This window comes from Budorcas taxicolor, chromosome 7, assembly GCF_023091745.1.
Source record: "Budorcas taxicolor isolate Tak-1 chromosome 7, Takin1.1, whole genome shotgun sequence".
In the NCBI taxonomy this organism is placed as follows: domain Eukaryota; kingdom Metazoa; phylum Chordata; class Mammalia; order Artiodactyla; family Bovidae; genus Budorcas; species Budorcas taxicolor.
This window is the reverse complement of record NC_068916.1, coordinates 9,791,784-9,932,945: the sequence shown is the minus strand read 5'-3', so window position 1 is coordinate 9,932,945 and position 141,162 is coordinate 9,791,784. Positions and strand designations below refer to the sequence as shown.

Genomic DNA, 141,162 nt, shown 5'->3' with positions numbered 1-141,162 from the left:
CAAATCATATGGGTACTTCATACCCAGTACTTCTTTCTCATTGGTGGTATTCAGTTATTAAATCATATCTGACTCTTTGTGACCCCAGGGAGTGCAGCACACCAGGCTTGCCTGTCCTTCTCTATCTCCCAGAGTTTGTTCAAATTCATGTCCATTGTGTTGGTCATGCCATCCATCCAACCATCTCATCCTCTGTTGTTCCCTTCTCCTCCTGCCTTCAGTCTTTCCCAGCATCAGGGACTGTTCCTGTGAGTAGGGTCTTCACATCAGGTGGCCAAAGTGTTGGAGTTTCAGCTTGAGCATCAGCCCTTCCAATGAATATTCCTTCCAAAGGCTTGATTTCCTTTAGGATTGACGGGTTTGATCTCCTTTCTGTCCAAGGGACTCTCAAGAGTCTTCTCTTGCACCACAATTTGACAGCATCAGTTCTTCAGCACTCAGCCTTCTTTACAGTCCAACTGTCACATCCGTACATCACTCCTGGGAAAACCATAGCTTTGACTATACAGACCTTTGTTGGCAAAGTGACATCTGCTTTTTAATATGCTGTCTAAGTTTGTGACAACTTTTCTTCCAAGGAGCAACCGTCTTTTAACTTTGTGGCTGCAGTCACCGTCCACAGTTATTATGGAGCCCAAGAAAATAAAATCTGCCACTGGGTCTTTACTAAGGTCATCAAGTTAAAATGAGGTCATTGGGGGAGGGGGTCCTAATGACCTCGTGACTGACTGTCTTATAAAAAGATAGAATATGGACACAGACATTCCCCCAAAGGAGAAGGCCACATGAAGATGAAGGCAGAGATCAAGGTGATGCTTCCACAAGCCAAGAAATGCCAGAGGCGGCCAGCAAACAACCAGAAGCTAAGAGAGAGGCATGGACAGATTCTCCCTCATACTCCCAGAAGGAAGTGTGTGTGTGTGTGTGTGTGTGTGTGTGTGTGTGTGTGTAGAGATAGAGATCCTGGGAAGTTACACAGAAGTCATTTAGAGGAGTTATCCATTAAGGGGACATGTTAAGAACTGGATAAATGGAGACCGGAATTAATGGACATCATTTCATTTTGTCCTTGCATGGCTACTTTCTTAACCAAGAGTTAGTATTAACACATTTCAAAAGTTAACATTTTTAAGAAATCAAAAAGCCAGTCAGGGGAAAGGTAAAACTAAAGGGATTCCAGGAAATAGAGAGGCTACCTAGTGGAAGAGAAGTGGGAGTCATGACTGGACACCCCAACACCAAAGATTCAAGTCTACCGACAATTTTTTTGATGTGGACGATTTTTAAAGTCTTGACTGAATGTGCTACAATATTGCTTCTGTTTCATGTTTTGGTTTTGGAGGCAAAGGCATGTGGGATCCTAGCTCCCTGAACAAGGATTGAACTCTCACCCTCTTCATTACAAGGCGAAATCTTAACCAGTGGACCACCGTGGCAGTCCCCAGACAACATTTTGATTCAAGAGTAGAAGGGAGGACTTCCCTGGTGGTCCAGAGGTTGAGATTTCTATCTCCCGGTGCACAGGGCATGGGTCCATCTTGGTCGGAGAACCAAGATCCTGCATGCTGCACGGTGTGGCAAAAAAAAAAAAGACTAAAAGAGAGAGTCCCTAATCCTACTCAAGATGTGCTTTGTAGGAAGTGTGTGTGCTGTGTTTAGTGGCTCAGTTGTAGCCAATTCTTTGCAATCCCCTGGACTGACCCACACCAGACTCTTCTGTCCTTGGGGATTCTCCAGGCAAGAATATAGGAGTGGGTTGCCATGCCTTCCTCCAGGTGATCTTCCCAACCTAGGTATAGAACCCAGTTCTCCCACACTGCAGGTGAATTCTTTACCATCTGAGCCACCAGTGAAGCCCAAGAATAATGGAGTGGGTAGCCTATCGCTTCTCCAGGGAATCTTCCCGACCCAGGAATCGAACCGGGGTCTCCTGCACTGCAGGCAGATTCTTTACCAGCTGAGCTACCAGGGAAGCCCTTGGTAGAGACTACACCAGGTTAATGAAGACTGATCACTTCCCACGACCGACAAGAAGACATTGTAATAAGGACTGAAGCCCCTGTGCCAAGCACAGCACCTGACTTACAGTCAAGACGTGTTTGATACCTTTATTTATCCGACATACGTTAACTGATTATTTATTAATTTCTAAGAGCTTTCACTGGTGAACTTGACAATATAAATTCCCTGTCTTTGTGGATTTTCCATCAAGGTCAGATGAGTGAAAAGACATGGACTCAGGCATCTGAGCACCCTGACGAGGGGTATGAACCTCCAGACCACCCTGCATGGGAACTGTCATAGGGCCACAACAACTGAGCCTACACGCTTTGGCGTCCACGTGCTCTGAGACCACTCATCACAGCCAGAGAAACTCCAGTACTGCAACGAAGACCTAGCACAGCTGAAAAAATATTGTCTTTTTCTAGCAATGAGGGGAGTTTCCTTTCGTTAACTCATTTCTTACCTAGATAGGTCCCCAGTTCTCAAAGCCTGGGAACACATTGCAGACAGAAACACAACGGAGGCATTTAATGACAATATCTGTAAAGTACATGTGGGTTTCGCAACAACAGAGAGAGAGAAAGAGAGATGGAGCTGGTGAGGGCCACCAAGCCTGGAAGCGTTTCGTCTCTCATTTGAGCTGAGACTTCTTTTCACTCTCTCACACTCCACTGCTTCTGAGAATGGCCACTCACACACTCTGAGCAGTGGTGTTTCAAAGCTAAACTCTGTGCTGTCAACAAGTACTAGGTTAAATTCTTTAATTAGGAGTATTTCAGATTCATATCTCTCTGCTTTCCAAGACAATGGGTCTTTGGAAACATTTTAAGACAATGGGTCTTTGGAAACGTTTTAAGGGTTACTGAAGTGTGTGGGTAATCATAGGGCTTCCCTGGTGGCTCAGTAGTAAAGAATTTGCCTGACAATGCAGGAGATGTGGGTTTGATCCCTGGGTCAGGAAGATGCCCTGGAGAAGGAAATGACAACCCACTCCTGTAATTCTTGCCTGGGAAATCCCACGGACAGAGGAGCCTGGTGGGCTAGAGTCCATGGGCTCACAAAAGAGTCAGATACAACTTAGCGAATAAACACCACCACCACAGTGGGTAAACCTAGTATATAGGTCAGTCTGTATAAGGAACGTGATACGTGACCCCAAGGTGTTTCAAGAACAAAGAAAATATGCTAATGCCTGCTGTTAGGGACAGGACCACTGGAGGTGAAGAGGTGGTAAAAGAGGGCTTTAGGAAGATTAGCAGCACAGGGTCTTCCTTGTTAAACTGGACAGGTCTCCAACAGAGATGCAGTTATTTTACAAGGGTTTGAGTTTTTGTAGGGTGATGCTCAGGTCTGTCTAGGGCTTCCCAGGTGGCACTACTGGTAAAGAACCCACCTGCCAATGCAGGAGACTAACAGACACGAGTTTGATCCCTGGGTCGGGAAGATCCCCTGGAAGAAGGCATGGCAACCCACTCCAGTATTCTTGCCTGGAGAATCCCATGGACAGAGGAGCCTAGAGGGCTATGGTCCATGGAGTTGCAAAGAGTCGGATACGACTGAAGCAACTTAGTATGCAGGTTTCTCTCAGTTGCATATACTACTGTGAGTCCCTTCCTGGCCACACCTTTGCAACTGTTGACAGGAAGTCTTTGGTTGCTCTAGGGCAGTGGTTCTCAGCCTGGACTGCATATCACTGCCATCTAGGGGACTGGAGGCTCAGTCTGGGCTCGGAGGGGACACTCTGGAGAGTGGGTCTTAGTTCTCTGACCAGCCATGTAACCCATTTCCCCTGCACTGAAAGATGGATCCTTAGCCACTAGAGATGTCTCTCAAAAAGACAATATTAACATCTTACAAGGACGTGGTGAATCATGTCATTTTGATTTTTTTCTATATTGTCCATGTATCATACAAAACAAGCTTAGTGCCTAGACCCTAACACATTCTTGATAAATCTTCATTAGCTTAAAGGAAGGATAAACACTACCCACCGGGACATGAAGACTTGGAGAGGCAAATGCAACCAGCCTTTGGTGGTCTTGTATGAATGCAGTGAAGAGCTGCTTTCTCTGGACTTCTGATATGAACCTGCTAGTAATAACGGGGACTTTCTAAATAGATGGGGAAACAAAACTAGGATCAAACTCATTCTCAACTTAAAGTGAGTGAATGGGAATAGTATCAAGCATGCCTACATGTCTGCATTTCTTTAAACCTTGCTCTCTCCTGTTCACTCCTTTCATCCATATTTTCCTATCAGTTCATGTCAGAAAGTTATTTTACAAACTCACTTTTCTTGTCATCATATTCAAATCAGGAATAAGCATGTAGCACATTCTGCTTTCTGTCAGTTAGACATCTAATCACACTTTTCTCATTTTCATGGAAACAGCTTACCTTTGAATAGTCCAGGTTGGGAGTTTTCATTTTGAATAAACTTTTTGAACATCTGATTGATAAGATACAACAGTGTATATTTTAATGCAAAACTGTTTTTAATGGGCAGTGACAGTTGCTCTAGAATATAAAAAAATATAAAATGTATTGTCCTGCAAAGAGAGCAAATATACTTCCAAAATACCATTAGTTTTAAGGCTCCAGATAGTCTTTTGTAACTGTGAAAGCTCCCTTTAAAACTTCCACTTTACCAAATTTCTGGGTTCATCCAAAGTCTCTTTTTCTGCTGAAAATAAACTGACTGTTGCCACTGTATGCTGAATGCTTGAGGCCTGGAGGCTAATCACTAGCTTGCTGAAACATTTCTGCTTAGATGAGTTGACTCATTTTAAATAATCCTAAACCTGACTATGCTGATTATAGTGGCTGTTGTAAATGTATTGTGTAACTAATATGATGTGATTCCACAAACTACAAGAGAAAAGAGGAAGAAAGGGAAGGAGGCAAGGAGGGAGGGAGGAAATGGGAAATGTGGTTTACGAAAATCAAATTGAATGCTTTGTAAAGTCTTAATAAAAAGGAATCACTAAAATATATTGCTGTAAAATTAATTGTGAGCAAGGTAATTGAGAGCAATTTCCATATAACATTGTAAAACATACTGAGATCTGAAAGGATTCTGCACCTAGATGGGTTAGCAAGGATCATTTCCTGTTCAATGCTCATGAAACCAACTAGAGCATAGACTTCAGCCTACATATATGGCTAAGGCAAGACTGCTAACACGGATCTACCATCGATGTAAGCATAATTAGAGAAACGTTCTCGGTCCTCATCAGGAAGCCCAGTGAATAAATTTATCTGCTGAATTCAAATTAAAATGTGAAAAGTATGTTTATGCACATTTATGTTCCCACCTTTTGGTGAGAGTTTTCAACACTGATCCTCATCACAAAAAAAAAGAAAAGAAAGAGGGAGTCTACCTAGTGATCACATTGTTGTTCTGTCTCTCAGGCATGTCCAACTCTTTGTGACCCCAAGGACTGCATCACACCAGGCTTCGCTGCCCTTCACCATTTCCCGGAGCTTGCTCAAACTCATGTCCATCAAGTCAGTGATGCCATCTGACCATCTCATCCTCTGTCACAAGCTTCTCCTCCTATCTTCAATCTTTCCCAGCATCAGGGTCTCTTCCAATGAGTCAGCTCTTTGCATCAGGTGGCCAAAGTATTGGAGCTTCAACTTCAGCATCAGTCCTTCCAGTGAATATTCAGGGTGGATTTCCTTTAGGATTTAGTGATCACACAGTAACATTAATAGATCACAAAATGCCCCTAACAAACTTGAGTTTCATTGGAAGAGCAGAAGAGTATTATTCATCTTATACCAAAAGTCATGAACCCAAAATTGATGCTAAGATTATGTGTTACTGATGGAAGAATGAAAGGGAGGGAGGAAAGGAAAGAAAGATTAGGGGGAAGGAAGAGAAAGGAGAACAGAAGATAATCATATTTGGATTTGATTTTTCCCAATTTTGTTTTCTATGAAACTTTGCTTCACTGAAGAAAAACAATGGTGTTTATGATCAATATACCCTTGAGAAAATTATCTCAAAACAATATACCTTGAGACAGGTTGTCTCAAAACAACTTAGTTAGATCTTTGAGACTGTCTCAAACATGGATGGCTTTGTTTAGGAAAACAAAATTCCACGGAAGGGAGCTATAAGAATTCCATGAGTTTTCACAGAATGTACAGGTATGTAGGGAGCTGAGACTAGAATTCCACCTCTGATTCCCAGCTTTACATCACTTCCCTCTGCCCTTCTTTCCTAGCAGACACGGGCTGTCCATGGAGCTAGAAAACCAAATAGCAGTCTCAGAATTCCTCCTCCTGGGACTCTCAGAAAAACCAGAGCATCAGATCTTCCTCTTTGGGCTGTTCCTACCCATGTACCTGGTCACCATCTTTGGAAACCTGCTCATCATCCTGGCCATCATCACAGACTCACACCTCCACACACCCATGTACTTCTTCCTCCATAACCTGTCCCTCATCGACATCTTCTTCTCTTCCACCACCATCCCCAAGATGCTGGTCAACCTCTGGACTCAGAGCAAAGCCATCCCCCTTGCAGGCTGCCTTGCCCAGATGTACGCCTTCCACCTGTTTGGGACCATGGACAGCTTCCTCCTGGCTGTGATGGCCATTGATCGGTTCGTGGCCATTGTCCACCTTCTGCACTACTTGGCCATCATGAGTCCCCGTGTGTATGGGCTGCTGGTGGTGGGGTCGTGGCTGATCACCAACCTCCAGTCCATTGTCCACACCAGCCTCATGGCTCAGTTGACCTTCTGCGCTGGCTCTGAAATCCCCCACTTCTTCTGTGACCTCATGCCCCTGCTGAAGCTCTCCTGCTCAGACACACACACCAACAAGCTGGTGATCTTTGCTTTCGGCATCATCATGGGCATCAGCCCGCTCACATGCATCTTCCCCTCTTATATCTGCATTTTCTGGGCAGTCTTCAAGACCCCTTCTGCTCAGGGCAAATGGAAAGCCTTCTCCACTTGTAGCTCACACCTCACCGTGGTGACTCTATTCTATGGCACCATCTTCGCTGTGTACCTGCAGCCAGTAGCTCCCACCTCCTTGCAGAAGGACAAGGCAGCTGCCTTGATGTGTGGGGTGGTTATCCCCATGCTGAACCCCTTTATCTACAGCCTAAGGAACAAGAACATGAAGGCAGCTCTGAGGAAACTGGTCAGCAACGTAGTCCGATCTCAGTCTTAGGGCAGAATAGTTTCTTAGCATCTACCATGTTCCTTGGGCTTCCCTGGTGGCTCAGAAGGTCTGCCTGCAATGCAGGAGACCCAGGTTCGATCTCTGAGTCTGAATGATTCCCTGGAGAAGGGAGTGGCTACCCACTCTAGTATTCTTGCCTGGAGAATCCCATGGACGGAGGAGCCTTGTGGGCTACAGTCCATGGCATCGCAAAGAATCTGACACGACTGAGCCACTAACACTTTCACTATATTCCAGGACGACTGTTCAGTCCCTGTGATGCAGGAATACATCCTATCTCTGCTCTCAAGGCATTCAGAATCTGGTGGGGTATGGAGACGCGTCAGTAAACGGTCACAGAGCAACATGGTGATTGTGTCACAAGAGATGATGAAGTGAGTGATACAGAACGGGAAAGATATGGGTTTTTCTCCATGATTTATCTGACCCCTCAAGGTCAGGATAGAGGAGACTTTGAAGTAGACTTAAACTCTCTGAGGTATTGAGCTTATAGGATTGCTACATGGATAATCCTTATTGAAGGAAAGATTAGCTACATTCAATTTTAATATTGATAAAGACTATGTACATTAGCCAGATATATAGCCATGTTTCCTAATGACTTAGGGGAGGAATCTGAGAGCATGTGCTGGGATTAGCTCACTAGGTGTTCATTCAGAAGTGACAAGTCTCTGTCCCAGAGGGGGCCTAGTGGTCCATAAAGTAGCCCCCTCAGTCCTAGGGCAGAATAGCTGTTCAGCGCCTACCAATGTTCGGTGACCACTTTTCAGTGCATGGGACACAGGAATATATCCATTGCTGCTCTCAAAACATTCAGAATCTGGTGGGAATAGAGATATGTCAATAAGTCATCACAGATCAACTTGGTAAATGCATTTCATAAGAGAGAAATAAAGTGCTATGGGAAGGGAAAGTGAAAGAAAGTGAAGTGAAAGTGTTAGTTGCTCAGTCATGTCTGACTCTTTGTGACCCCACGGACTGTAGCCTGTCAGGCTCCTCAGTCCATGGGATTCTCCAGGCAAGAATACTGGAATGGGTTGCCACCCACTTCTCCAGGGGATCTTCCCAACCCAGGCATCAAATCCGGGTCTCATGCAATGCAGCCAGATTCTTCACCACCCTATTTTTGCCATGGTTTCTCTTCTTCCATGAAGACCAGAGTAGCATTTCTATGCTACTTTGAAGTAGCCTGAAATTCTCTGAGGTTTATAGGATTGCTACGTGGATAATCCCAGTGGGATGAAAGACCAGCTCCTCTCATTTTAATATTGATAAAACCGTGTGTATTAGCCATGCGTATTATATTGCTGTGCTTCATAAGTGACTTGGGGGAGGACTTTGAGAGCTTCTGTTGAGATGAGCTGACTTGCTGTCCAACTCAGCAACCACCATTCTCAGTCTCACAGGGAACCTAGTGGCTTGACTCTGCACAATGATCACAGTCTTAAACAGGCCTCTCGTGTCCCCCAGATTGGGACACAGGAGATGCTGCCCTTTGGATCATAGGGATTGCGATTCAGCAACCTGATACTGGATCCTGGAATCTGGCTTCTTAGGAGGCTGTCCAGGTGGTCCTGAAGCAGGCAGTGCGGAGGCTGCAGTGGGAGGACACTGGCCCTGGGCGAGCTTCAGAGTCCATATGCTTCCTGGGATTCCATCACCTGACTCCAAACCCTACATGATTCTATAGGTGCTGTCAGCAACAAGCGGATGCAGTGAGCTGGGATGCAGACAGAGGTCGAGTTAGGGGTTGAGTTGTGTCCTCCAAAAAGATATGTCACAGTCTAATGTCTCAGTCTAACCCCCAGCACCTCAGCACCTGTCCTGAAAACAGGCTCTTTTCCAAGATAACTGGTTCTAATGAGGTCATTAGGGTCCTACTCCACTGTGACTGGCACCCCTATAAAAAGATAGAAATTGGACACAGACATGTGAGAAGGGAGAAGGGCAGGTGAAGATGGAGATGATGCTTATACCAGCCAAGGAATGCCAGAGATTTCAGGAAACCACCAGAAGCTAAGAGAGAGGCATGGAACAGACTTTCCATCACCATCTCCAGAAGAAATAAACCCTGCTGACAACTGTGATGTTGGACTTCTGGCCTTCGGAACTGTTAGAGGATAACCTTCAGTTGTTTAAGCCACACAGTATGTGATACTTTGCTATGAAGCCCTAGAAAACTAGTACAGTTAGTTTAGGAAGGGCTGGCATCATGCAAAGACCATGCCCAGATATATCCTCTCAAGTGTTGACTACCCTGGGTTCTGGTTAAGGATCCACCCTGTGTTCTGGTTAAGGGAGTCTGTGCTACAATTGGAGAAAACCTGAAGGATTCAGATTGCATGAATTCAATTTCTTGGTCTCAGTGTGATGACAGTGAGGATACCAATAGCTGAGATTTATTATGTGCCCTGCACGGGCATCATCCCTTTAAATAACTATCTCATTAAATTTTAAACAAAAAGCCTACAAGAGCAGTCCCCAACATTTTTTGGCACCAGGGACTAGTTTCATGGAAGACAGTTTTTCTATGGACCAGGGTGTTGGCGGGATGGTTTCAGGATGATTCAAGTCCATTATATTCATTGTGCACTTTACTTCTACTATTATTATATCTAGCACCACAGTTCAAAAGCATCAATTCTTCAGCCCTCAGCCTTCTTTGTGGTCCAATTCTGTTCCCATAAAACTTTATTTATGAGCTCTAAAATTAGAATTTTACATAATTTTAATGTGTCATGAGGTAGTCTTCTTTTAAAAAATTTCCAACTATTAAAAAATGTAAAAGCCATTCTTAGCTCCACCTCACATCATCAGGCATTAGATCCCAGCGGTTGGGGGCCCCTACCTTTCCTACAAGGTAGGAAATATAACTCCTTATTTTACAGATGAGGAAACTAGACTTAAAAAGTGCAGCTTCTAATAAGAAGTAGTGAAGGTTCAAACAGAGGACCCATTCTACAGCCCCGTCTCAACAACACACAATATTGTTTAGAATTCGGTGCCCAAAGCACAGATTTACCAACCGCAGTCGGTGGGCCAAATTCAGCCAACAGCCTGTTTTTGTGTGCCCTGCAAGCTAAGAATGGCTTTTACATTTTTTAATAGTTGGAAATTTTTTAAAAGACTACCTCATGACACATTAAAATTATGTAAAATTCTAATTTTAGAGCTCATAGATAAAGTTTTATGGGAACAGAATTGGACCACAAAGAAGGCTGAGGGCTGAAGAATTGATGCTTTTGAACTGTGGTGCTAGAGAAGACTCTTGAGAGCCTCTTGGACTGCAAGATCAAACCAGTCAAACTTAAAGGAAGTCAACCCTGAATATTCATTGGAAGGATTGATGCTGAAGTTGAAGCTCCAATACTTTGGCCACCTGATGCGAAGAGCCAGCTCACTGAAAGAGACCCTGATGCTGGGAAAGATTGAGGGCAGAAGGAGAAGGGGACGACAGAGGATGAGATTTGGGATGGCATCACTGACTCAATGGACATGAGTTTGAGCAAACTCCAGGAGATAGATAGTGAAGGACAGGAAAGCCTGGCGTGCTGCAGTCCGTAGGGTGACAAAGAGTTGGACTTCTGTGACTTAGTGACTGAACAACGACAACAAGCAACTTAGTGACTGAACAACAACAGCAAGCAACACTCATTAGTCAGTTCATCATCTGTGACTGTTTTGGGGCTTCCCAGGTGTCACAGTGGTAAAGAATCTGCCTGTTAATGCAGGAGATACAAGAGACACGGATTCAATCCCTGGGTCAGGAAGATCCCCTGGAAAAGGAAATGGCAACCCACTTCAGTATTCTTGCCTGGAAAATTCCATGGCCAGAGGAGGCTCAGTTCAGTGCAGTCGCTCAGTCGTATCCGACTCTTTGCGACCCCGTGAACCACAGCACGCCAGGCCTCCCTGTCCACCACCAACTCCCGGCGTCCACCCAAACCCACGTCCATTGAATCGGCGATGCCATCTCACCATCTCATCCTCTGTGGTCCCCTTCTTCTCCTGCCCTGAATCTTTCCCAGTATCAGGGTCTTTTCAAATGAATCAGCTCTTCGCATCAGGTGGCCAAAGTATTGGAGTTTCAGCTTCAACATCAGTCCCTCCAATGAACACCCAGGACTGATCTCCTTTAGGAGGGACTGGTTGGATCTCCTTGCAGAGGAGGCTGGTGGGCTACAATCCATGAGGCTGCAAAGAGTCTGACATGACTGAGCACACACACACACAACTCTTTTCAAGCTACAGTGTATCCTGTGCAAAATCTAAAATATTTACTATCTGGCCCTTTACAGGGGGATTTTCTGATTTCTTTTTAAATTAGTTTTTATCAGAGTAGAGTTGCTTCACAATGTTTCATTAGTTTTTGCTGTACAGCAAAGTGAACCAGCTGTACATATACATTTATCCCCTCTTTTTTAGATTTCCTTCCCATTTAACTGACCTCTTTTCTATAGAAAAAGGAAAGCCTGATACTCAGTGGTCCACGAATCAGTCATCATTATTACGAGAAGCTTGACAGAAATGAAGACTCAGACACCATATCAGACCACTTAAGTCATCATTTTAACCATCCCAGGGGAGTTATATGAGCCTTAAAATTTGAGGATCACTAGAATAGATGGGGGTAGAGAACAGCTGTGGAGATCTGGGCCCTAAGTATGTCTTCAGGGACATGAGAGATCCAAATCTGGGGCATTTTTTCAACAGGCATTTTCCATTTTTCCCTGCCCTGGACAGGGTCGGAAGAGGTTCTACGCAAAAGCTTTAAAAGCATTACAGCTACAGTTTGAATAAGTGGCCAGCAGGTGGCAATAGTGGAACGTCACAAAATGGATTAAAAACTCCTTTTAGGAAACAGATCCTGGTTCCTCTGGAGGGAAACAGCAGAGCCTGGGCTGTTCAGGGAAATCAGGGAGACCGGTATGTCCTTAGCCCACAGTGAGCACAGAGGAAGTGTGCAGGGGGCTGTGATCAGACCTCACCAGGGGGGATCGGACTCAGGGTGAGGGGACCATCGGGGGTTAAGCAAGAATACAGGAGGGCAGGTGCTTCAGAACAGACCTGTTGCCAAGTCCTACCATGCGTTAGTGATGAGCAAGCTTTTTCTGTAAAGGGCCAAAGGGTAAATGAATGGCAGCTTTATGGACCATAAGGCCTCTGTCACAATGACTCAGCTCTGATGCTACGACGAGGAAGGCAATACTTCGAGAAAAGGGTGGGGCCAAACACCCATGAAACTTTATTTATAGACACTGAAACTTGAATTTCTATCATTTTACATGTCACAAAATATAGTACTTTTTAAAGGTGTGGTACATATATGAACCCTTGGACTGCAAGGAGATCCAACCAGTCCATCCTAAACGAAAGCAGTCCTGGGTGTTCACTGGAAGGACTGATGTTGAAGCTGAAACTCCAATACTTTGGCCACCTGATGCAAAGAGCTGACTCATTTGAAAAGACTCTGACGTTGGGAAAGATTGAAGGCAGGAGGAGAAGGGGACGACAGAGGATGCGATGGTGAGATGGCATCACTGACTCAGTGGACCTGAGTTTGAGCAAGCTCCGGGAGTTGGTGATGGACAGGGAGGCCTGGCGTGCTGCAGTTCATGGGATCACAAAGAGTCAGACATGACTGAGCAGCTGAACTGAACTGAACATATATGAAAGTATGAAACTGAAAGTTGCTCAGTCTTGTCTGACTGCAACCCCATGAACAGTAGCCTTCCAGGCTCTTCTGTCCGTGGAATTCTCCAGGCAAGAATGCTGGAGTGGTTTGCCACACCCTTCTCCAGGGGATCATCCTCCTCCAGGGACTGAACCCATGTCTCTCACATTGCAGGCAGATTCTTTACCATCTGAGCCACCAGGGAAGCCCAAGAACCATGTAATATGACTCAGCCATTAAAAAGGGTGAAATTGTATGGCAGAAACCAACAGAACATTGTAAAGCAATTTTCCTCCAATGTAAAAATAAATTTGAAATAAAGAACGCAATAATGGCACTTGCAGCAACATGGATGGACCTAGAGATTGAGTGACTAAGTCAGACAAAGAAGGAGAAATATTGTATGACATCCCTTATATGTGGAATCTAAAAAGAAATGATACAAAGGAACTTACAAAACAGAAAGAGACTCCGACTTAGAGAACGAACTTACATTTGCCAGGGGGGCTGGGTGGGGGTAAGGAATAATTAGGGAGTTTGGTATGGACACACTTGCTCTATTTAAGTACAGGCTGCTATATTTAAAATGGATAACCAATAAGGGCCTGCTATATACCACACGGAATTCTGCTCAGCGTTATGTGGCAGCCTGGATGGGAGGGGCGTTTGGAAGAGAAAGGATACATGCATATGTATGGTTGAGTCCCTTCCCTGTTCACCTGAAACTATTACAACAGTGTTTGTTCATCAGCTATCCCCCAATACAAAATAAAACATTTTAAAAATAAGTAAATAAAATGGATAACTAACAAGGACCTACTCTATAGCACAGGGAATTCTGCTCAGTGCTATGTGGCAGCTGGGATGAGAGGGGAATTTGGGGGAGAATGGATACAAGTATATGTATGGCTGAGTCATTTTGCTGTCCACCTGTATCAAAACATTGTTAATCAGCTATACTCCAATACAAAATACATTAAACGTTTTATTAAAAATAGTACTTTTTTCCCATTGCATGGAAAAATGTTTTGAACTCATCAAATTAATGCAGAAAGAATCTCAACTAATATTAACCTTCTGTGTATCCTGCTCCCCCAAATTATAGTGATAAAATGTAGCATGGAGTGGAGCTTTTGTTTGCTTGTTTTCAAGAAAGTAAAATAATATTGCAGAAGGTTTTAGTGGCTGGCACTCCTCCTCAACCCTGCCCCTCCAGCATAGTTGCCTCTCTTAATACGGCTGGCTACCTTGCAACTGTGCTGCCAGCTTCTTAACCACTAGGGCCACCTGGGAAGCTCTACCTGCAACAGGTGTTCCCAAATATAGTAACTACCAAAATATCTCAAAATACCAAAATATCTCACCTACATCTCAAAAGGGGATGATAGAGGATGAGATGGTTGGATGGCATCACCAGCTCAATGGACATGAGTTTGAGCAAGCTCCAGGAGTTGGTGATGGACAGGGAGGCCTGGCGTGCTGCAGTCCATGGGGCCGCAAAGAGTCCGACACGACTGAGCAACTGAACTGACATCTCAAAAAGAAGAAATCAGGAAGAAGTTTCCATCTTCTGTATCAACTGTCTGATCCCTAATTTGCAACCCAGAAAGTCCTGTCTAAAATCTAGTGTGGGCTTCCTAAAATTACAAATCACTGGACATATTAATCCTATGGTCACATCACTAACTCTTCCCTCACAAACACTAGGTTTGAAAGTCTTAATTACCAAACAAAATTATCAACAGTAGCATGAAATTTGGTCCATGAACTGCAGCCTTTTATTTTCAATCATGGGGCTCAGCAGCTGCTCAAAATTTACTTGTTGAGTAAATTAAGGAATGAATGAACTGATGGATGGATGAGAGGATTGATGGATGAACGACGCTGGCCAGTTGTTGTTGTTTATTTGCTAAGTCATGTCCAACTCTTTGCAACCCAATGGATATAGCAGGGGGCGCCTCTGTCCACCACTAGCTCCCAGAGTTTGCTCAGATTCCTGTCCATTGAGTCGGGCCATCTAACCATCTCATCCTCTGCTGTCCCCTTCTCCTTTTGCCTTCAGTCTTTCCCAGCACCAGGGAAAGATTCCCTGGCCAGTATGAGAGTACAATAACATTTCTTTCTCTCCATATGGGATTTTACTGGGTATTCGGATCAGTTTGAGAGATTCAGACACTGAGGATTATACAGGGGAACTGACTGTCCCAAGGTCACATGCTGAATCGGATGGGGTGGGGAGGAATTCCAGTCCAACCTGTGTGACCCTAAAACCTGATCCCTCTCGCATCATGATGTTGGATGGCCTCCCAGGTGGGTGACTTTCCCATCCACCTCCCAGGTGGATGACTTGGAAGAGCTCAAGTCCTGCCCCATGTGTGGTTCTCAAGGGGCAAAAGTCCTCACCAGATCTGCTGCTGGGAGTGGCTAGAAAGCCACTCCAACAAGACATAATAAAGAACTCAGTAAGACTTGAGCCCAAGGTCCTGGAAAGGAAGTTCCTACTTCCAAATGTACATTTATCAGGGTTCTGGGGAATCATTGCCCTCTCTATGAATCTGTGTAGTGGGAGGTACCCCCAAGAACACCTTCAGGTTCAGTGATTCACTAGAAGGACTCACAGAATTCAGCAAAGTTGCTATATGCATGGTTTATTGCAGAGAAAGGATAAAAATTAAAATCATCAGGTGGGATGAACTGGGAGATTGGGATTGACATATATACATTGCTGATACTATATATAAAACACATAACTAACGAGAACCTACTATATAGCCCAGGAAACCCCACTCAGTCCTCTGTGGTAACCTAAATGGGAAGGAAATCCAAAAAAGAGGGTGGGTGTGTCTATACACACACACACACACACACACACACACACATATATATATGATTCACTTTGCTATTCAGTAGAAATTAACACAACATTGCAAAGCAACTATATTCCAATAAAAATTAATTTTAAAAAATTAAATAAAAATAATATCAGCAAAGGTAAAAGGCACATGGGGCAGGGTCCAAAAGAGACCAGGCTCTAGCTTCTAGTTGTCCACTCCCTGTGGAGTCATGTAGACAGTGCTTAATTCTCCTAGCAATCATGGGTAAACAACACACATGGTGTACTGCCAACCAGGGTAGCTCCTTTTGAGTGGTCGTGCCCAGGTTTTCATAGGGGGTTGACCAGTGTACTCCTCTGTTCAGGTTGCCTCCTCTACCTCTGGGACAACTAGCACCTATGAAGCCCTGGTAGCCACACCAGCATCCCCAGGCCTTAAAAGTAGGGCACTAGGGCAGCTCTTGGTTTGACAGCAGGTGGCCAATTGTCAAATATGTCCTGGGGCCTGTGCAGACACCTGGTCATCAAGAGAGCCCAGCGCACCTGCAACTAATAATAAAAGCAAGGTTGGCTGAGTGCCAAAGGATTGATGCTTTGAACTGTGGTATTGGAGAAGACTCTTGAGAGTCTTTTGGATTGCAAGGAGATCAAACCAGTCAATCCTAAAGGAAATCAATCCTGAATATTTAATCCAATCAATACAATATTCATTGGAAGGACTGATGCTGAAGCTGAAGCTCCAATACTTTGGCCACCTGATGTAAAGAGCTGACTCATTAGAAAAGACCTTTATGCTGGGAAAGATTGAAGGCAGAAGGAGAAGGGGATGACAGAAGACAAGATGGTTGAATGGCATCACTGACTCAATGGACATGAGTTTGAGCAAGCTCCATGAGATGGTGAAGGACTGGGAAGCCTGGCATGCTGCAATCCATGGCCGGGGAGGGGGGCGGCGGGCTGGTGGGTCACAAAGAGTCAGACACAACTGAGTGACTGAACAACAACAACCACATGGGCAGGGCTTCCTTGGTGATGCAGTGGTAAAGATTCCACCTGCCAATGCAGGAGACATGGGCTCAGTGCTTGAGTTAGGAAGATTCTCTGAGAAGGAAATAGCAACCCATTCCTATAATATTCTTGCCTGGAAAACCCCATGGACAGAGGAGCCTGGAAGGCTACAATCTATGGGGTTGCAAACAGTCAGACACAAGAGTCAGACACAGCTTAGTAACTAAACAAAAACAACTTCATGGGCAACAGGGGGGCCTTCTGTACCTCAGCTTCAGCTCTACAGCTATCCAGCAGGGCTTTTTCATGGGTCATTGGGAGGCTCTGGCCGACATATGCTGCCCTCTCTGATTGCCTTCCAGGCAATACCACATCCTGCCTCAGGAAGTGGCCTCGTGGGAACTCAACCACCCTCTGCCCCCTCTAGTTACTCAATGCTGCCCCCAGGGGACATCTCTGGGCAGCCACGTCTTCCTTGGTACCTTTGAGGACTGACTCCCAGCCAGAGACGCCTGTGCAGGCTATAGAACTTGCCTTGTCATCCTGGAAGATGCAAGATGCCAGTGAGTCTCCAGTGTGGGAACAACTGCAATGACAACAGGAGGTGGCAGAAACTCCCCGTAATCAGCTCCATCTTTCATTTCCCAGGAAGTGAGGACCCCCAGAGAGGTAGCAGACAGGGGACCTAACCCACAGACGCATGCCTCATTCTGCAACACCTCCTACTCCCATAACAGGGGGAGTTATTCTTCCCTTTGAACAGATGAGGAAATTGAGGCCTAGAGAGAATATCTTCATTCGGCATCTCCCAGAAGCTGATCCTGTGATAAGGATTCAAGGACAAGTAGTTTATTTGGAAAGAGATCTAGAAGGACTCCCCTGATGGTATGGTGGTTAAGAATCTGCCTGCCAGTGCAGGGGACACAGGTTCAATCCCTGGTCCAGGCAGACTTCACAAGAAGCAGGGCAAGTAAGTCCACCAGCCACAACTACTGAAGCCCACACGCCCTAGAGTCTGTGCTCCACAACAAGAGAAGCCACGCAATGGGAAGCCCACGCACCACAACTAGAGAGTAACTCCTGCTCGTGGCAACTAGAGAAAGCCTGCGCACAGCAATGAAGACCTAGCACCACCATAAATAAATAGATTGTTCTTCTAAGTGACCTAGAAAATGCTCAAGGGTTTCCCAGGCAGTGCTAGTGGTAAAGAACCCGCCTGCCAATGCAGGAGACACAAGAGATGCAGGTTCGATCCCTGAGTCAGGAAGATCCCCTGGAGGAGGAAATGGCAACCCACTCCAGTATTCTTGCTTGGAGAGTCCCATAGACTGAGGAGCCTGGTGGGCTATAGTCCACAGGCTCACAAAGAGTTGGACACAGCTGAAGTGACTTCACACACACACACACACACACACAGAGAAAATGCTGAAAGGGAGGAGGAGAAGTGAGACAGGGAAGGGAAGGGAATCAGTAAAAAGAGTGCATTGATCTGCAAGTTTCCACTGTGGGTTTCTGGGACTCAGTCCCACGAGGACCTCTGAGGGTCAGTGCAGAACACACACTTTAGTCGATCCACCTGAAGGGTGAGGAAGGTAGAATACATATTCATGAACTTCCATTGTCTGCCACAGAGGTGTAGAGCTCCACTCAAACCTGACCTGCCCCCTCTGCCTGCATTTCAACAAATCCCTGTATCTACTGAGGGCTGATTTATCCATCAGGCATCACAAGCATAGTACATCAGCCAATGATGTGAATATCTGGAGGAAACAAAACACGTAAACATGCACACACACCAAAATCTGAGCAGCAACTAGCAAAATTCAGATGAATTATTGTAAAAAATTCACACAGTGTGAAGCTTATCACTCATAATCATTTCATAATATACAGTTTGTAGATCATCTGTTTTCACTTATCAACAATTTCTGAGCACTGAGAAAGAATCATAGCCAACTGTGAATTAAATGAGTTGCTGCTGCTGCTAAGTCGCTTCATTTGTGTCCGACTCTGTGCAGCCCCATAGACAGCAGCCCACCAAGCTCCCCCATCCCTGGAACTCTCCAGGCAAGAACACTGGAGTGGGTATTAAATGAGTTACATGTAACCAAATAAATGCAACAGGAAACGTATAGAAGCTCTGTCGAAAGGGTTTACCAAAAATAATAATAACAAATATTGATGTGACCTGTGAGTGTCCTTTGATCATTTGATGTGATATAGGTGGTAAGAGACACAGGTTTGATCCCTGAGTCAGGAAGATCCCCTGGAGGAGGGCCTGGAAACCCACTCCAGTATTCGTTCCTGGAGAATCCCATGGACAGAGAAGCTGGGTGGACTAAACTCCATAGGGTCACACAGAGTCAGACATGACTGAAGCAACCTATCACACACACACAGTGGAGCCAAGGGCTGCTCTCACCCCTACATCAGCCTCCAGCTCTTCTGAGTTACAGAACCCCAAAGGACCATAGTCCTGCAGTCCCTTCCTTCAGCTTGTGAAGAGGTATTGCCTTGACCCTCAACCCCTCTCTCTACTGTCAGCAGTTGCCTCAAATCTGATGGTGTGGACCCCACCCCTCTCAACCTCACTTCTCCCAAATACATAGAACCAAGAAACTAACAGAGCCTAAGAGACCTGTGGGACACCATCAAGCATATCAATATATGCCTAACAGGAATCCCGGAAGGAGAGAGGCAACAGGGGCAGAAAGAATAGTTGAAGAAATAATGTCCCCAAAGCTTTCCAACACTGATGAAAGACATGAATATACACATCCAAGAATCTCAATGAACTCCAAGTAGGATATACACAGAGATCTATACCAAAATATATTATCACCAAACACACACAATGTCATCTGTCCAAGCCTCTGCCACCTGCCACCTGATCTCCCACCTGCACATTCAGCAGTAAATAAGACAGACAAGTGTTACCTCATGCAGCCCCAGTCTGAACAAGGAGACAGATAAACTAGAACTAGTCACTAGAACTATAGAGTTTAAGCCATGGCAAGTGTTACAAGAAACAAAGGGACTTCCTCGGTGGTCCAGTGGTTAAGACTCTGTGTTTACAATGCAGGGGGCATGGGTTTGATTCCTAGTTGGGGAACTAAGATCCCAACATGCCACGTGGTACAGTCAAAAAAAACTTTTTTAATTTAAAAAAGAAGAAATGAATCACAGTGATGTAATAATGACTGGACAATGGTAGGTGGTCAGGGAAGTGAGGGCCTCCTAAGGAAATGCCTTTGGACCTAAAGGATGAGAAAGAGGCAGCTTCAGAAGAACCAGGGCTTCCTAGCCAGAGGGAACTGCATGTGCAAAGGGCTTGGAACAGGAACAGTTTGATGTGAAGAAGAGCCAGACAGGAGGTCATGGTGAGCGATGAAGACAACCAAGGATATGAAGCCAGAAGTCTTGCTGGGACTGGATTTTATTTGTGGAAATCTGGATTTTATTTTAGGTGGAGTGAGCAGTTATGGGAAGACTGTTCAGCAGGGGCATGCCATGATCTGATTTGGGGTTTTTAAGTCCACTCTAGGCACTGCATGGAGAATGGAATATAGGAGTAAGATGGTTAATTTTCCAAAACAGCCACAAAAACATCTCCCATCCCACATTCTCTTGCACAAAGAATGTTACAAGGTCACCGTGACACACCACCCATTGAGAGAGGTGGAGTCTGTGTCCCTTCCTGTTGAATCTGGTGCCAGAAGTAAAAGTGTGACACTTCAAACTGGATCAGGAAAGGTAATACACCTTTTGCTTTGTTTATTTTTGAAGCCTTGGGTGGCTCTGTAAGAAACCCAACTACCCTGACTACTGACCTGCTAGGAGGAACCCAGTTCACACCAAGAGGACAGTTGTTCAGTCACTAAGTCGTGTCCGACTCTTTCTGACCCATGAACTGCAGCATACCAGGTCCCCCTGTCCTTCACTATCTCCAAGAGCTTGCTCAAATTCATGTCCATAGAGTCAGTGATGTTATCTAACCATCTCATCCTCTGCCACCCTCTTCTCCTTTTGCTTCAGTCTATCTCAGCATCAGGGTCTTTTCGAATGAGTCAGCTCTTTACATCATGTGGCCAAAGTATTGGAGCTTCAATAACAGTCCTTCCAATGAATATTCAGGCTTGATTTCCTTTAGGATTGACTGGTTTGGTCTCCTTGCTGTCCAAAGGACTCTCGAGAGTCTTCTCCAGCACAATCTGAAAGCCTCATTTCTTCTGCACTCAGCCTTCTTTACGGTCCAACTCTCACATCTATACATGACTACTAGAAAAACCACACGTTTGACTGTACAGGCCTTTGTTGGCAAGAGGCTTGTGGAGGTGCCCTAGTCCACAGCTCCTGCGACAGTCCCAGCACACACCTGGCATCAATTGCGAGACCTGTAAGTGAACCTCCAGATGATTCTGGCCCTTCGTTTGTTGACTCACCCCTAAACCTTGAAATCTTTCCAACAAAAGAGTCGCGACAACCAGTGTCAGCGCTGCCCTGCCCCAATCCTTGGCCCACAGCATCTGTGAGCATCATAGCACGGCTGACTTACAACCACTAAGCTTTGGGGTGGTGTGTTAAAGAGAAGTAGTATCTGGACTTGGGGACAGAGAGGAGTGGAGAACTGGATGGAGGAAGAAGGCAAGAGAGTGGCATCTGGGGAAACTAAGGGAAGAGGGGGTGTCGTCAAAATAAGCAATGCCAGGGCTTGCACCAGGCTGGAGCAGTGGATGGGAGAAAAGAGAAGAAATCTGTGGATTTGTGCAGGACGCGTTTCCGAAGTAAACTCAAGAGAACCTGCTGTATGCGATCACTAATGGAGGGTGAGTAAGAGGAAAGACAAGAGCCGGTGACAGGTCCCCCGCCCGGCCTTGGGGATTGACTACAACTCCCAGCATCGCTCACTCAGGCTGCGGGAAGCGCAAAAAAAAAAAAAAGTTTGGGCCAAGCATTCCCGGAATGCGCTTCCTGCTGGCGCGGGGTGGGGGGCGGGCGGGGAGACCGGGCGGGGCGGGGGGCGGCGCGGCCGGAGCCCGGGGCGCGCACTCAGCCCGGCCCGGGCCCCAGCATGGCCGAGCCGCTGCTCAGGAAGACCTTCTCCCGCCTTCGGGGCCGGGAAAAACTTCCACGGAAAAAGTCGGACGCGAAGGAGCGCGGTGAGAGAGGGAGGTGGGGAAGAAGGGGCCCCGAACCCCGCCCGGCTTGGAAGAGGGTCCCAGGGCCCCAAAGAGGGACCGCTGAGGGGACAGGGGAAGCCCCGCGGAGCCCTCTGCGGGTCGGGGTTGGGGGCAGGGGCAGGCAAGGGTCGTGGAAGTAACGGGCCGGGGGGAGAGGGGGCGCGGACCGTTATATGCGCTTGACCAGGGATGCCAGCGCTGCGGGCTCCTCGGGAGGCCCGGGAGGGGGCCTCACCCCTGACAGGAAATGGGGCCGAGGCTGAGCGCTTGGAGAGTGGAGGGGAGGAGGAGCTGGGAGGCTGAGAAACTGGGGCTTAGTCAGGCCAGGCTGGCGACACCCTGTGCCCTAGAGACCAGGGATGGGAGATGGGGGCGTACACCCTGCGGAGGAGGGAGAGGCGGTGCGTCGATCGTGGGGGCCACCTCCCAATCCCCTTTTACCTATTAGCCCGTAACTGCAGCTACACCCACCTTAGACAGCCGCAGGAAACTGCCCCCTGTACAGATGGGGAAAGTGAGGCACGGAGCAGTTTGGGTAATTTACCCAGTGGCAGTGAAGCGACTTAACAGCTCTGTGGACTAGGCTACTAAATGAGAGCCCAGAGAGACTCGGGGAGTGGAAGTATGAGATGACCAGAGGAGGGAGTCGGCATGGAAGACCTTAAAGACATGGGAGCTGCGTGGGACAGGAAGTCCCGGAAAGGAAGGGGTTAAAGGAGGGAAGGCAGAGGACTTCATGGATCTGACCTCCCCCCAGCCGTCTTCCCAGAGATTCCCAGGGTTCCCAGGGCAGAGAGAAGGGACAGGGGTGCCCACGCACAAATACACACACAGGAAACAGCCTGGGATGTCTGAGAAAGGATGGAGCTGGGGCAGGGCAGGAGAGGGGGGTTCCGAAAGCAAAAACTGTTGGGGTCTGTCTGGGCTAAAACACAGGGTCAGCTCCAGGATGGAGGCAAAGTTTGGAAAGAAAGGCAGCAGGGTGGGGAGTGACATGCTGCGGGTAAAGAACCTGGCAGCCACACACTTGCTGTCACGCCCGCTTTGGGCTTCTAAGCAAGCTAGCCAGCATCCACCATGGGCTGCATGTGCCCGAGATATGAGTGCCTAGGAAGCGCTCTCATGCTGAGATCACAGTGAGGCTCAGATGGCAAGTGGTTTCCCCGAAGCCACCCACTGAGAAGGCACAAGGGCAGGGCTCCACACCAGCATTAAAGAGAGGCATGGGGACGTAGAGTGGAGAATGCAGGGCCCAGGCCCAGAGAAACCCCTCTGGACCTCTGAGGCTGGAAGGCAGACAGACCGAGTCCTGTCTGGGACACTAGGGCAGGGAGTTGTGGGCGGGGAGCGGATGAGACTGCCAGCCTGCAGCCACCCATTCCAAATGAATGTGGGGACTGTCCAGGCTGAGTGCACCCCATGTCCCATAGGGGAAGAGCCCTGGCCTGGGGCCGCTCTGGGGGCAGTGGGAGGCTGCATCTCACTCCCCTTGCTCTCTGCCAGGCCGACCAGCCCAGCGCCCAGAGCCCAGTCCTCCAGAGCCCCAGGCCCCAGAAGGACCCCAGGCTGGAGCGGAGGGGCCCCCCAGCCCTGAGGCATCTCGGAGCCCGGCTCACGGTGCCTACCTGCAGAGCCTGGAGCCCAGCAGCCGCCGCTGGGTGCTGGGCGGGGCCAAGCCACCAGAGGAGGCCACTCTGGGGCCGGGGGCACCTGGCAGTGGGGAGCCTGCCGGTGAGATCTGGTACAACCCCATCCCAGAGGAGGACCCCAGACTCCCAGCACTGGAGCTCCCAGGCCCACAGCCAGGCTCAGCTGAGGCAGACAGCCCGGCCTCTCCAGGTGAGCACAAGCTTCCCACCCTGTGGCCTGTAAGGTGACTACAAGCATAATCACCCCCATCCCAAGCCCAGAATTCTGGACCCTGAGGTCTGCTGTCCCCACAGGCGCAGCCCCTTCCAGCCCCCCGACCAAAGCCTCCCGCACCAAGTCCCCCGGCCCGGCCAGGCGCCTCTCAATGAAGATGAAGAAGCTGCCTGAGCTGCGGCGCCGACTGAGTCTGCGGAGCACCCGGACGAGCCGAGAGCGCGAGCGGGCTGCCCCTGAGGGCTCGGTCATCAGTCGTTACCACCTGGACAGCAGCGTGGGGACCCCAGGGCGGACAGCAGTAGCTGAGGGCGCACGCGGCCCAAGGGCGGGTTACCTCAGTGACGGTGACTCTCCCGAGCGCCCCGTGGGGCCCCCGTCGCCCACTGCCTTCCGCCCCTATGAGGTGGGCCCCTCCTCCCGGCCACCCCCGGCTGCGCTCTGGGGCCGCCTCAGCCTGCACCTGTACGGGCTGGGGGGGCTGCGGCCGGCGCCTGGGGCCACTCCGCGAGACCTCTGCTGCCTGCTGCAGGTGGATGGGGTGGCCCGGGCCCGAACCGGGCCGCTGCGTGGGGGGCCAGACTTCCTGCGGCTGGACCACACCTTTCACCTGGAACTCGAGGCAGCCCGGCTGCTGCGGGCCCTGGTGCTGGCCTGGGACCCCGGTGTCCGGCGGCACCGGCCCTGCGCCCAGGGCACTGTGCTGCTGCCCACGGTTTTCCGAGGTAGGGTGCATGGTCTCAGAGGGGGTGGGGAGGGCACAGGACTCGGCTCCCAGCGCCCTCCTTCCTCTAGAGTGCCCAGGGTGGGGACGTAGCTAGGGGACAGGGCACAGGAGGTGATGGGGGCAGACCCCACTCAGGAAGTCCCCCTTGTGTCTTTAGGGTGCCAAGCGCAGCAGCTGGCTGTGCGCCTGGAGCCCCAAGGGCTGCTGTATGCCAAGCTGACCCTGTCGGAGCAACAAGAATCACCTGGCACAGCTGAGCCCCGAGTCTTCGGGCTGCCCTTGCCCCTGCTAGTGGAGCGTGAGCAGTCCCCTGGCCAGGTGCCTCTCATTATTCAAAAGTGTGTTGGGCAGATCGAGCGCCGAGGGCTGCGGGTAAGTCCCTCACCCCACCCTAGCTAGCCCCCAGACCTCAGAACCACTCCCCAGAACACCCAGGGTATGGAAGCCAGGCTTCCCCCTACCCCACCTGGGGAACTCTTAGCTCCAATCCCAGCCTAGACAAGGGCAGGTGCTCTCTACACACCCCCAGATCCTAGCATCTAGCCCAGAACTCAAGGGTCCTCTGTTCATTCGATAACGTAGGATCCCAGCCCTTTTGGAGCTCAGAGTCTGGTGGGGTGACAGACATGACTAATAAATCACATATATGAAACTGGCTGGGATAAGAGTGAAGAAGCTGGGACAGTTTAAAGCAGGACGGGACGTGCTGGTTGGGGTAGTCAGGGAAGGCTTTCCAGAGGAGGTGACAAGTAAGCTGAAAAGGAGTCAAGCTTTCCTGAGTCAAAGGAGGTAAGTGCCAGGACAAGTAATTTTGAGGGTTTACAGGGCTGGGTTGTCCAAGCAGCCAGATGGGGTACCCCATGACAAGTGTCAGAAGAACAGAAAGGCAGCCAGTGAAGTTTCAGCCAGCCCCCAACCTCTCAGCCCATTGCCACCTGGATCCAGGTCTCCCGCCCTCACCCCATAGGGCCCACATCAGTCTGTACTCTGACAAAAAAGACACCTCTCTGCTCCTACCCCCAGGTAGTAGGACTATACCGTCTATGCGGCTCAGCAGCTGTGAAGAAAGAGCTTCGCGATGCCTTTGAGCGAGACAGTGCAGCTGTCTGCCTCTCTGAGGACCTGTACCCTGATATCAACGTCATCACCGGTCAGCTTGCCCCTTTGCTCTCCTGCCTGCTCCCCAGTCAACCCTCAACTCAAGGCAGTCCCTGTGGTCCCTCTGGGACTTCATCCCTTCTGTTGGCCTTGTTTTTACCTTCCTGCACCTGTCCTCCTCTTTCCCCCCTCCCAGCCCCCGTTGAAGTTCCAGCCTCAGAACCCAGGGGTGCCCTAACCAGTGTGGGCCCTATATCCACAGGCATCCTCAAGGATTATCTTCGGGAGCTGCCTACCCCGCTCATCACCCAGCCCCTCTATCAGGTGGTGCTGGAGGCCATGGCCCGAGGGCCCCCAAGCAGGGCTCCATCCAGCACTGAAGGCACCCGTGAGCTCCTCAGCTGCCTGCCAGATGTGGAGAGGGTGAGTTGGGCCTGGGGGGTGGGCAGGACAGGGAGTGAACTGACATCAGCAGAATGTTCTTCCCATGCCTGGGCTGGTGATGGCCATGAATGTGTGGCACCATCACACCCCTAGTGCTATTAGTATCCCCACTTTATAGATAATGGAAGCCAAGGCCCAGGGCAGTTGAGTGAGTTGCCTCAGGTTTCACAGGCAGGATGTACCGAAATTAACAGACTCTGAACAGAGGTCTGTCAACCTACCATAAGGGAGGTTCCTGGCTGTGGGATCTTGCCTCAGTGCCTCAATATCCTCATCTGTAAAATGGGATTACTACCAGCCCTGCCTAACACACAGAGAAGGTTCAAGCCCAAGTTCTCCCATTTCAAAGTTGTTACCTTTGGCCTCAGTCTTCCCTCCAGCAAAATGGGAGCATAATACTAATAGCTAAGTTCTAGCAGGATCGTCTCCTGGCTATGAGACTCTGAATCTGTTTCCCCATTCTGAACCGCCTTAGTCTCCCTCGAGTGCGACAGGGGACCGACTTTGCCCACCGCATACTCTCCCAACCCTCTTCTCTCAGGCTACATTGACGCTTCTCCTGGACCACCTGCGCCTTGTCTCCTCCTTCCACGCCCACAACCGCATGACTCCGCAGAACCTGGCCGTTTGCTTCGGTCCCGTGCTGCTTCCAGCGCGCCAGGCACCCGCCAGGCCCCGCATCCGCAGTTCTGGCCCGGGTCTCTCGAACGCGGTGGACTTCAAGCGCCATATCGAGGTGCTGCACTACCTGCTGCAAGCCTGGCCAGGTGAGCTGGCCCCCGACCCTGCGCCGCGGAAAGGAGCCTGGTAGCCCAGACGATGCTTTCTCTGGCGGCCGCAGTCTCGAGCTTCAGGCGAGACACGCCCCCTCGTCAGAGTGAAAACCTGTACCTAGTTGCCTGAGCAACCAGTACTAGCTCAGCCAGTGAAATCCCGATCCGGTCGAAGGCCTTGCCTTTCAACAGGCCAATCAGGGGCGTGATTCCCTAAACAGCCAATCAGAGGCGTAGGTGCTGCCAATATGCGCGACATCACCCAAGCCCTCCCTCTCCCACTGCAGATCCGCGCAGGCCCCCAGAGCCTCCGGAGCTCGTCCCGTACCTGCGGCCCAAACGACAGCCGTCGCTGCACTTGCCGCTAGCGAGCCCCGAAGTGGTGACTCGGCCCCGCGGCCGGGGCGGTCCCGAAAGCCCCCCGAGCAACCGCTACGCGGGTGACTGGAGCGTTTGCGGGCGGGACTTCCTGCCCTGTGGGCGGGACTTCCTCTCCGGTCCAGACTACGACCACGTGACGGGCAGCGACAGTGAAGATGACGACGAAGAGGCTGTCGAGCCGACTGGCGCCACCGATTTCGAAGACGACTTCGAGGCGCCCTTCAACCCGCACCTGAACCTCAAAGACTTTGATGCCCTCATCCTGGACCTGGAGAGAGAGCTCTCCAAGCAGATCAACGTGTGTCTCTGAGCCGGGCGGGGCTGGACCCGAATTACTAAGGCCAGGCTCCTGGTTGCTAAGGCGGTGCCCTAACGACCTAGGGAGGACCAGACCTGTAGCTCAGGCCTAACTCCTGGTTACTGGGGAATTGCCTAGCGACCAGCCAATGCTTTGCTGAGAATCATTCCCCATTTCCAGTACTCAGACACTGGTTGCGACGGCCGGAGATGGGGGACTTTAGGGACCAGCTATTGTGACCATCTTTTCTTGAGTACCAAGGGCTTCTCTCCTGGCTGCCGAAAGGCAGTTCTGCTTGCAGGGCCGGCATCTTTTGCTTCCCCTTAGCCAGGGAAACACCAGTTACTGTGAGCATCACCCTGAGATGGTGAGACACCCTCCCAGTCAGTCCTTGCTGCTGCCAACCAAATCAGTATTAGCTTTGAGCACTGCACTCTGCTTTTCCCTCAGTGGGCCCAAGGACTATGAAGAAGTGCTGTTTGAGCCAGGCTGTCGGGGGAGCCCCTCTCCTGGGCAGCCTGGGGCTTATGGGAAAACAACTGGTTTTGCCACCCTCTTTTCCAGGGAAAACATAATAGCCTCAAACCAGCAAAAGTAGATAGCAAGAGTCTGGCCCTTCCCCTCCCCAATTCTTCCTCCCCATTCCTGAAGAAATTAAGCACTTGTAAGACCTCCCTTTTGGAGGGGCCCCACCTGAAGTGTCAGGCTGGGGGCACTTTGGTACGGAACATATTTATTGCCTCCCTGCGTGTGTGCCTGTGTGTGAGGAGTAATGTGTATGGACGTGTCTAGAGTGGGTATGTGGGGCTCTTTCAGGGACCACAGAGGGGGTGGGGGGAAGAGTTTGCAGTGCCCAGGCACCCTGAAATCCCCAGTAATGGTGCCTCAGTGAGCCCCCGAGTTTCAGTGGGAGAGTAGGGTCCCCTCCTGTCTCCCTCCTCTTTCCCTCACTTCCATCTTTGTGGACAATAAATCAATATGCACAGGATCTGGGATGAGTACTTGGGCCCCCATGGACCAGACATGGTTTATTCATTGTGTGAGACAGGAAGCCGCAATACTTTGGCCACCTGATGCAAAAGAGCCAATTCATTGGAAAAGACCCTGATGCTGGGAAAGACCAAAGGCAAAAGGAGAAGGAGGCAGCAGAGGATGAGATGGTTAGATAGCATCACCGACTTAATGGACATGAATTTGAGCAAACTCTGGGAGATAGTGGAGGGTTGGAGGAGCCTGGCATGCTGCAGTCCATGGAGTCGCGAAGAGATGGACATGACTTAGCTACTGAACAAGTGAGGAGGGGAGAAAGGACACAGTTGAGTTCACAAACAGGCCCAAGGACTCCCCAGGGCTGTCAGAACCCCTCTTAGCTCTGACTGTCCAGCCCCTCCCTGTCCTCAGGGAAGATTGCAGCGTCACTGGGCCTCATGGCTTAGGCCCAGGGCAGGCAAGGATAAAACTCCAAGCCAGCTAGGCACAGTCCAGGGGTGGGAAGACAGCCAAAAGCACTGACCCATGAGGCCCTACATGGCGATGGAGCCATCCCGGAAGTCCGTCCTCCCGATGAGGATGTTGACCACAACCGGGTGGCCATCTTGGCACTGCTGCTGGGCGTCACGCAGCACCTTGACCACCTGATCCTCATTCTCACGTGAGAGCAGCAAGCCCTGGGCCCCCAGTCCCTGGGCTGCCTTGTGATAATCTAAAACGGAAGGGCAAGTCAAAATGGTGGCAGAAGCCCGGCCCCCCGTGCAGGCAGCCCAGGAGAAAACACATTCAGCTGACCCTGAAATGGCGTTCCCCCTCCCTGCCCATCCAGGCCCCTCTCACCAGTGTAAGCCAGGCCACAGGCCACATTGCTGCCCAAAGAGGGCACCTGCTCCCTGGAAATCTGGGTCCAGCCAGCATCATTTCCTATCAAGGCCATCACTGGGATCTGCAGGGAGGGAGAGGAGGAGGCCAGGCCAAGGCCTTCAGTCCCAAGGCTTGGCCAGCAGCAGGTGAAAGGCAAGGACAGGACCTCTGCCAGATAAGGAGCTCCCTCCCCAGCCCACCCCTGAGGATAGTTCCCAGAACCCCAGGCTCTGAGCTTCCCTTGGGTCAGCCCGCCCAGTCACCTTGTGTCTGACGAAGGTGTCAAATTCGATGAGGCTATAGCCAAACGCTCCATCCCCAAACAGGCACCAGACCTGAGGTGGGTACCAAGGATAGTTGGGCTGGCTTACAGCCCAGAAAGCAGCAAGCCTCCTGCACCCAGCACACTCTGACTCACCTCAGCATCCGGCCGACAGAGTTTGGCCCCAAGTGCAAATCCAGCACCAACCCCCAGAGTCCCGAAGGCCCCTAGGAGAACCAAGAGCAGGTGTAAAGAGGCTCAGAGGAGTGCAAGCTGCCCCAGGTGTAGGTCTGCCCTTACCAGGATCAAGCCAACACAAGGGCCCACGAGGCTTCACCAGGTAGGCAGCTGTGCCCACAAAGTCCCCGCCATCGACCACCAGGATGGAGTTGTCAGGCAGAGTGTCCTCCACCAGCTGCAGGACCCGCACCGGGTTAAGATGCTGGGCTACGGGCATCAGTGCCTTCTCCCTGTGACGGAGCAAGGCAGGTCAGCAGAGCCAGCAGCCTGGCCCACCAGGAACCCATGACCCACCAAGCCCACTCTGCCCAGCCCCCACCGGAAGGTCTGCTCCTTCTGTTGGTCGGCTTGCCGAAGCTCCTCTGCCCAGTCTGAGGCCCACATCTGACCCCGGAGGCCCTCCACCAGCTTCACCACGAAGGAGCCCACATCTCCTGGGGAAGGAAAGGGGCACAGCTGTGGGGAGAAGGCCACCTCCTACCTTTGAGCATGAGGCCCAAAGGCAGCAGGAAGCCAACAGGCACCTGAAGCAAGGAAGCAGGCAGCGGGGGAGGTGGGGGCAGAGATGGCCTAAGGCAAAATGGGTAAAACACCCCAGAGCCTGCCAGAACCAAGGTTAGGGCAACAGGGGTGAGAGGAAGAGCAAGGCCAAAGTGAGTCAGCAGGGCTTCCCTGGGGCCTCAGTGGTAAAGAATCCGTCTACCAGTGCAGGAGACACAGGTTCAATCCCTGGTCCAGGAAGATCTCACATGCCACCGAGCAACCAAGCTCAGGCACCACAACTATTGAGCCTGTGCCCTAGAGCCCAGGAGTGGACCCCTAGAGCCTGTACTCCACATCAAGAGAAGCCACCGCAATGAGGAGCCTGCACGCTGAAACTAAAGAGTGGCCCCTACTGGCCACAACTAGAGAAAGGCCATGCAGCAATGAAGACCCAGTGCAGCCAAAAATTAAAAAATTACAAAGTGAGTTAGAAACTCACATCTGCCTCTGTCTCCTGCCTCCCCCTTCACACCCTGGGTCACACAGACCTGTCAATTCTGCCCCTGAAACATGTCTCTAAAAACACCTCTATCGTCCAAGCACACCTCGACAACCCAGGCACACAGAGTATTGGAGAGCGACCAGATTAACCAATGACGATGTACCTTTCATCAGCTCCATCTCAGAAATGATCACACAGGGGCTCAGCGAAGCCGAGTTTCTCCTCCCTGCCCATCCCGACTCCAGGCCTCATGGTTGCTGTCCTGGCCTTAACAGCCCCCTTGCCTCTACGTGGTCCTCTCCAACTTGCTGCCCATCAGCTGCTCCAGTGGGTCTTCCCAAATGTGAATACACATGGTGCCATTTCTTTGCCTGACACAAGTTCCCTCTCACGTACACTGCAGGGTAGAGTCAACGTCCTTGGAACGATGGGCAAAGCAGGACGTGGAAAGGCTGTGGAAGAGGACTGAACAGGGGTAGAGGAGCCACGACAGAAAAACTAAGAGACCCCAGGCCTCTCTCTCTTTTTTCTTCCCTGCTAAATCCCTCAGGTTTATTGGAGACCAGGCCTCTCTCTGGATCCACAACCATGGCCTGCCCAAAATCAAGCCTGAGAACGTGCCTGGGACCCGGTCCCCCTCATTTTGGTTTTGGGCAAGTCCTCACACTGAGCCAGAGAGGGACACAGTCAATCTGCAGAAAGCTGGCTTTAGGGAGGAGCGTCTGTCACTAGCGGGAAGGTGGTAGCTGGGCAGAAGCTTCGCCCTGCGGTCTCCAGCCATCACTCCCACTGTAGGCGCTGTGTGTGTGTGCAGGGCCCGGTGGTAGGCCCAGCTGCCCCCAGCCAGGGCCCAGCGACAGATGTCCTCCTTCGGCAGCAGCAGTCTGTCCTCTTCCAGCCGGCTCAGAAGACCTGCAGCACCCAGCATCACACCCCCCCACATTCCATAAGAGTTGGTTGTGAAAACGGCCACAATGAGGATGGTCACCGCGACCACCAGCACCACTGCCTGACCAGCCACAGAGCGGCCCTCAGCACCAAGGTGGTCACCAGCCACTGCCAGCATCATGCCTCCGCCCAGAAGCAGGTTGGCAGAGGAGCAGTCCCCATTCACCCAGTGGAAATCGAATGCCAAAAGGGGCAGGCCCATGACAGTGGCTACCCAGGCTCCAGCAAGACAGTCTTCATCCGTGCCCAGCCCTGAAGCCAGCATGGTGGTGGCGGCGGCCAGGGCCTGGAGCAAGAAACCAGCAGCAGCCCCTCAATTTGCCTGGGCAGTGCTCAGGGCTGCGTGTAAAGACACTGCTCCCAGCGCCAGGCCCTAAAGGCAGTGGGCAACATGGGAGAGAACAGTCAGGACACATTATCACATGCACATTCCTGGGCCTTCCCCCCAGTACACGTGCTGTGTGTGCACATGCGTGTGTGCCTGTGTGCTCAGTTGGGTCTGAGTCTTTGTGACCTCATGGACTGTAGCCCGAGAGGCTCCTCTGTGCCTGGGATCTCCCAGGCACAAATACTGGAGTGGGGTGCCATTTCTTTCTCCAGGGTATCTGCCCAACCTAGGGATCGAACCCGCATCTCTTGCCATCTCCTGCATTGGCAAGAGGATTCTTTATCACTAGCGCCATCTGGGAAGCTCTGGTTTACAGTAAACAATTTTAGAGGTGGTAACAACTGACCTACGAAGGGGAATGACCATTTTATGCACAATAAAAATTTCTAAAAAAAACCCTACCCTTAGTTGATCCAGAAGCACCTACCAGTCGAAGGGCCAAATATGCATCTCCAGCCAACTGGGTGCCCCCTGGGGCAGGATCCAGGCCTTGATCACCAGCACCCAGCTCAAGCCAGCTGTCAGCAGAGGCCAGAAGAAAAGCAACATGTACAAAAGGAGGGGCTCACCCTGCACAGCCTCTTGGGGCTTCCAGAAAATGTCTGAGTTGATCAGCATCTCCTTCCGGTCACGGTTGACAACAATGATTTTGCTGCTGCGGCTGAGGACACGCCCATAGGACAGGCGGAAGTCACACACTGTTCCTGGGGAAAGGGGGGCGGGTCTCAGCAGACCGAGGGCCAGCTTCCTGGGGGGTGCCCACCACCTTACTCGACCCACTGTGGCTCCCTGAGTGCAAGAAGGGCCCCATCCTTCACCTCTCCCGGTGCCAGTGCCCCCTGCAGTAAGACTCTGCAGGTCCCCACTCCCGGGACCTAGACTGGCCCCCAGACCTACGGTGCTCTGGCCTGTAAGAAGGTGAGAGAAGTCATGGCGTGTGTTCCTGAAGCCAGACCTCCAGCAGCCTTGCGGCTTCCACCCTTCTCTCTGATATAACCTTGTTCGCCCAGCCCTGCATGTTTCTTATCACCACCAAGTGAACAAGGCCAGGCTACCTGGCTGGCTGATGAGAAACATGGAGGAGGAGGTAGGGGGAGAGAGAGGACTCAGTTACCCCAACCGAGGCCATGCTAGCCCAGTCCTGCAGCCAGTCAGGCCCCAAGTACACAAGCCAGCCCAACCACAGCCTTCCTGACTGCAGACTCAGGGACGAGCCCTGCCAAAATGAGAAAAAAAACTGCCAACTAACTCATAGGTGGGTCTTGAGAAATAATAAGCGTGTTGTAAGCCACTGTGTTTAGGGTAGTTACTACACAATAGCTGATAAAACTATTATGTGCCTAGCAGGATTCAGAGCACTTTATGGAAGATATGTGTACGGGCTGTGTCAATGCTATATAATGCATATATGTGCAAGTGCTGTATACACAGCCCCACAGGTGCCCACTCTCTGTGCATGCCCTTCTGTGCAAAGCTGGGTCCCAGACACGACTGCCACCTGGTGAGAAATTAGGGGTGAGAGGTAGGAGGGTGGTGATTATGAGACTAGGTGCCAGCCAGTACCCAGCTAGGGGGGCAAGGTCACACGGGCAGGGAGGTACCTAGAGGGAGGGGAAGGGGAGGGAGGGTAGGAGGACCAGGCCCACCTGCCAGGACGACCACGTCTGCCTTCTTCAGGGCGGCCCTGCGGTTCTGCCGGAAGTGGAGGGGGTGGTTGCGGCCCAGCAGTCCCCGTGCCATCCCCGCCAGGAAGCAAGGGATGCCCAGGGTCTCCACGGCAACCCTGGGGATCCAAGCAGAACAGAAGTGAGTGTGGCCCAGGGCCTGCCCCTCCTCCCAGGGCACCAAGGGACCAGGCGTGTGACAATAAGGGCAGGCCGGAGGCTTCTCACCGAAGCTTATCTGCAGATGTCGGAGGCAGCAGGGCCTGGCTCCCAATTAGCATGAGGGGCCTTTTGGCCCGACTCAAGATCTCCACACATCGCTGAACCTGGGGCAAGAGGTGGGGGCTCAAAGAGCCGACCTCGGGTCACCAAGAGGCCCCCCAAGATGACAGCCCCGATACTGATTCAGAGAGAAGCCACTCAGCATGTGGTGGTGGTTGGATGGTTGGGGGCGGAGGGGGGTCCCTGGCCAGGGAACAGAGGTTAAGTCACCTGCTGGGGGGAGGCCTGGGGAATGTCCAGGGGCAGAGGCCCCTCAGGCTGAGGCTCCCAAGCTCCTGCAAAGAGGTTGGCCAGGGAATTCGCTAAGTACCTGCGAAGAGAAGAGGAAGAGGCCATTACCAGGAGTAATTACCAGGGTTTCAGAAGCTGAAGAAGAAGGGCCCAGAAAGGGACTGGAAAGGCAGGGCAGGAACAGAGGTGGATGAACAATGGTCCGGGGACACAGACCCCAGCGGCCAAGTGCCCAGTGGCCTGTTTCCCCTTGGAAGCTTCTGGTGACCACGCCAACCTGACACAGACCTTGAGAAACAAGGGCCACAGGCTGGAGCACCAGAATCAGGGGCCAGACCCGCTGGGTCCGACAGATGTGGGCTTGGGTTCTGGCTCTGCTGCTTCCTGTGTGACTCTGGTTGAGTGATTTAACTTTTCTGAGCTTACTCCTCTGTAAGATGTAAAAGGGACCATCTCTCCCAAGGTCCAGTGATATATCCACTCAGGATATAAAGCACGTTGCAAAACACTGTACTGTTGTCTAGGCACTAAGCCATGTGTGTCCAGTTCCTTTGCAAACCCATGGACTGTAGCCCGCCAGGCTCCTCTGTCCATGTTATTCTCCAGACAAGAATACTGGAGTGGGTTGCCATGCCCTCCTCCAGGGGATCTTCCCGACCCGGGATCTAACCCAAGTCTCTTACATCTCCTGCTCTGGCAGGCAGGTTCTTTACCACTAGCACCACCTGCGAAGTCCAGTGTGTACATATCTATCCCAAACTCCCTAACTATCCCTTCCCCCCATCCTTCCCCAGTGGCAACCATTAAGTTCGTTCTCTAAGCCTGTGAGTCCCTTTCTATTTCATAAACAAGTTCATTTGTATCATTTCTTTTTAGATTCCCCATATAAGGGATGTCACATGATATTTCTCCATCTCTATCTCACTTCACTCAGCACAACAATCTCTAGATCCATCCATGTTGCTGCAAATGGCATTATTTCATTCTTTTTTAGGGACTCAGCCCTATTCTTATTTAAGGTAATAATGATTAATTCTTTTCTACTTCAGCATATGCTTTGCACTATCAAAATAATCTCACTTTATTTTTCACAAAATCTTAGAGACAAAAAGCAATGTTTGTCCACCTTACAGATGAGGAAGCTGACATCAAGCAAGGTTTAACCACAATATACACAAGTCAAATCATTATGCTGTACGCCTTAAACCTACACTGTGCTGTTTATGTCAATTAGATCTCAATAAAACTGGAAGAAAAAAAAGAGAAGTTTAATCATTTGTTCACAGCTAGCTAGTGGCAGTTCTGGGATTTGAACCCATCTCTCTGGACATTCATTTCACTCCAGCTATGTTACAGATGGAACATAGCTGTGTGGATTAAGCATTGAAGGTTCCTTCAGGCTGAACCCTAGTGCACCATTAACAAACTGGACAACTGCATGCAAGTCATTGAGCTGCCTTGGGTCTCAGTTACATAATCTGTGAAATAGGCTGAATAATACCTGAGTTTTAACTCTAAGGGTTATTATAAGAGACATGTGAGTTAACCTGCTCCACCATGAGCTGGCCTTCCAGGTGCTCCTCATATGCCCAGGGAGCAGGGACCTGTCTGTCCTATTCATGCCCATCCTGGCACCTAGCACATAGTGGCACTCACTAAATATTTGGAGGGGGAGTAGAAGTCAGAAGGGCAAGGACAGGCAAATGGAAAGGACAGAGCGGGAAGAGGAGAATTGATTCTCCTTTCTGTGTCCTGTTTCAGCCAGGTCCACCTCAGTGGTGACCAGAAATGATCCCTCTCACATACCTCTGCTCAGTCTATGCCCCTACTTACAACTTTTTTGGCCTCTCAATGGAAAGACGTTCCTCCGTGAAACTTGCAACTCTTCCAGGAAAACCTTCAAGCTTATTCCACACCAGGCCTGCTCTCTCCAACACCCAGGCTACTCACCACTCAAAAGTCCCATAGGAGGCCCCAGAGTGAACTGTGCCCATGCCGTGGGCCTACAGGGACCCGCCGTCCCCTTATCCTATCCTGCTGCAGGTCCAGACACTCATATGAGATCCATCCACATCTCTGCATTCCACACCTACCACCTAGAATGCAGGCCACCATCAACTCTCATCCCAGGGACTGCCACACCTCCTCCCTGGCTTCCCAGCTTCCACCTGACGCCAAAGTCCACTCTCTGGCAAGAGCCACAGGGATCGTTGATAAAAACCCAAACCAGGGCTTCCGTGATGGCTCAGTGGTAAAGGATCCACCTGCCAATGCAGAAGACACGGCCTCAATCCCTGCCCGGGGAAGACCCCACGTGCTTTAGGACAACTGAACTCAGGTGCCACAACCACTGAGCTTGTGCTCTACAGCCCGGGAGCTGCAACTCCCGAGGCCCACACGCCCTAGAGCCTGTGCTCCGAAACAAGGGAAGCCGCTGCAATGAGACGCCCACAAACCGCAACTAGAGAGAGGAGCCCTGACTCACCACAACTGGAGAAAAGCCGGCGTAGCAATGAAGACCCAGCACAGCCAAGTTAATAATAAAAATACAAACCAAACCAGGGTATCCCATGCCAGTGCTTAAGGTCCTGAAATGCTTCTCAATGGCTCTCTCATTAAAAACAAAGCCCAAGGGACTTTCCTGGCAGTCCAGTGGTTAGGACTTGGCCTTTCAATGCAGGGGTACAGGTTCAACCCCTGGTCTGGGGGTTCAGATCCCACATGGCTCGAGACCAAAAATACACAAAGCAGAAGCAACACCGTAACATGTTCAAGACCTTTTATTTAAAAAATCACAGCCATTTATTTAAAAAAACAAAGCCCCAGGTCTGCCCAGGCGCTCCTGCTGACTGCCCTCAGCTCAGCCTCTCTACCCTTCTCCCCCTTGCTCAGCTGCTGCCACCACACGGGCCACTTTGCTTTCCCAGCCCACAGACTTCACTGCTGCCTCAGGACCTTTGCATATGCTGTCTCCTCTACCTAGGAAACTCTCGCCGTGGCTGGCTCCTCTCAAACTAACGTGCAAATCAGTGAATGAGTCCAAGAAAGGATGGGTGCTGGCAGGGATCTGTGAGAGAAGCCAGGGAATATGGGAGGGAGAGTGGTAGGAGCCGGGCTACTTACCAGTGGACCGCTCGGCTCATGAGGCCCTTGGGCGGCTTAGCTGGCACCATCTCCTTCTGAACCATGAAGTAGGGGTACAGCGCGTCCACAGGCAGTTCCACAAACGCCGGGCCTGCATGGAGACAAGGGGAACACTCAGTCTGCTGTGCCTCCCAGGTCCCAGGGCGGGACCTCTGCCCAGCCCCCGCCCCACGACCTACCGGGGGTGCCCGACTGTGCAGCGGCCATCGCGGCCCTCAGGGTGGGGATGATATCCCGCACTCTACGCACAGAAGCACAAAATTTGCAGAGCGGCCGGAACAGGGACATCTGATCAATTGCCTGGAGTGCACCCCGATTCTAGCAGAGACAGAAAAAAATCCAGGAAGTCAACACATGAGCACTTCCAGGCCCCTGGGGTCCCTGCCACCTGCCCCCCACCCCCACCAGGACAGGGCACCTGCAGCAGGGTGCTGGCAGCCCCACCCAGGAGCAGGACTGGGGACTGAGCTATCTGGGCATTCTTCACCGCAGTCACTGTGTTGGTGAGGCCGGGGCCTGCTGTCACTGCTGCCACACCCACCGTCCCTGGAACACAAACCCTGTCTCAGCTGGGTCCACCCTCCCAGCCATGTTCCTCTCCCCCCAAAATAAAATCCCTGCCCCTCAGACATCCCAGTCTCACCAGCCCCCAGCCCTCCCCATTGTGCCCTCACCGGTCAGGCGGGCTACAGCATCAGCGGCAAAGACAGCTGTGACTTCGTGGCGGGTGTCCACCACACGGATGCCCAACTTCTCACAGGCCACCAGCAGTGGCGAAATGTGCCCGCCGACCAGCGTGAAAAGGAAGCGCACACCGTGGGCCTTCAGCACGGCTGCCACATTCTCCCCACCATGCCGGATGCTTGCCGTGTCCACCTGGGCCGGGAGAGGGGAGGAGTGAGACTGTCAAGGATCAAGGTGCAGACACCAGGACAGGTGGGCAGAGGAATTACACCCCTCCCCCAGGAAGGAGGGGAGGGGCAAGGTGGGAAGGCAGGGGAAGCTTGGTGTTGCTTTGCTCTTGTTTAGTCGCTAGGTCGTGTCTGACTCTTTTGCGACCCGCATGGATTGTAGCCCACCAGGTTCCTCTCTCCATGGAATTTCCCAGGCAGTAAACACTGGAATGGGTTACCTTCCTTCTCCAGGGGATCTTCCCAACCCAGGGATTGAACCCACGTCTCCCGCATTGGCAGGCAGATTCTTTACCACTGAGCCACACCAGGCATCTTATCAGAGCCTCCCGACAATATATCCTTTTACAGCTACAAAGACCAAGACTCCTGAGCAAGACTCAAAGTCCCATAGAATCAGTGCTCTCAAGGCACCTGTGGCGCAAACAGGAAGAGAGATTAGAAAAGGTGGATCCACAGAGCCCAAGGGAGCTTGGCCAGAAGCCACCAGCTGGGACTCCAGAACGGCCTGCCCTCCAGTATCAGGTCCCCACAACAGGAGACTGCTAACTCATCTCCCAGGCCCCATTCACAGGCTGCCAACAACCAAGTTGCCTAGCACAGGAGCAGCCTGAGGCAAAGACAATGCTGGGGCTTCCCAGCCCCAGCTTCCACACAGCCCCGTACACAAGAGGCCTTTGTCACTGTTGTGGTTGTTCAGTCACTCAGTCATGTCCGACTCTTTTGCAGCCCCACAGACTGCAGCCTGCCAGGCTCCTCTGTCCACGGGACCTCCCAGGCAAGAATACTGGAGTGGGTGGCCATTTCCTTCTCCAGGGGATCTTCCCAACCCAAGGGTCAAATCCACGTCTCCCGCATTGGCAAGCAGTTTCCTTACCACTGCACCACCTGGGAAGCCCGGCCTTTGTCTTAAATCTTTACAGGTCCACAAGGCTAGTGGCACTGCTCCAGGTTAGGAGGGAGACTTCCCTGGTGGGCTGGTGGTTAAGACTTTGCCTTCCAATGCAGAGGGTGTGGGTTCGATCCCTGGGCAGAGAGCCAAGATCCCACATTCCTGGTAGCCAAAAATCCAAAACATAAAACAGAAGCAACACTGTAACAAATTCAGTAAAGACTTAAAAAAAAAAAAAGACGGGAAGGGTCTGGGAAAGGGTGAATTTCTGCGAGGAGCCAAGTAGTTCAGAGCCAGGTCTGTGGGGTCACTTCTTCCCTAAACAGGTCACCTTAGGCAAGTCATCACACACTCTCTCTGAGCCTCGGTTTCTGCTTGTGGAAAATGAAAACAAACTGATGGGTACTTGGGAAAATCGCTCTAAAGCGCTGAGCAGAACAGACAGCTACCCTCACAAAACTGTCACAGCCAGCCACATCCTCTGGGGCCTGCCCTCAGCACTCTGACTCCACCGTATTAGGGAGCACCGCTCTGTGAAAAGGACTGAGAACCTTTAAGGAAGGGGGTAGGTGGGGTGTGGAGTGCCGGGCAGCTGTAGTTTCCCTGTGGTCCCTTCCTAGAGGCAAAGTCCAGGGTCCCGGAAGCAGTTGCACAGTAGCAACCGATCCTAGAATTTCCCGACCAGTCAGTCGCTCTGCATTAATCGGAACCTCACTCTCCCCGCCTGTGAAATGGGTTAGCTGGAAACGGTGCTAACGAAAGTCCACTCCTTTGACTGCCCCCGGCCCGCCACCCCTGTATGCCCCCGAACCTTGTGCATCAACTGATAGAAAAGCCCCAGGCGGTGAGCGGCGCCCAGCAAGGCGGCCACTAGCGTCCCGAAGGCCAGGAGCAGGAAAGAGGAGAAGCCCCAAGCTGGGGCGGCAGTCGCCGCGGTCTCCATGAGCTGACACCTAAGGAAGAGAGGGCAGTGCTAGGACTTGGAGGCGACAATTAAATTACTCAGAAGGCACACCCTCTCTCCCGGCCCAGATCCCGGCCACGCCCCTTGTCTCGCGCACCTAAGCGATCACGCCCCTTACACCTCCCGGCTCCTAACCAGGCCACGCCCCTTGCAACGCTAGCCCAACCCCCCGCCCCTTACATTACCACGACCAGCTAAATTAGGCCACCACAAGTCAACGCGGCGACAGCGCCTCGTTATTTCCCCCTTACCTGCTTCTCAATGGGTCGGCGGGAAGCCCCGCCTCTCTTTGACATCAAGGACACGAATCTTCGCCCTAGTGGTGAGCCCACCCCATGACTACACCTCCAAGTCTGCGTGCATGACCCTCTCCTGAAGCCGGACCCCTCCCCTCCACCGAGCGCCTGGACTCCAATCTGACTCCCGAATCCAGGCCGTGAGTCAAGGTCAGGTCGTATCAGGATGCTCCTCCTACCCCCGTGGAACTTTAACCTTCACCCATAGGAAATGGCGCTGGTTCCAGAGGAATTCGGCGCCCTGCGTGTCACGTGATCAGGCGCACGACTTGAAAGGGTTGGGCCAAGTACCTGTGTCCTTGCTCTTGGCCGCTTGGATCCAGGGCGCCCCTCCGCGCATGCGCGGAGCCCTAGCCGCTCACCGGGACACAGGCCCCTCCTCTAAGAGCTCTGTCTCTACTGGCCGCCTCTTGCACAGGCTCCGCCCTCCCTCGCTTTTCATTGGTTTGTGCTGCAAGCCTCACTCACGCACACCCTTTTTTAAAAAAAAAACAAGAAGCCACGCCCCTCTACGACTTTCAGTGGCCTGGAGTCTCGCCCTCCTCCGGTCTCCCCTTGGCCCCAAGTTGCTGGCCTGCAGATTCCAGGCATTCCGAGCCCAAACTGCTTTCCACAGCAGGCATGCTGTACGCCCCTTCACGTTGGCCCAGCGGACGATCACATACTCCTCGCCCAGTGTCGCCATCCGTGATCTCACCCCAAACAAACCCTGCCCCTCTGGCTCCAGACTCGGCCTCCCACCCCACCGCAATTCTGCAAAGGCAGAGGCCTGCCCTCCCTCCCCTAGGCCCGCCTCCACTGTTTCCCTTACCCTCGTAGGCCCTGCCCGCTTCCTGCAGGCTTGGGGTTTTTCTGCTTCCGGTGAAGGAGAGGGAACACTACGAGTGGTCCCCGTTCCAGCCCGCGATTCGCCACATTTCAGGCTTCTGGGAAAGGATCTCCCCATCAGTAAAGGGGCAGTAATTATGGTCCCCAACGCTCTGCTTCTCTCCAAGACAAACCCTGTCGTTTTTACACTGGCTCCTATCCCGAGTCAACTTCTGGGATTGCCCTCAGAATTCTACCCCATCGTTCATATTCTGTAGAATAATTCTGTTGCAGAAACCAGTATTCGAGAAACCAGGCACTACACTCGGAGAGTTGGAGAACTCAGGTTTATTACGCCAGCGGGCCCAGAGGAGTTAACACTCCAAACTCTGAGCCCTGAACAAAGGGGTTATGGAGTTTTTATACACAAACGGGCATGATTAAGCAGGTTTGCTGGGGTTGGGCAATTGCAAAGAGCAGGACAAGGGTGAGATAAGCTCCAGATCCTATTATTGTGAGTCCCCACTTTCTGAGACCTATGTGATCCAGACTTTGCAAGGAGCAAGCTGAGTTAAACAAAGGGAAAGGGAGAAGGAGCAGGAGGGTATGTAAATTTTTAACTCTTCAATTCCACCCATTAAAACAAAACTTCCATCGGCCCCACATTCTCCACGTGTTACTGTCCATTTGCTTCTCTTTTCCACCTATGCTTGCTGTCTCCGTGAGTTCTTCTATTCCCTTTGTCTTATAAGAACATGCATTGAATAATCCCCTGGAGAAGGAAATGACAGCCCACTTGTATTCTTGCCTGGAGAAGCTCATGAACAGAGAAGCTTTGACTTTTAGTAATTATTGATAGGTATATTCTTTTTAATTTTTATTTATTTACTTATTCTTGGCTGCACTGGGTCTTCCTTGCTGCACAGGGGTTTTCTCTAGCTATAGGTGAAAGGTTGTTGCTGAAGAATGAAAGACACCAGGATTCTTGGCCTCTGGCGAAGAACTCAACCTGGGGCCAGAGACGAGGCTTGATAGCTCAGTGCTTCTGTATAATAAAGTTTTATTAAAGTATAAAAGATAGAGAAAGCTTCCGACAGAGACATCAGAAGGGGACAGAAAGAGTGCCCCCTGCTAGTCTTTAGGTGGATGTTATACAGCTACTAGCAGTCTGCTAATTAAAGATAGGAAATGTCTCAAAACTCAGAGAATGGCACCAGGTGAGTCATCCCAGGCCATAAGCCGATAGACCTGAATCTTGAAGAAAGGCAGATTACCATACAATGTTTCATTAACATAGATTAGGAGAATAGTGTATGACAGAATATGGTCCACCTGAGAAGGGAATGGCAAACCACTTCAGTATTCTTGCCTTGAGAACCCCATGAACAGTATGAAAAGGCAAAATGATAGGATACTGAAACTCCCCAGGTCAGCAGGTGCCCAATATGCTACTGTAGATCAGTGGAGAAATAACTCCAGAAAGAATGAAGGGATGAAGCCAAAGCAAAAACAATACCCAGCTGTGGATGTGACTGGTGATAGAAGCAAGGTCCGATGCTGTAAAGAGCAATATTGCATAGGAACCTGGAATGTCAGGTCCAGGAATCAAGGCAAATTGGAAGTGGTCAAACTAGATGGCAAGAGTGAACGTCGACATTCTAGGAATCAGCGAACTAAAATGGACTGGAATGGGTGAATTTAACTCAGATGACCATTATATCTACTACTGCGGGCAGGAATCCCGCAGAAGAAATGGAGTAGCCATCATGGTCAAAAAAAGAGTCTGAAATGCAGTACTTGGATGCAATCTCAGAAATGACAGAATGATCTCTGTTCGTCTCCAAGGCAAACCATTCACCATCACAGTTATCCAAGACTATGCCCCAACCAGTAATGCTGAAGAAGCTGAATTTGAACGGTTTTATGAAGACCTACAAGACCTTTTAAAACTAACACCCAAAAAAGATGTCCTTTTCATTATAGGGGACTGGAATGCAAAAGTAGGAAGTCAAGAAACACCTGGAGTAACAGGAAAATTTGGCCTTGGGATGCGGAATGAAGCATGGCAAGACTAATAGAGTTTTGCAAGAAAATGCACTGGTCATAGCAAACACCCTCTTCCAACAACACAAGGGAAGACTCTACACATGGACATCACCAGATGGTCAACACTGAAATCAGATTGATTATATTCTTTGCAGCCAAAGATGGAGAAGCTCTATACAGTCAACAAAAACAAAACCAGGAGCTGACTGTGGCTCAGATCATGAACTCCTTATTACCAAATTCAGACTCAAATTGAAGAAAGTAGGGAAAACCACTAGACCATTCAGGTATGACCTAAATCAAATCCCTTATGATTATACAGTGCAAGTGAGAAACAGATTTAAGGGCCTAGATCTGATAGATAGAGTGCCCGATGAACTATGGAATGAGGTTCGTGACATTGTACAGGAGACAGGGATCAAGACCATCCCCATGGAAAAGAAATGCAAAAAAGCAAAATGGCTGTCTGGGGAGGCCTTACAAATAGCTGTGAAAAGAAGAGAGGCGAAAAGCAAAGGAGAAAAGGAAAGATATAAGCATCTGAATGCAGCGTTCCAAAGAATAGCAAGAAGAGATAAGAAAGCCTTCCTCAGTGATCAATGCAAAGAAATAGAGGAAAACAACAGAATGGGAAACACTAGAGATCTCTTCAAGAAAATTAGAGATACCAAGGGAACATTTCATGCAAAGATGGGCTCGATAAAGGACAGAAATGGTCTGGAACTAACAGAAGCAGAAGATATTAAGAAGAGGTGGCAAGAATACCCAGAAGAACTGTACAAAAAAGATCTTCATGACCCAGATAATCATGATAGTGTGATCACTAATCTAGAGCCAGACATCCTGGAATATGAAGTCAGGTGGGCCTTGGAAAGCATCGCTACAAACAAAGCTAGTGGAGGTGATGGAATTCCAGTGGAGCTATTTCAAAGCCTGAAAGATGATGCTGTGAAAGTGCTGCACTCAATATGCCAGCAAATTTGGAAAACTCAGCAGTGGCCACAGGACTGGAAAAGGTCAGTTTTCATTCCAATCCCAAAGAAAGGCAATGCCAAAGAATGCTCAAACTACCACACAATTGCACTCACCTCACACGCTAGTAAAGTAATGCTCAAAATTCTCCAAGCCAGGCTTCAGCAATACGTGAACCGTGAACTTCCTGATGTTCAAGCTTGTTTTAGAAAAGTCAGAGGAACCAGAGATCAGGTTACCAACATCCGCTGGATCATGGAAAAAGCAAGAGTTCCAGAAAAACATCTATTTCTGCTTTATTGACTATGCCAAAGCCTTTGACTGTGTGCATCACAATAAACTGTGGAAAATTCTGAAAGAGATGGGAATACCAGACCACCTGACTTGCTTCCTGAGAAATCTGTATGCAGGTCAAGAAGCAACAGTTAGAACTGGACCTGAAACAACAGACTGGTTCCAAATAGGAAAAGGAGTACGTCAAGGCTGTATATGTCACCCTGCTTACTTAACTTCTATGCAGAGTACATCATGAGAAACACTGGGCTGGAAGAAGCACAAGCTGGAATCGAGATTGCCAGGAGAAATATCAATAACCTCAGATATGCAGATGATACCACCCTTATGGCAGAAAGTGAAGAGGAACTAAAAAGCCTCTTGATGAAAGTGAAAGTGGAGAGTGAAAAAGCTGGGTAAAGCTCAACATTCAGAAAACGAAGATCATGGCATCCGGTCCCATCCCTTCATGGGAAATAGATGGGGAAACAGTACAAACAGTGTCAGACTTTATATTTTTGGGCTCCAGAATCACTGCAGATGGTGACTGCAGCCATGAAATTAAAAGACGCTTACTCCTTGGAAGAAAAGTTATGACCAAGCTAGATAGCATATTCAAAAGCAGAGACATTACTTTGCCAACTAAGGTCCGTCTAGTCAACGCTATGGTTTTTCCAGTGGTCATGTATGGATATGAGAGTTGGACTGTGAAGAAGGCTGAGCGCCAAAGAATTGATGCGTTTGACCTGTGGTGTTGGAGAAGACTCTTGAGAGTCCCTTGGACTGCAAGGAGATCCAACCAGTCCATTCTGAAGGAGATCAGCCCTGGGATTTCTTTGGAAGGAATGATGCCAAAGCTGAAACTCCAGTACTTTGGACACCTCATGCGAAGAGTTGACTCATTGGAAAAGACTCTGATGCTGGGAGGGATTGGGGGCAGGAGGAGAAGGGGACGACCCAGGATGAGATGGTTGGATGGCATCACAGACTCAATGGACGTGAGTCTGAGTGAACTCCGGGAGTTGGTGATGGACAGGGAAGCCTGGCGTGCTGTGATTCATGGGGTCGCAAAGAGTCGGACATGACCGAGTGACTGTTCTGAACTGAACTGTATGAGTATAACATACTGTTTGTCAAGTTGGTTCTGAGCCTAAATCTAAGCCTTTGGGTGAAACCGACTTGAAGATAGAGTCTAGGGTAAAGACATAGTACATTAACATAGCTTAAGACAAACATTTCCATAAGAAAAATGCATTGGTTAGCTCAAGGTTTGAGAACAGTTAAGTTCAGGTGGAACCAGGTGTCATGATGGCAACACAGAATTTTAAGAGAAACCTCTTTTTAAATTTGTATAGAGAAGGGAAAAAAAATGACACGTTTGTTTCCTCCTGCTGCTTAAGAGAGAGATAGAAAATGTCCGACACTTGCAGCCTATTTCCTCCGTTTGGAGACCCCTGGCCGTCCTGCTTGTTACCCTTCTCATTGCAGTGGCTTCTCTTTTTGCAGTGCACACAGGCTTAGTTGCCCCGAGGCATGTGGAATCTTCCTGGACCCAGGGATTGAGCCTGTGTTCCCTGCATTGGCAGGTGGATTCTTAACCACTGGACTAGCAGGAAATCCCTTCTATTCCCTCTGGAACCTACTCTAAACAGGCTCTTACCTGCCACTCTATAAGAGCTGTTCAATGTTATTCCAAGTCTCCAAACCAGTCCGGCCCCACTGTCTCTCACCTACCAACTTAGCCTGACTCTTCTTGAGGATGAAAGTGAAAGTCGCTCAGTTGTGTCTGACTCTTTTTGACACCATGGACTGTACAGTCCATGGAATTCTCCTGGCCAGAAGACTAGAGTGGGTACCCGTTCCCTTCTCCAGGGGATCTTCCCAACCCACGGATTGAACTGGGGTCTCCTGCATTGCAGGTGGATTCTTTACCAGCTGAGCTACCAGGGAATTAACAGGACAAAATGCAAACTTCCTAGAAGGGCCTTCTAGGCCCAATTAAACTTCCAGAGCCAATAATGAAATAGTGATTACCTTATGTCAAGCACTAACTACATGCAAGGAACTGTTCCATGTCCTTTTTTAACTGTGTGATTCCATGTGTTTTATTTTTTAAATGTGTTTCTTTTACTATTATTAATATTTGACTTTGTCAGGTTGTTTCCTGCCCTTTTGACATATTAACTCATTTATTCCTCACAACAGCCCTGGAAGGGAAATGTGTTAGCAGTATCTCCATTTTATAGATGCTGCAACTGAAGCACAGAAAGGTTAAGGAGAAGGAGGAAACAGACAGAACAGGCTCCATTTTGGGCTGGATGGTGGACTTTGAGCTATATGCCCAGTATCTATGGAAATGACATACCAACTGGAAAACCAGACCCCCCGAATGGAAGAGCCCCAGAGCTCATACCTAGACTCTCCATCACCTAAAAGAATACCCTAATTGTCAGGGGAGTGTAATATCCTCGGTTCTGTGTGGTCTCAAAAATTTGAAGCGACGGACGTGAAAGCCCTCAGCGTGTCACAGCTCTCAGACAGACCATGTTATAGCTCTTGGACAGATCAGTGTTACAGCTCTGTGTTACAGCTCAGTTTTATTTAGAAAATAACAGGAAAATACATCCTCGAGGCATGAGGGCATGCTGACTCAAAGAGAGAGAGAACGCGTGTGTGCGGTGGGGAAAGAGAGACCCCTGGCCCTTTGGCTCCTCTTTTTAAGTTTTTTCCTCCCCCATGAGCCTGCCCTAGGTAAATTGGACTAGCCAGGAGTGTTGTTTGTTCCACCTGAAGTCCTCACTCTGGTCTTCGGATGCCATTCTGGACTCCTTTTCCCTATTCTAACTACCTAACATTCTCCCCCTCAAGAGATGGGATGTTGGGAATTCTTTGGGAATAGGGGCGTCGAGGCCTCTCTGGCTACTTCCTGCTGAACTGGGATGGCGAGGGGTATTGGGCCTCCCCCTCTTGCTAGTCTCAGGCCTCAGAGTCCTTATAGCGGTGTCCATCTAAGGGCGAGTGGTATTTTCCATGGTCGGCTGTAGTTTTATATATCCTTGTTGAACTGGCACTGCATGTTGTAGCTTGTTGACCTGGGCAGAGACAAAACAGGTTAGACGACTGATAATACATGGAACAATCATAAGCAGCATCGATATGGCATAACAAGGACTAGAAGGGGCATTAGCCAACTCCAAATTTCCATCACCAGCATGGCTCAAGTCCTTCCTTGTTCAGGGATCAGAAGATCTATCGCCTGTCTGTTTTGGAATACAACCCCTGCCAAGCTGTGTTGGCTCTTTAGAGCTGTCCTGAGAAATCTTATCCCCAGAAACTAGATTTTGAGGGTGTTCATTAGAATGACACTCATTTGTAGTTCTGAATAAGTATCTGAGATCTCCCAGGGGCTCGCAGGTATATTGAACGTCCTCTTCTGTTTGCTTCCACGGCTTGACTCATAAGTAGTGAATCCAGGAGTCATGTCCTGGTACCTTGACTGCTGTAGGGATATAAAATATTACAGGGTAGGGGCCCTTCCATGTGGGCTGGAGCTGAGCCTTTGCGGACCCATCCTTCCAGACTTTAATTAGGACTTGAGTTCCTGGAGCTTATAGTGGTGACTCCTTAGAATCTTTTGGGTCCTGGTTTACACCCCACAAGCATATATTCTGTTGGAATTGCCCAATGGCCATGGTATAAGACTAGAGGGTCTGAGCCTCTGGATCTAGGAAGAGGTCATTGACATAAACAAAAGGTCTTCCATATAGCGTCTCATAAGGACTAAGACCAACCTGTTCCTTAGGGGCAATGCCAGTGTGGGGGAGAGCTATTGGTAAAGCTCCTTCCATCCCATGGATGTCTCCTGGGTTATCTTTTTCATCGCTGATTTTAAGAATTGGTTGGCTCTTTCTACTTTTCCTGAAGACTGAGGCCTCCAAGCACAATGAAGATAATAGGTTAATGCCCAATGTTTAGAGACCCCTTGGGTGACCTTAGAAATAAACGATGTCCCGTTGTCACTTTGTAATGACCTGGGCAGACCAAATCTCGGAATGATTTCAAGGAGCAGCTTTTTTACCACCCCCTCAGCCCTCTCAGTCCGGGTGGGAAAGCCTTCAATCCATCCTGTGAATGTATCTATCATGACTAGTAGGTATTTTTACCCTTGAGAAACTGGCATCTGGGTGAAGTCCATCTGCCAGTCCTCTCCTGGGTAGGCCCCATGTCTTTGGATGGGCTGGGCCAGCTGCGGTCTTCGAGCTCCTTGGGGGTTGTTTAACTGCCAAGTGGGACAAGAGGAGACCACTTGCCTTATAGTTGTTTGGAGGCCTGTTCCTCTAAAGGACCTTTCTAGTAATCTTTGGAGGGCCTTTTCCCCTAAATGAGTGGTGGCATGTAAGGAGTTAACCAACTTCCACTGGAGGTTCCCAGGAAGAAAAAGGAGTCCCCCTTTTTGGAACCACCCCATATGATCTTCTTGAAAGCCCTCACTTTTAGCTTTAAGAGTCTCACCTTCAGTATATGAAGGAGTTTCTGGCAAATTAGTCTGTGGAATTAAGGTGGCAGCCCCTATTGGGTCATGGTTCTGAAATGCTGCTCTCTTAGCTGCCTGATCGGCTGCTTGGTTCCCTCGTGCCACTTCTGTGCTCCCTTTTTGGTGTCCTTTCCAGTGGGAGACTGAAACCTCAGCGGGCAGATGGACTGCCTCCAAGAGTCTAAGAATCTGATCACCATATTTCACTGGGGACCCTTGGGTGGTCAAGTGGCCCCATTCTTTCCAAATAGCAGCATGTGCAGGTAGCACCAGAAAGGCAGACTTGGAGTCAGTGTAAATGGCTATTCTTTTTCCTTTTCCCAGCTCTAAAGCTCGAGTCAGGGCTATGAGCTCAGCTAATTGGGCTGAAGTGCCTGGTGGCAGAGGCTTAGCCTCTATGGTCTCAAAACTGGAGACTACTGCATACCCGGCTCTTCTTTTTCCATCCAAGACAAAGCTGCTTCCATCAGTGTACCCGATTTCCTCAGGATTGCTCAAAGGATCTTCTGACAATCCCTCTCAGGGTTTTGTCCAGCAGGCCAAGGTTTCTAGGCAAGAGTGAAAGGGGAGAGAGCCCTTGGGGGTAGGCAGGAGGATGGCTGGGTTAAGAACCTTACAAGGGGGTATAGTGAGGCCTGGATTTTCCATCAGCACTGCTTGATATCTGAGGATTCTTTGATCAGACATCCATAATGGCCTCTCCCATTTAGGAGTTGTTTCACTTGGTGGCTGGTAAAAATAGTTAGTTTGCCCCCAAAGGAGAGTTTTAAAAAATCTTCTATCATGACTGCAATAGCTGCAAGATTTCGAAGGCAGGGGGGCCAGCCTCGGGGGGTTGGGTAGAGCCTCTTGGATAAATAAGCTACAGGCTGGGGCTCAAATCCAAACCTTTGAGTTAACACTCCTAAGGCTATTCCCTCTCTTTCGTGAACATAAAGTTGGAATGCTTTCTCTGGGTCTGGCAACCTCAAGGCAGGTGCCTGAGTTAAGCTTTGTTTTAGTGTGGCCTCTGCCTTCTTTTGAGGAGTTCCCCACATCAGTGGGACTGAATCATCCCGTCCCTTTAAGCTGGGCATTTAGACCATAGTTGGGTATCCAGATTCTACAATACCCAGTTAGCCCCAGGAAAGCGCACAATTGTTTTTGAGTCGTGGGGGAGGACAACTGGATGATTCTTTGTACCCGATCAGAGGACAGCCTCCTGGACCCGTGTGTAATCTGAACTCCCAGGTAAGTGACCTTTGTCTTGACCATCTGTGCCTTAGCACTGGAGACTTTATATCCCCTCTCTGCCAAAAAGTTTAGAACCTGAGTTGCATGTTGTTGGGCATTTTTCTCATCTGGAAAGAAGATTAGTAGGTCATCTACATATTGTAATATTTTCCCATTAGGTCCCAGGTCCAGATCTAGGAGATCCCAGCTAAGGGCCTGTCCAAACAGGTGGGGGCTATCTCTGAACCCCTGAGGTAATACTGTCCAAGTCATCTGTTGGTGTTTTTCTCCTGGGGCCTCCCACTTGAAAGCAAAAAGACATTGGGATTCTTTAGCCAGTGGTATGCAAAAAAATGCATCTTTGTGATCCAAGACTGTAAACCACTTGGCACTGGATGGGATTTCTCCCAAGATTACATAGGGATTGGGTACTGTGGGATGGAGGGGGACTATAGCTTCATTTATGATCTGGAGATCTTGAACCATGTGCCAGGTTCCATCCTTCTTCTTTACTGAGAGGTAAAGAAGGGTGTTACAGGGCGAATTGGTGGGGACCAATAGCCCACAAGCCAGGAATTTATTTATTAAAGGCTGTAGTCCCACCCAAGCCTCTCTTCTGAGGCGATATTGTTTCCAGTTGGGAAACCGAGTAGGATCTCGGAGGACAATGATGACCGGTTCAGCTTGGTGGGCTCGTCCAGGAATCCCCTGGTCACACACCTGGGAGTTAATTTTGTCCTCCCATAGTTTTTGGTCCCTCTCTATTGAAGGTGTAATGGGTTTTTCAGTAGTAACCAGGAGCTGTAGAGCTCTAGGGGCTGAAAAGCTTCCCATCACAAGAGTGGTCCCAAGTTTAGTGAGTATATCTCTTCCCCGTAAGGGAGTAGGGCACTCAGGGACCACCAGAAACTGGTGGGAAAATATTTGTCCATCCCAGCAACAAAGAAGGGCTTGGGTGAACCTTTTAGTAGTTGTTTTTTCCTGTAGCACCCAAAATGGGACAGGTTTGGGAGGAGAAGCTTCCAGAGTAGGAAGTCAGGACAAAGCAGGTAACCCTGTGTCAACCAAGAAATCTCAGGCCTACCTGCCACATCCAGTTGCACCCTTGGCTCCAGCCCTGTGATATCTGGGACAGGCGGGCTGGCTGGAGCGGGCCACTTCAGTCCTGTTGAACCATCCTGAGGGAAGGCTTGGCACTTGACCCTGAGGCTCTTGGGTCCCAAGGACAGAGTGCTGCCCAGTCTCCCAGTTGACGGCATTTGTAGCAAGCCATTATAGGAGACTTGTCAAGGTTTAGACACTCTTTGGCCCAATGCCCTGCCTGTCTATAGATCAGGCATTTGTCTCGTGCCTTGTCCTTGAAGGACTCGGGGTTTGCCATAGGGCTTCCCTGGAGGGCAGCCAGCATCTGGGCATGCCTTGTCTCTTTCCTTTTCTCCCTCTCCTGGGCCTTGGCCTCCTTCTCCTGTTCTCTGTGATAAAAGGTATTGATGGCTGTCTGGACCATCTTGTCTAAAGAGGTAGTGCGGTCCTGCTGTTGTAGCTGTTGTAACTTAATTCTGATATCTGATGCACACTGGGACAGGAATTTGTCCTTTAAAATCACCTGTCCCTCATAAGAGTCTAAGTCCAGATTGGTAAACTTTTGGAGGGTCTCTTTTAGCCTTTGCAGAAAGGCAATGGGGTTCTCATTGGGCTCCTGAGTTATTGCTGAGACTGGGCATGGCTCCACAAGTAAGAGGCTTCCTTCTATTTCCATGCGTGAACTCCCTTAGGAAAGTCTTTCTCAAGCTTATCTTACCCAGTACTGTTGCAACCTGAGAGCCAGGCGTCCCCAGGTCAGGGTGCAGATCCCCAGGCAGGCTGAGGCATGACAGCCTCCTGGAGACTGAATCCCTGGGCAGGTCAAGGCAGGTCGGCCTTCTGAGAATTGGGTCCCTGGGCAGATAAAGGCACAACGACCTCCTGGGAACCCTGGACTGGCAGATCCCCAAGCAGGTTGAGGCATGACAACCTTTCGAGAACAAGATCTCTAGGCAGGTCAAGGCAGGTTGAGCTCCTGGAACCCCCAGACTGGAGTTGGGTGTCCCCAAGGTCTCCAGCATGTCCAGTGCTGGGTAGGATTAAGGAGTTGTAATTTTAACTCATCGCCAGCTTGTTCACCACAGATGGGAATAGATATTATGAGGTAAAGCAATCCAAGCCTGTGCCCTGAGACTGGGAATCAGCGAAACAGTCATAAGCCTTATCCTCTTACTGCTATGAGGGATTTAAGTCATTGATTTCTTCCCCTAGTCTTCCATTAGAACAGGTTAGTGTGTCTCCCCTGGTAAGCATTATTGTCATAGACCCACTTTAGGTAATGACAGAAGTAATGACAAAAGAGTGGGTTATCTGGCCCTATTATGTGGAGAAGGCAATGGCACCCCACTCCAGTCCTCTTGCCTGGAAAATCGCATGGACAAAGGAGCCTGGTAGGCTGCAGTCCATGGGGTCGCTAAGAGTTGGACACGACTGAGCGGCTTCACTTTCACTTTTCACTTTCATGCATTGGAGAAGGAAATGGCAACCCACTCTAGTGTTCTTGCCTGGAGAATCCCAGGGACGGGGGAGCCTGGTGGACTGCCATCTATGGGGCCACACAGAGTCAGACACGACTAAATTGACCTGGCAGCAGCAGCAGCAGGGGCATTAATGTGTTTTAATAGTAGACTGGATGGAGCAAGGGGGCAGGGTCCTGATTGTAGGAGTTAGTATTTGGCTTAAGAACAAATTTGTTAAGAGGCAACAGACCAGATGTTCCATAAAAGTGGAGCGGAGATTTGATCCGGGGGTATGTTTGTAACTTTAGGAGAAGGGTGGTAAGGGTTTGGATCCAAACAGCCTGCAGGGCTAACTTCCAAAGTGGCAAACATGATCCCTGGAAGCCCAATTGCCTTTGAAGGGATGCCAACGGATGGACTTCTCACAGGCATTGTGTGCCTGTCGCCCACCCTAGCAGCTTCACTGAGAGATGCTGTTGTTGCACATGTTGAGGAAACATGGAAGATGGAGGCCTGAATATCTAGAAGGGTTGGATATTATACAATATTTCACTCCCAAGGGCTAGCTATTTTCTAGTTGTTCCTCCAGAAGATGGTAGAGCAAACATCATGGGCCAGGACGGGGCTCAGGAAAAGAGCATGAAACAGGAGGGAAGGGGGGAGAGCACAGCCTTTGAAAAAATGGCATAGCACAGTTCAGCTCAGTTCAGTCGCTCAGTTGTGTCCGACTCTTTGCGACCCCATGAATCACAGCACGCCAGGCCTCCCTGTCCATCACCAACTCCCGGAGTTCACTCAGACTTACATCCATCGAGTCAATGATGCCATCCAGCCATCTCATCCTCTGTCGTCCCCTTCTCTTCCTGCCCCCAGTCCCTCCCAGCATCAGTCTTTTCCAATGAGTCAACTCTTCGCATGAGGTGGCCAAAGTACTGGAGTTTCAGCTTTCACATGATTCCTTCCAAACACCCAGGACTGATCTCCTTCAGAATGGACTGGTTGGATCTGCTTGCAGTCCAAGGGACTCTCAAGAGTCTTCTCCAACACCACAGTTCAAAAGCATTAATTCTTAGGCACTCAGCTTTCTTCACAGTCCAACTCTCACATCCATACCTGACTACTGGAAAAAACCATAGCCTTGACTAGACAGACCTTAGTTGGCAAAGTAATGTCTCTGCTTTTGAATATGCTGTCTAGGTTGGTCATAACTTTTCTTCCAAGGAGTAAGCGTCTTTTAATTTCATGGCTGCAATCACCATCTGCAGTGATTTTGGAGCCCCAAAAAATAAATTCAGCCATTGTTTCCACTGTTTCCCCATCTATTTGCCATGAAGGGATGGGACCAGACGCCATAATCTTCGTTTTCTGAATGTTCAGCTTTAAGCCAACTTTTTCACTCTCCTCTTTCACTTTCATCAAGAGACTTTTTAGCTCCTCTTCACTTTCTGCCATAAGGGTGGTGTCATCTGCATATCTGAGGTTATTGATATTTCTCCCGGCAATCTTGATTCCAGCTTGTGCTTCTTCCAGCCCAGTGTTTCTCATGATGTACTCTGCATAAAAATTAAATAAGCAGGGTGACAATATACAGCCTTGATGTACTCCTTTCCCTATTTGGAAACAGTCTGTTGTTCCATGTCCAGTTCTAACTGTTCCTTCCTGACCTGAATACAGATTTCTCAAGAGGCAGGTTGGGTGGGCTGGTATTCCCATCTCTTTCAGAATTTTCCACAGTTTATTGTGATCCACACAGTCAAAGGCTTTGGCATAGTCAATAAAGCAGAAATAGATGGTTTTCTGGAACTCTCTTGCTTTTTTGATGATCCAGCAGATGTTGGCAATTTGGTCTCTGGTTCCTCTGCCATTTCTAAAACAAGCTTGAACATCTGGGAGTTCACGGTTCACGTATTGCTGAAGCCTGGCTTGGAGAAATTTGAGCATTACTTTACTAGCATGTGAGATGAGTGCAATTGTGTGGTCGTTTGAGCATTCTTTGGCATTGCCTTTCTTTGGGATTGGAATGAAAACTGACCTTTTCCAGTCCTGTGGTCACTGCTGAGTTTTCCAAATTTGCTGGCATATTGAGTGCAGCACTTTCACAGCATCATCTTTCAGGATTTGAAATAGCTCCACTGGAATTCCATCACCTCCACTAGCTTTGTTCCTAGCGATGCTTTCTAAGGCCCACTTGACTTCACATTCCAGGATGTCTGGCTCTAGATGAGTGATCACATCATCATGATTATCTGGGTCATGAAGATCTTTTTTGTACAGTTCTTCCTTGTATTCTTGCCACCTCTTCTTCATATCTTCTGCTTCTGTTAGTTCCAGACCATTTCTGTCCTTTATCGAGCCCATCTTTGCATGAAATGTTCCCTTGGTATCGCTAATTTTCTTGAAGAGATCTCTAGTGTTTCCCATTCTGTTGTTTTCCTCTATTTCTTTGCATTGATCATTGAGGAAGGCTTTCTTATCTCTTCTTGTTATTCTCTGGAACGCTGCATTCAGATGCTTATATCTTTCCTTTTCTCCTTTGCTTTTTGCTTCTCTTCTTTTCACAGCTCAAGAGCATAACTTAAACCGATTAAAATCAGTTGGGTCCAAGATGACAAGTCAAATTCAAGTTAACCTTAGTCCCCAATATGTAAGCTAAATGACACACCCAGAGGCGGCAGGACAGCTCCAAATCACTGTCAAAAGACAGAGGAGTTGGTGGTTCCCCAGTGGTTGGGATGATCCTCCCACTCGTTAGCATATGAATTCACCCCGCTTGCAAAACCTATCCAGGCCCCATTCCATGGCTGGAGCCCTCTGCAAGAGCCCACACCCTGCAGTGTATGCTTCTCTCTGAATCCTAACAAATCGACCTCTTACCTATCACTTTGTCTCTCACTGAATTTTTGCAATGAGACATCAGAGCCTGAGCTTCACTGGGTCCTGAAGCCAGGCATCCTGGGTTTTGGCCATGCTGGAGTCCCAGGAGAGAGAGCTGAAGGACAGAAGGAAAAGACAGTGGGGAAAATGTGCCAAGGAATCTCCTTCATAGCCTGCCAAAAACTCTGCTAAATACCTTACCTGTGCTCACAATTTTCATTGGTCTGATCCTTGGCACAAAGAAGATTAAGAACAGAAGAACCTCCACTGGCTTGGGTAACAGCTACTGGGGCTCAGAAGATAGTGCCTTTGGGACATACTGAGGAGTAACCTAACCTGCCTCTTGAGAAATCTGTATGCAGGTCAGGAAGCAACAGTTAGAACTGGACATGGAACAACAGACTGGTTCCAAATAGGAAAAGAAGTACGTCAAGGCTGTATATGTCACCCTGCTTACTTAACTTCTATGCAGAATACATCACGAGAAACGCTGGACTGGAAGAAGCACAAGCTGGAATCGAGATTGTCGGGAGAAATATCAATAACCTCAGATATGCAGATGACACCACCCTTATGGCAGAAAGTGAAGAGGAGCTAAAAAGCCTCTTGATGAAAGTGAAAGAGGAGCGTGAAAATGTTGGCTTAAAGCTGAACATTCAGAAAACGAAGATCATGGCATCCGGTCCCATCACTTCATGGGAAATAGATGGGGAAACAGTACAAACAGTGTCAGACTTTATTTTTGGGGGGCTCCAGAATCACTGCCGATGGTGACTGCAGCCATGAAATTAAAAGACGCTTACTCCTTGGAAGAAAAGTTATGACCAACCTAGATAGTATATTTAAAAGCAGAGACATTACTTTGCCAACTAAGGTCCGTCTAGTCAAGGCTATGGTTTTTCCTGTGGTCATGTATGGATGTGAGAGTTGGACTGTGAAGAAGGCTGAGCGCCGAAGAACTGATGCTTTTGAACTGTGGTGTTGGAGAAGACTCTTGAGAGTCCCTTGGACTGCAAGGAGATCCAACCAGTCCATTCTGAAGGAGATCAGCCCTGGGATTTCTTTGGAAGAAATGATGCTAAAGCTGAAGCTCCAATACTTTGGCCACCTCATGCGAAGAGTTGACTCATTGGAAAAGACTCTGATGCTGGGAGGGATTGGGGGCAGGAGGAGAAGGGGACGACCGAGGATGAGATGGCTGGTTGGCATCACGGACTCGATGGACGTGAGTCTGAGTGAACTCCGGGAGATGGTGATGGACAGGGAGGCCTGGAGTGCTGTGATTCATGGGGTCACAAAGAATCGGACACGACTGAGCAACTGAACTGAACTGAACTAAACTGAGGAGTAACCTCTCCAGCGTCCCTCAATTGTGCCCACTGCCACCCACCTGTTCGCAGGGGTTCGAGGAAACAAGAAATGACAGATTGTAAAGGAATTATGATTTTGTTAGGCATATGTCCCTCCAGCCATAGGAGCAAGGACCTCCTACCTTAACTGGAGGTCTTCTGGAATCTGAGACTGAGTCACGTGAGCTTTCTGCTGAGTTCGTTTTTCACTGTCCCAGTTTCTGGCATGATGGGCCTCTTGTCACTTTGCGCTGGGTTTTCTTCACATTCTGATTCTACCGTTGGAGCTTTGCCAAGTTGGGCTTCTGCTGTGCTTGGCCTCCTATTTGCAGGAGCCGTGCCAAGGTTGTTTCAGCCAGGTTAAACCCAAGTCACAGCACCATAGATGAAAGGGGAGTGTGATCTCAGTTCTGTCTCATCTCAACAAAAGTTTCAAGTGACAGACGGTAAAGCCCTTGGCGTGTCACGGCTCTCAGACAGGCCCTGTGATAGATCTTAGGTCTCGAATAGATTGTTATAGCTCTTGGACAGATCAGTATTACAGCTCTGTATTACAGCTGAGTTTTATTTAGAAAATAACAGGAAAATACGTCTCGAGGCATGAGGGCATGCCTACCCAAAGACGCAAAGAGAAAAGAGAGAGAATGAGCGCACGCGTTGCAGGGAAAAGAGAGACTTCTGGCCCTTTGGCTCCTCTTTTTATATGTTTTTCCCGCCCCCTGGGCCTGCCCTATGTCAACTGGGCTAGCCGGGAGTGTTGTTTGTTCTACCTAAGGTCCTCACTCGGGTCTTTGGTCTTCGGACCTTCCTTTGTTCTATTTTCACAGGCTTCTCCCTTCTTTGTCTTTTAGCTACCGCCATTCTGGACTCCTTTTCCGTATTCTAACTACCTAATACTAATTATCTTCTAATAGATAAATTCTATTATGCTTATTGGGGTATGACCACAGGCCTATTGATAATTATCCACTGTTAACTACCTGGGCTTAAGGCATACGAATCACAGGTTTAAGGCATACGAATCACGGGTTAACGTTGGTTGTATCTTTCTCCTCTTTTGTTCAGACTAGTTTCAGAAAATTTGGGGAGGTGGGTTTGAGCATGTCCACTTAGGGCATATAAGGTTTTCTCAAAAACTGGTGGGGTCCTTGGCCAAGAGGAGACTCTGCCTTGGGCCCTCAGGTGTAACAAAGTGCACTCCACTATCTGCATTGTCCTTCTGAGTGGGTTTGTTTTCCAGAACGCGTGGCTACAACATTTGGTGCATTGTCCAGGAAACTCCTCACTTTGAGGAGACAAGTCCCATTTGGGACTACTCTGAGGCCTTGAGGCTTGAATCTTCTAGAGGGGGGAAGGTGCCTCTCCCTTCTGGAAGGATTCTGCTTCTCAACACCCAGACCTTTCACGTTAGCAGCTAGTGAATGGCAGCAGGGGAACTGAGCGCTCAGGTGAGGAGGAACCCACCAGGCAGGGTGGAAGAGGGGGCCTGATCACCGCCCTGGGAGGGACTAGAAAGGGCATGGACCCACAGGAGCCTGGAATAGGCAGGTGGCAGCGATTGCTTGGTACACAGGTTGACGAGCATGTTGGGGCTTAGGAAGGAAATTTGTGAATGTCATTTAGGAGGTGGTGTCCACACCGTCTTGGGGAAAATTATTACCAAGAAATCACCAGGTGATTGTTAGGAGAAGAAACTTGGTCTTTGTGTGCTCATATTCTGCCCTCACCAAGGAGGTGTCCCATTTGTTATGAAATTCTTGACTCCCTCGGAATTGTCAGGCTAGAAGGAGGAGGATACAGAAATGAGTATGAATTGGCTTTTCTCAGGAAAAGCCAAAACGGCCTGGGACATGGGATATTTAACCCATCTGTGTTTTCATCTGCACCCGATCAAGCCCACCAAGCCAGAATAGACTTTAAAAGTTAAGGGAGAAACAGTCTTGGACTACATGGTGTTCTGGTTCAGCCGTGCTGACCAGCAGGTGAAGACACACTGATCCCCCTTCTCCCTCTGGGATATGGCAGGTAAGGCTCTCCTCACCCCAATTAGGAAGGAGGCGGAATGGCAAATTTAAGTGTTTCATTGAGTGGAAATATCAGAAGTACTTAGGGTACCGAGAACTTCAGAACGAAAATAAAAAGTAGAAGAAGGTCTGAGAAGGTATGCAAGATGAGGGGAAGGGAATCTAAGGCAACTGTGCTGGAGTGCATGATAACAATTTAAAGAAGGGATTTGGAGGAAACTATGGGGTGAAGATGACACCTAACCACCTCCGCATACTCTGTGAGGTCGAATGGCCCCCTATTGGAGTAGGATGGCCACCAGCGGACATCATGAACTTAAAAATAGTGGAAGCAGTCTATACAGTAGTCAAAGGAAAGCCACGACACCCAGATCAATACCCATATATTGACTCATGGCTAGGGTTAGCTCAAGACTCTCCTGCTTGGACAAGGTTCTGTATCCAGAAGGGAAAGGGAAAAATATTAATGGCACAAAAATGGACTGATGATAAAAAAAAGAAATTCTACAGGATTTGGATGGGGATGACCTGCCCCCTCCTCTGTACCGGATGATGACACGCCCACCACCCAATGCTCCACCAGGACCAGAGGCCACCTTAATGCCCGATCTAGGGCCAGGTGAAGTTCCTGCAGCAGCCGCTGCTCCCCTGTCAACTCTCCTGGAGATAGTAGAGCCGCCATTTTGGCAGCCTCCAGTCCCAGCGATGGTGACCTCTGGTCAATGCTCCCAGGATTACACCTCAGCTGGACCTCCTAGATTGTATCCACCTCTTGGTGAGTACTGATGGGAAGGGGGAAGAAAACACAGGAATTAGACAGAGGCTGCACTCTGCCAAGGAACAGAGGGAAAGAACCCCACTACAGATGCCCCTCAGAGAGCTACAACAGCCTCCGGTTCAGGACGCACGTGGGCACTACCATCCACCCCCTGTAGCCTATTATTACCAGCCATTTTCCTCTACGGATATATTAAACTGGCAGAGATACACTCCATTGTACCTGGAGGAGCCACAAGCCATGATTAGCCTAATGGAGACTATTTTTCAAACCTACCACCCTACGTGGGATGACATAATCCAAGTACTAGTCTCCCTTTTCAGCACTGAGGAAAGACACAGGATCCTAACTGAGGCCAGAAAATGGTTAAGAGAAATGGCACCTGAGGGTATTGCAAACCCGCAGCGGTGGGCAGAACTAGCCACCCCCGATAAGAGACCCAACTGGGACTGTAACACAGAGGAAGGGAGGGGCCACCTGGAGAGATATTGGGTGGCTATTTTACAAGGTCTCAAGAAGGGGGCCCGAAAACCTATGAGTATGGCAAAACCCTCCAAAGTGATTCAAAGGGAAAATGAATCACCCTCTGAGTTCTATGAAAGACTGTGCGAAGCCTATATACTTTATATGCCAATAGATCCAGAGGCTGCTGGGTCTCAGATGGTGATAAATGCAGGCTTTGTGTCTCAAGCCTACCCCGAAAATGTCAGATGGGGGGACACCAAGTGACTCATGAATTTGTATAGATCCCTGAATGCCCAGTACCTTAGTTGGGAAGAGACTTGCTGTCTAAATTGGGGACACAAGTGACCTTTCCCCTCATGAAAGACCCACTCTGCAAGTGGGCTCAACCACCTATTTACTCTTCCTCTCAGTAACCCCTCAAGATGAATGGAGCTTGCACGATATCCCGGAAGGGAACCCGGATGGGCTAAACAGTGGAGAGGGAGAGTTAACGCAACAATTCCCTGAGGTCTGAGTGGAAGATAATACCCCCAGGCTTGCAAAACAAGTCCCACTGGTAATAGAACTCAAATCCGGTACAATTATGTCAGCATCTGCCTTGGGCCTGCCAGACCTTGCGAAGCCGTTTACTCTTCACGTGACTGAAAAGGACAAGGTGGCTATGAGAGTGTTGTCCCAGATTATGGGGACATGGGACAGACCCGTGGCTTATCTCCCGAAAGGGCTGGACAACATTGCCACTGGGTGGCTGGGATGCTTACAGGCAGGGGCAGTTGCTGCAGTTGCCTTACTGGTCCGGGAGGCAACCAAGCTGACTTTGGGCCAAGATTTGATCGCAAAAGTCCCGCATGAGGTCAACACTCTCCTGTGAGGGGACCCCCATAAATGGCTGTTGACATCCCGGATTATTCAATACCAGGGACTGTTATGTGAAAACCTCCATGTTACTACTGAGCCTCGTCAGGCCCTGAATCCAGCCACTCTCCTTCCTGTGGGAGAAGGTGGACCCTCACATGATTGCAAGGAAATATGCCAGCAGACCTGACTTGAGAGACCAGCTAATCCCGGACCCAGATTTTGTCCTGTACACCAACGGCACCAGCCTGGTGAAACAAGGACAACAACTGTCGGAATATGCAGTATTCATGGAAGGAACCATCACTGAGGCTAGCTCTCTGCCATCACACTGGTCCGCTCAACGGGCCAAACTGTATGCTCTAATCCAGACCCTCAGCTGTCAAAAGGTAAGAAGACAAACATTTACACTGACTCCAGGTATGCTTTTGCCACACGACATGTACACAGAAATCAGTATAAGGAGACAGGCCTTTTGACAGCTAGTAAAAAAGATATTAAAAATAAGGAAGAAATTCTGACCCTATTAGATTCTGTCTGGGAACCAGAAAGGGTTGCAGTCATACACTGCTGAGGACGTCAATAAGAGGATACCCTTTGGGCTCAGGGAAACAGACTGGCAGATAAGACCACTAGACAAGCAGCTGAGGGCTTGGGGGTGACAAGTGAGGCCCCTATTAAAGCTCTCATATTGGCGGAGCTGCCTGAGCCAACGCTGGACTCACCAGAATACACTGAAGCCCAAAACCAACTAGCCAAAGCAGAAGGGGCCGTCAAGACTGAAAAGGGACGATGCAAATTGCGAAGTGGCAAATTATTGGTACTAGAGGAGCTGGCGCCCACTCTGGTAAGCCAAACACCAAGCAACCCATCTAGGCCATGATAAACTGGAAGAGCTAATTCAAAAATATTTCTTGGTTCCCCACCTCTCTTCCCTATGTAGGACAGAATCTCAGAACTGCACTGCCTGCTCACAGGTCAATGCTGCCTGTCCGCACACACGAAAACCTCCAGGATTTCAGCTAAAAGGCATGCTGCCCTTTGAATACCTGAAACTGGACTTCACTGAAATGAAACCTCACAGACCCTACTGTTACCTGCTGGTCACGGTATGTACGTTCTCGGGATGGGTAGAAGCTTTTCCTACCCGGACTGAAAGAGCATCAGAAGTAGCCTGGTGCCTGCTTAGGGAGATAGTACCTAGATTTTGGTTTCCTACCAGCATCGTATCAGACAATGACCCGGCTTTTGTGGCTAATTTAGTACAACAAGTAAGCAACACTTTTAGTGGAAATTACATACAGCATATAGGCCCCAGAGTTCTGGGATGGTGGAAGGAACCAACCAGACTCTTAAAGAGACACTCTCCAAGTGGATCATAGAGACTGACTGCTCCTCAATGGACTTGTTTCTGATGGCTCTGCTCAGACTCAGGATGACCCCACAGTCCCTTGGCTATTCTCTGTCTGACGCAGGATACAGCATGCTTGGGGCTGGTGCATGGGGATGACCCACAGAGATGCTATGGGGAGGGAGGTGGGAGGGGGGTTCATGTTTGGGAACACATGTAAGAATTAAAGATTTTAAAATTAAATAAATAAATAAAAGGTCAACTCTTTCTGGGTCATAAAAAAAAAAAAAAAGAAAATGTGCATAGGAGGCCCCTCCCATAATCAAACAGGTGTCAACAAATTTGCCTCAGGTAAGGGGAGATGCGATTTCACAACAGGTGGAACAACTGGGTAAGGTAATAAATCAGGTAGCTAAGTTTGTACAGGAAAGGGTGCCATTCCCCCTTGGGGAACAGATTCACGAATTTGTGCCCGGGGATCAGGTGTGGGTCAAGGACTGGAAGCATGGCTCCTTGGCCCCACATTGGGAGGGTCCATATACTGTTGTTCTAATCACCCCTACAGCAGTTAAAGTTGCAGGTGTCACTCCCTGGATCCACCACATGAGGATGAAGAGCACATACCACCAGACTCAGAAAACGCTGAGTGGACTGCCCAGAGGGACCCCACTGACCCTCAAGAGACTAAGATCATCCTTAAGAAGAAGAAGGAAAAGAAGATTCAGGACGAGCCCCTTCAGGATGAAGCCACATAATCAACTCCTGCCGCTTGGCCTCATCAATGTGATTTTGAGTTTAACCTCCGTTTCAACTCAGGACAATGTTTTCATCTCATGGGCACATTCCTACACGGACTTCCACAACACCTCCAACTGCTGGGTATGTGGTGGACTGGACTTCCTTGGTGGGTGTCACCACTCCACCAAGGAGATTTTAAACCACTCTGCTCTTTTCTGGGACAACAGAAAGAAAGAGACTTTCCTTTCTCTCGTCAATCATAATCTCTCCCTGCTCTCTTGGCGTAAGCCAGACCTACAGTCAATAGACTCAGGTCATGGGGTTACATTTGATGTAAACACCAGTTTCATAGAAGTAACAAAAGCCTATCCTTTACATTTAAAGAGCAAAAAGGAGAAAAGCTCCCTGACCAGCAAGGGAGATCAGGCCTCTAGGTATGTTGAACAATTCTACCAAGTCTGGGATGGATATTTCTGGATGACCCCAGAAAAGGGTCAATTAATTACTCCCGCCACTATATGCTGGGAACAAAAAGAACAAAGTGTAGGGTTTGGTGACTATCCATTAGACCCGAAAGAACTAAAATACATGGGGTATCTATCCCCCAAACAACGTAAATGAACATTCAAGGTCACATACCACCCCAACGAGTCCATCCATTGACCAGGCTCCGACTGGAAATATAACCCTGGAATCCACTGGATGGCACCCAATGGAACCCAATGGCTTTGTGGGCCTAACCTTTGGCCTTGGTTACCAATCGGCTAGGTAGGCTGCTGCACACTGGGATTCGCTTTTGCCCATGGCAGCATAAAGCCTAACCTACAACAAGCCCCAGTATATCTACCTAGTTTACGTGCTAGGTGGACAAGGTCTGTGTTTCAATGGTATGAGTATATTGCTGCCTTATTCGTACCTTTTATAGGGACAACAGAGATTATGATTAAAGTAGAAGTCTTGACTAATTTCACAAAACAGGCCCTCCTAGATAGTGCTAAAGCCATCCAAGCCTTAAATGAATAACAAATCCAAATGAGAAAAGCAGTAATTCAAAATAGAATGGCTTTGGACATGCTCACAGCTGCTCAAGGAGGGGCCTGTGCTATAATTAAGGTTGAATGTTATGTATATATTCCTGGTTTATCTGGCAATGTATCAGCTGCTTTAGATGACATGAAAACCCAGGTAAAAGCAATGTCAAATGAAAACATTCCTTTCTGGACTTCAGTCCTATCTTGGGTGAAGGGTGATTGGTGGAAAACTAACTATGTTTACTATTGTTATAGTTGCCTTGATAGTTCTGCTTTGTGGACCCTGCATTTTACAATGTATTATGAACTTTGTAGCCCAAAGGTTGGTGTCATTCTCCCAAATTGGCGGTCAGAGAGCCAGGGTGCAATATATCCCTATGAGTGATACGCATACTATGAGATAAGAGCATCAAGGCAGGGAATGGAGGAAACGGACAGAACAGGCTCCATCTTGAAAGCAGGACTCCATCTTGGGTTGGACTGTGGACTTTGAGCTATACGCCCAGTATCTATGGAAATGAGGTACCAACAGGAAAACCAGACCCCCTGGATGGAAGAGCCCCAGGGCTCATACCTAGACTCTCCATCACCTGAAAGAATACCCTAATTATCTGTGTAACCGAAAAGAATCATAAATTATATTGGGGTATGACCACAGGCCTATTGATAATTGTCCACTGTTAACTACCTAGGCTTAAGGCATACGGGTTAACTTTGATTGTATCTTTCTTTTCCTCTGTTCAGACTAGTTTCAGAGAATTTGAGAAGGTGGGTTTGAGCACCTACGCTTAGGGTATATAAGGTTTTCACAAACACTGGTCGGGGTCCTTGGCTAAGAGGAGACTCTGCCTTGGGCCGCCAGTGTAATAAACTGCTCTCCACCATCTGCATTGTCCTTCTGAGTGAGTTTCTTTCCCAGAACACCTGGCTACAACAAAGGAAGTTACCCAAGTTGCACAGCTTGTAAGTGATAGAGGCAGAATGTGAATTCAAGCAGCGCTGCCTGAGACTCCAGACTGGGAGCACCTCAAAAATGGGCACTGTGCTTCAACCATATAGCTCCTTCATGCCTATCCCAGGGTGTAGTGTTAGGGACCCACCAAGATCGTCCTGTGTTTATGTTGAATTTCATCCTAAGTGAGTTGCAAAACCAGAAAGGAATTTTTTTTTTTTTGGCCTCACCGCATGGCATGCGGTGGTTAAAAATCCACCTGCCAATGCAGAGGACACAGGTTAGCCCTGGTCCCAGAGGATCTCACATGCCAAGGGGCAACTAAGCCCGGGTGCCCCAACTACTGAGCCTGTACTCTAGAGCTCACTCACTGCAACTCCTAAAGCCCAGACACTCTAGAGCCCGTGGTCTATAGCAAGAGAAGCCACTGCAATGAGAAGGCCTGCTCGCTGCAACTAGAGAGAAGCCTGCACACAGCAAAGAAGACTCAGAACAGCCAAAAGCAAATAAACTTATCTTTAAAAAAGAATAAGAAGGAACCCAAGTCATCAGGCTCCTTCTAAACTGTGATGCAAGGCCCCAGTCTTTGCTCCCATCTCCTTGTAACAAAGACAGCACCACCTGGGCTGGCAGTCACCCTCACCAAGAGCAAGCACAACTGTGAGTCATGAATAGCCGACTGTGTTTGTTGAGTCTGTAGCTCTCTGGTAGGTGATTAGGGAAAGCCAGGCTATTTGTTATAGTTGTTGCTTCTTCCCACTATCATTAAAGAGAGAGGTGGACTTTCCCAGTGACTAAGACGGTAAAGTCCATCCTAAAGGAGATCAGTCCTGAGTGTTCATTGGAAAGACTGATGTTGAAGCTGAAACTCCAATACTTTGGCCACCTGATGAGAAGAACTTACTCATTTGAAAAGACCCTGATGTTGGGAAAGATTGAAGGCAGGGGGAGAAGGGGATGACAAAGGATGAGGTGGTTGGATGGCATCACTGACTCAACGGACATGAGTTTGAGTAAACTCAAGGAGTTGGTGATGGGCAGGGAGTTCTGGCGTGCTGCAGTCCATGGGGTTGCAAAGAGTCAGACACAACTAAGTGACTGAACTGAACTGAAGATGGTAAAGAATCCACTGGCAATGCAGGAGATGAGAGTTTGATCCCTGGGTTGGAACGATCCCCTGGAGGAGGGCGTGGCAAGCCTCTCCAATATTCTTGCCTGGAGAATCCCGTGGACGGAGGAACCTGGAGGGCTACAGTCCATGAAGTTGCAAAGAGTCAGACCCAACTGAGCAACTGAGCATGCATGCACGTTCTGAGGCATGCAGAGGTAGCAGGGGCTCTAATAACACGAAGGTATTCTCTCTCCATGCAGACTACAGTTTAAATTGGCTGATTCTGGTGACTTGGGGGCTCACAGAGAAGCAGCGATACAAAGGGCCCTGAGGAGGCAGTTATAGCAAGAAACTGACCATTTCTCCACATCCTTGAGAGAATGCCAAGGTCTAACTGATCTCAGGTGACTGACCTCAAGCCAGCAGCAGCTTGAAGCAGGGTTTCAGTTCCCAGCCATAGATTAAGTTTGGGCTGCAACAGTGAGAGCGCTGACTCAGCCTCTAGACCAGTGCTCAGTGACACAGGCCCTGGCCCTTCGACTTTGCACAAAAGACAGAAAGACTTTCTATCTTCCCACAAAGACAGAAGGTAGTGAAACAAGTGAAGTGTTTATTAGGAAGAAAAAGAATACAGTATGTGTGAGTAGACACATGGGCGGACTCAGAAAGAGAGTCAGGGGGTTTGAATCAATTTTATGGGGCATTTCTTTCACTGATTTGCCTGGTTCTGAGTCCGTATCTGATGTATCTCAGGTCATCACACGTGCACACAAGCATTTTTTAGCCAAGATAAATTCCAGCAAAGAGGCCTTCGGGTAGACTTTTGACCACCAAGAAGTTTTCTAGTCAAGAAGTTCTCCTTGACTTCAAGAGTGAGAAATATGTGGTCTTGGGACATCTCTGGTGGTCCAGTAGCTAAGACTCCGTGCTCCCAATACGGGGTGCCCAGGTTTGATTCCTAGTCAGGGGACTAGATCCTACATCCCGCAGTGAAGACAGGGGAAGGTCCCACGTGCCACAACTAATCCCCGGTGTGGCCAAAAAATAAATAAATTGGGTTTCTATTTTAAGGAAAAAACGTTTGGTCTTTTACCTGGGCAGGGCCCAGCCTCCTCTCCCAGTGGTCCTACTATTGATATTTCAGAGTTTCTCTGGAGATGGATGGTGGGGATGGTGGCAAGACATTCTAAATGGATCTAATACCACTGAGCTACCCAGGTGGCACTAGTGGTAAAGAACCCACCTGCCAATGCAAAAGATGTAAGAGGTATAGGTTTGATGCCTGGGCTGGGATCTTCCCTACCCAGAGATCAAACTAGTGTCTCCTGCATTGGCAGGTAGATTCTTTACCAGCTACACCACCTGGGAAGTTCCCACCTGCTGCAGTTAAAAAAAAGATCGTGCATGCTGCAACTAAAGATCTCACATGTGGGGACTTCCCTGGTGGTCCAGTGGCTAAGACTCAGAGCTCCCAATGCAGAGGAGGGTTCAATCCCTGGTCAGGAAACTAGATCCCACATGCTGTGACTAAGACCTGGCACAGTCAAATAAGTAAACATTTTTTTTTTAATCTCCCATGCCAGGACTAAGACCTAATGCAGGCAAATAAACACTTTTTAAATAAATAAACAAAGGTAGTTAAGATAGTCAGTTTTATGTTGTAAGTATTTTTGCCACAGTCTAAGAAATGAAAAGGAGAAACAAAAGAGCTGTGTCAGGGGAAATCTTTGTCATTACTTGCACGTGGAGCTGCCTGGAGATTAAAAAGACCAGACACCTACTACATTTTTGAGAGAAATTATGAACTTGGCCTCCAAAGGATCATGACTCTCTGGTACACTCCCTGGGGAGTTTCCTGGCAGTCCTAGGACTTGGGGTTTTCACTGTGGGCCCCAGGAACTAAGAGCCTGCAAGCCTCGAGGTGAGGCCAATAAAAGAAAACAATGCCCCAGGGTTATGCCATGAGGCCCTTAAAACTATCCCAGTAGGAAATGGAATGAGAAAGCTTCAGAAGTAGCGATGTGGAACAGAGGGCTGCAAGAAACCTCCCAGAGAACTGAGCCAAGGGCCAAGGACAAAGACGTAACTCACAGCAGTGCAGGAGTCTTCACAAGTCCTGCTTAACTAAATATTTGAATTGCTAAATTCAGTGACTTCTGTGTGTTTCCACTGAGGTTTTGGGCTCACTGTGTCTTTAACATTTACTTTGCATGTAGATTGGAAGTTTTTGTCTTTTTTTTTTTCAGGTCTGTGAGTCACCAGCCACAAGAAACCTGTCCGGAGTTCAAAGGACAGTTCGGACCGGATGCTGTGAACAGATAACCGCATCTGAGAAGGAATGTGTGCTTGCTGTATGACACTGAGTAGAGCCGCACTAGTCCTTCCGGTTCTGCCTGGCTACAAAAATGCCTTCAGATCTTTCAGCACCAAGATTTGTACAAGTCAAAGAAACCCTCCTCTTGCTAATACTGCCTGCCTCTCAAATCACAACTTTTTAAATTGTAATTGAAGATGAAGGGAGAAGGCAGCTTTTATGGAGTTTCTGCTGGGTCCCAGGCACTGTTTGTGAATTGCCTCACCTAGACTATTTCATTTAAGGTGATGGGAGTAACCTGTTTTCCAGTTTGGGGAGTTGAGTGGCAGAGAAACTGAGTATCTGGCAGGGCACATGTTCTTGAAAAAGCTAGAGGGAAAACGTAGAGAGAGTGTTTTGTGGGGTTTTTTTTTTTTCATTTTTTTGGTGGTACCATGTCTTTAGTTGCAGCATGCAGGATTTTTTTTTTTTTGCTTATTGTTGTTGCTGTTGTTCAATCACTCTTAGCGATGCCATGGGCTGCAGCACACCAAGCTTCCCTGTCTTCCACCATCTCCCGGAGCTTGCTGAAACTCATGTCCCTTGAGTTGGTGATGCCATCCAACCACCTCACCCTCTGTTGTCCCCTTCTCCTCCTGCCTTCAATCTTTCCTAGTATCAGGGTCTTTTCCAATGAGTCATCTGTTTGCATCAAGTGGTCAAAGTACTGACACTGAAGCTTCAGTATCAGTCCTTCCAATGAATATCCAGGGTTGATTTCCTTTAGGATTGACTGGTTTGATCTTCCTGCTCTCCAAGGGACTCTCAAGAGTCTTCTCCAGCACCACAGCTCCAAATGAACTCTTAGTTGCTGACATGTGGGATCTAGTTCGCTGACCAGGGGTGGCACCCGGGCCCTCTGAATTGGGAGTGCTGCGGCTTAGCCACTGGCTCACCAGAAAAGTCCCAGGGAGTGTTCATTTTAAGATTACGTGGCTTCGGGCCAGGATCCTCCTCAGAGCCACCCTCACCTCCTTATTGCGCAAAGTGTACACCACCGGGTTCAGCAGCGGTGTCACCACCGTGTAGAACACAGCCACCAGGCGGTCCTGGTCGGGGTTCCCTCCGGACTCGGGCCTCAGGTAGATGATGGAGGCGCAGCCAAAATGCACGATGACCACGGTGAGGTGGGCAGCGCAGGTAGAGAAGGCTTTGCTCCGGCCAGCGGCCGAGGGGATCCTCAGGAGGGCGGCCACGATGAAGGCGTAGGAGAGGAGGATAAGGAGGAAGGAGATTAGTACCACGAGGATACTCAGGAAGAAGATGGCCAGCGCTTTGATGGCACTTTCCGCACAACTGAGCTTCAGGACGGGGGCGATGTCACAGAAGAAGTGCTCCACCCGGTTGCTGCTGCAGAAGCTCGAGGAGAAGATCAGGCTCGTCTCGATGGAGGCCACCAAGAAGCCGGAGCAGAAAACCAGGGCTCCCAGACAGAGGCAAACCGTGGGTCTCATGATCAGCGAATATCGCAGAGGGTGGCAGATGGCCACGTAGCGGTCGTAACCCATCAGAGTGAGGAGGAAGCAGTGACTGCATCCGAGGCCCAGGAAGAAGAACATCTGAGCCCGACAGCCAGAAACGGAGATGGCCTGGTTCTCCATCCACAGACGAGCCAGCATGTTGGGGATGGTGACCAGAGTGTAGCAGGTCTCAGAGAGGGACAGCGCCGCCAGGAAGCGGTACATGGGCGTGTGCAGGGTCCGGTCCGCATGGATGACGGTGATGATGGTCACGTTACCGCTGAGGGTAACCAGGTACGTGAGGAAGAACAGTGCAAAAAGGGTGGTCCTCAGGTCTGGAAGGTTGGAGAAACCCACCAGCAAAAACTCTGTCACCAGCCAGGTGGCATTTTCCTGCTGCTTCTCAGGAACCTGAGAGGAGAAGGCAGAGGAAATGGAATAGGACAACTCAGTAATGCTCTGCTGAACATCATGTGCCAGCGAGAAAGGATAATCATCCCTGTTTTACAAAAAAAAAAAAAAAAAAGGAAAAAGGGACAGAAATGAGGCCATTGTGGGACTTCCCTGGTAGTCCAGTAGTTAAGAATCTGCTTTGTCATGTAGGGGACACAGTTGTCATCGCTGGTTGGGAAAATAAGATCCCACATGCTGGGCAGCAGCTAAGCCCATGAGGTGGTACAAGGCAACATCTGAGCCCCAGAACTCTGGAGTCCCAGTGACACAACTACAGAGCCGGCAGACAGCACCTACAGAGCCCCCACACAGCAACGAAGATCCCGCATGCTGCAACTAAGATCCAGTGCAGTCAAGTCAATAAATAGCAAAAATAAATACACAAGAAATGAGGTCATGGTTTTCCTAATATCACACAGCTAGCAGCTCTACAATAGACAAGAAAATCATAGGTATGGAAATAACTTGGGTGCCCATTAAAAGATGAATGAAAAAGGAAGATTGGTACCTATACACATCGGAATATGATTCAGAGATGAGAAAGAAGGAAATATTGCCATTTGACAATATGAATGGACTTTGAGGACATAATGCTAAGTGAAATATCAGATAGAGAAAGAAAAACACTGTATGACCTCACTTATTTGTAGAACATAAAAGTCAAACTTTAAATATATATATATATGGGTGGGAGTTAGGGATAAATAGTAAAATGGTTATTACCAGGGGCTGGGAGGTGGGTGGGGAATTGGAGAGATGATGTTTAAGTATACAAACTTGCAACTATCAGGAAATAAGCCCTAGAGATCTAATGCATGGCATAGTGAATATAGACCATTTTATATTATAAACATTAAAGTTGCTAAGAGACTAGGTCTTAATTGTTGTTTAGTTGCGAAGTTGTGTCTGACTCTTTTGTGACCCTTTGGACTGTAGCCCTCCAGGTTCCTCTGTCCATGGGATTTCCCAGGCAAGAATACTGCAGTGGGTTGTCATTTCCTTTTCCAGGGAAACTTCCCAACCCGTGGATTGAACCCAGGTCTCCTGCATTGGCAGGGAATCTCAGATCTTAATTATTCCCACCATAAAAAAGAAATGATAATTATGTGACATGATAAGAGAGGCTGCTATGGCTACAATGGTGCGTCCGTGCCAAGTCACTTCAGTAATGTCCGACACTTTGCAACCCTGTGGACTGCAGCCCTGCAGGCTACTCAGTCCATGGGATTCCTTAGGCAAGAATACTGGAGAGGTTTAGCATCTCCAAGGGATCTTCCCAACCTCAAGGTCAAACCCACAGCTCTTACATCTCCTGCGCTGGCAGGCAGGTTCTTTACCACTAGCACCACCTAGGAAGCCTGGCTACAATGGTAATTATATTTACAATATCAATATAGGATATACCTTAAAGTTACACAAACATATTTCAGTTGAAAAAACAAAAGAAAAGAGGGACATCCCTGCCTGTCCAGTGATGAAGACGTCATGCTTACGCTGAAGCACGGATTTGATCCCTCATCAAAGAATTAGATCCCACATGCCACACATGGCGAAAAACTATTTTTTGATTAAAAAAATTTTTTTAAGAAAATCACAAGATCCTTATAAGGGGTAAATTACAATATGTGGGGCAGGGAGAGGGGGTAAGAACTTCAGGGTGTTAGTCTGAATTCCCCTAGAAACAGATCCCGAGGCAAGGATTCAAAAGCAAGTAATTTATCTGGAACATCATCTCCAAAGACAGGAGTGGTGGAATGGTGAAGGGAGACAGATCATAAAAGGTGTTATCAAGATGTTGACTGAAATAAAAACACATAACATGAGAGCTGTCAGTTTCAGTTTAAGTTGGGGACTTACTGAGCACTGAAGCTTGAGAGAGGGCTGCCCTGGTGGCTCAGACAGTAAAGATCCGCCTGCAATGTGGGAGACCCAGGTTCGATCCCTGAGTGGGTAAGATCCCCTGCAAAAGGGAATGGCTACCCACTCCAGTGTTCTTGCCTGGAGAATTCCATGAACAGAAGAGCCTGGCAGGCTATAGTCCATGGAATCGCGAAGAGTCAGACGTGTGACTGAGTGACTAACACTTCAAAGCTTGAGAGACAGCCCCTCAGAGAGCTCTGAGCAACTGCTTGGAAGTGGGATGGCGGGGCGGGGGTGCAGGGGAGTCAGATTTTGGAGAAAGGGGAAGTGCAATCAAGCATGCACCTCAGTAGAAGGTTGCTGCTAGTCACAAGGAGCAGATATCTTTTGGATTTTAGTGCTTTTCTAACTTTGGAAGATGCAAGAAAATGTTCAGTTACTAAATTGTATACGACTTTGCGACCCCATGGACTGCAGCACACCAAGCTCCCCTATCCCTCACTATCTCCCAGAGTTTGTTCAAGTTCATGTCCATTGAGTCAGTGATGCAAGAAATTGGGCTCATAAAAATCTCTCCTGAAAATCTAATTATCTGAAGGGCTGTTCTGCCAGTTTTCCCAGAACACGAAGAATTTTATTCCTGATCCCCACCCTGAACTCCTTTCAGGGTGTGTTGAAGGTCAGTGACTGCAGTGGTCTGTGACTCAATCCTTGTAGAGCCGGGTGGCCAGTGACTTTCTTCAGGAGTATTACTACAATTCAATCCCACCTGGAGGTCCTTGAGGGGTAGTGAGGGGGGCTGTTTATCCACCAATCCCCAATCATCTTGCTCAAGAATTTCTACCAGGAGACATTAATCTCCCAGGACTTCCACACCTGCCACATGTACAGGGAATTCAGTCTGACAGGTAAGACAGGAAATTGCGGCCAAGAGGATGTGGGCTAGGAATTTACAGAAGCCTCTACTATCCATGTGAAAAGGATACCCAAGAAAGGCAAATCCTGTACCATTGATATCCGAAATGAACAAAGTAATACTTTTAGAAAATTTGATACCCAAGGCTATACGTCTTCCACAGTCCCTAGGCACTTTTGCCTTCCTCCATAAAAATTGCTCTTGGGGGTTTTTTGTTTGTTTGGGGGGGTGGGGTTGGCCAAGCCTCAAGGCTTGTGGGATCCTAGTTCCTCAACCAGGGATTGAACCCAGGACCCTCAATAGTAAAAGCACCAAGTTCTAACCATTGGACTACCAGGGAATTCCTGAAAATTATTTTTAAAAAGGGAAGGAATTGCCTGCCTGCCCAATGATTAGGACTCCTGATTAGGACTCCCTGATTCCATTGCAGGAGACCCAGGTTCAATCCCTAGTTGAAGAACTAAGATTCTGCAAGCCATGAGACATAGCCAAAGAAAAAAATTGTTTTTTATTGTCAAGTAAATGTTATTTCTAATTTTTATTTAAATAAAATTTCATTTATCAAATGAAATAAAACCAACCTTTTAATTTATTTAAATTTTATAAAAATTCAAAATTTTTACATTTTTAGGACTGTATTGATGTAAAGATGAATATAATTCTCACCCTAAGAGCTTATTTATTTCATCTGATCTTAGAAATTTACACAATTTCATGGGCCACCTAACAGTGTTTTGGGTCCAGGCCTTGTGCTGATAAATACTTCTGTGTTAATTAAATGGAAAATAATTCTGAAATTATTGAATTTTTTTTTTTTTTTTTTTTTTTTTTTTTGCTGTGCTTCACAACATTCAGGATCTTAGTTCCTGGACCAGGAATCAAACCCATGTCCCCTGTAATGGAAGCACAGAGTCCTAACCACTAAATCACCAGGGAATTCCTGTAAAATTTTTAACCATTTTAATTCAAATAATGAAGCATTAGTAAAACTCCTGGGATTTCGCTAGTGGTCCAGTGGTTAAGAATTTGCCTGCCAATGCAGGGAGCACAGGTTCGATCTCTAGTCTGGAAGGATTCCACATGCCATGAGGCAACAAAGCCTGTGCCCTGCTGCTGCTGCTGCTGCTGCTAAGTCGCGTCAGTCGTGTCCGACTCTGTGCGATCCCATAGACGGCAGCCCACCAGGCTCCCCCGTCCCTGGGATTCTCCAGGCAAGAACACTGGAGTGGGTTGCTATTTCCTTCTCCAATGCATGAAAGTGAAAAGTGAAAGTGAAGCCGCTCAGTCGTGTCCGACTGTTCACGACCCCATGGACTGCAGCCTACCGGGCTCCTCCGTCCATGGGATTTTCCAGGCAAGAGTACTGGAGTGGGGTGCCACTGCCTTCTCCCTAGTCTGGAAGGATTCCACATGCCATGGGGCAACTAAACCTGTGCACCAGAACTACTGAAGCCTGCACGCCCTAGAGCCTGTGCTCTGAAACAAGAGAAGCCACCCCCAAGGGAAGCCCACGCACTGCTGGAGAGTAGCCCCTGCTCGCTACAACTGGGGAAAGCTCAAGTGCAGCAATGAAAACTCAGCACTGCCATAAATAAATAGAAAAAAATTTAAATACTGGATTGGTGATAGTTTTATTATTTTATAATCAATTAACTTGCAAGCCCAGAAAATGCATATAATCTATATTGGAATGTTTCTGAGTATTTTACAGTCATTTGGAAAATGGTCCTAATGTAATCTTTCCCTGCTTGTCAAGAGTTAATTCGTTTGGAGGGAAGCAGATTTCAAAACACCAACTCAAGAGACTGCCATGACTGGGGGTACTGGAGAGATGAGGGCTGATTTATGCGCCATCTAGTGGCATTTGGGGTAATCTGCAAGCCAGTGACCTTCGAAGTGAAGTGAAGTGAAAGTTGCTCCGTCGTGTCCGACTCTGCGACACGGACTTTCACCCGCCAGGCTTCTCTGTCCATGGAATTCTCCAGGCAAGAATACTGGAGTGGGTTGCCATTTCAGTGACTCTTAGAAGAGGAAAAATAGCTGCGCCACTGAAATTACTCATCTGCCGCAATTGGTCAAGAGAAATTGAGAATGATTCTTTAAACGTTTTAGAAGTTTGTTGGAATTTTAATTTGTGAAAAATGCATTTTAAATTTTAGTTCTAAACATATATAAGTAGAGAAAAGCAACAGAAATGTTCTTGATTGCGTCCAAAGACATTCTGTTCATAAAGAAAAGACTAGTCAGGACCATCGAAGAACTTAACAGGTGCAAAAGACAGTGAGAAATGGTTGCCCATTTTTCATGAAGAAAGGAAAACCAGGAAGCAGGCAGTCATGTTGATCAAGCACAGGGGTGCAAACGTTTTCTGTAAAGGACCAGAGAGTGAGTATTTTAGGCCATTTGGGTCGTACAATCTATGTCATGACTGCTCAGCTCTGCCCATCTAGTGTAAAGGCAGCCATGGGCAGTGTATACACGAGTGTCCTTGAATGTTTCAATAAAACTTTATTTACAAAAACAGGCAGGGGGCCAGATTTGGCCCTCTGACTATAGTTTGCTGGGTGTCCCAGGTGGCTCAGTGGTAAAGAATCCACCTGCAGGAGACACAGCAGATAGGGGTTCGATCCCTGGGTCAGGAAGATCCCCTGGAGTAGGAAATGGCAACCCGCTCCAGTATTCTTCCCTGGAAAATTCCAGGGACAGAGGAGCCTGGTGGGCTACAGTCCACAGGGTTGCAGAGTCAGACATGACTGAGCACTCAAGGACACATTGCACACTATAGTTTGCCAACTCCTGATCCAGCACAAATAAAACTAAAAGAATATTCTACTTAGGAAAATTCCAATGAGGTCCTCTGAGGAATTTATACTATGAAAAAAAAAAAGCAAAGCCTGACTTGAAATCTTCAAAAACTAAAGCAAAATGAAATTCCAACTTAAGAAACTCAGACTCCACCTAAGAAATGTAGATCTAGGGGACATCCCTGGCAGTCTAGTCTCTGCCAGTTCAGGGGCTCCAGTTCAATCCCTTGATCTGGGGAATAAAATCCCACATGCTGTGCGGTGCAGGGATGGGGGATCAGGGGGAATCTAGATCTAAGGAAAGGTACACTGGACAGAGATACCCAGAGCACATGCCTGAAAAAGGCTCCTTTATTGCAAATTAAACTAAACCAGAAAGAACATTAGGGCCCTTATATAGTGAGACTTATAGAAATTCAATTACCTGGAAGACTTCACAGATGAAAAAAGCGATTGGATTATGAGCACTAAAAAAGTGTAACTTCTGAATATCACCAAACATTGTTAAATTGAAACAAATATATAGGCAAATAACAAACTAGAAAAGGTTGTGACTCTAAAAACTCTCCAGTTCCTCTTTTGCACAGCAAAGGAAATCATAAACAAAAGGACAACGTATAGAATGGGAGAAAATATTTGCAAATGATGAAACTGACAAGAGCTTTATTTCCAAAAGATACAAACAGCTCACACAGCTCAGCGTCAAGAAAAACGAACAATCCACTCCAAAAGTGGGCAGAAGACCCAAGTAGCATTTTTTTAAAATTATCAAATTGGCAAAGATGGAAGAAGAAAATGAGAGGTGGGTGCTAATGAGTGTGAGTAAAACTAGGCCTTCTACCTCCTTGCATTACTGGTTGCAGGAGAATACAGTTTGTTTATATATCTGATATCTTCTTTTGGTTCTATAATTCTCCTTCTAAATATTTTCTCGAAGATAAATTACCTGGGGAATTTCCCTGGTGGTCCAGGGGTTAAGAATCGCCTGCCAGTACAGTGGACTTGGGTTCCATCCCTGGTCCGGGAAGATCCCACGTGTCACAGAGCAACTAAGCCCACTTTTACCACAACTACTGGAGCCCAGGCGTCCTAGAGGCTGCACTCTGCACCTAGAGAGTAGCCCCCACTTGCCACAACTAGAGAAAAGCCTGTGCACAGCAATGAAGACCCAGCAGAGCCCAAAAATAAATAAACAAACATATAATTTAAATAAAAGAAAACATTATCTGGGACTTCCCTGGTGGTCCAGTGGATAGAACTCCTTGCTTCCAATGCAGGGAGCCCAGGTTCTATTCCTGGTCAGACAACTAGATCCCGCATGCCTCAACTATGGATTCCACATTTCACAACAGAGATCAAAGATCCCGTGTGCTGCAACTAAGACTCAGCACAGCCAAACAAATTAATATTTTTTTAAAAAAAGAAATTCTCTGACTTCCAGGTACAAGGATGTTCATAGTAGCATTATTTAAGGTTTGTTTTTTTTTTTAAGAGAAAAAACAACCTAAGTGTTCGATAAAATGCCCTTACAAATCATTAAGGGGGAAAAAAAGCTAAAACTTTTAATAGACGAGAAGATGGACTATCATTAAAGTCACGTCTTTGAGAATAACTGATGACTAGAGAAGAATCTTCATGTATGTGTTTGCTGAGAAATGGGAAACAAAATAGTTGGATCCCAATTGACTTACTACAAATGCATGTGTTTTCCATTCTTTTTCGTATGTCCCAATTTTTCTGCATCAAGTGGGGATTTTTGTAAATAGAAGAAATAAAATTTTTTAGAGGGATTCTTTTTCCCCTGGGTAAGTATTTTTTATTGTTCTCAAAGAAGTTTAATCAATCTGGTTCAGAAAAAAAGGAGCTAAGGGTAGAGATAAGGAGGTTCCCTTTGAAACACAAAGCTCAGATGGTAAGGAATCTGCCTGCAATGCAGGAAGCCCGGGGTTCTATCCCTAGGTCAGGAAGATCCCCTGGAGAAGGGAATGGCAACCCACTCCAGTACTCTTGCCTGAAGAATCCCATGGACAGAGGAGCCTGGCGAGATACAGTCTATGGGGCCACAAAGAGTTGGACACGATTAAGCAACTAACACAGCGGTAGAGATAAAGACGTTCCCTTTGGAACGCAAAATATGCTAACACCATTTGTGACGAATGTTTTCAATATACGATCTGAGGAGAAAATGTCTAGTAAAAACTGCAGATAAGTAGGTGACTTGGCTCCCTAGCAAACCCTGTATACTCAGTCCCTCAGTCATGTTCTACTTTTTGTGACCCTGTGGACTGTAGCCCACCAAGCTCCTCTGTCCATGAAATGTTCCAGGCAAGAATACTGGAGTGGTTGCCATTTCCTCCTCCAGGGGATCTTCCCAACCCAGGGATCGAACCCTTGTCTGTTGCGTCAAACCTGAGTCTCTTGTGTCCCCTGCATTGGCAGGTGGATTCTCTATCCTGGGCAAGCCATGAGGTGGACCTGTTTGGAAGATCATAGGAAGTATGTGTGGGCATCTAAAGGCATTAGAGAAATGTTCCAGAGTGAGGTGATGCTTTTTAGAGGGAGAAGTTAAGACCAGGTTGATGGACTCCCAGCTATAATTGTCCTATAGGAAGAGGTCCTTCATGGTACTAACACAAGCTTTCTCCAGGAATGTCAGCTTTTCCTGGGCCTTCTAAAGAGGGCGATTGGGAAGGAAACATCCCTCAATACACACCCAGTGTAGAAGTCTCCTCTAGCTAAATTAGCCAGCCTCTACTTGCATGCCTCCAGTGATGGGGAGGTCACTATCTGACCAAAATTCCCATTACATAAAGCAGAAATCTTGTGCTCAAGACAGTGATGTGCTGTGACAACAAGATTGAGCTCTGGAATCAGACAAGACTGTATCTGAATGCTGGGACCTTCACTAACTGGGAGCAATGTGAGCCTGGGTAGCTGGCTTTCTCCCTCTGAGCATCATCTGTCAAAGTGAAAATTGATCTTCTGAGATCACAGATAATATTGAGATTCTCTGAACAATGTTAAGAATCCTTTGGTCTCAGGCTCTTGGCAAGAATAGCTGGGATTACTATTCTTGGTTTTGCACTGCTGGGGAAGCAGAGCATAGAGGGGATCACTGTTCACATTCTCACGGTGATGGTAAAGATTTGAAGCCAGGAGTCTGTCTCTGGAGGCTGTGCTTTAAGGGCTGCTGTGAGTTTTGCAGGCTAACCTTCCGTGCTATACACATTCATGGAGCATCAGTTCTCTGCCAGGCATTGCTCTCACCATGGAGGACATAGCAGGGAACTAGACAGAGATCCCAGCTTTGGAGGAGCAAAAGGCTCTAGGGAAGTGAATCAGGAAATAAGCAACAAACTTGATAACTAAATAAGTGAGATTCTATATTGAAAGTCAGTGCTACAGAAAAAGAGAAAGCAGAGAACTTAGGGGGTAACTGGGAGGTCTGAGCGGGCTGCAATTTTACATAATATAGTTAGAAAAGGACTTGTTGATAGAACTACCATGAAAGTGAAGATGAAAGTGTTATTCGCTCGGTCGTGGCCAACTCTTTGTGACCCCATGGACTGTGGCTACCAGGCTTCTCTGTCCACAGATTTCTCCAGGCAAGAATACGGGAGTGGATATCTATTCTCTTCTCCAGGGGATCTTTCCAACCCAGGGATCTAACCTGGGTCTCCTACATTGCAGGCAGATTCTTTACTGTCTAAGCTGCCTTGGAAGCCCGTGTGCTGTGCTGTGCTTAGTTGCTCATAGTTGCTCAGTCATATCCGACTCTTTCCGACCCCACGGACTGTAGCCCACCAGGTTCCTCTGTCCATGGGGATCCTCCACAAAAGAATACTGCAGTGGGTTGCCATGTTGCCTCTCCAGATCTTCCTAACCCGGGGATCCAACCCAGGTCTCCCGCATTGCAGGCAGATTCTTTACTGAGCCACCGGGGAGGCCCTTATGACCCAGCAAACCCCACTTCTGGGCATATACCCAGAGAAAACCATAATCCCAAAAGATACATGCACCTCAGTCTTTGCTGCTGCCCGGAGGCAGCCTGGACGTCCATCCACAGAGGAATGGATAGGGAAGATGTGGTACATACATACAATGGAATGTCACTTGGTCATGAAAAAGGAAAGGAATTGTGCCGTCTGCAGACATGTGGGTGGACCTACAGACTGCCATACAGAGTGAAATGTCAGAAAGAAAGACACTGTATATTAACGCATATGTGGAATCTAGAAAAACGGTATAGGTGAACCTATCTGCAAAGCAGAAATGGAGACACAGATGAGGAGAACAAGTCTATGGACACTGGGTGGGGAAGGAGAGATGGGTGAATTGGGAGACTGGCACTGACATATAAGCACTGCTGCTGCTGCTGCTGCTGCTGCTGCTAAGTCACTTCAGTCGTGTCCGACTCTGTGCGACCCCATAGATGGCAGCCCACAAGGCTCCCCCGTCTCTGGGGTTCTCCAGGCAAGAATACAGGAGTGGGTTGCCATTTCCTTTTCCAATGCATGAAAGTGAAAAGTCAAAGTGAAGTCGCTCAGTCGTGTCCGACTCTTCGCGACCCCATGGACTGCAGCCTACCAGGCTCCTCCGTCCACGGGATTTTCCAGGCAAGAGTACTGGAGTGGGGTGCCATTGCCTTCTCCAGACATATAAACACTACTATGTATAAAATGGGCTTCCCAGTTGGCACTAGCGGTAAAGAACCCACCTGCCAGTGCAGGAGACGTTAAGAGACGCAGGATTGATCCCTGGGTGGGGAAGATCCCCTGGAGGAGGGCATGGCAACCCACTCCAGTATTCTTGCCTGGAGAATCCCATGGACAGAGGAGCCTGGCGGGCTACAGTCCATGGGGTCACAAAGAGTCGAACACGACTGAAGTGACCTGGCACGCATGTATAAAATAGGTAACAAATGAAAGCCTACTCTATAGCACAGAGAACTCCACTCAGTGCTCTGTGGTGACCTAAATGGGAAGGAAATCTAAAAAAAGGGGAGATATATGTATACCTATGGCTGGTTCGCATTGCTGTACACAAGGAAGTAACTCAACATTGCAAAGAAACTATTAAAAAGAAGATGAAAGAAAAGAACTTGTTGACGTTCTTCAGTGCTCAGTTGCTCTGGAATGTATTGCCCCTCTTTGTTTTCAGATCTCACCTTGAGGGCTGGGGATGGGCCAGAGAGGCTTGTCCCACCTTGGCAAGGACCCCAGTCTGCTCTTGCTTCCCTCTGAACTGGGCAGATGCCACTTCCATAGTGAGGATGGAGAGGTGCCTGCCAGCTGTCCGCGTGACCCCACCCTGCTCAGCCTGTGTCCACCCTAGCATTCCCTGAGATAATCAGAGTTCCCTCTGCTCCTGGCTGGACTGGTCCCTCCCTGCCCTCCTGATACAGCTTTGCCAGCTCCTCCACCCTCCTCTTTCTCCCACACTCTCATCTAACCTGCCAGGAAATTCTGCAGGCTCCACCTGCACATCTGTCCAGGACTGGCCACCTCTCACCACCTCCATCGCCCACACTCACCATCAGTCATCGGGTCCAGCTCAGCCACATTGTCCTGGATCTCCTGGCTGTCACCCTTGTCCCCCACATTCTGGTCTCCCACAGCGGCCAGAGGGCACCTGGGAACCCCTCAGTCAGGTCATCTCCCTCCCCTGCTCAAAATTCCCCATGGCTCCCACAGTACTTGGTATAAAGGTCAGGGTCCTCACTGTGACTCACAAGACATGCTCAATTACCTCCTTGCCCTCACCTCCTTCCTCCCTCTCGGTCACTCCCTCTAACTCCGTTTCTCCTTGCAGTTACTGTTCTAAGCACAGTGCAGCCCCAGGGCCTTTGTCTGGGATGTTGCCTCTACCCCATGCATTTTCTTGACTGATTTCCTAGTTTCTTTCAAGGGTGGATTTGGGATCTGCGCCAAGCTGAAACAAGCCACCCTGGTCTACTCTTACTCCTTCCTGGAAGACCTGGGATTTCCCTGGTGGCATGCTGGAGAAGAATCTGCCTGCCAGTGCAGGGAACACGGGTTCAGTCCCTGTTCCTGGAAGATCCCATATGCTGTGGATCAACTAAGCCCAGGAGCCGCAACTACTGAGTCTGAGTGTTGCAACTACCAAAGCCCGTGCAGTTAGAGCCTGTGCTCCACAGCAGTGAGAAGCCCAAGCACCACAACAAAGAGTAGCCCCCCACTTGCCCCAATAAGAGAGAGAGCCTGTGTAACGCATCAAAGACCTAGCAGAGCCAAACATAAAAAACATTAAAAAAAAAAGACAGAAGCCCTGAACATAGCTGCAATTTAACCCTGCAGCAGCTGAGAAGCTGTGACTTTGAATTTGACTCAACATGTCCAAAGTCTGTTTTCCAATTGTGACAGGTGAGAGTGCCTGGCCAAAAAGACATCAGGTTACGGGGCTAGACGTTGTCTTATTTGCATAACTGGAACCCGTGACAGTTGCACCCATGGACAGATCTCCAGGCAAGTTGCTTGTTTCATGGGAGAGTTGGGACCCAGAAAGTTCTGAGCTTAGGACTCCCCAGGAGGCTCAGATGGTAAAGAATCCACCTGCCAATGCAGGAGACGAGGGTTCGATCCATGGGTTGGGAAGATCTCGTGGAGAAGGAAATGGCAACCCACTCCAGTATTCTTGCCTGGAGAATCCCATGGACAGAGGAGCCTGGAAGGCTACAGTCTGTGGGGTCAAGAAGAGCCAGACACGACTTAGTGACCAAACAACAACAACAGCAAAGTCCTGAGCTCAGGGGCATGCCCATGCCAGCCCCATGGTGGGGGTGAGAGCCGAGGAACACATAGGACTGGGACCTGGACTCTCTCCTTTTCTACCAGGAAGCCTCCTCGATTCTGGAACTGCTACCCCGTCACCATTGAGCCCTCACCACTAACTGACCCTTCATGTGTATGCGTGCATTTGTGCCCACGAAGCTTCTGGATTCGTGTGTGTGCGTGTGCATGCCTGCCACCTGCAGGGCACATGTGTGTGTATTTTGCACCCCTAATGCATGCGTGAGCCCCACCCTCCTGCTGTCTGCTCACATGCCCGTGCGTGCCAGTCAGGGCTGTGGTGTAGCCTCTCCAGCCAGCCGGGGGCCCTGAATCCACACTCACCATGGCCGAGGGAGGCTCCCACTGTGCCTGCCAACATCACTGCTTACTGCCTGAGAGAGGAGGGGCTGAGGGCCAGGGTCCTGTTATACAGGGGGTCCCTGGAGCTGCAGTCCCAGGGGGCCCTCAGACACTAACGAGCCCCCCAGGGCTCAGGCTGGAAACACCCCACAGGGTTTTTCCCTCCGGGAAACTGGAGACCCCAGGGTCTGCTTCCCCAGCCCACAGGATCTGATGGCAAAAACAAGTGGGAAAGGACTAATGACAATCTCTTTGTTTGGATGGTGGTCCCAAATGCACACCTCACTCCATCCTTTCTCCCCAGTGACCCTCAGGGCCCAGCAGGCGCTGGACAAGGCTGCTGCCCCGAGGAAGGTGGGCCCTCTGCACCCCGCTCTTGAAGGGGGAGGGAAGAAGTGCGTCATTTTGATGTTACCCAGTTGCTCAGTTGCGTCTGACTCTTTGCGACCCCACGGGCTACAGCACACCAGGGTTCTCTGTCCGTCACCAGCTCCCAGAGTTTGCTCAAACTCATGTCCATCGAGTCAGTGATGCCATCCAATCGTCTCCTCCTCAGCGTCCCCTTCTCCTCCTGTCTCCAATCTTTCCCAGCATCAGGATCCTTTCCAATGAGTCAGTTCTTCACATCAGGAAGCCAAAATACTGGAGCTTCAGCTTCAGCATCAGTCCTTCCAATGAATATTCAGGGTTGATTTCCTTTAAGATTGACTGGTTTGATCTCCTTGATCAAATAGAAGACTCTCAAGAGTCTTCTCCAGTACCACAGTTTGAAGGTATCAATTCTTAGGCTCTCTGCATTTTTTATTGTCCAGCTCTCACATCTGTACATGACTACTGGAAAAACTATAGCTGTGACGATACAGACTGTTGTCACCAAAGTAAAGGAGAAAAGCGGAGAGAGCTCCTGAAGGAATGAAGAGGCTGAGCCAAAGTGGAAACAACGCCCAGTTATGAATGTGTCTGGTGGTGAAAATAAGTTCAAAGCTGTAATTGAACCTGGAATTGCATAGGAACCTGGAATAGTAGGTCCATGAATCAAGGTAAATTGGAAGTGATCAAACGAGATGGCAAGAGTGAACATCGACATTTTAGGAATCAGTGATGTTGCTGTATAAATGTTTTGTTGTTTTAGTCACTAAGTCGTGCCCAACACTTCTGAGACCCCATGGACTGTAGCCATCCAGGATCCCTCTGTCCATGGGATTTCCCAGGCAAGAATACTGAAGTGGGTTTCTATTTCCTTCTCCAGGGGATCTTCCCGACCCAGTAATCAAACCCGCATCTGCTACATTGGCAGGCGGATTCTGTACTGCTGTGAAGTAGTGAAGTCGCTCAATTGTGTCCGACTCTTTGCGACCCCATGGACTGTAGTCTACCAGGCTCCTCTATTTATGGGATTTCCCAGGCAAGACTACTGAAGTGGGTTGCCATTTCCTTCTCCAAGAGATCTTCCCAACCCAGGGATTGAACCCGGGGTCTCCCGAATTGTAGGCAGACGCTTTACCTCTGAGCCACCAGGGAAGTCCCTATACTGCTGAGCCACCTGGAAAACCTTTGGCCAATATCTCTCACATTATTTTCCCCTCCATCAGTTCCTGGTAACCACCACTCTACTCTGTTTATGAGTTCAGCTTTCTTAGATGCCCCGCGTAAGTGAGATCATGCAGCATTCGTCCTTTGCTGTCTGATTTATTTCACTCAGCATAAATGACCTCAAGGTCCATTTCTGTTATTAAAAATGGCAAGGTTTCCTTCTTTCTCATAACTGAGTAATATTTCAATATGCATATATACCATATTATATACAATATAGATACATATATATAACATTATACGTGTTTCTTCTTTGTCTATTTTCATCCAGTGCCAGACACTTAGGCTGTTTCCACGACCTGGCTATTATGAACACTGCTGCAATGAACATGGGAGCCCGAGCTGAGCAATTTAACCTCACGAGTTAAATTTCTCAACTGTACATGAGTACAGTCTCATGATTTTTCACACCCACCCACTGTACAACTACAACCCCTGTCATAGTTGAAGTTCCCCCAGAAGCCAATGCTGAGACAAGGATTTGAGTGTAGCTAAGCTTATTTTGGAGGTCCTCTCAGAAAACACAAGTAGGAGAGTGGAGAAAGGAAGGAAAAGGAAGCTCAAAACGCATGTGTTATCAATTAAGTTGTGTCTGTGTCAGCTTGGGTTCATTCCCACTGGAAACCACTGAGGGCAATAGAGAGTGCTCACCTCAGAAAGGAGAGGGGTCTGAGGTAGGCACACACCCTCTTCAGTCAGTCATTGCTCAGGGCTGAGCCTGGGGGCATTAATTCCCCAGTGCTGCACATGTGAATAAAGTAAGCGTCTGTGGCCAGAGAAAGCCCACAGGCAAGTAGCACTGGCTGTTGGAATTGAGACTGAAGTGGTCACATCAAGGAGATGCAGACAGAAGGCTGCCAGCATCAGTTACACCTGCATTTTCCCCTTCATCTCTGACCACTCCTCAGTCTCTTTCTTCTCCTCTCCAATTTTAATACTAGAACTGGAGTCCAGGGCCCTAGTCTTGACTCTCCTCTTGTTCCCTAGGTGATTAGTGCAGTTCAGTTCAGTCACTCAGTCGTGTCCGACTCTGAGACACCATGAATCACAACACGCCAGGCCTCCCTGTCCATCACCATTTCCCAGAGTTCACTCAGACTCACATCCATCGAGTCCGTGATGCCATCCAGCCATCTCATCCTGGGTCATTCCCTTCTCCTCCTGCCCTCAATCCCTCCCAGGATCAGAGTCTTTTCCAATGAGTCAACTCTTCACATGAGGTGGCCAATACTAGAGCTTCAGCTTTAGCATCATTCCTTCCAAAGAAATCCCAGGGTTGATCTCCTTCAGAATGGACTGGTTGGATCTCCTTGCAGTCCAAGGGACCCTCAAGAGTCTTCTCCAACACCACAGGTCAAAAGCATCAATTCTTAGGCACTCAGCCTTCTTCACAGTCCAACTCTCACATCCATACCTGACTACTGGAAAAACCATAGCCTTGACTAGACAGACCTTAGTCGGCAAAGTAATGTCTCTGCTTTTGAATATACTATCTAGGTTGGTCATAACTTTTTTCCTAGGAGTAAGCGTCTTTTAATTTCATGGCTGCAGTCACCATCTGCAGTGATTTTGGAGCCCCCAAAATAAAGTCTGACACTGTTTGTACTGTTTCCCCATCTATTTCCCATGAAGTGATGGGACCGGATGCCATGATCTTCGTTTTCTGAATGTTGAGCTTTAAGCCAACTTTTTCGCTCTCCTCTTTCACTTCCATCAAGAGGCTTTTTAGCTCCTCTTCATTTTCTGCCATAAGGGTGGTATCATCTGCATATCTGAGGTTATTGAATATTTCTCCCGGCAATCTTGATTCCAGCTTGTGATTCTTCCAGCCAAGCGTTTCTCATGATGTACTCTGCACAGAAGTTAAATAAGCAGGGTGACAATATACAGCCTTGATGTACTCCTTTTCCTACTTGGAACCAGTCTGTTGATCCATGTCCAGTTCTAACTGTTGCTTCCTGACCTGCATACAGATTTCTCAAGAGGCAGGTTAGGTGGTCTGCTATTCCCATCTCTTGCAGAATTTTCCACAGTTTATTGTGATCCACACAGTCAAAGGCTTTGGCATAGTCAATAATGCAGAAATAGATGGTTTTCTGGAACTCTCTTGCTTTTTCCATGATCCAGCGGATGTTGGCAATTTGATGTCTGGTGCCTCTGCCTTTTCTAAAACCAGCTTGAACATCAGGAAGTTCACAGTTCACGTATTGCTGAAGCCTGGCTTGGAGAATTTTGAGCATTACTTTACTAGCATGTGAGGTGAGTGCAATTGTGTGGTAGTTTGAGCATTCTTTGGCATTGCCTTTCTTCGGGATTGGAATGAAAACTGACCTTTTCCAGTCCTGTGGTCACTGCTGAGTTTTCCAAATTTGCTGGCATATTGAGTGCAGCACTTTCACAGCACTTTCAGGATTTGAAATAGCTCAACTGGAATTCCATCACCTCCACTAGCTTTGTTCATAGTGATGCTTTCTAAGGCCCACTTGACTTCACATTCCAAGATGTCTGGCTCTAGATTAGTGATCACATCATCATGATTATCTGGGTCGTGAAGATCTTTTTTGTACAGTTCTTCCGTGTAATCTTGCCACCTCTTCTTAATATCTTCTGCTTCTGTTAGGTCCAGACCATTTCTGTCCTTTATCGAGCCCATCTTTGCATGAAATGTTCCCTTGGTATCTCTAATTTTCTTGAAGAGATCTCTAGTCTTTCCCATTCTGTTGTTTTCCTCTATTTCTTTGCATTGATCGCTGAAGAAGGCTTTCTTATCTCTTCTTGCTATTCTTTGGAACTCTGCATTCAGATGCTTATATCTTTCCTTTTCTCCTTTGCTTTTCGCCTCTCTTCTTTTCACAGCTATTTGTAAGGCCTCCCCAAACAGCCATTTTGCTTTTTTGCATTTCTTGTCCGAAATGCAGTACTTGGATGCAATCTCAAAAATGACAGAATGATCTCTGTTCATTTCCAAGGCAAACCATTCAAGTAATCCAAGTCTATGCCCCAACCAGTAACACTGAAGAAGCTGAAGTTGAACGGTTCTATGAAGACCTACAAGACCTTTTAGAACTAAATACCCAAAAAAGATGTCCTTTTCATTATAGGGGACTGGAATGCAAAAGTAGGAAGTCAAGAAACACCTGGAGTAACAGGAAAATTTGGCCTTGGAGTACGGAATGAAGCAGGGCAAAGGCTAACAGAGTTTTGCCAAGAAAATGCACTGGTCATAGCAAACACCCTCTTCCAACAACACAAGAGAAGACTCTACACATGGACATCACCAGATGGTCAACACTGAAATCACATTGATTATGTTCTTTGCAGCCAAAGATGGAGAAGCTCTATACAGTCAGCAAAAACAAGACCAGGAGCTGACTGTGGCTCAGATCATGAACTCCTTATTGCCAAATTCAGACAAGTTGAAGAAAGTAGGGAAAACCACTAGACCATTCAGGTATGATCTAAATCAAATCCCTTATGATTATACAGTGGAAGTGAGAAACAGATTTAAGGGCCTAGATCTGATAGACAGAGTGCCTGATGAAGTATGGATGGAGGTTCGTGACATTGTACAGGAGACAGGGATCAAGACCATCCCCATGGAAAAGAAATACAACCATGACCTCTGAATTCCAAACTCATAAATCCAACAATTAAAAATCAATGTCAGAACGATGCCTTCAAAAATTCCCTCCTCCATAAAGCAACGTAAGTGAAAGTGTTAGTCCCTCAGTCATGTCTGACACTTCACGACCCCATGGACTGTAGCTCACCAGGCTCCTCTGTCCATGGAATTCTCCAGGCAAGAATACTAGAGTGGGTTGCCATGCCCTCCTCCAGGGGATCTTCCTGACCCAGGGATCAAACCCAGATCACCAGCATTTCAGGCAGATTCTTTACAATTTGAGCCACCAGGGAAACCCCTAAAAAAAGCAATGAGAAAACTAAAAATAGATAGTGGTACTGATGGTATAATCTTGTGAATATACTACAATCCCCTGAATGGTACACTTTAAATTTGTGAATTTTATAGCATTTGAATTATACCTTGATTTTAAAAATCAATCAATATAATCTACCATATTATCAAACTAAAGAAAAAATTATATATTGACTCAGAAAAAGCGCTTGACAAAATCCATCGGCGTTAGCACACTAGTGATAACAGACTTCCACAACTTGATATACTTCTACCCAAAACCTACAGCTAACACTTTACTTAATGGTGAAAGATTTAATGTTTTCCCTCTAAAATGTAAAACAAGACCAGGATGCCTCCTCTCACCACATCTATTCGATATTGTGTTGAGGTCAGGTCTCATACAATAAGGCAAGGAATTCCTAGTAAAACATAAAAGAAAAAAAGCACAACCCAGAAAAGAAAAAACATTTTGACTGGGCTTTATTAAAACTAGAAATTTCTGTGTTGTGAAAGATACAATTAGAAGAGTGAAAAGTTAAGACATTTGAAATAAAGATATTTGCAAATATCTGACAAAAGATTGTTATCTAGAACATACAGAGAACTTCCAAAAATCAGCAATAAGGAAACAAAACAACTCTTCAGTTCAGTTCAGTTCAGTCGCTCAGTCGTGTCCAACTCTTTGCGACCCCATGAACCGCAGCACGCCAGGCCTCCCTGTCCATCACCAACTCCCAGAGTCCACCCAAACCCATGTCCATAGAGTCGGTGATGCCATCCAACCATCTCATCCTCTGCCGTCCCCTTCTCCTGCCCTCAGTCTTTCCCAGCATCAGGGTCTTGTCAAATGAGTCAGCTCTTCGCATCAGGTGGCCAAAATACCAGAGTTTCAACGTCAACATCAGTCCTTCCAATGAACACCCAGGACTGATCTCCTTTAGAATGGACTGGGGTTATTGATATTTCTCCCAGCAATCTTGATTCCAGCTTAAAAATGGACAAAACAGGGACTTCCCTAGTGGTCCAGTGGTTAAGAATCCACGTTGTAATGCAGAGAACACTGGTTTGATCTCTGATCCAGGAAAATCCCACATGCCATGAGGCAACTAAGCCTGCATGCCCTGAGCCTGTGCTCCACACAAGAGGGACCACCATTGCAAGAAGCCTCCCACCACAACTAGTGTATAGCCCTTGCTTACTACAGCTAGGGAAAGCCCACATGCAGCCAAAGAAAGACCCAATGCAGCCAAAAATAAAATAAATTAATTTTTTTTTTTAATGGACAAAACACAGAGGACAAACATTTCACCAAAGTGGATAATACAGATGGCAAATGAATACATGAAAATATGGTCAAATCATTAGCCATTAGGGAAATGCATATAAAAACCTCAATTAGATACATCTGTGCATCTAATAAAATGGCAAAAGATAAAAGTAAAACAACAACAGTAACAAAACTTGACAATACCAAGTGCCAGTGAGGATGTGGAACTGGAAGTTTCAGACATTGTTGTAAATGCAAAATTTGCATATAGCCTCTCTTGAAAACAACGTGGAAGTTTCTTATAAAGTTAAACATCTTTACCATATGGGCTAATAATTCCACTTCTACGTATTTTTCTAGGAAATGAAAACATACATCCACACAGAAACCTATCCATGAAATGTTTACGACAGCCATAATTAAAACTGCCAGAAACTAGTCACAATGCAGGTGTCCTTCAATAAGTAAATGATTAAACAATCTGTGATATATCCTTATAGTGAAATACTACTGAGAAACAAAAAACAGAAACTACCGAAACTCGGAAGGAAAGCTCTGACCAACCTAGACAGGGTATTAAAAAGCAGAGACATCACTTTGCCAATAAAGGTCCATCTAGTCAAGGCTACGGTTTTTCCAGTAGTCATGTATGGATGTGAGAGTTGGACTGTGAAGAAAGCTGAGTGCCAAAGAATCGATGCTTTTTAATTGTGGAGTTGGAGAAGACTTTTGAGAGTCCCTTGGACAGCAAGGAGATCAAACCAGTCAATTGTAAAGGAAATCAACCCTGAATATTCACTGGAAGAACTGATGTTGAAGCTGAAGTTCCAATACTTGGCCACCTAATGCAAAGAGCAAACTCACTGGAAAAGACCCTGACGCTGGAAAGATGGAGGGCAGGAGGAGAAGGGGGCGACAGAGGATGAGATGGTTGGATGGCATCACTGACTCGATGGACATGAGTTTGAGCAAGCTCCAGGAGACAGTGAAGGACAGGGAAGCCTGGCGTGCTGCAGTCCATAGGGTTCTCAGGAAGTCAGACAGCAAACTTAGCAACTGAACAGCAACCGAAACATGAATCAAAGAAGGTGGAGTGACTCTTTAGTAGTTGTTTCCACAGAATTCCTGCTTCCACAAAACTGATAACCCTTAAATTTACCCCACCCCCCAGTTCCAGAGCAGAGACCGATTACTTTAAGAAATCAGCACATTCTTTTTTTCTTTTTGGTGGTAAAGCTGAATTAGCTAATGCACATATCAAAGGCATCAAAAACTTAAAGATTGTTGAAAGGCAAAACCCAACAATTTTATTTCAAGATAGCAAGTTGCCCTGACATACAAAAAAACATAGAAAAAGTTTATTTGGTGGTCACTGCATGAATCTTGAAACCAAATGCCAGATTGATGATACTGATAGAAGACGGTAGTTATTAATTAATCCATGTCCAGTTCAGTTCAGTTCAGTCACTCAGTCGCGTCCAACCCTTTGTGACTCCGAGACCCCATGGACTGCAGCATGCCAGGCTTCCCTGTCCTTTACCAACTCCCAGACCTTATTCAAACTCATGTCCATTAAGTCGGTGATGCCATCCAACCATCTCATCCTCTGGCGTCCCCTTCTCCTCCCACCTTCAATCTTTCCCAGCACCAGGGTCTTTTCAAGAGTCAGTTCTTTGCATCAGGTGGCCAAAGTATTGGAGTTTCAGCTTCAGCATCAGTCCTTTCAATGAATATTCAGGACTGATTTCCTTTAGGATGGACTGGTTTGATCTCTTTGCAGTCTGGGGGGACTCTCAAGAGTCTTCTCCAACACCACAGTTCAAAAGCATCAGTTCTTCGGTGCTCAGCTTTCTTTATAGTCAAACTCTCACATCCATACATGACTACTGGAAAAACCATAGCTTTGAGAGGGTAACAGGCAGGAAGGCCAGGGGTCTCCAAACGGAAGAAATAGCTTGCAAGTGTCAGACACTTTTATCTCTCTTAAGCGGCAGGAGGGAACAAACTAGCGATATTTTTTCCTTCTCTATACAAATTTAAAAGAAGGTTTCTCTTAAAATTCTGTGTTGCCATAGGGACACCTGGTTTCACCTGAAATTAACCAATGCCTTTTTCTTATGGAAATGTTTATCTTAAGGTATGCTAATGTACTATGCATTTACCCCAAACTCTGTCTTCAAGTCCATTCTGCCTTTTGGCTCAGAACCTACTTGATAAACCAGTATGTTTCCAGAAAAACATCTATTTCTGCTTTATTGACTATGCCAAAGCCTTCGACTGTGTGGATCACAATAAACTGTGGAAAATTCTGAAAGAGATGGGAATACCAGACCACCTGACCTGCCCCTTGAGAAATCTGTATGCAGGTCAGAAAGCAACAGTTAGAACTGGACATGGAACAACAGACTGGTTCCAAATAGGAAAAGGAGTACGTCAAGGCTGTATATTGTCACCCTGCTTATTTAACTTCTATGCAGAATACATCATGAAAAACGCTGGACTGGAAGCATCACAAGCTGGAATCAAGATTGCTGGGAGAAATCTCAATCACCTCAGATATGCAGATGACACCACCCTTATGGCAGAAAGTGAAGAGGAACTAAAAACCCTCTTGATGAAAGTGAAAGAGGAGAGTGAGAAAGTTGGCTTAAAGCTCAACATGCAGAAAACAAAGATCATGGCATCTGGTCACATCACTTCATGGCAAATAGATGGAGAAACAGTGGAAACAGTGTCAGACTTTATTTTTGGGGGCTCCAAAATCACTGCAGATGGTGACTGCAGCCATGAAATTAAAAGATGCTTACTCCCTGGAAGAAAAGTTATGACCAAGCTAGATAGCATATTCAAAAGCAGAGACATTACTTTGCCGACTAAGGTCTGTCTAGTCAAGGCTATGGTTTTTCCTGTGGTCATGTATGGATGTGAGAGTTGGACTGTGAAGAAGGCTGAGCGCCAAAGAATTGATGCGTTTGAACTGTGGTGTTGGAGAAGACTCTTGAGAGTCCCTTGGACTGCAAGGAGATCCAACCAGTCCATTCTGAAGGAGATCAACCCTGGGATTTCTTCAGAAGGAATGATGCTAAAGCTGAAACTCCAATACTTTGGCCACCTCATGCGAAGAGTTGACTCATTGGAAAAGACTCTGATGCTGGGAGGGATTGGGGGCAGGAGGAGAAGGAGACAACAGAGGATGAGATGGCTGGATGGCATCACTGAGTAGATGGACGTGAGTTTGAGTGAACTCCGGGAGTTGGTGATGGACAGGGAGGCCTGGCGTGCTGCAATTCATGGGGTCACAGAGTCGGACACGACTGAGCGACTGAACTAACTAACGAACTAACTATACTCAGATATTGTTCCTCTAATCTATGTAAATGAAACTATTTCTTTGGTGATCTGCCCTTCTTCAAGACTCAGGTTAATCATTTTATGGCCGAAGATAAACCATTTGTTGCTAAGATTATCCCAAAATGCATCTTATGGGTGAGGGGCCTGGTGCCATTCTGAGTTTTAAGACATTCCTTTCTTTCATTAACAGACTGCTAGTGACTATATAACATCCAGCTGAAGACTAGCAGCAGGGTACTCTTTCTGCCCCCTTCTGATGCCTATGTCAGAAGCTTTCTCTATCTCCTTTATACTTTAATAAAACTTTTATCAAACAAAAGCTCTGAGCGATCAAGTCTCGTCTCTGGCCCCGGATTGAATTCTTCTCCTCCAGGGGCCAAGAATCTTGGCGTCGTGATTCAACAACAGCCTTTCAGCTTTGACTAGACAGACCTTTGTTGGCAAAGTAATGTCTCTTTTTTATAATATGCTGCCTAGGTCGGTCATAGCTTTTCTTCCAAGGAGCAAGTGTCTTTTAATTTCATGGCTGCAGTCATCATCTGCAGTGATTTTGGAGCCCAAAAAAATAAAGTCTCTCACTGTTTCCATTGTTTCCCCATCTGTTTGCCATTATGCGATGGGACTGGATGCCATGATATTAGTTTTTGAATGTTGAATTTTAAGCCAACTTTTTCACTCTTCTCTGCCCTTTCTAAATCCAGCTTTAACATCTGGAAGTTCATGGTTCTCATACTGTTGAAACCTGGCTTGGAGAATTTGGGGCATTACTTTGCTAGCATGTGAGATGAGTGCAGTTGTGCGGTAGTTTGAACATTCTTTGGCATTGACTTTCATCAAGAAACTCTTTAGATCTTCTTCACTTTCTGCCATAAAGGTGGTGTCACCTACGTATTTGAGGTTATTGATATTTCTCCCAGCAATCTTGACTCCAGCTTGTGCTTCATCCAGCCCAGCATTTCACATGATGTACTCTGCATATAAGTTAAATAAGCAAGGTGCAATACATAGTCTTGACGTACTCCTTTTCCTATTTGGAACCAGTCTGTTGTTCCATGTCCAGTTCTAACTGTTGCTTCCTGACCTGCATATAGATTTCTCAGGAGGCAGGTCAGGTGGTCTGGTATTCCCATCTCTTTCAGAATTTTCCACAGTTTATTGTGATGCACACAGTCAAAGGCTTTGGCATAGTCAATAAAGCAGAAGTAGATGTTTTTCTGGAACTCTCTTGCTTTGTCAATGATCCAGCCGATGCTGGCAATTTGATCTCTGGTTCCTCTGCCCTTTCTAAATCCAGCTTTAACATCTGGAAGTTCATGGTTCACATACTGTTGAAGCCTGGCTTGGAGAATCTTGGGCATTACTTTGCTAGCGTGTGAGATGACTGCAGTTGTGCAGTAGTTTGAACATTCTTTGGCATTGCCTTTCTTTGGGAATGGAATGAAAAGTGACCTTTTCCAGTCCTGTGGCCACTGCTGAGTTTTCCAAATTTGCTGGCATATTGAGTGCAGCACTTTAAGAGCATCATTTAGGATTTAAAATAGCTCACCTGGAATTCCATCCAGTTATCCATGCTAGCCCACTGCAAACTAATTTACATTGCTAAAAATGATCGTATATACATAAATGACTCTCTATTAGTACTGACACCTCCTTCTCACTCCCCATAGATTTTAAGTTCTAGTTTCAGCCATCTTATGGGTTAAATGTGCTTGGTCTAACAGAGAACTATTTAGATGTTGTCAAACAAGATTTTCTTTATTTGATGGTGACAACAGAGGCTACAGTTTAGTACTTAAACCAGCAGTTATTAGTGACCTTCTATTCAGGCAGAGTAACTAAAGCAGCTGTGAAAACTGCAAAGAAAACCTGAGATAGGAGAAGAGGCAGCGAAAGCCTGACTGCTGTAAACTGGTACACACCCCTGCATTTCAGCAAGTGCAGGAAAGCCAAAGTCACTGGCTGCTTTCCTCACTGACTTGGATTGACAGTTTCTTCTCCAACCATCTTGTTACTGGTTGCATTCTACTATATCTAGTTAAATATAAAGCATCAGTCTTCATAGTAAAATAATCTTTTCAGAAGAACTATACACAATACATTCAAAATCACTGACTGCTTTTTCTTCATCTTTTTTTCCTTGAACTTGTAGGTAGCTGAGTCTCTTGTCTTTCTTCTTTTTCACCAGATATGGGCTGTTTGAAAACTATTTCATTTTCTTTATCATCATCATTCATTTTAGCCACTTCAGATTTTTGTTTCTCCAAAAATGTTGGCGTACAAATTGGTGTGGGACCCTGGTGATCCACAACCTTCTCAGGAGTGTTAGGAGGGACTGAAGGTGCTTTCTTCTTCTTACATAAAACCTGGTGCTTTCTGGAATTTCAAGGACCAGTGTTTGAAGTAGTCTCCTCATTTTTATGTAAGACCTTAACCAGTGACAGGAAACTATAATCAATTCTCTTTTTAGCCAGTCTCTTCCTGAGTAATTTTTCCTCCTTTTTAAACCACTCCTCCACCCGTAGCTTTTAAAGAAGCAACCGATTCTGATTGTACCATTTCACTGCTGGATATGATGGCCTTTTAAATAGCATATGCCACTCTCAAAAAGTTCTTCATATACTTTTCAGGTGGTGTAAAATGACACTTAAAGGGTCTTTCACCAAAAAGGCAGCTGTTCATTGTTTCAGCAGCTATTTTGGCAACATCTTCAGACTCGAGCTCCACAAAGCCATAGCCTTTGCTATTTCCAGACTTTTTTACTCCTGGACAGTCTGAATTTTGTAACAGTGCCAAACTGGAAGAAATATACTCGGATCTGGGTTTCATAAAGTGATGGTGGTAAGCAAACCTGAGCCACCTCTTTTTAAAATTTGGCATCCTCCTGTGGGTTTAGGGACAGGAGTGGCTTAGCTGGGTCATCGAAGGCTGCCATTCCACCAACTTGTACGCAGAAGAGACATCAACACATTCTATATCCCATTGCTGTAGTGACTGGCTAGTGCAGTGGTGCTCAAAAGCAATTTTTCATTGCTTGGCAATTGGCAACATCTGGAAACATTTTTGGTTATCACTATGGAGGAGTGGATGCTGCTGGCATCTAGTGGGTGGAGGTCAGGGATGCTGTTAAACATCCTACAATGCACAGGACAACTTTCTACAGTAAAGAGTGATTTGGCCCTAAATGCCAATATTACCAACATTGAGGAACACTAGGCTAGAGGATAAATATGTGACCCAATTGAAGTCAATACAAAATCAACACCAAGACTAAAAGCTTCTCAACTCTCCGGAATGTACAAGATGGTCTATGATCATTACACCTATTTTGTTAAAACAGACAGGGACGATCAGAGCTGTGGAGGTGGGAAGAGAAGCCAGGTTGAGTATCACGTGGAGCCTGGGGGTGAAACTGACACCCAGGGAAAAATCTGTAGAGATGAATACCTCAGTCCAAATGAGGTTAAATGTTGACCTTATTTGAGCCACTAGATCAAATCTCCCCTGAAGCTGGTCCTTTTCAGTTATATGAATTGATTGGGTTTTGTTTGTTTTAGCTAGCTGGATAGACTTTTGTGTTACCTGCAACCAAGAGTGCACCAGCTGACAGGAATGAACATTAAACCTCCTCTTTCCTGGAGGAGCCCAGTATAAACAGATTTAAGGGTCTAGATCTGATAGATAGAGTGCCTGATGAACTATGGAATGAGGTTCATGACATTGTACAGGAGACAGGGATCAAGACCATCCCCATGGAAAAGAAATGCAAAAAAGCAAAATGGCTGTCTGGGGAGGCCTTACAAATAGCTGTGAAAGAAGAGAGGCGAAAAGCAAAGGAGAAAAGGAAAGATATAAGCATCTGAATGCAGCGTTCCAAAGAATAGCAAGAAGAGATAAGAAAGCCTTCTTCAGCGATCAATGCAAAGAAATAGAGGAAAACAACAGAATGGGAAACACTAGAGATCTTTTCAAGAAAATTAGAGATACCAAGGGAACATTTCATGCAAAGATGGGCTCGATAAAGGACAGAAATGGTCTGGACCTAACAGAAGCAGAAGATATTAAGAAGAGGTGGCAAGATTACACGGAAGAACTGTACAAAAAAGATCTTCACGACCCAGATAATCATGATGATGTGATCACTAATCTAGAGCCAGACATCTTGGAATGTGAAGTCAAGTGGGCCTTAGAAAGCATCACTACGAACAAAGCTAGTGGAGGTGATGGAATTCCAGTTGAGCTGTTTCAAATCCTGAAAGATGATGCTGTGAAAGTGCTGCACTCAATATGCCAGCAAATTTGGAAAACTCAGCAGTGGCACAGGACTGGAAAAGGTCAGTTTTCATTCCAATCCCAAAGAAAGGCAATGCCAAAGAATGCTCAAACTACCACACAATTGCACTCACCTCACATGCTAGTAAAGTAATGCTCAAAATTCTCCAAGCCAGGCTTCAGCAATACGTGAACCGTGAACTTCCAGATGTTCAAGCTGGTTTTAGAAAAGGCAGAGGAACCAGAGATCAAATTGCCAACATCCACTGGATCATGGAAAAAGCAAGAGAGTTCCAGAAAACCATCTATTTCTGCTTTATTAACTATGCCAAAGCCTTTGACTGTGTGCATCACAATAAACTGGAAAATTCTGAAAGATATGGGAATACCAGACCACCTGACCTGCCTCTTGAGAAAGCTGTATGCAGGTCAGGAAGCAACAGTTAGAACTGGACATGGAACAACAGACTGGTTCCAAATAGGAAAAGGAGCACGTCAAGGCTGTATATTGTCACCCTGCTTGTTTAACGTCTATGCAGAGTACATCATGAGAAACGCTGGACTGGAAGAATCACAAGCTGGAATCAAGATTGCCGGGAGAAATATCAGTAACCTCAGATATGCAGATGACACTACCCTTATGGCAGAAAGTGAAGAGGAGCTAAAAAAACCTCTTGATGAAAGTGAAAGAGGAGAGTGAAAAAGTTGGCTTAAAGCTCAACATTCAGAAAATGAAGATCATGGCATGCAGTCCCATCACTTCATGGGAAATAGATGGGGAAACAGTACAAACAGTGTCAGACTTTATTTTTTGGGACTTCAAAATCACTGCAGGTGGTGACTGCAGCCATGAAATTAAAAGACGCTTACTCCTTGGAAGAAAAGTTATGACCAAGCTAGATAGCATATTCAAAAGCAGAGACATTACTTTGCCGACTAAGGTCTGTCTAGTCAAGGCTATGGTTTTTCCTGTGGTCATGTATGGATGTGAGTGTTGGACTGTGAAGAAGGCTGAGCGCCCAAGAATTGATGCGTTTGAACTGTGGTGTTGGAGAAGACTCTTGAGGGTCCCTTGGACTGCAAGGAGATCCAACCAGTCCATTCTGAAGGAGATCAGCCCGGGGATTTCTTTGGAAGGAATGATGCTAAAGCTGAAACTCCAGTACTTTGGCCACCTCATGTGAAGAGTTGACTCATTGGAAAAGACTCTGATGCTGGGAGGGATTGGGGGCAGGAGGAGAAGGGGATGACCCAGGATGAGATGGCTGGATGGCATCACGGACTCGATGGACGTGAGTCTGAGTGAACTCCGGGAGATGGTGGTGGACAGGGAGGCCTGGCGTGCTGCGATTCATGGGGTTGCAAAGAGTCGGACATGACTGAGCGACTGAAATGAACTGAACTGAACTGTCTTGTGCACAATTATCTGCAAGACATAAAAACCTGTTCAAGCTGGAGTACTTATTAAACGATGCAGCGGTCTCTCCAAACCCCAAGGAAGCATGAAGTAGAGTTGAGATCCATGCAAAACCAGCCTTAGGCATTTAGAAGGCAATGAATAAATACCCACTGATGGCAAAGCTATAGTTTTTGCAGGAGTCATGTATGGATGTGTGAGTTGGACCATAAAGAAGGCTGAGTGCCAAAGAATTGATGCTTTCAAATTGTGGAGCTGGAGAAGACTTTTGAGGATCCCTCAGAAAGCAAGGAGATCAAACAAGTTAATCCTAAAGGAAATCAACTCTGAATATTCACTGGAAGGGCTGATGCTGAAGTTGAGACTCCAATCCTTTGACCACCTGATTCGAAGAGCTGACTCATTGAAAAAGACCCTGATGTTGGCAAAGATGGAGGGCTGGAGGAGAAAGGGGTGACAGAGGATGAGATGGTTGGTCTCACCAATTCGATAGACATGAGTTTGAGCAAACTCCAGGAGATAGTGAGGGACAGGGAAGCCTGGCATGCTGCAGTCCATGGGGTCACAAAGAGTCAGACACGACTTAGTGACTGAACAACGAATAACATTGATGTCAATGGAATATATGTTCAATTAACTGGAATTTCCATTTGGAAATGAAGTACTTAACATCCTGGAACCATTTGAGTGCTCATCTCTGATTCTCCCATAGAATCTGATCCTACCAGATAAGACTGCATAGCTCCAGTCTTCTGCTGTTTTCTCATCAGTACCCAGCACCCCAAATTGTCCATCAATATTTCTTCATCTGTCTTGGCCTTAGTAGCTCCACCAAATGATAGCTTTCTTGGCATCCTCATTTTAAAAACATTCTCAAGCAAGAATCTGATTGGCTAAATTTTAGTCAGGTGGCCACCCCTAGTCCAATCAATGGAGTCATCCATCAAAAGAGGAAGCAAAAGTGGGTCAGCAGGTGAGCCAGATGGTTTGGCCCCAAGATGAAAGCTCAAGTTACCAACCAGGGTTCTTGGACACCTTCATCAATAGAATTGATCAGAGGCCAGATAAGAAATTCAGGCAAGGTTTTGTTGGGACCCCTGTTGCAGCAGTGGGGAGTGAGAACAAACAGGTTCCTTTCACTTGCTCAGTTCCCAACAGCAGAGAGGGACGAGCTGGTTCCTTAAATGGGATAAGTGGGGGTGGGGGGTCCAGGGCAAAGTTGAGCTGGAGGGGTGGCTAAGGTGGTACCCAGCCCTCAGGTGGTATTGTGTGCAGGAGGCATGCACAGTACCCTGTTCTTGCTCCCAGCTCTTCAGAGGTGGCAGTTGGGGTTTTCTGGTCTTTTCGTATCTTATTGTCAGCAATCTGCTCCCAGTACACATGCCTGCAGGCATTTTTAGTCCCTTATAGTTTCTTTGTATTTTGTTGCTTCAGGAGACGTTTGTCTAGGTGCAAGCACTGCAGGAAAGGGTCCCAGGTCCCGTGTCTCAGCTTGTCTCAAAGTTAATGCTGAAGAGACTGAAACCCCACACTACCACAACCCCTCCTTACCTAGACACACAACAACGATACTGAGTGTTAACTATTCCTTTATTAGGTGGTGACGGAACAGGGGGCTGTACAATGCAAGGCCTGGGGACTTAGCTACACAGGAATTGTGACCAGAAGCTATATTACAAAAATAGCCTACAAATACTTCTATTTTGCCCTGAGGCTGGGCCAGGGGAGTACCAGGAAGAAGAGGTGCCAGGCAGGCAGCTCCTTCTCTTCCTGCAGGCCCATTGTTTACAGGGAGACAAAGCAGAATGCACACATCTCCCCTGGTCCTCATATTCCCACCAGCCACCCCACCCTCCCAGCTCCCAAAGGGAGAAGGCCCACACCCTAGGATAGGGGTGGAGGGACTGTGGGCAGGCTCTCTGGGCCAGAGGGCAAAGCTCTATAATAAGTTCCATCTGGAATGCAGTGAAGTGAGGGAGGTGGAACAGGGAGGAGGCTCCCAGGTCTCACCCGACCCCTAGCCCCGGAGGGTGCGCCCAAGGGTGCCTACTTGGTACACACCAGGGTTGTGTACTTGGTACACAGGAGCCCGGTCATGCCTGTGTACTTGGTACACAGAATCCAGCTTGGCCGAATGGGCCCACAGACTCAGCCCCACGGGGGCACTGGGGGGGTTCGCAGGGGGGCAGAGAGCATCTCCATATATATATTTTGTAAAAAATAATAATAATAATAAGTTTGTTTAAATGAATTTGTTTCTATACAAAATGTAAAAAAAATAATAATAATCCACTTGTGTCAGAGCAGGAGGAGTGAGAGAGGGGGGCCAGAAGAGGCAAGAAAAAGGGGAAAGAGAGAATGGGGGTAGGGGGGTGTTGGCCACAGGATGAGGGGAGAGGCAGGTGGATGTCCTAGACTCACCACAGGACCCAAGGGTGAGGTTTAGCCTGCACCCCTTATAAATAAAGGAAGACTGAAGCCCTAGCCTGGTGACCTATCTTGGTCACACTGCAAGGAGGGCGGTGTGCAGGAGAAAAGGAGAAACAATGAAATGGACTAAAAGGGGAGAGAGAAAGGGGAATCATGACGGGCTGCCCCTTCAGCCTCCCCAAATCCAGGAACTGGGGAGCCCTCAGGCCAACACTTGCCTCTTGGGGGTGACTTCAGGCTGGGGCCCCAGCTGGGTCTGGGCCTGAGCAAGAGCGCCAGGGACCGACAAGGGGAGCGGCTGGGCCGACAGGGACCCAGCAGCGGTGGCCGAGGCCCCGGTGGCAGTGGCCGGGCTGGGCGTGGAGTCAGACCAGTCCGAGAGTGAGGGCGGGGAGGGGCTGGCCCAGTGCTCGGGGGACTCGGGGGATGGGGTCAAGTAAGGGTGCTCGCTGGGGACCCGCAGGAAGCGGGCCTTGGGGGGGCTGCCGTGGGCCCCAGCCACCGCGGGGAACTCCTCGCCGTGTCCTGGGGCGGCCAGGTAGGGCGGGGGCCGCTCCTGGGGGGACACGGGATTCCCGGGGTTCAGCAGCTGGGGTCCCGGGGCCAGCGGCAGCAGGAAGGAGGGACCTGGAGGGGCGGGTGGGGGCAGCCGGGCCCAGTCGAGGGGTACGGCCACGGGGTTCAACAGGCCCAGGCTGAGCACGCAGCCCCCGGGGGGCTGGCGCCCTAGACCCGCCCGGCCCGCGCCACCCAGCTGCGCCAGAGACACGGCCGTGGCCGTGGCGGCCGCGTAGGGCCCCTCGAGGGGGAAGCCGCCAGGGGACGCGGGGGGCCCGCCAAAGGGCCGCGGGGAGTCCAGCGAGTCCACGGGCGAGAGCGTGACCGAGCTGTCGGCCAAGGGCCCGGGGCAGGCCAGCGTCAGCTTCTTGCCCCGCCCCCGGGGGCCCTGCGGCCCCAGCCCCGCCTTCCCCGGGGGCCTCCGGCTCTTCTTGGCCCCGGACTGCGCCACCTTGAGGCCGGGGAGGAAGGCCCCGGGCGGACAGAGCAAGGGCCCCAGGCCGTGGGGGCCAGGGGGGCTCCGGGGCCCGCTGGGCTGGTCCAGCAAGCGCACGATGTCCTGGTGCAGCCTCTCCTGCGCCACGTCCCGGGGCAGCCTGTCCAGGTGGTCTGTGATCTCCCGGTTGGCAAAGTGGTCTAGCAGCAGCTTGGCCGCCTCGAAGCTGCCCTCCCGGGCGGCCAGGAACAGTGGAGTCTCTTCCTGTGGGGGCCCGGGAACCCACAAGATGTCAGGGTCAAGAGTGAGGTTAAGTCCTGCCTAACGCCACAGAGGCCTCTAGTCTCTGGGGGAAACAGAGCTAGGAGCTCATACTCTGCAGACAGACAGACCTTGATTGGAATCTCAGTTTTGCCTGGATGAAAAACTGGGCAAGTTCTTTCCTTAAAGCCCTATTCATCCAGCACCTATTAAGAAACTTCAGGCCCCAAAGCCAGGACTAGAGTGAGGAGAGTGAGGCACTCACCTTAGGCACAGACTTAAAGGGGGTGGCGAAAAATTCTACCATCAAAATAAATGGTATTTAGTGCAGTTTTTAAAGTTAAGATTAATACAAAAATATATATACATAACAAATATAACATGGAAATTTTAGATAAAGATGGAATCTACCCCTGCATTCTTTTGAACCTCATTTTTCCATTTGTAAAATGAGAGTAATACCACCTTGCAAGGTTACTGTTCAAACAACAGTCATAATAGCTATCTTTTGTTGAGGCTCCTCTAAGCACCTTACAAAAGCATTAGCTCACTGAATCCTTGGAAGAGGCAATGAGGTGGGTACTGTTGCTTCTCCATTTCAAAAATGTGAACAGAAGTTCAGAAGAGTTAAGTAGCTTGCCCAAGGTCACCAGCAACTGCCATATACTTCCTCCCCTGATCCACTATTGGAACCTCTTGGGCCCTGATCCCACATGAAAGCTGGCTACAGGCAGGGTAAATGTCCCCACTAGCCTCCCCCAATCTGCTCTCTGCTGCCTGTGGAGGCTGTTCCAGGGCTGAAGGTGAACCAAAGGCTGGGGCTCACCTTGCTATCCTGCATGTCCTTGTTGGCTCCATTTTTGAGCAGAGCCAAGGTGGCCTCCACGTTGTTGACAGCTGCAGCCCAGTGTAAGGCCGATTTTCCTGTGGGGAAGTGAGGGGAGGTCAAGGTCAGGACCTGGCTCATTAGCTGCCCCTCCCCCACGGGGGGGGGGACAGGAAGTGTCTAGAATATGGGCTGGAATTGGGGGGAGGGTAGGCTGAGTACCTGTGTTTGGGTCCACGTGTGCACAGCTATGGGTGTAACTTTCCATATTTGGAGCATATTGTGTGGGCCTCACTAAGTTGTATGTAGAGCTGTGCTGTCCAGTGCAACAGCCACAGTCACATGTGGTTCTTAGTTTATATAAATTACAAAAAAAAGAAAAAAAAGGAGTTCCCTGGTAGCCTAGTAGTTAGGATTCCAAGCTTTCATTGTTACGGCCCAGGTCCAATCCCTGGTCAGGGAACTGAGATCCCACAACCTTCACAGCATGGCAAAAAATAAATTAATTAATTAAATTGGTGTCAAGCCAGTTTAATGGGGAAAGGATAACTTTCTCAACAGATCATGCTGGAGGGCCTCCCTGGGGGCTCCGCAGTGGAGAATCTGCTTGCCAATGCAGGGGACACAAATTTGATCCCTGATCTGAGAGGATCCCACATGCCTTGGAGCAACTAAAGCCTGTGTGCCCCAACTATTGGTCCTGTGGCCTAGGGCCCAGGAGCCGCAACTAGTGATGTCCTTGAGCCCAGAGCCCATGCTCTGCAACAAGAGAAGCCACGACAGTGAGGCGCCCACACACTTCAGCTAGAGAGTAGCCCCCAGTCACTGCAACTAGCGAAAACCCACACACAGCAACGAAGACCCAGCACAACCAAAAATACATAAAGTTATTTTTTTTAATGGTACTGGTACAACCGGATCTCCACGTGGGAAAGAACAAAGTTGGACCCCTACCTCACACCACAGCTAGAGAGTAGCCCCCAGTCACTGCAACTAGCGAAAACCCACACACAGCAACGAAGACCCAGCACAGCCAAAAATACATAAAGTTATTTTTTTTAATGGTACTGGTACAACCGGATCTCCACGTGGGAAAGAACAAAGTTGGACCCCTACCTCACACCACATGCAAAAAGTAATTCAAAGTGAATCCAATATCTAAATGTAAGAGCTCAAACTACAAAACATTTAGAAAGAAACACAGGAGTAAATTTTCGCAAGACCTTGAATTAGGCAAAGGATTCTTAGATATGACACCCAAAACACAAGCAACAATAACAACAACAAAAACAGATAAACTGGACATAATCAAGATGAAAAACCTTTTGTGCTTGTAAGGATATAATCTAGAAAGTAAAAAAGAAAACCTATAGGGAAATTCCCTGGCAGTCCAGTGGTTAAGACTCCAAGCTTCCGCTGTAGGGGAACTAAGGGCTTGCCCAGTGGCTCAATGGGTAAAGAATCTGCCTGCAATGCTGGAGACACAGGAGACTCAGGTTCAATCCCTGGGTTGGGAAGATGCCCTACAGAAGGGAATGGCAACCCACTCCAGTATTCTTGCCTGGAGAATTCCGTGGACAGAAGGTGGAAAGAGTCAGACATGACTGAGCGACTAACACACACAAGGACATCATCTAGAAAGTAAAAAGAAAACCGACAAGAACTTCCCTGATGGTCCAATAGTTAAGACTCCAAGCTTCCACTGCACAGAGTGGGGGGTTTGACTCCTGGTTGGGAAACTAAGATCCCATATGCTGTGGGGTACAGTCCCCACTGAAAGAAAACCTATAAATATAATAAACCTACTGTATGTTTGATAAGAGACCTATCTAGAATATATGAAGAACTTTTATAACTCAATCATAAAAAGACAAATAACCCAGTTTTTAAATGGGCAAAGAATCTGAAGAGACATTTCTCCAAAGATATACAGATGGCTAATAAATGTGGGAAAATGCTCAGCATCATTAGCCATCAGGGAAATGTAAATCAAACCACATTGAGATACTAAATCACATCCACTAAGGAGACGGTACAAAAAGACAGAGAAAAACAAGTTGTCAGTCAGGATGTGGCGATATCGGAACCTTTTTTATACGCTGTGGGTAGGAATGAAAAATAGGGCAGCCACTGTGGAAAATAGTCTGGCAGTTCCTCAAAAAGTTAAAAAGAGTTTATCATGTGACCTAGCAATTCTGCCCCTAGGGATACATCCCAGAGAAATAAAACCATGTCCACACAAAAACTGATACATGAATTCCATAGCAGCATTATTCATAATACTCCCAAAGCAGAAACAACCCAAATGTCCATCAGTGAGTGAATGCATAAACAAAATGTGGTACATCCATAAGATAGAGTATTATTTAGTCATTAAAAACAAAAAAGGGGGTTTCTCTGTGTGTTCTAGTGGTCAAGAACCCAGTGGTTAAGAACCCAGCAACACAGGGGACATGGTTCGGTCTCTGGTGTGGGAGGACCCTACATACGGTGGAGCAACTGAGCCTGGGCACCACAGCTACTGAGCCTGTGCTCTAGAGCCCGGGAGCTGCAGCCACTGAAGGCTGTGAGCCCTGGGGCCCGGGAGCAAGAGAAGCCACAGCAGTGAGCAGCCCAAGCACTGCAACGAGAGAGTAGCCCCCACTTAGCACAACTACAGAAAGCCAGCAACGAAGACCCAGAACAGCCAAAAATAAATAATTTTCTTAAAAAAAGAGGGAGTTCCCTGGTGACCTAGTGGTTAGGATTCCGGGCTTTCACTGCTATGGCTGGGATCAATCCCTGTCAGAGAATTGGGACCCCGCAAACCTCACAGTAAGGCCACAAAACAAACAAAAAGTAATACTGGTACATGCCACCATGTATATACCTGCCACTTGCAGGCTCATGAACCTAGAAAACATCAGGCTAAGTGAAAGGAGCCAACCAAGAAAGACCACATATTGTGTGGTTCCATTTATATAAAGTAGAATACACAAATCCTTATAGAGAGAAAGTACATTAGCAATTGTCTAAGGGCCACGGAAAATGGAGGGTGTGGAGGGATGAATGGCTAAGAGGCAAAGGCTTCTTTTTCAGGTGATGAACACATTCTAAAATTTATTGTAACAAAAACAAAATAAAATTTATTGTGATGATATTTGCACAACCCTTTGGTTATATTAGGGGGCTTCCCAGACAGCACTAGTGGTAAAGAACCCAGCTGCCAGTGCAGGAGACATAAGGGATGTGGGTTCAGTCCCCAGGTTGGGAAGGTCCCCTGGAGGAGAGCATGGTAACCCACTTCGGTATTCTTGCCTGGAGAATTCCAAGGACAGAGGAGCCTGGCAGGCTACAGTGCATGGAGTCACAAAGGGTTGGACATGACAGAGACCAACCTAGCACACACACAGGTGGTTATACAAAAAAATCACTGGATTTACCCTTGAATGAATTGCATGGTATGTGAATTATATGTCAATTCAGCTGTTTTTTTTAAAAAAGGCAAAACAAAGGTTAAAATATTCAATGAAATAAAAGACTCAGTTCTTTGTTCACCCCAGCCACATTTCAGCACTCAGTAATCACCATGCGTTGCCAGTGGCTACCATATTAGACAGCACAGACCAAGAGTACTTCATCATCACAGACAGTTCTATTGGCCAGTGCCCTTCTAGAACCGTATTTCTCAACCAGGGGTGATTTTCCTCTAAGGGGCATTTGGCAATGTCTGGAGATATTTTTGATTGTCATATCTGGGAGGTGGGGTGCCACTGGCATCTAGTGGGTCAAGACCAAGAATGCTACACTGCACAGGGTGGCCCCCACTGCAAAGGATGATCCAACCCCCAAATGTCAGGGCTGCTGAGATTGAGAACACCTGCCTCCAAAGATGTTTCTGAGAGTCCGAGTGTATCTGTGGCTATGTGAGGTTCTCCAGACACAAGGTAGGTTGCTGTTGGGCAAGCAAGCCACCTCCAAGCAAGCAGTGATCCCCACCTACAGATCGGCTGATTTGCAAATTTTATACCAGTAGTCCAGCAGGTGGCACCAGTGTACGCCCTTCCAACAAAGCAGATGGAAAGAAAGTGTCTTGGAGAATGGCGTGCTTGCCTGCTCAGTCCTTCAGTTGTGTGTGAAACCACGGACTCTAGCCCACCAAGCTCCTCTGTCCATGGAATTTTCCAGGCAAGAATACTGTAGTGGATTGCCATTTCCTACTCCAGGGGATCTTCTTGACCCTGGGATCGAACGCATGTCTCCTGTGTCTCCTGCATTGTCAGGCAAATTCTTTACCACTGAGCCCCCTGGGAACCCCCATGGGGAAAGGCACCTTTTTCTAAATCACTGCAGCACAATATAGGCTAATGGGTGCCATTAAAAAAATAATAATAAATGTATGAGAGTGTAAGGCCATGTTGAACCCCTGTTATGAGTGCATGGGTTTCACTGACTGGGTCTCAGCGTGGGTGTGAGCTCACACCAAGTCAGGGTGCAGGTGACACTGTCTCAGCCCCCACCCACCACTACCCCCAAAGCCTACCGAGCTCATCCACAGCATTGACATCAGCATGACTGGCGATGAGCTCTTCCACCATGCCCTCCACCGCCAGGCGGGCTGCCAGGATCAGTGCCGTGGAGCCGTCTGCCATGCGAGCATCCAGGTCTGTAGAGCGGTTCCGGATAAGAATCTAGGGGAGGCGGGGATGCAGCCGGGGGAGTCATGGCAAGAACAAGGGAGCAAGAAGCACCCCCAAGCCTTCTGAGGACCCCAACCAATGCCTCCCATGGAACCAATGAGTTCAGGGAGCAGCTACTTGACAGTAACTCTACACTCATATATCCCCATTTCACAAATGAGAAAGATGAGCTCTGACAGGCAGAACCAGGGCTCAAATCCAAGTCTGTCTGATGTGTGTCCCAGCTCTGAAGTCCCAAGAAGCAAGCCGATCTCACCTGGAAGACGCCCTGGGCATCGGCAGTGACAGCCGTGTGCAGGGGGGTGCGGCCAGAGTGGTCCTGGGCATTGGTGTCTGCCCCAGCATCCAGCAGCCGCTTGGCGGCATCAGCCCGGGCATAGCGGGCAGCCAGGTGCAGGGCCGTCTCACCAGTGCGGTCAGTCCGAGCCCCAAGCTGTGCCCCCTGGCAGATCAGGTCTGAGATGATGCTGGCTGATGTGTCTTCTGCCTCGTCCTCTTCGGTTGGGATTGGCTCCAGGGCTCCCCCGCAGAAGGAGGCCAGCATTAGAGGGGTGAAGCCATCTGCAGGGACCAGGAGTGTGTCAGAAGGGAGGCAGACACAGGGCCTTCCTGGGGAATACGACGCTGTATTAGGAGGAAGTGGGATGTGTGAAGTACAAGATCGAGGGGCCAATCCTCCCATCGCACACACGCACACACACACCCACACACACTTGTGTCAGGTACTCCGAAGCCAACCCAGGATGAGGCTTCACAGGCATTTGGTTCGTGGCAGCAGGCCTCCTAAGCAGTAGGGTACACAGAACGAGGGAGGAAGGAAGTCAAGCAAGTGGATGATGACCACATTCCTGGAGAGTTATTTCAGCCTGAGTTATTTCACTTTGTCAACAAAGATCCATCTAGTCAAAGCTATGGTTTTTCCAGGAGTCACATACAGATGGGAGAGTTGGACCGTAAAGAAGGCTAAGCACCCAATAATTGATGCTTTTAAATCATGGTGCTGGAGCAAGGAGATCAAACCAGCCCATCCTAAAGGAAATCAACCCTGAATATTCAGTGGAAGGACTGTTGCTGAAGCTGAAGCGCCAATACTTTGGCCACCTCATGCGAAGAGCTGATTCACTGGAAAAGACCCTCATGTTGGGAAAGATTGAGGGCAGGAGGAGAAGGGGGCAACAGAGAATGAGATGGTTGGATGGCATCACCGACTCAATGCACATGAGTTTGAGCAAACTGCGAGAGACAGTGAAGGACAGGGAAGACTGCTGCGCTGCAGTCCATGGGGTCGGGAAGAGTCAGACACGACTTAGAGTCTGAACAACAACGACATTTCAGCCTGATCCCCAAGCGGGACTCTGAAAACTTGGTTGTACCCAGAGTTGTAATCCAGCTTGAGACAAAGGAGCTGAGCCTTTCATATACCTGCATCCACTGCTTAGGAGCTGCACCGAGGGACATAAAATACCAAGTACATGGGGGCTAAAGGGAGTCAAAAGACAGCCACAGGTGCGAGTCATTTGGAGCCAAAGCAAATCAGAGCTGCAGGAGGCATATTATAAAATGTGGCAAAGACAGACCTCAGAGGATTCAGACACCATGGTCTGCTCTACTCTGCAAAAGCATTTGCTCTTATTTCCCTTAGGAAGCCACTAGCACCCCATTCTCCATTCTCAAACCCTAGGTAAAGGCAAACCTCCGCTGCAGGGACAGGCATATAGCCCAGGCCTGTCAATCTGCATGTTCCAGGCCGCAGGCCACACTGATTGGCTCACACAATGGGCACGTGACCTTAGACCATCCAATCAGGACTCATCCTGGGAAGACTTCCCTGATGGCCCAGTTATTAAGAATCTGCAGACCAATGCAGGGGACCTGAGTTGGATCCCTAATCTGGGAAGATCCCACATGCTGCGGAGCAACTAAGCCCGTGTGCCACAACTACTGAGCCCGGGTACCCTAGAGGCGTGCTCCGCAACAGGAGAAGCTGCGGCAACGAGAAGCCCCTGCACCGCAACTAGAGAAGACCTGTGAGCAGCAACAAAGAGCCCACATACTGCAACAAAGACCAAGTGCAGCCAAAAAAATTTTTTAATAAATAAATAGCTTTCATTGGCCAAAGATACAATAGTTTGAGCATCAACAAGAATGTGTGCATTAAATTTAAACATAACAGCTACATTAAAAAAAAAAAAAAACCCTCATCCTGGGACTTTCGCTGTTACAAATGAGAAAAAGGTTGTGTAATGCCTGCAGGAGAAAGACTGCCTGAACTGGAACCAAAAGCTGACAAGTCCAGGATCCAAATGTGCCTGAAGCTTCTGTTTACAAGAGCCAGTAAATCCCTTGTTTTACTTAAGTTAGCTTGAGTTGGGCTATTACCACATACAACCTAGAGTCCTGATTAACAGGACTGATTAACCCACTGACAGACAGCCAGACACACCCAGCTGTTCCCAGAGCACAGACTCAGATGGAACCTCTCAAGAGCAGGATGGATCAAGGGCATTCTGGAGGCAGGGGCGCCATCACTGACCTGGACCGCGCACGTTGACATCCATGCCATCCGCATCTGCATCACCCTGCGGTGGTGTCAAGGCCATGGCTGGTGCCACGCGGATGTCAGCAGCAACCAGGTGGTGTTGAGTCCACTGGCGGCAATCCACAGCGTCCTCAGTCCCCACACCAGGCTCCTCCACCTGGAGGCACAAGGACCCAGGGTCTCACAAGGAATTGGGAGACACAGAGGAACCATCTGGGCATTCTCACAGATTTCTCTCACAGAGATGCACACACGGCGGGTGCCAAGAAGCCACTAACATCGTGCTTGATAGGGGCTTCCTAGGTGTTTCAGTGGGAAATGGCAACCCACTCCAGTTCTTGCCTGGAAAATCCCATGGATAGAGGGACCTAGCGGGCTACAGTCCATGGGGGCTGAAAAGAGTCTGATGTGACCAAGCGACGGAGCACACACAGGACTAACCAGAGCCTGATCAGATCAGATCTGAGCTTAAGGACCCAGGTGGGGAGTTTCATTTCATAAAAGAGGAGAGCCAGGTGATGGACAGCTAGCCAGAAAAGGTCCTGGAGGATGAGACACCTTTCAATGTGGATTTAGTGCCTGACACTGTCACTTAGTAGGCTTGTAACCCCAGAATTCTGAGCTTCTCATTGGTAAAATGAAGATGATGCAGTCAGGGACTTCCCTGGTGGTCCAGCAGTTAAGAGTCCGCCTGCCAATGCAGGGACATGGGTTTGATCCCTGGTCCGGGAAGATTCATTATGCCTCGGAGTAACTAAGCCTGGGCGCCACAACTACTGAGCCCTTGCCTGAGAGCCCATGCTCTGCAACAAGAGAAGCCACCTCGATGAGAAGCCTGCCCACCAGAACTAGAGAGCAGCCCTAGCCGCCACAACTAGAGAAAGCCCACTCAAAGCAACGAAGACTCAGCACAGCCAAGGATTAATTAATTAACCTTAAAAAAAAAAAAGAGACAGATGATGCAATAATTTCACAACACCCATATAAACATTCTGCACCATATACTTAACACCCACTTTTGGATGAGAAAGAAAGAAAAAATAAAAAGCCTGGAGCAAGCAGATTTCTTTGGCTGTCATCTGCGATAGAAGTATCCATTTTAACAAACATTAAAACATAGGCAGGAGGAGAAGGGGACGACAGAAGATGAGATGGTAGGATGGCATCACCATCTCAATGGACATGAGTTTGAGCAAACTCGGAGATGGTGAAGGACAGGGAAGCCTGGCGTGCTACAGTCCATGGGGTCGCCAAGAGTCAGACAGGACTTAGCAACTGAACAATGACAAAAATCATGTGATGAAGGCCTAATCCCCCAACATGACTATATTTAGGGACAGAGCCTTTAAGGAAGTAATTGAGGTTAAATAAGATCATATGGGTGGAGCCCTAATCCAACAGGACCAGTGGAAGAGGAAGAGACACCAGAGTTCTCCCTCATTCTCTGCACACAAAGAGGAAAGGTCATGTAAGGCCACAGTGAGAAGACATATTACAAGATACGAAGCCCTCACCAAGAGCCAACCCTGCCAGCACGCTGATCCTGGACTTACAGCCTCCAGTGTGTATCTGTGCCTGCTAAGTCGCTTCAGTCGTGTCCGACTCTGTGCGACCCTATGGACTGTAGCCCACCAGGCTCCTCTGTCCATGGGATTCTCCAGGAGAGAATACTGGAGTGGGTTGCCATGCCCTCCTCCAGGGGATCTTCCTGACCCAGGGACTGGACTCACATCTCCTGCCTCTCCTGCACTAGCAGGCAGGTTCTTTATACCATCAGTGCCACCTGGGAAGCCCCAGCCTCCAGAGGTGTGAGAAAGATAAATGTCTGTTGTTTGAGCCACTCAGTCTGCAGCATTTAATTATGGCAACTTTCGCTGACAAAGACAGGGCCCATCGGTGTGGCCCCTGGACAGGAAAAGACTAGCTGGGGGTGTTCTCAGGCTGGGCACACTGGACTAAGGTGGCCACATCAGAGAGCATGAAGAGTCACTCTCTGGGATAAGGGATCCCCTCTGGAAAGATGCCAGGAGCAGGATGGGGTGGTTGCTGTGACTGTTCTCAGGAACCAGGAACAGCAGGGATTCCCCTGGCTCTCCCACTGACCACTGGGCCCCCACCCAGGACCCTGAGGGTAGGGGTCACAGAAGGGAACACAACCTTCAGTCGCTTGGCCTCGGGGCACTCTGTGTCCATCCAGTCGGTGGCCACCTCCCCCATCAGACTCTCACCCTTGGCCATGTTCCTGTGGGGGCAGTGAGCAGGGGGGAGGGGAGAAAAGACAATGGGGTCAGCAGGGGCAGGGCACACAGGGTCAAGAGACAGGGTCCAAGGATGGGATGCAGAATGTGGTCAGGGTTGCAGGGGGTAATGTCAGGGGTTGTGATGGGTGACAGTCAGGTGGAACTGGGGAAGGGACAGGAGTGGGGTCAGAGGTCAGAGCAGATGTCTGTGGGACAGGTGAAGGTCACAGGCATACAGCATGGGTTACAGCAGATGACATCGTAGGTCATGGAAGACAGAGTTATCCTCATAGCGGGTGAGAGATGTAGCCAGGAATGAAGAGGTTGTGGAGAGGGAGCAGAAGGCACAGGGTCAAGGAGAGGTAAATTCAGGGATTAGGACAGGGTCGGGCTGGAGTCTGGAGGGGCTGGTCAGGGAGGTGGAGGCCATGGCCAAGGCCAGGACTGAGGATCATGGGGAATGAGCACTGAGTTGGGGTGGAAAGGGGGTGAGAGGTCAGGTCAAGAGTCAGGGTAGGTTATTCCTGAGGCTTTCAATGGCTAAGTCAAAGATCTCTCTTGGTAAATGTCACAGTGCACTTGCAAATATGTGGGTTATTTTCAAATTTCTTTTGATATTGATTTCTAACATGATTCCAGTGACAAAAGAACAGACTCTATATGATTTCTATACCTTTAGACCATGACATTTTTGCACCTTGTTTTATGACCCTGGGTATGGGCCAGTATCTCCTGGCTTATAGTCTATGGGAACTTGAAGATTTTGTGCCCTGCTGTTGTGTGAAAATTGTATAATCTTAATTATGTTGAATTGGCTCATACTGCTTTTCAGGTCTACCATATCCCTCTGCTTTTCTGTCTATTCACTCTGTTAATTTTTTGAGAGTTTGATATTGAAACTCCAATGAAAAATCTTAATTTATCTACTTAAAAAACAATTGTAGTATACTATTGTGGAACTATATGTAACTTTCTTCTGTATTTTCCAAGTCTCCTGTAAACGTGCAATCATACTATCATAAATTAAAAACTAAAAAATTAAAACCAAAAAAGAAAAAAGTCAAGGTAGGTTAGAGCCAGAGGTGGTACTGGGGCCCACAAAGGATAGGATCAGGGGGTCCAGTGAGGGGTTGGGGTGCAGACAGGAGTCATGAGACCCACAGTCATGTGGGAACACATTTGGAATATCAGGGTGAAGTCTGAGAGGCTGGGGTCGGGGGAGGGGGTTGTCACAATAGGATCTAAGTCAGGGAACTGGACCATAGGAAAGGGGATCAAGGGTCACAAATCAGGGGTGATCTCTTAGGGATTATGGAGTCATTGGTCAAGGAGACAAACACTGATGTCCAAGCTGGAGTCTGAAGTTAGGGTCCGGTAGAGGTCAGAGGTCAGAGTCAGGTGAAGGTGGGCTCAAGGGCTCCTCAGGCCCCGCCATAGTCAGGGATGGGGTAAGGGATCGGGTAGGGTCCTCACTTCATGCCCAGTGCGTCTTGGCCCACGGGTTCCCGCCGGCCCTTGTGTCCCACGGCCACATCCTTGTGCAGCGCGAAGCCCTCGGGGAACCAGAGGGTGCTGTGCTCACGCTTGCGGCGGGCCACCATGACCCCGAGGACCAGGAGGACCAACAGGAAGATGCCACTGGCCGCCAGCAGCGGTAACAGCGGCACGCTTGGTTCCGGCAGCTCCACTGGCTCCCCTGCGGGGAGAAAGCAGGGGGTCTTAACTGGGGCCCAAGCCCACGCTCATCCCCCTACCCCGGGCCGGGCCTCACCCCGCGCCGCCCGCAGTGGGTAGGGGAAGTCGAGACGCTCCACTGCCGACAACGCTCCCAAATAGTCCGCCGCACTCTGAGCGTCAGGGAAACAGTGGTCGTTCTCTGGTGACTGCAGGCACAGACGGTTGTCAATTTCCAGCATCACTACAGAGCTGCAGAGACACAGGGGAGGGACAGGAGGCTCAGCAGGCACTGCCAGAAGCCCTGTCCCAGGCCCCACCCACCTCCCCGCACCGTGCTCAGAAGAGCATGTCTACTCACCAGGTCACCACTAACTCCCATCCGGCATCCAATCCCGCCATATCCCCTCAAACTATCTTTTTTTTTTTTTTTTTTTAATCCACTTATGATATATTTGGTGATATTAAGGATGTTTATTTTTTTAGCTGTGATTATGGTATTACAGTGTTTTTAAGAAGAGAGCTTATGTGTTTAGAGAAGCATGTTGAAATGTCTACATATGAAATGACGCACTATCTAGGAATTATTTTGACATAGCATGGGAACTAGGACAAGTCGAAGAGACTCTATATGAAACAGGAATGGCCATATGGGGGACTTCCTTCATAATCCAATGGCTAAGACTCCCGGTGCCAAGCGCGTGGGGCCTGGATTCAGTTCCTGGGCAGGGCACTAGATCCCACATGCCACAACTAAAGACCCCGCAAAGAAGATCAAAGATCCTGTGTGCCACAGCTAAGACCCAGCAAAGCCAAAGATAGATAGATAGATAGATATAATGAATGGCCATATGAGTTCACTGTCAATGCTTGGCCCTAGGTACTTAGATGTGCATAACCCTGATCTGTTTTTGCATATGCTTAAAGTTCTTTGTCAATTCCCAAGCCAGTCTTGCTGTGGCCACCAGTGTCCTCTGAGTCATGAATCCAATGGCCACTGTTTTCCCATCAACATCTCCTCTCAGGCTGGTGCATCCATCTCCTGCCTGCTATGAGCACTAGCTTCTAGCAGTTGACAGCTGTTCCTTCACCCAGAGAAGTGGCCTCAGCAAAGCGGGGAGCCCTTCACTTGGGAGGTGACACCACTTAGGGAAGCCCTAGGCCAGGGATCGACTGATGTGTACAAGAGCTGGCCCTTCTGTCTCAAGACGGGACCAACTTTACCCTCCAGAGCTCTCCAAGGGATCAGGCTGCTGCCCGATCCTGGCTGAGGTTCCCTCCTGCCTCAGTTCCTGCCCCTGTCCCAACCTGCCTCCCTCATCCCCTATCTATCCAGAGCACCCTTTCAATACTTTGCATATATCTGACTCTCAGGCTCTGCTTCCAGGAACCCAACCTTCCAAACTTTTTCCTTCTTCAGGATACCCAGTACCCCAAGCCCTGGGTCTCCTTCTGTCTCTGCTCCTTCCGCTTCTCTTTTCTGAGCTAATTTCTTTCAAACAATCTCTAGGACTCAGTGTCCCCATGTCATCCTTCTGTTCCCCACACCTCTCCCTACTTCTTCAAGTCCCTCCGTGGCTACCATGATTGCCAAGCTCGTCGGTTTCACTCTTCAGACCCTAGCCACCTCCTGAGGGTCTCCCTGAGACCCCCAGTTCCCTCCAGACTCTACAAGTCACAAAGTGACCCCTAATTTTCAACTGGTGTCTTAATCTTTTTTAAAAGAGATTTTAGAAATAATTTTACTTGTTTGTTTATTTTTGGCTGTGCTGAGTCTTCATTGCTCCACGAACTTTTCTCTAGCTGTGGCGAGCAGGGACTACACTCTAGCTGCAGTGTGAGGGCTTCTCACCGCACTGACTTCTCTTGTTGCAGAGCGTTGGCTCTAGGGAACATGGGCTTAGTAGCTGCAGTTCCTGGGCTCTAGGACACAAGCTCAGTAGCTGTGATGCACAAGCTTAGTCCCCTACCGCTGGTGGAAGCTTCCCAAAACAGGGATCGAACTGATGTCTCTTTGCATTGGCAAGTAGATTCTTTACCACTAAGCTGTCAGGGAAGCCCTGTGTCTTCATCTTGATGAGAACACTTCCAGCAACTCAGTCACCCAGCCAAGGACTGGCACATCATCCATCCACCCATCTCCTTCATGCCAGTCAGAGGTCCTGCTCCTCATCTCTAACTTCCAGCCCTCCTCTCTGCGTCAGGGTTCTACCCTGTTCAGAAGCCACATCTCCCTCTGGCTCCTCCACCAGGTCACCAGCAGGAGTTTTATATTTTCCATTTGTATTAATTTTTGACAGTTTGATACTGAAACTCCAACTAAAAATCATAATTTATCTACTTAAAAATGACCATAATATACACAGTCGTGCTAAGTGGCTTCATTCGCGTCCGACTCTTTGTGACCCCAACGAACTGTAGCCCGCCAGGCTCCTCTGTCCATGGGATTCTCTAGGCAAGGATACCGGAATGGGTTGACATGCCCTTCTATAGGGGAATCTTCCTGACCCAGGGATCGAACCCATGTCTCTTACATCTCCTGCGTTGGCAAGAGGGTTCTTTACCACTAGCACCACCTGGAAAGCCCATAATATATAATGGAACTACATGTAACTTTGTTTTTTATTTTACAACTCTCCTACATGCTTCCCTTGTGGCTCAGCTGGTAAAGAATCCGCCTGCAATGCAGGAGACCTGGGTTCAATCCCTGAGTTGGGAAGATCCCCTGGAGAAAGGCAAGGCTACTCACTCCAGTATTCAGGCCTGGAAAATTTCATGGACTCTATAGTCCATGGGGTCGCAAAGATCGGACACAACTGAGCGACTTTTACTTCACTATAAATTTTATAAGTTAAAAAATAAAAAAACAAAAAAAGTGGGCAAGTTAGAGCCAGAGGTGGTATTGGAGCTCATTGAGCATAGGATCAGGGGGTTCAGTGAAGGGCTGGGGTGCAGAAAGGGGTCAGGAGGGGGTGCTCTTCTGCTGCTCCCCAAAGTACCATTGCCCATGACAGGAGGCATTTCTGGTTGTCACATCTGGGAGGGGGGAGATCTGTTGCCTGCATCCAGTCAGGAAAGGCCAGGACAGATGCCAAACATCCTACAGTGCACAAGACAGAACAGCCCCTCACAGTAAAGAATGATCTGGCCCCAAATGTCAGTGGTGCTGAGGCTGAGATGTATGTATTATATGTATTATATGACTCTGTATGTACTACCAAGAAGGCACTCCCACATATTGGGCATTTCCTAAGCAGTGAAATCAGTGAAAACATAACTGGACTAAAGACCTAACCCAGTGCCTGAAACCTATTAGGTGCTTTATCAGATATTTCTGGAGGAAAGCCAAGTTCAGTCACAGAGTTTTAGAGTTTGAAGGGAACTTAAAAATAGCTAGAATAGTGGTTCCCAGATGTCAAGGGAAGTAAAACGCACAAGGGGCTTCCCTGGTAGCTCAGCTGGTAAAGAATCTGCCTGCAATGTGGGAGACCTGGGTTCCAGACCTGGGTTCCAGCCCTGGGTTGGGAAGATCCCCTGGAGGAGGGCATGTCAACCCACTCCAGTATTCTTGGAGTATTCTGGAAAATCCCCATGGACAGAGGAGCCTGGCAGGCTACAGTCCATGGAATTGCAAAGAGTCGGACACGATTGAGAGACTAAGCACAGCACGGCAAACGCACCTGGCCTTACGAATAGTGCCCCTTCCCTAGCATCTGCGTGCGCCCCCCACGGCTCCCCTGGGGGTGGAGTCACTCACCCGATCACCTCGGGGGCCAGCTCCCGCCGGTTCCGGGATTCAGCGCCAGGCCCGGGCCGGTGGTAAGGGAAGACCATGGCCTGGCCGTTCTCGTCCAGACGGAAGCGCAGCGAGGTGCGCAGGATGCCGCTGAGCCGCTGCAGGAAGTCGGCGCTGGAGCGCAGCAGCTCCTCCGGCGGCAGCAGCACTGTGAGCACCAGGACACCGCGGGCCAGCAGGGCGGGCACCTCACCCGCACAGTCCAGGCCATCCCAGCCGCACTCCTCTGTGTTGCAGCCCTGGTCGCAGCGGCCGTCAGCGAAGTGGTCCGCGCAGTACTTCTCATACACTGGGCTGGGGGCAGAGGAGGGCGGGGTCAAGGGAGCCACCCCCAACCCCCTACCCCCACACTCCCCCATCTTGCCCCGCGCTGCACAAATACACCACAAAGCATCCAAGACTCCTCAGGGAGCAGAGAACTGGAATGTATCCACATGCCTGTGGAATGTATCAGGCTTTCTGGAAAACCAGCCAGTTGCTTTGCAATTATTAATGTCAATAACTATTGACAACCGTGTCCTAGGTGCTGAGCGCAGCTCTAGGCGCTAAAGATATGAGTGAAGTGAAAACGTTAGTCACTCAGTCGTGTCTGACTCTTTGAGATCCCATGGATGGTGGTGTGCCAGGCTCCTCTATCCATGGAATTCTCCAGGCAGGAATACGGAAGTGAGTAGCTTTCCCTTTTCCAGGGGATCTTTCCCACCCAGGGATCAAATCCAGGTCTCCTGCGTTGCAGGCAGATTCTTTACCGACTGAGCTACCAGGGAGGTCCACTAAGGATACGGCGCCAACACAAAACCTTACGCACTTGGAGCTGTCATTACGATGGGCAGAGACATATATTAAAAATGATGAATGAGCAGAACATACAGTATTTTGATTACACGCCAATAAAGGCTAAAGGTAAACGTACACACACACGAATTAAATGCCAAGGGAAAAAATTAAGCAGAGGAAGTGCTATGGGTGGCTAGGAAGGAGTTCACAGCAAGACTTGTGTTTGAGCAAAAACTTGAAGGAGATGAGGGAGGAGCCATGTGACTTCCTGAAGGACAGCATCCTGGCAGAGCCAACAGCCAGTGCAAAGGCCTTGAGATGGGACCAAGCCTGGGGAATTTAAAGACTGGAAAAGAGGCCAGGATGGCTGGAGCAGAATGAGACAGGGGGAGACAGAGGGACACACAGAGGGTCAGACAGGGCAGAGAATATGGATGGATAGATAGAATGTATGAGACAGATAGACAGGCCTCATGAACAGACCGAGAAGGTCAGAAGAGGAGCAGGGAAAGACCAGCAGGGCCATGGACAGATGAATGGGCATATAGAGGGGCAAAAACACGCATGGGTGGGCTTAAGGACAGAAGGGGCATGTGAATGAACAGGTGGGACACAAAGGTGCGCAGATGGACAGATGGGGCACACAGAGGGACAGACTGGCATAGAGACAGACAGATGGACAGGTGAGATCCGAGGATGGACAAGCAGGGGTGCAGACAGACAGCTGGGTGTATAGAGGGGCAAAATGAATTCATGGACAGACAGAATGACCAACAAACAGGGTATAAAGAGGGACAGATGGAGTGCAGAGACAGACAGAAAAACAGAAAGGGCTAATGGATGGACAAACGGACTGCCACACTGATAGGCAGGGAACAAAGATGTACAGACAGGGCACAAGAATGGGAAGACAGGCAGACAGACATAAATGGCACGTGGATGGCTAGGTGAGGGGCACAGACAGACAAACTGCGCGCGGATGGGCAGACAAGGTACACCAAGAAACAGATGGGGCAAACGAAGGGACAGCCCAACGAACAGACTGAGAACGGACTGACAGATCAAGGCAAACGGATGGACAGACAGAGAAGCAGGGCCCACGGGTGGTCAGATGAGGCACATGGACAGACGAGACCCAGACTGAGGACGGACTCACTTGCAGGTGCGCTCGCGGCCGCCGGCGCGGCAGTCGAAGTTGTCGTAGAGGCAGGCGGGCGAACTGCAGGCGGGGTCGCAGCGGCTGTTGTTGAACAGGAGCCAGCACTGCAGCGCCGCGCACTGCCGCCAGGGGTCGCTCACGCTCAGCGAGCAGTCGCCGCCGTCCCAGCCGCAGCCGGGGCTGTTGCACTCGCGGTCGCAGTTCTTGTCGCCGCTCTTGGCCTCGCAGGAGGCTCTCGGGCACGCCGGCTCCTCCGGGACCTCGGGCATCGGCACGGATACCTCGGGCATCGTCGCGGGCACCTCGCAGCGCGGCCCGGTCCAGCCTGGCGCGCAAGCGCAGCCGAAGAAGGGCGCGAGCGGCTCCGGGCGGCAGGAGCCCCCGTGAAGGCAGGGAGAGGTCACGCAGCTGGCATTGGCGGCCCCGGGGGGCGACCCCCGGGAACCCCGGCAGGCGGGACCCGACAGCCCCGGGGGGCAGGCGCAGCGCGGTCCACGGACCGTCTGCTGGCACGGGACACCCACTGGGCACTGCAGCTCCCGGCAGGAGCGTGCCACCCGCTCGCAACGCGGGCCCCAGAACGGCTGTGGGTTGGGTGGGGGGAGAGGGAAAAAAAAGCGCAGGGGCAGGGGATAGAGGGAAAGAGAGAAGGGGAGGAGAAAGTAGGGAAGGTAAGAGAAATGGAAAGAGAAGCGGATTGAGGGTTGAAGGAGGAGAGGGAAGGAAATACGGAGGATCAGAACTTGGGAAAGCTTGCGCCTCTGATCTCCCGAGGTCTAGCCCAACCTCTCCCGGCTCCCACTGCCAGTCCCACCTTACAGGTAAGACCAAGCTTTCCCAAGAGGCCGCAACTCCAAATTCCGAAGAGACACACACACAACCTCCAGGTAATCTCAACATTTCCCAGAAATCCTCTTCCACTTCTTTCCCCTAAAGCCTCACCCTCCCATGAAGCCACGCCCCCTACCCCCCACCCCACTCGCTTCCAGAGACCCTGTTACCACCGGCCACCCCCACCTACCACCTACCGGGATGCAGTGGCAAGAGAAGGTCAGCACACCCCCAGGGCCCGGGCTGGGACGGCACTGGCCTCCATGCTGGCAAGGCTGAGACTCACAGGGAGACAAAACAGTCTGACAGCGGGGACCTGGGCAAGCAGAAGGGCGTGGATCAGCTGCCTGTGGGGAACGCAGGCAGGATCCCAGGCCAGCCCCCTCTTCCCATGCTCACCTGTGAAGCCAGGGTGACACAAGCAGCGGAAGCCCCCACCTGGGTCCTGCAGGCAGTCCCGGCTATGTGCCGCGTGGCAGGCACCTGGGCGACATTCATTGATGTCCCCCTCACAGCGCAGGCCAGTGTATCCTGGGGGGCAGGTGCAGCGGAAACCACCCACCAGATCCACGCAGGTACCGTTGTGCAGGCACCGGGGCCCCAGGTCCAGGGCTGGGCCTGGGCCACAGTCATCCTCATTAATCTCGCAGAGCACACCTAGCGGGGTGGGGGATGGGGGACATCAGGAGAGCTCAGAAACCCAGCCTCCCCACCTGTCCCCAAACCCTGGTCCTGGCCTACCCAGCGTCCCTGGGGGACAGGAGCAGAGATAGTGGGCCACGAGGTCAATGCAGATGCCCCCATGCTGGCAGGGCTGGGAGGCACACTCGTCTACATCATCCTCACAGTTGTCACCAGTGTAGCCAGCTGGACACTGCAGTGGGGGCGAGACAGGGACCTCCTCAGCCCAGAGGAGGCAGATGCTCCCCATGAAGATACAGAGAATCCCAGGGCAAAGGGGCACACACAGTCATCCCACGCACGGAGATACGCTCAGTGAGCAGAAACACACACCCAGTACATAACACCCAGACACAGAGGGCTACAGATACACGCAGTGCCAAGAAACACACATACATACAAATGTACACAGGAGAAATACCCAGATACACCCAAGACACACACAGCCAGATGCACACTCAGACCCTGGCCCATGTGTGCCATTCATACCCATAGAGACACCATGCAGAGAGACACACGTCCAAGAAATAACGAAAGACAGAGATAGAGCCAGACACCCTGAGATCTACCCAGAGTGACACCCACAAAGATACACCCAGAGTCACAAAAGCAAAAACCCAGACACGCCCAGAGAGGGACACCGCATCAGGCTCTAGACACACAGAAATGTATAGCCAGACACACTCAGGGTGACCAGCCCTCCATCTCCTCCCCTGGGTGCTCCTTACCTCACACACATAACCGCCCACGTAGCCTCGGCAGGTGCCCCCATGCTGGCAGGGCTGAGCCAAGCAGGGGTCCATCTCCTGCTCACAGTGGCTGCCAGTGTGGCCCTCTGGGCACACACAGTAGTGGGAGCTGTCCTTGTCCACACACTGCCCACCCGCCTGACACAGCTGCTCCGTGGGCACTCCTGAGCAGAGGAGAGCGGCATCAGGCAGACTCCCTCCTCCCTGCCCCCGTCATACCCAGAACACCCAGCATCCCCACCAGCCTCAGTCACCGAGGCGTCACACACATTCCACTGGGTTACCACACATCCCCTGACACTGACACACACACACATGCACTTTCAAAGCTCGTATCAGCTAGGTCACACACAGCGTTACAGACATCCCAGTTGCTTCACAGTGATAGACACACACACCACCTTGTCCTGGCCAGCTATCAGACAGTCACATATCCACACACGCGCACACACCCCACCACGTCCATAGCTCTGGTGCACTCTCATTCAGCTCACACTAGGAGGAAGTATGTGCACACACGCCCAATCACGCTCTCCCCCTCACCGATTTGGGCTGCGGCCTCTCTGCAGGGCAGGCTCCGGATGTCACATAGGCGGCCGCTCCACCCGGGGGGGCAAAGGCAGTAGAAAGAGGCCCCTGTCCGGGCACAGCGACCCCCATTCTGACAGGGCGAGTGGCTGCACCAGTCCACCAGCGTCTGTCGAGGAAGGCCAGGGTGTTCACACTCGGGGACCCCTAGAAACCCTGCCCTGCTTCTCCAGGGTCCTGAGCAGACTCCAGAACGCCTCTCCAGGATTTTTTTCCCTCAGGATCCCTGCCAGGCCCCTCACCGCAATCCCTCTGCCAACTCTTCCCCAGGATCCAGGCTGCCTTCTCAACCAACCAGGGTACCCAAAAGACCCCTCCCCCAGAACATCCCTCTAGACTCCTCCCCCAAGGCTCCAGTGACCCCGCCCACCTGGCACTGAGCACCGGTGAAGCCGTCTGGGCAGGCGCAGTGGAAGCCGGGGTGGGCGGCAGTGCAGACGCCCCCGTGCATGCAGGGCCGTGAGAGGCAAGGGTCCGCCTCATGTTGGCAGTGTGTGCCAGTGTAGCCCGGGCGGCACAGACAGGTGAATGAGTTCACACCATCCACGCAGGTCCCTCCATTGAAGCAGGAGCTGGAGGGAAAGGAGGGGCGCGTCTGGCTCCGCCCTTCAGAGGCCCCGCCCCACTCCTGGGCCCCTCCTGGCAGAAGTGACAAGACCCCTACCCCAAGGAGAAGCTGAGGTCCCCCAAAGGCCCCGCCCTGTCATGTCCCTTAACCCCAGTATACCAGGTGCTTCAGGGCTATGTGGAAGCCATGTGGAGGCCCCACCCTGGCCTGGCCTTGCTCCCGCAGGGACCAGGGTATCTAAGGTGACCTCCCAACGGATGTCCTGCCCCTTCCCAGACACGTTTCCATCAGGCATCAGAGTCCTGAAGTGGGTGTCCAGCCGAGGACTCCCTGTCCCCAGCTCCTCGGGTCCCACGCCCCATCCGATGCCAGGGTCTCTGTCTCCCAGGAGAGGCCCCACCCACCTGGGACTGCAGTCAGGGAGGTCCTGCTCGCAGTGGAAGCCGCCATAACCCGGCGGGCAGGTGCAGGTGAAGGAGGCCACGTGGTCTGTGCAGGTGCCTGAGCCGCAGGGGCTGCTCAGACACTCGTCCACGTCTCGGGCACAGCGGGAGCCAGCAAAGCCAGGGAGGCAGGAGCAGGAAAAGGAGCCCACCCCGTCCTGACATGAGCCACCATTCAGGCAGGGGTCTACGGTCAGAAGGGAGGAGGTCTGGTCACGCACCGCACCCCCTGACCTGGCCATGCCTTGCGTAGAGGGAAATCGGGAGAAAACCAAGCTTCATTGGGAGGGGCACACTTAGCCAGGGGAACCAAACGCTGTCCTCTCTGTGGCCTCATTCGCTCCCTTATCTGGTGGAAACCTTATCTATGTGGAAGGGAGGAAAGGTTTGAGAAGATCCCAAAAGGTCCCTTTGAGCTGCCAAGTGCTAGTTGCCTGCGTGTGTGCTATGTCGCTTCAGACATATCCAAATCTGTTTGACTCTATGGACTATAGGCCGCCAGGCTCCTCTGTCCATGGGATTCTCTGGGCAAGAATACTGGAGTGGGTTGTCATGCCCTCCTTCAGAGGATCACCCCCACTAGGGATCGAACCCTCATCTCTTATGTCTCCTGCATTGGCAGATGGGTTCTTTACCACTAGCACCACCTGAGAAACCCCAAGTACTAGTTGTATCTGCTTAATTCCTGAGCTCAGCACAGGAGGTCTCCTCCAGGTCTGGGCTAGCCAGTAGGGTGTCCACTGACCACACGTGGCTCTTGAGCACTTGACATGTGATTGGTCCAATTTGAGATGTACTGTTAGCATAAGACAGACACCAGAAAGCAGATCGTGAAGATTCCATATGAAAAAAGAAAAAAAATAATGCAAAACACCTCAATCATTTTATATTGATTACATGTTGAAATGATAATGTTTTTATGTATTAGGCTAAATAAAATATATTATTGAATTTAATATCACCTGTTGTCATTTTGTTTGCTTTTTAATGAGGCTATTAGAAAATAATTAATTCAAGGACTTCCTTGGTGGTCCAGAGGTTAAGACTATCTGCTCCTAGTGCAGGGGGCCTAGGTTTGATCCCTGGTAAGGGAACAAGATCCCCCATGCTGCAACTAAGATGCAGTGCAATGAAATAATTTTAAAAAAATTAATTCAAAAATAAACAAAAAAAGATTTTTAAAAAATCAACTAAAAAAATTTAATTCATATGTGACTTGCATTATTCGTCTATTGAACAGTGCTCCTGGTAACTCACTAAGGGGCCTATTATCTCATAGTTTACATACAATTTTATTTATGTATTTTTAAAATTTATTTATTTTAATTGGAGGTTAATTACTTTACAGTATTGTTACATACAATTTTAACTTGCTTGCTGCCAGAGGCAGTTTACAGCCTTCAGAGTCAAACAGACCTGTGCTCCTATCCTAGCTCATTTCTCTACTCGCTGCATTACCTTGGGCAAGCCACTTAACCTCTGTGGGGCCTCAGTTTTCATGAACAAATGCGGAAAGGAAGACAACTGTGAAGATGAAATGAAAGCACAGTACTAGGCATACTGTAGCAACTTGATGAACACGTTCCCTAGGTCAGAACCCTCCCCCCAAGAGCTCCCTTGAACTCACTGGGGTCACAGTCATCGATGTCCTGATCACAGGAAGGGCCACTGTAGCCCTCGTGGCAGGTACAGCTGAAACTCCCTGCCAGGTTGGTGCAGGTACCATGGGGACCACAGGGTGAGGGGCTAGCACACTCATCCACATCCTGCTGACATCGTGGGCCTGGGGGTGGGGAGCAAAATAACATCCAGGATTAGCAGATGCAGGGTCGGGTCCGGGAGTATCTGGTGCTCAGGAGGAATCTTAAGACTGAGATGGATGAAGGGAAGAACAGTGTGCCTCTGATCGTTTTGCATACTGTTCCCGAACACCCCTCTCCTTATTTCAGTGGATGAAGAATGTGATTCTGTGATTGAGGTCTGCTCCTCCAGGCTCTCCCCAAACTCAGCCTGAATTCTAGATTCTCAAGATCTTATCAAACCAAAACCAGTCACTCGTAAAGGAAATCAACCCTGAATACTCATTGGAAGGACTGAAGCTGAAGCCGAACCAATACTTTGGCCACCTGATGCTAAGAGCCAACTCACTGCAAAAGACCCTGATGCTGGGAAAGATTGAGGGCAGGAGGAGAAGGGGACAACAGAGGGTGAGATGGGAAGTTGTATGGCATCACTGACTCAATCGATGTGAATTTGAGCAAACTCCGGGAGATGGTGAAGGACAGGGAAGCCTGGCATGCTGCCCTCCATGGGGTCAAAAGAGTCAGACATGACTTAGCAACTAAACAATGAACAACACAGCCCATATCCCTTCCTCTTCTCCTGAACTGACTACACAGGCTGCAGTGTCTGTGTCTAGTTCTGTTCCTTCCCAGAGGAAGCTCCCTTAAAAGGCAGAACCAGGGGACTTCCCTGTTGGTGCATTGGCTAAGACTGCGCTTCCAATGCAGGAAGCCTGGGTTCAATCCCTGGTCAGGAAACTAGATTCCACATGCTGCAACTAAGACGCAGTACAGCCAAATAAATAATAAATAATTTACTGAAAAAAAAATTTTTTTAAGGCAGAGCCAGTGGGGGGTGGACTCCTTCTCTGGGTCCCCAGCATCACCCAGTATGGAGTAAGTTGGAGAGGAGGTGACGGAGAGAAGCAGCAACTGGTATACCTTGCCAACCAGGGGTGCAGGAGCAGACAGCCAGCTGGCCAGGAGCAGACTCACAGTAGCCCCCATGCTCACAGGGATTCGGGGTGCAGGGGGACAGCAGCTCACACTGATGGCCTGTAGTGGGCAGGCAGAGTGAGATAGTCTTGAGAGATTCCTTGTTCCCATCTCCCCGCAAGGTCCCCACCTTGATACCCACCTCCCAAGCTCCTGTGTAAGAGTGGAAAAGGAAAAGAAAAAAGGGGCAAATGCAGAGAAGGAAGAGAGAATGAAGCAGAAAGGAAATAAGAAGGAAGAAGGAAGGAAGAGGCCCTGGGGAGGGAAGGTGGAGACACGCACCCTGGATACCAGGGGGACAGGTGCAGCGGAAGCCCATTCCATCACTGGTGCAGGTGCCGCCTGCCTGGCAGGGATGGGATTCACAGGCATCTCGAGTGAGGCTCTGACTGCACTGAGGGCCACTCCAGCCAGGTTCACACACACAGCGGAACCTGGAGAGGGAGGCAGTCAGGGCTGGCAGGAAGGTAGGGAAGCTGTGGGGGTCAGGGATCTAGGGAGAGACCTCACCCTCCAGGCGCATCGTGGCAGACGCCATGACTGCAGGGTTCCTGGGCACAAGGATGGCTTGGGGGAAGGCAGAGTGGGGGCAGGGAGCCAGGTGGGCAGAGGCATCGGAAGCCATTTTCACCATCCACGCAGGAGGCTCCCTCGCCGCAGGGGTTGGACGCACACTCGTTGATCTCCACGTTGCAGAGGGGCCCTGGGGAGCAGGTAGGCAACCTCGTCCCGGGACAAGGATAGTGGAGCCAACCAGGGAAGGGCAACCTTGCCCCATTTAGCACAGTCACACCCTTGAGCAAGGACCATCTCATTTACTTCATAACACATCAGCTCTTGTGCAAATTAGGACAGCCACCTCCACAACCCAGAGATACCTTGCCCCAGATCACCCTTGCCCCCAAACTTATATGAAGTCACTTTCATTTCCACCAAGGATTGCCTTGGTCCCACTCAGAAACACCTTAATCTCTGAGTTTGAACACCTTCATGGACATACCAGGATAATCTTGAGCCAACATGGGGATACATGCCAATGAGAGAAAGCAAAAATCTCAGGGCAAAGCATGGACAATCCCTAAGTACAAGCACGTGCAAAGAGAGGGGCAAAACCCGGCCAGGAAAGATAGATGATTTCACCCTCACTCTATAAAGACCCCGTTTCCATGGCAGCCACTTGCCCACCTGTGAATCCAGGCTGGCAGACACAGTCATAGCGGTTGATGCCGTCCCGGCAGACTCCAAAGGTGCAGGGGTTGCTAGCACAATCATCAGTGTTCACCTCACAGTTCACACCTGGGGAAGGGGAACATGTCTGAGATTGCCACCACCGTGACCTGCCAGAAACACCATTCCTGAACCCTCTGTGTCCCATCAGATGTACTATTCCTGTCCCAGCCCAGCCCCTGGCCCCACCTGTGGTGCCAGGAGGGCAGCGGCAGAGGTATTTGTCCACCAGGTCTAGGCATTTGCCCCCGTGTCGGCAGGGCTGGCTTCGGCATTCATCCACCTGGCTTTCACAGCGCATGCCGGTATAGCCCGGGACACAGGCGCACGAGAAACTGGCAATGCCGTCCACACAGCGCCCGTGGTGGCAAGGGTCTGGCGAGCAGTCATCCACGTTGCGCTCACACACTGTGCCCTCAAAGCCTGCGGGGGACAGAGGGTCAGGCTCCGCCCACTGGCCAAGGTCCTGCCCACAGCCATGGCCTCTGCCCAATCTTAACTCAGCTCTCCCTCAAGCCCGGCCCATTGAGCCAATAGGAGGTGGGCTCAGTTCAGGCTCCGCCCCTGGCTGGCCTCCAGAGGCCATCCAGCGGCAGGCTCCAAGACTTGTCCCTGGCCAGGACCATACCAGTTAAATTACACCCCTAGCGAGACCCTGCTTCCAATCCTTACACCGTCAGCCCTGATTTGCTTCTCCCTCCCCTGGAGATGCGGACACATGGGAGGTTCCTGGGCTTCCCAGGTGGTTCAGTGGGTAAAGAATCCGCCTGCAATGCAGGAGAGATGAGTTCGATCCCTGGGTGGGGAAGGTCCCCTGGAGGAGAGCATGGCAACCCATTCCAGTATTCTTGCCTGTAGAATCCCATGGACAGAGGAGCCTTGTGGGCTACAGTCCATTGGCTCGCAAAGAGTGGACACAACTGAAGTGACACAGGACAGTACGGGAGGTTCCTGGGAGTAGAGGGGGTTGGACGGGGTCCCTCCAATCCAGTGCACATCTATCCTGCCAGATCCTTTGGGCCCACCCCCTAGTCTTACCTCTGCTTATATCCAGGATTGGCTCCTCCTCCTGGCTCTTTCATTGGTCCTGCTCCGGGCCTGCCTTGCAGCAGCTCTGCCCCCAACTTTCCCCCAGGCGTATTATTGGCCCTTTTCCCCCACTAGCCCCGCCTCCAGATTCCTGGTCTTGTCATTGGCCCACCCTCACCCTCCGCGCAGCGGCACTCGTAGCCATCTGGCTGGTCGACGCACTTGGCTCCGTTCCGGCAGGGTGTGCTGGCGCACTCATCCACGTCCAGCTGACACATGGCCCCACTGAAGCCTGCAGCGGGGAATGTGAGATAAACAGAGACCCAAGTAGGGTCAGAGCAGTCACCCCTCACCAGTGCTGCCTGGTTTGGGTGGAAAGCCCATTTACTTTTAAATTAACTTCAGTATTTTTCATAAGGTGGTATCTGCTATAAAGGAAGCCACTAACACGATGTTATAAGCTCCCATCCTGGAGTCTTTGCCCCAGAAGGTCTTTCTCAGGCTCCCTGGCCTAGAGTCCTCACCCGAGGGGCACGTGCAGCTGAAGCCATTGACTCTGTCCTTGCAGACCCCACCGTTAACACACGGGCTGCTCTGACACTCATCCATGTCCACCTCACAATAGGTGCCTGTGAAACCTGGAGGGATAGAGGGAGGGGGATTACAGCAATGAGGGTTTAGCTTCTGGTCTGAAGGGAGAGCAAGGGGGGACATACCCTGCTTCCCTTGAGCCTTGGCCTTGCCCCCCAACCCATCCCTAGATTCAGTTTCCAGACTCAGGCTGGATCTTCTTTCAGTGTGGCCCCAACTGGTTCAGGCTTAAGAGACTCCACGTGGGCTTGTCTTCAGACCACCTCCTTCCTTCTTCAAACTATGCCTCTTCCCAGCTCCCAGCCTAGGGCCCACCATAGCCTTGTGCCCAACCTCAATCCCACCCCAGCATCAGTGCATCTCTGTCTGCAGTGTCCACTTTGACCTCCACTCCAGACCCTGGTCCTGCCCTCATGTCATTCCCATCCCACAGTGCCGTCCTGAGGCCCAGACTCCACTCCCAGGCCATCTGAGGTTCTACTGACTCCACCGGAGCATGCCCCCAGACTCTGCTCTGGCTCCGCCTCCACCTCATCCCCGCTTTAGTCTCTTACCCTTCCAGTTCTATCTGCTCTGGGCCCCTCTGCCTGAAGGCTTTTCTCGCCCCACCTCTCAGCCTCAGGCCCCGCCCCAGCCATGCCCACCACACACCTGCCATGCAGATGCAGGTAAACTGGCCTATGCGGTCCAGACACGTGGCCTGGTTGCGGCAGGGACCGGAGAGGCATTCATTGACATCGGTCTCACAGCGCGGACCGGTGTAGCCACGGCCGCACTGGCACAGGAATGAGCCCTGTGTGTTCACACACCGGCCCAGGTGCTCACAAGGATTGGCACCTGCAAGGTGGAGTCACAGTCAGTGTGGGTGTGGGTGGCCGAGGAGCAGCCTCTCCCTTCCTTCCCTACCCGCAGACTGTGCCCCTCACCAATGGAACACTCATCCACGTCCTGGTCGCAAGCTCCACCTGTGAAACCCGGTGGACAGGTGCAGATGGCCCGGCCATTCACTGGATTAGTGTCACAGATGGCATCCTCATGACAGGGGTTGCTGACACAAGCATCGTCCAGATGACACAAAAGTCCTGGGAAAGAGTAAGTAGAGGTCAAGGGAAGACCATCCCCTGGCTCTGCCCAAAGGTCCCACATCCCTGAACACTGTAGTGTTTGGGGTTTTTTTATTTGTTTTTATTAACCAGCAGTGTATTTAGAGGGCTTCCCAAGCGGCGTTAGTGGTAAAGAATCTGCCTGCCAATGCAGGAGACATAAGAGATGCAGGTTCCATCCCTGGGTTGGGAAGATCCCCTGGAGCAGGGCATGACAACCCATTCCAGTATTCTCTCCTGGAGAATCCCATGGACAAAGGAGCCTGGCAGGGCTGCAGTTCATAAGCAACTTAGCATGCACACACATATTTAGTAGCTATTCTCCCCCAATCATTTATTTAAAATTTAAACATACAGAAAAGTTTATTCATATACCCACCACCTAGAGTCAACTATTGTTAACTTTATTTTTTCTGAACCATTTGAAAATAAGTTGGAAATATCCACATATTGTTTTTAAAATCTATTGACTCTTTTCATGATTCTAAGAAGGTCCTAGCACTAAGTCTTTGCCTCTGCAGTACCCTCTGCCTGACATATGCTGCCCTCTACTCCAAGTCTCCCTCCCAAACATCTTCTCTGATCTTTGCCACTCCCAAAAGTCCCCTCTCCTTCTGAGTCACAGTTTAGCTCTCCATTCTTGTGACTTCTTCCCTGGATTGTCTACCCTCCCAGGCCTCTGCCAGGCTTATCCTTCACCCCAAACCCAGCTTCTAGCATAAGCATTAAGCATATGCTTAATTAATTAAGAACAATATGTTTAATTATGCTTCTAGCATAGCATAGGTCTGATTCAAGTCAGACTCCATCCTTGGCCCCACTCAAGAGCCATCAATGGCTGTCTGCTGCCTTCAGGGAAAAAAGTCACTCACCAGTTTTGCCCATGGGGCAGGCACAGTAAAAAGAGGCCACACGGTCATGGCAAGTGGCCCCGTGGAAGCACACAGCTGTGGCACAGTCATCAATATTCTGACTGCAGCTCTCGCCTGTCCAGCCATTGACACACACACAACTGTGGCCACCCAATGTGTTGAAGCAGGTGCCCCCGTTGTGGCAAGCGTTGGGCTGCAGCTGACACTCGTCCACGTCCTCCGTACAGAACTGGCCTATGGCACACAGACGCATCAGTCCGGTTACCTGGCGCATGCCCATCCAAGGGCTTCCCTCAGGTCCCACTGCTCACCTGTCCACTCAGGAGGGCACTGGCAGTTGTAGGTGTTGACACCGTCCACGCACGTCCCCCCATTTAGACACCGGTGCCCTGGACAGTCATCCACATTCACTTCACAGTTCTGGCCCTCAAACCCTAGTGTGGAGCACAAGGATGGTCACTACCAGGCAGGCCTGCTGTCCCCCCACCTCTGCTGCCTCCCCCTGGGTACAGCTCCCTCACCAGGAAGGCAGGCACAGTCATAGGTGAGGTCGCCGCTCTGTCTACAGGTGCCCCCGTTACGGCACGGGGAGGGAGCACAGGGCGCCGCGGGGCTCTCACACAGTGGCCCGGTGTAGCCACCTGGGCACTGGCAGCGGAAGGAGCCAGGCGTGTTGAGGCAGGTGCCACCGTGGCGGCAGGGCCCACCCATCCGGCATTCATCTACATCACTCCGGCAGCTGCGGCCCTGGTAGCCGGGTGGGCAGGAGCACAGGTAGCGGCCATCGGAGCCCACCGAGCAGCGGGCACCATGGGCACAGGGGCTGCTGAGGCAGGGGTCTGGCAGGGAGCAGTCGGGGCCTGCCAGGAACCAGAAACGGTGAGCCCAGGCCGACCACACCCTTGCCTGCCTTCAGCTCCCTTCCAGACCCTCCTTTACCTCGGAAGCCCCGGGGACAGCGGCAGGTGAACCGGGCAGTCCCCGCCACCACCGAGCTCTGGCAGACACCACGGCCAGCACAGGGGCCAGAATGGCAGGGGTCTTCCAGCTGACACCGTTCACCCACCCAGCCTGGTGGGCACCTGTGGACAGAGACGACTCGGTGAGGAAAGTCAGGGCAGAACAGCCCAGAACATGAGATACACACCAGACAGACCAGAAACACACAGGTAAACAAACACACAGACACATTCATCCATGCAACAGTTTCCCTGAGCATACCTACTATGTTCTTAGCAATGGGAATACAGCGTGCATGCTGTCACTTCAATCATGTCCAACTCTTTGCAACCCCATGGACTGGCTGGCTCCTCCATCTATGGGATTCTTCAGGCAAGAAAACTGGAGCGGGTCACCATGCCCTCCTCCAGGGGATCTTCCTAACCCAGAAATTGAACCCACACATCTCTTAAGTCTCCTGTATTGGCAAGTGGGTTCTTTACCACTAGCACTACCTGAGAAGCCCAGGAATACAGCAGCAAACACAATTAAAGTGGCCCCTACCCTCTTGATGTTCATAGCCAGGTCTGGCAAAGAGAAGATATACAAATAATGAATGAATAAGCAACATGCCAGGGGAGGGGGGGAAGAGTAGTTCAGCCCATGGGGACCATGAAGGATGCAGTTGGGTAGAGTGGTGGCCCCAGAAAAATTATGTCCATGACCAAGAACCTGTGACTGTGACCTGATTTGGAAAAAGGAATGTAATTAATGATGTAATTAAATGACGGATGTCTGGATGAGACCATCCTGATTATCCAAGTTGGCCCTAAACTGAGTGACAACTGTCCTTCAAGAGAAAGGTGAAGACTTCTGGCCTCCAAAACTGCAAGAATGAATTTCTGTTGTTTTAAACCACCCAGTTTGTGGCCATCTGTTCCACAGCCACAGGAAACTAAAACACAGGATAAGGAGGACAGAGGGATGGGGGTGGGGGAAAGGCAACTATGTTTTCACAGACAAAGTGAGGGAAAAAAGAAGACTGTGTGGGAAAAGAAAGTGAGGGAGGGGGCCATGGGCGGGAAGAGTCGAGGAAACGGCAAATGCAAAAGGCCTCAGGTTCCAGACGACAACCACCCAGGCGCACACAGACGGGCAGAACCCCCAAATGTACCAGACGAGAGGGACACACTAACACGACGCACTGGGCTGGCAAATACTCAGACACCAACCCACAGCCTCATTCACCAATACGGACTAACTCTCACATGCCAGACAGGAGGACCTCCACAAAGCCTCAGTTCCTTTCCTGGGGGCACAGAGACCCCTTCCTTCCTTCCGTAGCGGCGAGGAGGTGGCCACCAATGCTGGCGCCCCCTGTTGGGAGAAGGTCCTTCAGCCTCCAGCCCCCTCCAAACCCACCGAGGCCACCTTGAGAGTGAAGGTACAGACGGGCGCTGGTCTTAAGACTAGAAACCTCCAGAGTGGGGTCAGAGGGAGGGACTTGGACCGGCCCCCGACGCTACCCGTCCCTCTCCTGTGTTCCTCCCTCTGGCCTGTCCCGGTCGCTTGGGGCTAAGCTTAAGTAGCTGACTCAGTCCGTAGCGTCACCCACAAGATTCCCCCCACCCCAGCCCCCAGCGAAACAAGTTGGGGCACGGGCGGGTGCAGAGGGAGAACCCAGTTCCCAAACCCCCTCCCCAAAAATCCGCAGGGCAAGGGCCGCCGCCAAGACTGCGCGCCGGGAGGGGGCGTGCTGCGCTGGGCGCCGAGCACGGCGGGCTCTTCCTCCCGCGACCACGCGCGCGCGCACGGCAGGCAGGGCGTGGCCGCTCGGCCCCCTCGCGGCGCCCCCGGCGGGTTCCCACGCTCTGTGCCCCGCGCCCCTGCCGACCGGTCGGGCTGGTTCTCGGCTGCCCGCGCCCCGCCCAATCGCCTGGGCTTCACCGGAGACCGCTGGGGGCGGGAGAGTGGGGGTGGCGGGGAGCATGGACTTGGTTTGGGGGACTGGCTGGGAAGAGGTGATGACTAGGAGACTAGGGTTTGAGAGACTATGAGAGTTGGAGGCTCCATGGAGCGGTGACAGACTGCGGGGTCCACGAAAGGACTTTGAAATAGACTGGGGATGGGGGGGCGGGGGTTGGCGTGAGGAGAGGTTCCCACGGCTCAGCTCTGGAGACTAAGCCCAGCGCTCCGATCCGGGCGATCCGGGCTCCGGGCGGCCGCGCGGGCCGGTGATTCACCTGTCGGGGGGGCGGGGCAGCCGGGGGCGCATTCACCTGTCGGCAGCTTTCCAGGCGCGGGGTCCCAGAGCGCAGGCGCCCGGTCCCGCGACTCCGCCTCTCAGGTGAGTAGCGCCAGGTGAGGTCACACTTTCCCCCCTATTCCCACCATCCCAACCCGAGGAACCCGCTCTACCAGGCTGAGACACTCCCCCCACCTCATCCAGGTGAGTCAAAGTGCCTGTGTAACTTCAAAGGGTCTCTGAAGTCACCCCAGACCCACCCAGCTTGGGCTGGACACACAAGTTGCTGAATAAATGGATGCATTTAATGACTCGACCAATGGCTACTGGGTGACCTGCTATTATTAATGATGATATTATAAAAGGAACCAAGCATTTTCCCATAACCTCAGAGGTTTCTCCTTATGGCACCTATATCCCACATGTCTACCATTAATAATAATAAAAAAAAATACCATTTATTGAGCACTTACTGTATGCCTGACACTATGCTGATTTCACTCTTTATCTTTACAATCAACTCCATAAAGGAGAGAACTGTTATTGCTCCATATTCCGGATGCAAAAATGAGGCTCAGAGAGCTCAAAGCACTTGCTCAAGGTTATCCCAGAGCCCAGAATTCAAATTGATCTCTGTGTGCCTCTGCTCAGCAATTTCCCAGGCCCTGCCCTGCTTTCCCAACCCTCTGCCTTTCCCTGTACTTTCCAACAACTGCATTTGGGGGGGCTTTGGTCACAAGTCAAGCAGAAGGACCATATTTTACAGATCGATGAGGTTCAGAGAGGGGAAGTGACTCACTCAAGGTCACACAGAAAGTAAGTGGCAGAGCAGGGCTCCTATGGCCCCACCACTAAATCTTGAGCTGTGGGAAGGTGCAGGTGCTATACCCACTACTGCCAAACCACTGTCACTAGTCCCCGAAAATTTGTTGATTGAATAATTATCTGTCCATCAGGGGATTTACACAAGACTGCAGGCAGCAGTGAATTCTTTGTAGTTGGCATTAGTGGGCCCATTTTCCAGACCGGGACACTGAGGCTTAAAAAGTCAGACCATCAGCAACATGATATGGGATTTGAACCCCAGCCAGGCAGACTCCAGAGCCTCTACTCTTAGCTCTGCTCCATTCAAAGGGGAAACAAGAGGTTGCCCAAGCCACACACTTGAAGGAAGTGGTGGAAGCATCTATGGTGAACACAGAGGCAGGGGGAGAAGACAGACCGCCTCCCCACACGGGGCCCACTGATGGCTCAGAGCCAGGCACTCACAGGCAGGCAGCCTCCCGGGAGGGCAGCTGGGTGCAGCGACCTCCGTTCGCACACGGGCTTCCGTCCAGGCAAGGGGGGGCTGGGTGGGGGTGAAGGAAGGTGGGGGTGTCAGGCAGGCACCCAGGAACCCCAGCCTAGATTGAGACTCCGTCCTTTGCTCCCTCGGGCAACAGCTGCACCAGGCTGGGGGCGTCTCTGCGAGTGCAGGGAGCCCCCCCCATTCACAGTTCCCACGGCCCCCCGCCCTGGCCCCAGCTGTTGGGGCTGCAGCTGTCACTGCCTACTCGGGCCCTGGGAACCACAAGGCAGGGGCAGGCAGGAGGAGGGGCCGACTTGTGCCAGATGTGGGGGCTCAGAAGCTGCCAGAATGGGGGGCAGGAAGTGGGGGTGCTGCAAGGGTTGAAGGGAGGTCTGGGACTTTGTGCCCAGATCCCGGGGTTGTGGGGGGGGCAGGGGTGGGGAGTCCTGGGACCCCGGGTCTTCCTTCTGTTGATGCTGGGCATCTACTCCAACTAGGCAGGCCTACGTGCTAGTTCTGGGGAGATATGCCAGGGCATGAATGAATGCCATGCGCAGCCAGCAACTGGGCATTACAGGGACGGAATCTGTGTTGAGGGAGGGGCAGCTGGCACAGCTGACCTGTTCAGCATCCTCACCCCTAAGGACTGTGTCTCTCTGCGGTGTGGCACAGTCTAACTGTCCTGTCGGATGGGTCAGGGGTGTGGCGGGGTGTGAGTTAGTGGGGCCTTGTGTGAGCCAGCAGGTGTGGGGCCGCTTGTGCATGTGTGCCTGTGTGTGTAAGTAGGGAAGAAAGAAAGGGAGAGGAAGAAGATGAGAAAAACAGACAGACATAAAAGAAGGAAACTAGAAGCAGACAGACAGAGACGAGATCAAGAAAGAAAGAGACAGAGTTTAAAAAAAAGAGAGAATGAGATAAACTGGACATGCAAATGCATTAAACATGGCTTCTGTCCCCTTCAAGGCACGAGCAGCCAGGACACTATTACCCAGACAGGAGCCCAGGGGTGTTTGTGAACTCACGCTGGGGGCCACATGACACGAGGCATGGGCCTTGCTGAGCAGTGGGCCCTGTGGGCCATGTGTGTGTCTGCATGGCCTGCACGGATGTAGAGATGTTCGTAGGCTGAAACTTGTTGTTCTGTCTATGTATGTGAAGTATGTATCTGGGTATATAGCTGTGGGTCTGTGTGTGACTTGTATGTGCATGGGTGAGTCTGGGTATGGGTTGGATGTGCCAGTTTACCTGCATGTGTCAGCTGGGTGTAGGCATGTCCTTGCATCTGTCTATATGCATCTGAGTGTGTGCAGACAGTGAGTGTGAGGCCTTGGGCTGGTGGTGCAGGGTATGTATGAACATGTGTGATTGTATGAGCACGTGTGAGCTATGAATGTCTGTGTCTTGTGTGAGCTGGGTGTGCACATGTGCAGGTGTACCCTATGTGTGTGTGTGCACACACATACTCATCTGCATCTCCACATGTGTGATCCAAGATTGTGTGTCCTGTGAGTGTGTGACAGGCCATGTGTGCCTGCCGGCTGGCCTCTTGGGGCGGCTGCTCCTGCCCACTCCTGCCCCATCTGCCCGCCCAGGGCTGGGCTGGGCTGGGGAGACCTGTTTTCTCCCCACCCCTCCCTGGGCTGAGCCCCACAGCAGCGTCCAGAGACCCAGGGCCAGGGCCACTGGGCTCGCGTCCCTCCCCTGCCGGCCAGGCCTCCCTTGGCTGGGGGTGCGCCCCAGCAGCCCCGGTCCGGCCCCGCTGCAGTCCCCGCTTTGTCTGGCAAAGAAAGCGCGAGGCTGCCGGGGGGGAGGGGGTGTCTAGACGGCGCGGCCATTGTCCCAGGCGGGGGAGGGGAAGAGTGGGGAGGGGGAGGGGCGGGGGGCTACCCGGGCCCGCTGGGGAGGGGGTCGGGTTGCTGGGAGGGGGCGCTGGAGCGGGAGAGGAGCACGTGGGCTCGCGCCCCCTGCCCTCCCCTCCCTTCCCCAGGCGGAGACTGGGTCCCGGGACGCTGTCCGGTCCAAGCAGCCGGGGGAGGGAGCGGGGCCGCGGGCGGGGGAAGGGGCGCTGGCGCCTCTATGGCTCCAGCTCTGGCTCCGGTTCCGGGTCTTGCCGCGCTCCGGCCTGGGAAGTTTTCTCCGAGTTTAGAGCTCCGAGAACTTCGCGCCCCCTCCGGCCCCCAGCCCTGCCAGACCTACCCCGGGTGTGTGCATGGGGAGGGGGAGCTTTTATGCGAGGGGTCCCCGACCTGGGGATACTTGGATTCCAATCGTGACCTTCCCAGGGCTCTAGACAGGCATGGTTGGTGAGAGAGCCCCAGATTCTTGGTTATTCGCCGCCCCCCGCCACTCCCCCGCTAATCTTGATCCGCTCACCTCCAGCTCCCAGTTCCGAGCTCCACGGTCCCTTCATTCCCAGCCCACATCTCTCCCGGGGCCCCAGTTCCTCCGGTCTCTGGGGTCCTGCCTCGCCCCCACTCTCAATTCGGAGTCCCTGCCCCCCGGGTCCTGCGCTCCCTGCCCCTGCGCTCTGGTCCCTGATTCCCAGGGACCGCGCCCCCACCCACCCCTCACCAAGTCTCATACTCGGGGAGGCCTTGCACTCCATCCTTCCCCTTCCCCCACCCACTCACCCCATCCCGCCCTCGGGGTCCCGGCCCCTCACCTGCAGCCCCCGGCCCCGCTAGCAGCAGCAATAAGGGCAGCGTCCGCACGGACGGCAGGGGTGGTGGCGGCGACATCGGGCGACGGCGGCGGGGGCGGCGGCCCCGGGGCCCCGGCCCCATGGCGGCCGGCCGCGACCCTCCCTCCTCCCACCTCTCTCCTCCCTTCTCCCTCCTTCCCTGGGCTCCGGGCGCGTCCGGGGCCAGCCTCCGCGCAGCCAACTTCGCCGAAGTGAGACGGCCGGGCCGCCCCGCCCCCAACCCTGGGCGACTCGCCCCGCCCCAGGGCCGGCCCAGAGCTCCCCCGCCCCCGGCCCGGCCTCCTGGGGTCCCTGCCCGCCCTCCACCCACACAGCCTGGGACCCGAAGCCCCTCTCGGAAACTCTGGCCAGCGGGCCCAACCCACGGTGTCAGACACACCCAACTTCCTGAACATCTCCCTGCTCCCCAAAACACATCCAGAGCCCGAGGCACACAGGGAGCCGGGCACAAACAAGACACTCCCCTACCCGCCGCCTCCCGCCACCACCCGCGCCCCCCCCCCCCCCCCCCGCTCCGACACCCCGAAACTGAAACCAGGCACGTCCTGCAAGGCTCCTGAATACACAGCCAGGATGCACAAATGCAGAGGCGTGCGCAGAGCTTCCTGGGGGACTCTTAAAATCTGAAATATTCACAACTCTAAACTCAGGCCCTCTCAGACCTAGAGCCTTGGGCGGTTTTTGCAGCCTCGGAGCTCGGACACAGGCTAGGAGTCTCAAGTGTGCTACCAGACACCCACATCCCGTTTTATTCCCAGCGCTCCCTGAAAGTAACCCCTTCCTCAATATCCAAAGGTCCACCCCACCCCATAGCCTACACAGCTTTCCTGCTCAGCCCATCTTGCTCAGTTTCATCCAACTGCCTTTTCCAGAATCACTCATGCTGAAAAACAACCACCCTGCAGTGAGCTCTGTCCCTGTGGCAAGAACGGGGACTCTGGAAAGTCCCCAAGACCAGCCTAGAGAAGCCCCCAATCCGGGGAAGAAAAAACTAGACTCCAGCACTGCGGACTTAGGGTTGGGCCAGAGGGAGGGACACAGAAGAAAAGCTGGCGAGAATTCTGCTTAGGGGAAGGGGGTCACTTATTCATTCATTCATTTATTCAGTAAGTAGGTATAAAGCTCAAGCTCTATGGCTGGCGTTGTTTCAGCGGCCGGGAGTACACCTCCCCTGCCCTCTCAAGGAGAGAGCTTCCCTGAGAAGGGTTCAGTGGGGGCTCAGCCCAGAACTGAAAGAAAGACATTTCAGGAGAGGGACAGGTTTGCAAACAGAGGAAGGGGACGAGTCAAGTAGGGAAGGAGGGGCGAGTGGGCAGGTCAGGGGTCACCCTGGCCCTGAGGAGGAGAAGAAAGAGGCCAGGCCGCCCTGTAGGTGTTGAGCACGGTGATGAGGCTGTAGTGAGGAGGAATGGGTTGGGGGTGAGGTGCTGAAACCCAGGAGTCTGAGGTTCACCCATGAGGCAGCTGAGCACTGGGGCTAAGCACGGGGGTACCAGGGTGAGAGACAGTCACCTGGGCACCCCAGAGACCTTTGAGCAATTTTAAAACTTCATTTAGAAATAATTTAAAATGCAATTTCCATAGGCCCTTTATCCAGCTTCACCAACTCGGCCTACACTTTGCCAAATTTACTTTATAATTATTGTTGTTGTTCACTCACGAAGTCATGTCCGACTCTTTGCGACCCCCTGGACTGCAGCACAACAGGCTTCACTTATCTCCTGGAATTTGCTCAAAATGTCCATTGAGTCAGTGATACCATCCAACTATCTCATCCGCTGTCACTCCCTTCTTTTGCAAACTTCAGTCTTTCCCAGCATCAGGGTCTTTTCCAAAGTATTGAAAAAGAGTTGGCTCTTCGCATCAGGTGGCCAAAGTATT

At 49.7% G+C, this 141,162-nt stretch overlaps 5 protein-coding genes and 1 pseudogene across 6 annotated transcripts; 2 read left to right on the top strand and 4 right to left on the bottom strand.

The window, feature by feature from the left end:
* The first annotated feature begins 6,252 nt into the window (after positions 1 to 6,252).
* LOC128051269 (olfactory receptor 1I1-like) lies at positions 6,253 to 7,194 on the top strand. The gene has a single exon (XM_052643798.1). It carries the CDS (start codon positions 6,253 to 6,255, stop codon positions 7,192 to 7,194), a length of 942 nt encoding a protein of 313 aa, XP_052499758.1.
* A 14,567-nt stretch (positions 7,195 to 21,761) lies between these two features.
* On the top strand, positions 21,762 to 28,466 carry SYDE1 (synapse defective Rho GTPase homolog 1). Its single transcript, XM_052643788.1, has 8 exons — positions 21,762 to 21,880; positions 23,405 to 23,740; positions 23,845 to 24,489; positions 24,649 to 24,863; positions 25,515 to 25,641; positions 25,852 to 26,012; positions 26,575 to 26,800; positions 27,094 to 28,466. Exons 1-8 carry the CDS (start codon positions 21,793 to 21,795, stop codon positions 27,495 to 27,497), a joined length of 2,202 nt encoding a protein of 733 aa, XP_052499748.1. The 5' UTR covers positions 21,762 to 21,792; the 3' UTR covers positions 27,498 to 28,466.
* Positions 28,467 to 28,483: 17 nt separating this feature from the next.
* ILVBL (ilvB acetolactate synthase like) lies at positions 28,484 to 40,896 on the bottom strand. Of its 2 annotated transcripts, none has more exons than XM_052643790.1 (16): positions 40,838 to 40,896; positions 40,098 to 40,239; positions 38,158 to 38,359; positions 37,902 to 38,029; positions 37,663 to 37,801; positions 37,463 to 37,574; positions 34,319 to 34,418; positions 34,055 to 34,152; positions 33,809 to 33,945; positions 32,732 to 32,866; positions 30,161 to 30,275; positions 29,902 to 30,071; positions 29,758 to 29,828; positions 29,603 to 29,674; positions 29,316 to 29,421; positions 28,484 to 29,187 (listed from the first exon to the last, which is right to left on the bottom strand). In XM_052643790.1, the coding sequence occupies exons 2-16, from the start codon at positions 40,227 to 40,229 to the stop codon at positions 29,009 to 29,011; spliced, it is 1,896 nt and encodes a 631-aa protein (XP_052499750.1). In that variant the 5' UTR covers positions 40,230 to 40,239; positions 40,838 to 40,896; the 3' UTR covers positions 28,484 to 29,008. The 2 variants fall into 2 exon arrangements, with proteins under 2 accessions (XP_052499750.1, XP_052499749.1); XM_052643789.1 differs by lacking the exon at positions 40,838 to 40,896 and adding an exon at positions 40,502 to 40,784.
* A 28,835-nt stretch (positions 40,897 to 69,731) lies between these two features.
* LOC128050409 (olfactory receptor 10T2-like) lies at positions 69,732 to 83,443 on the bottom strand. The gene is made up of 4 exons (XM_052642659.1): positions 83,369 to 83,443; positions 81,841 to 81,910; positions 81,475 to 81,482; positions 69,732 to 70,685 (listed from the first exon to the last, which is right to left on the bottom strand). Exons 1-4 carry the CDS (start codon positions 83,441 to 83,443, stop codon positions 69,732 to 69,734), a joined length of 1,107 nt encoding a protein of 368 aa, XP_052498619.1.
* A 12,250-nt stretch (positions 83,444 to 95,693) lies between these two features.
* Positions 95,694 to 96,520, bottom strand: LOC128051276 (MKI67 FHA domain-interacting nucleolar phosphoprotein-like; annotated as a pseudogene).
* Positions 96,521 to 100,857: 4,337 nt separating this feature from the next.
* NOTCH3 (notch receptor 3) lies at positions 100,858 to 139,363 on the bottom strand. Its single transcript, XM_052643787.1, has 33 exons — positions 139,243 to 139,363; positions 136,562 to 136,640; positions 133,048 to 133,190; positions 132,630 to 132,968; positions 132,420 to 132,542; positions 132,109 to 132,342; positions 131,060 to 131,215; positions 130,785 to 130,970; positions 130,067 to 130,180; positions 129,721 to 129,834; positions 128,703 to 128,936; positions 128,472 to 128,582; positions 127,797 to 127,989; positions 127,569 to 127,720; positions 127,233 to 127,346; positions 126,137 to 126,292; positions 124,471 to 124,696; positions 123,869 to 124,070; positions 123,454 to 123,607; positions 122,890 to 123,074; positions 122,222 to 122,354; positions 121,880 to 122,137; positions 121,678 to 121,796; positions 120,647 to 121,233; positions 118,675 to 119,007; positions 115,015 to 115,169; positions 114,717 to 114,939; positions 113,161 to 113,245; positions 110,998 to 111,160; positions 108,721 to 109,025; positions 108,308 to 108,455; positions 103,786 to 103,883; positions 100,858 to 102,962 (listed from the first exon to the last, which is right to left on the bottom strand). Exons 1-33 carry the CDS (start codon positions 139,361 to 139,363, stop codon positions 101,907 to 101,909), a joined length of 6,999 nt encoding a protein of 2,332 aa, XP_052499747.1. The 3' UTR covers positions 100,858 to 101,906.
* Between the last annotated feature and the right edge of the window lie 1,799 nt (positions 139,364 to 141,162).

What these genes read in the sequence shown, in the direction of transcription:
- SYDE1 (XM_052643788.1), top strand. Translation starts at nt 21,793, where the DNA reads ATGGCCGAGCCGCTGCTCAGGAAGACCTTCTCCCGCCTTCGGGGCCGG. An exon ending in GTCGGACGCGAAGGAGCGCG is followed by an intron (nt 21,881 to 23,404) that starts GTGAGAGAGGGA and finishes GCTCTCTGCCAG; the next exon opens with GCCGACCAGCCCAGCGCCCA. An exon ending in TCGAGCGCCGAGGGCTGCGG is followed by an intron (nt 24,864 to 25,514) that starts GTAAGTCCCTCA and finishes TCCTACCCCCAG; the next exon opens with GTAGTAGGACTATACCGTCT.
- NOTCH3 (XM_052643787.1), bottom strand. Translation starts at nt 139,363, where the DNA reads ATGGGGCCGGGGCCCCGGGGCCGCCGCCCCCGCCGCCGTCGCCCGATG. An exon ending in CTGCCCTCCTGGCACCACAG is followed by an intron (nt 128,583 to 128,702) that starts GTGGGGCCAGGG and finishes CCCCTTCCCCAG; the next exon opens with GTGTGAACTGTGAGGTGAAC. An exon ending in TGGGCGGTTATGTGTGTGAG is followed by an intron (nt 122,355 to 122,889) that starts GTAAGGAGCACC and finishes CCCCCACTGCAG; the next exon opens with TGTCCAGCTGGCTACACTGG.
- LOC128051269 (XM_052643798.1), top strand. Translation starts at nt 6,253, where the DNA reads ATGGAGCTAGAAAACCAAATAGCAGTCTCAGAATTCCTCCTCCTGGGA.
- LOC128050409 (XM_052642659.1), bottom strand. Translation starts at nt 83,443, where the DNA reads ATGGTGAGTGTGGATTCAGGGCCCCCGGCTGGCTGGAGAGGCTACACC. An exon ending in TGACTGGCACGCACGGGCAT is followed by an intron (nt 81,911 to 83,368) that starts GTGAGCAGACAG and finishes GTGGGAGACCAG; the next exon opens with AATGTGGGGGACAAGGGTGA.
- ILVBL (XM_052643790.1), bottom strand. Translation starts at nt 40,229, where the DNA reads ATGGAGACCGCGGCGACTGCCGCCCCAGCTTGGGGCTTCTCCTCTTTC. An exon ending in TGCTGTAGCCCGCCTGACCG is followed by an intron (nt 38,030 to 38,157) that starts GTGAGGGCACAA and finishes TTTGTGTTCCAG; the next exon opens with GGACGGTGGGTGTGGCAGCA. An exon ending in CTGTGGCCTGGCTTACACTG is followed by an intron (nt 29,188 to 29,315) that starts GTGAGAGGGGCC and finishes CTTCCGTTTTAG; the next exon opens with ATTATCACAAGGCAGCCCAG.